At 40.8% G+C, this 121,970-nt stretch overlaps 3 protein-coding genes and 1 pseudogene across 8 annotated transcripts; 2 read left to right on the forward strand and 2 right to left on the reverse strand.

Annotated features, from left to right (window-relative positions):
• Window positions 1–7,303: 7,303 nt before the first annotated feature.
• Window positions 7,304–43,968, reverse strand: GTF2H1 (general transcription factor IIH subunit 1). Its single transcript, XM_022583803.3, has 15 exons — window positions 43,512–43,968; window positions 35,800–35,968; window positions 32,018–32,210; window positions 31,053–31,218; window positions 30,029–30,122; window positions 27,989–28,138; window positions 26,402–26,481; window positions 23,076–23,203; window positions 22,875–22,962; window positions 20,093–20,181; window positions 19,595–19,712; window positions 17,484–17,574; window positions 16,889–17,004; window positions 15,705–15,797; window positions 7,304–13,107 (listed from the first exon to the last, which is right to left on the reverse strand). Exons 2-15 carry the CDS (start codon window positions 35,951–35,953, stop codon window positions 13,021–13,023), a joined length of 1,647 nt encoding a protein of 548 aa, XP_022439511.2. The 5' UTR covers window positions 35,954–35,968; window positions 43,512–43,968; the 3' UTR covers window positions 7,304–13,020.
• Window positions 26,351–28,003, forward strand: LOC111179862 (heterogeneous nuclear ribonucleoprotein A1-like; annotated as a pseudogene).
• HPS5 (HPS5 biogenesis of lysosomal organelles complex 2 subunit 2) lies at window positions 43,751–88,952 on the forward strand. Of its 6 annotated transcripts, XM_022583798.3 has the most exons (24): window positions 44,146–44,816; window positions 47,655–47,695; window positions 49,504–49,667; window positions 51,394–51,504; window positions 51,678–51,742; window positions 52,202–52,394; window positions 53,732–53,865; window positions 57,383–57,595; window positions 57,904–57,975; window positions 61,855–61,943; window positions 62,967–63,145; window positions 63,916–64,074; window positions 64,670–64,856; window positions 65,532–65,655; window positions 66,686–66,835; window positions 68,047–68,124; window positions 68,431–69,011; window positions 73,105–73,225; window positions 73,428–73,583; window positions 74,361–74,480; window positions 75,694–75,807; window positions 77,445–77,551; window positions 86,631–86,901; window positions 87,997–88,137. In XM_022583798.3, exons 3-24 carry the CDS (start codon window positions 49,560–49,562, stop codon window positions 88,103–88,105), a joined length of 3,441 nt encoding a protein of 1,146 aa, XP_022439506.2. In that variant the 5' UTR covers window positions 44,146–44,816; window positions 47,655–47,695; window positions 49,504–49,559; the 3' UTR covers window positions 88,106–88,137. The 6 variants fall into 6 exon arrangements, with proteins under 6 accessions (XP_022439508.2, XP_022439506.2, XP_022439505.2 ...); XM_022583800.3 differs by lacking the exons at window positions 44,146–44,816; window positions 47,655–47,695 and adding an exon at window positions 43,751–44,122; XM_022583797.3 differs by lacking the exon at window positions 47,655–47,695.
• A 20,182-nt stretch (window positions 88,953–109,134) lies between these two features.
• On the reverse strand, window positions 109,135–110,175 carry LOC149748714 (serum amyloid A protein). The gene is made up of 2 exons (XM_089915073.1): window positions 110,033–110,175; window positions 109,135–109,411 (listed from the first exon to the last, which is right to left on the reverse strand). The coding sequence occupies exons 1-2, from the start codon at window positions 110,158–110,160 to the stop codon at window positions 109,249–109,251; spliced, it is 291 nt and encodes a 96-aa protein (XP_089771199.1). The 5' UTR covers window positions 110,161–110,175; the 3' UTR covers window positions 109,135–109,248.
• Between the last annotated feature and the right edge of the window lie 11,795 nt (window positions 110,176–121,970).

Raw genomic sequence — 121,970 nt, forward strand, 5'->3', positions numbered from 1 at the left:
CTAGTTCTCCAGCAACCAAATTTCTCCTCCTCATTTCCTAAGGGAGGCTGCCTGGCAGCCACAGATGGGCACAGCCTGTGCCAAGATCTCCATGGTAACCAGGGGCCACAGCTTCCTGCCTTGGGCGACGATCCAGAGCGAGCACCCTTGGCAGGGCTCCCTTGCAGACTCCAGTGGGGCTGAGTGTCATTCGGGCCCATCACACCCCACTGTCGTGCCTGGAACTTAGGAACAGCCTAGGGAGGAAGCCCAGCTGGGTTTCCCTGGAAGACTTCAGACCCAGCAGGAGTTCTCTGAGAAAAGTCTTGAAACAGGGCAGGCTAGGAAGGCTGTTCTTTGGAGTCCACCCACTCCCTCCCACATGGAATTGATTTCTCAGGGCAGGCTGTGGGGCTCTGGTGGTAAACCTTCTTTAGGGTAATGGGTGAAAGTTGAAAATTGCACAGTGTGTTAGTTGCCTTTAGACTTTGCTCTCCCTGGCAGAGGAGGTGCTGGTGATGCAGGAGATAGTTTGCCATGGATTAGGCAAGAATCCCAGGTCCTTGTTACCCCTACCCCATAAAGTGGCCCCTGAGGCGTTTGAGGGGCTGGCAGGCTCTTAACCAGGGTGGGTGTTTATCAATGTGGAGTCAAAGTGACAGGGAAGGTAGGGTGGGTGCCCCGGGAGCAGAGATGGAGCTAAAACTCACTGCCTCAGTGTCAAGAACTGGGGCGGCCTCTTCAGAGAGATTCCGTTTCCAGGAGAAAACCAAATCAGAATGCCAAGTGGAACCGCTCCTGGTATGACGCGCTCCTCCTCTCAGCCCTCTGTGCGCATCTCCGGGGGTGGGGGGGAGCCTGAAATTCAGTTGTGTGGATAGTGGACCGGGCAAGGTTCATAGCCTTCCCTGCACCCTGGGGCAGTCCCTCTCCTGTTCAACTTCTTTTCCCAGTCTCTGAGGGGAGTTCGGTTTTTGCTCAACTTGTGCCTTGGGCTTTTGTGATGCAGAATCAATACCTGGTTGGGGAAGACTGTGTATTTGGACTGGTAGTGGAAGGGAGGATTTGGGTCTACAGGATGTTAATCTGTATAATAAAGAGGAAGAGAAAATATCTCAAGGGAATTTTGGAGGCAGTGGAGGTGGAAGACTGGAAAAGGGTTGCCTTAACTTCTGCTGACTGATGAAGGGAGATTTGAGAGTAAGGAGAATTCTCGGTCAATGCTGCTATGGACATCACTGTCGTCTCCACTCTCACTTTGCCAAAGGGCGAGCCTGGGATTTGAGCTATTTTGAAATTACTTGTGATGCTGAAGGGTGCTTCCTAGTCAGTGCTAGGACACCAAACCTCGCGGGTGCAGACTTTCTGAGCGTTGCAATAATAATCACTCCCATGTTTATTGAACATTTAATATGTACGTCCCCAGCACTCCTACTAAACCCTTTAAAAGCACTGTTTAATCTTCACAACTGCCCTGTGGAGTAGGGCACATCATTACTCCCGTTTTCCAGAAACAGAAACTGAGTTTTGGGGAGGTGAAGGCACTTGTCCAAAGTCACACAGCCAGATGTGCTATAGCCAGGCTTCAAAGACATGAAAGCCAGGTGGCATCTGGGCAAGTTCTCTGCAGGGAGACCAGGTGCAGCTACTGCCCGTGACAGCAGGGACAACGGGGAGTTCCTCTCAGGAAATTGCTAGGCCACGCTGAAGAGGGCTCTCTGTGGAAGCCGTAGCCTCTCACTGACCTAATGAAGTAGAAAATCAACGAGGTTGACACCAGGCACCGCTCCATGGAGGCTGCTCCCTCACTGCTCTGAGCAGCAGGCGTGCGCCGGGGGCTGGCGTGATCATCTCGGACAGCTCCTGTCAGCCTGTTTTCCTGCCATTTTGTTAGTCCTGGGACAGAGACGTTGGGGAAAACAAAGCCCAGATTGACCCTTTCCGAGGAGGGCCCTGTCTATCTTTCTGTCCAGGCCTTTCAGGAAACAGACATCCCTGCAAACTCCTCCACTTGGAGAGATACTCTGCACATCTCCTAAGGGACAAGGAGGGGCAGATGGCAGAGCCTCCATCTGTACTGCATTCCTCTGCTGCACCAAACTTACTGTCCTTCAGGAAGAGGGTCTCCATGGGGACCTCAGCTTTGGGAGCCAGTCAGGTTCAAACCCTGACATGACTCCTACTGCCTGTATGTTTGTGGGCAAGTCACTTTCTAAGCCTTATGCATCTTTGAAGTAGGAAAAACAAGGAAATAGCTCAATAAACCATATTGCTATCTCAGGAAATGAACTGAGGAGAGAGGCAAGTTTGTGGTCACTGCTCTGACCGTTTGTTTTATCTATTTCAGACTCTAATTGGTTCAGAGCATTCTTCCTGGCCCTGCACCCAGGCCGAGCCTGACCCCTTCCTCAGGTGAGGATCTTCTAGAACCTGCACATAATGACTGCTTTATCCAACCTTTTTTTTTTTTTAAGATACCTTATTACCTAGTACTAAAATTGGTTGTATATACAAGGCTGGGCTGGTCAGGGAGGGGCTACAAGTTTCCTAGTTTTTTATGGCATACTTAGCTTATGATGTAAAGTACATGGTTGTTTCTGGCCACCCTAGGCTGGCTGGTCTCTGCCCCTTGCATGGATTCAGAAAGGCAGCCCCTGCCCACGAGACCCTGGCCTCCTTCGGTTTTGTTCCTCTCACAGTTTGGAAAGAGAGGCAGCCATGCAATGTCCAGAGAGCAGCAGGGTGAGGCCCATGTTTCCAGGGGACAGGCCTGCTGTCATCTTTCCCTCAGTATGGCTCTTTGCTTTGGCCTCACACTGCTCTGGGTTTGACTCCTGATTCCACCACTCACTATGAGAACTTGAGCAAATTACTTCCTCTCATGGGGCCTCTGTAGAATGGGGATAATACCATTTTCATAGGTTGTTGTGAGGTTTAAATGTAAAGCACCTGGCACCCAGTAGGTGACCAATAAATGTTAGCTTCCTTTTCGATCCCTGGGGGGCAATCTGGAATGTTGAAATGAAGATACTTCTGGGAAGCTCTCAAGAGCCCCGATCTAAGAAGAGGGATGGCCTCCAGGAGCTGGGAGAGACCTTTGATACCACCTGTTTCCCCACCTGCGCTGCCTCATCTGGGCTGGAGCTGTGCTAGGGGCAGTTCTGAGACAAGCGAGCAGCCTCCCTGAGGCTGAGAACTGAATGCTCTGTCAGTGACCAGCCCCTCCCATGTGCTCACCCTGCATCTCAGAGCCGCAGGAGCAAAGGTGCAAAGAAGGGGGCTCTCTGGGGGCAGAAATGCAGCTCTAAAGAGGGAGGCAGTTTCTAAAGGCCAGCTTTGCTCTTCTAGTGCCCACACTCTGCAACTCACAACTGGCTAACTCCAACCAGGCCCGAAGGATTTCTATGTCCATTTCACAAAAACAAACAGTGAGATGCCCACACTGGACAATCCTTAGTTTCCATTCCAGCTGGGGGAAGAGCACAGGCCCTAGGGCTTTTTTTTTTTTTTTTTTTTTTTTTTTGCAGTACACAGGCCTCTCACTGTTACGGCCTCTCCCGTTGTGGAGCACAGGCTCCGGACGCGCAGGCTCAGCGGCCATGGCTCACGGGCCCAGCCGCTCTGCGACATGTGGGATCTTCCCGGACCGGGGCACGAACCCACGTCCCCTGCATCGGCAGGCGGACTCTCAACCACTGCGCCACCAGGGAAGCCCCCCTAGGGCTTTTTTAGAAAGAAATGTGCTTCTTAAGTCTCCTTTCTGGATCATGTAGCACTAGCTAGCTGCAACTCAGCAGCGTTGGTGTTTAGCAAGTATCGGTCATTGTCACAATGTTTGCCATTCCTGAATAGCACCCATACTACTCTATTCAACGTGCTTCTTTAAATTGACTCCCTATTTTACTTAGCTTCATCCCTAGCAAAAATGTGCCTGATATGCCAGTTACATTAAATATATATATACACACACATTAAAATATATAACTATACAATTAGAAATTTGAAATGCTGTCATCTGATATTTACTCAACCCCCTGCAGGTGTGCTAGCCACACTTTAGAAAACACTGGGCTAGTGAACAGCTTAGCAGTGGGATCATGTGATATGCTCACACACACACCAGGGGAAAAAGCACGAGCTCAGTAACTTTGGCGTGCTCTATGACAAGGAACGGAGGATAGCTACTAGGGGTTTGGGTTGTGGACAAAGAATGCTGCTTGACAAATCAGTAAACAAAGGATGTTGTGGCCATCAAGTCATCGGCCACTGCAGTCACCCCCAACGGTGCACCCTGAGTGGATTCAGGATGGAAAAGAACAGTATGCTGGCCCTAGATAGCTGAGGTGCATATCAAAGGAATGATTTCAGTGAGCCCAGACTCTTGCACCTTCCCATACAGAGAAAAGCGCTAAATTCATTAACTTGAGATGTTTGTTTTTTCTTTAATTAGCAGAAACCTTTTGATGTTCAACTACCTGGTTTGTTTTTGCAAAACTCTTATATATGCTGGCTCCTCTCTTACCTCTTCTGAAGGATCCTTCAGAGCTATATGAGAGGCTGTCTCTCGGGCTTAAGTCCTCAGTATGTCTGCCGAATAAAACAAAAGTTTCAACTTTTAGGTTGTGCATTTTTTTTCAGTCGGTTTAGAGCAGTCATCTTATGGGGCCTTTAGTCATGAAATGGTGAGCATTCACCTCGACACTAAAATAACCACGAGTCAACACTAGTGGATCTCTGGTTAAACGTGGCAGATTGAACTCATATGTTTATCTTAGTTCCTTCCCCAAATCTTACTAAAATAATGGGAAAAGAACATACAAACATATAATCACACAACGACCAAGAGACTGGAAGAGGAGACAACCGCAGCTGAGGTCTGTCAACCACATTTTAGAAAGCTGAAATCAGTGTGACTGACACGAGAGTGAAATCTAAGTGGCCACAGAGGGAGGTGGTGAAGAGATGGAAGCTGATTTGCACTAGATGGGCTCAGGAGCTGGAGGGAGCAAGTTCTATGGAAGATAGGAGTACAGTGTGGGCCTGAAACAAGGGATCTAAGAGACTGGAGATTCCCGGATTCCTTCCCCACCTGCGCAACAAAATGACTGCCTCTTGCCTCCACCCTCACTGAAAATAAGGGGTCTACTCTTTGGGGAAATGCAATCAGGACGCAAGCAAAGTGGTGAGAGGCACTGGTGCATAAGAGAATGTCTATAGACAGAGAACCCCCTTCCTGAGGCAATTCCCAGAAAGCTAGTCTCCAGGCTTATACTCCCAGGTAGAGACACAGCGGCTCCTTCTCTGGAGAGGCTGAATGGTCTCAGAGAAAAGTTCCCCAAATACTGACATGTGAGAGACCTGGCTGGCAAAGCGGCTTCCCCCCAGTTACCCCGGTGGACGTCCTCTATTCGACAGACCTGCCTGTGCACATGGAGCTTCTAATCCATGTTAAATAACTTGCTCAAATATAAGGGCCAGCTGAGGGGGAGTGTTAGAAGATCAAGCCAGCTGCAAACTGTGGTGAAAGAAAAGTTGGTCAATAAAGTTAAGGGAACCTTAGTACCCTGCTCGGCTGTGATGCTCAATATCTTCTATTTGCCCTGCAGGTCCACTCTCTTCTCCTCCACCCTGCTCTGGGTTCTGAGGGGCTGACCTGAAGCAACCACACAGCAACGGTGCCCCCATGCCCTCTGCCTTCCCTGCAGAGACTGGGGGAGAGGGAAAGTGAGATGGAGCCCTCCCTGTGGGACTGTGGGTGGGTTGTGTCCCTTAACTCCTGTCAGGGTCCCTTCTCTCCTGGTAACCACTTCTTTCCATCGCCTCATCAGGCCTAGGCCTGGTAACTAGGATACTGCACTATAACTTATGGTTTCTCTCTACTCTGCCTACACTTTGGAAAACTGTCCCTTTATTAATCTCCTTAAATCACCCAATTTGAGGGTGCCATTTATTTCCTGCCAGGACCCTGACTGAAGCACCAAACAATATTCACATTATCAAAATGTGAACACTGTTGATCATCAAAAAACTGTGAACTATATTGGGAGGCTGGAGAGAGGGAAATGGGAATAATGATAAGAACACTAAATCCTTAATGACCATAATAGTGGAGAATAACAAAATTGATAAATTGAGAATGGTATAATATAAGCTAAAAGAGTTGAAAGTGATTAATTCTGTGATGAGGGAAGTTGGTGGATTTGATGTTTTGGTATGCACCTTTTAGTGTTTTTGATTTTTTAAATTATGAGCATGAATAACTTTGCTAAAAAACAAAATTAATTTTTAAAAAGTAAAATGTCAGGAGAAAACAGGACAGCGAAGGTCCGTTGAATTCTTCTGAGGACCCAGCACATAATAGAGGCTTAGGCACCAACAGCAGAGTTGGAGCCTGGGTGGCCCTCCCTTAGGGCTTCAAATCCAAGAATCTGTGTCCGTCACTGCACTTCAGGAGAATGAAGCAGTCTCCCAGCCTCAGAGCCACGTGTGCTTGTCAGTGTGTGGCCTGATAGCACAGATCTCCCTCTCCATTATTTAGAGCAGGGAGAAAAGAAAGTTCCAGCCTGCCTGAGCAGGGTGGGGAGACAGTAAGGCGATTAGAGAGAGAAAGGTCAATAGTTCGCAGCTGCACAGATTTGCTTTGAAGAGCTGAGCCTGAATCTTAGCTCTCCACTCTCAAATTAGAGTCAGGGTATTTACGCAAGTCATTTCACCTTTCCGAGACTCAGTTTTAAGTTCCATGAAGGCACAGTCTATTCTACCCATCATCTAGGACAGTGCCTTTTCCTGACCCGGAGATTTTATACGGTGGGGTCTGTAGACTGATGTATAGTAGGAGCTTGATAAATAATTGTTGAGTGAATCCTAAGGATTAAGAATGTACATATAACATGGCAAATATCTAGCAAATAGATCTAATAAATATTAGTTTTTTTCCCTTACTCTCTGGTCCCTATCAATGTTGATATTTTATGCCAGCCTGAGTCAATAAGCTTTGAGCTGAAGCCAGGTAAAGGTAAATAATAATAAATGGTACGAAGAACAATTACTGAGTGCTTAATTTGTGCCATGCAGTATTCTAAGCACTTACATTTATTAGCTTATTTAACCTTCACAATAAATCTGTAAGTACGCTTATTGCGCCCATTTTAAAAGTGAGGAAACTGAGGCATGAAGTGATGAAGCAATTGCACAACTATTAAGTGGCAGGGTTGGGATTTGAACCCAGGTAGCTCAGCTGTAGAGCTTGAGCGCTTTCTCGTTTACTAGATTTTTACTAACCTATTCATGTAACACAGAAAATTGATCACTATTATGTTTTTAAAGAAATTCCTTCTTGCCTAACTAAGCTATACTTGTGATATGCAACTGTCCAGATGACAAATCACCATGTTTAGGTCTGGGGATGTGCTCCCTGAAGCCTGTTAGTGTGACCTTGTTTTGAAGAGAAACCCCTTCACCTGTTTTATCAAGTTTCAAGGTTGCTCTCCTGCTAACTCAGCATATTTTCAACCTGTTTTTCTTTGATCCCAACCTCTATTTTTTCTCTTAATTTTTATTGGAGTATAGTTGATTTACAATGTTGTGTTAGTTTCAGGTATACAGCAAAGTGAATCAGTTATACATATATCCACTTTTTTAGATTCTTTCCCCATATAGGCCATTACAGAGTATTGAGTAGAGTTCCCTGTGCTATACAGTAGGTCCTTAATAGTTATCTATTTTATATATAGTAATGTGTATGTCAGCCCCATCTCCCAATTTATCCCTTCCCCCGCTTACCCCCAGTAACCATAAGTTTGTTTTCTACATAGATCCCAACCTCTATTTTTACAAAAAAATTTTAGCGAGTACTTAAAAGATAACAGGATGTGCTTCCCTTCCCCTTCTCACCAAAAAAAGGGAAAGTTTCCCTAAATATCAAACATAAGATATGAAATGAAACATTAATTTCAAATGAATTTTGGATTCTAATTTACAGTATCTTTTAACGTACAGTTGTCTCTTGACCTATATTTTACATCCCAGGGAAGAACACAGAAACGTTCTCCTCACGTTCTCAAAAGAATGGAATTTATTTCATAAATACTGCAACTGAAGTGTGAAATCAGTTATAAGCAATTTTATATGTATATTTTAAAGTAATTTGTAGAATGTAGGGCACCACAAAAACGTGACTATTAATACATCTATTAAAGATAAGCCATGAAAATTAGATTTGGGCAGTTTTTGGGGGGTAAAAGTACAAAAGTAAGCACCTTTACTGTTGAGGAAATTTTCTTCCATTTAAATTTCTAAACAGTGAAATCAAGAAGATGCTGCCTTTCACCGTGTGGCTCAGTGAAAACCTGTATCAGCATTAAGGACAGCACTCACCCAGCACATGTCATGTGTTGGACTCTACTCCAAGTGCCCTATATATACTCTATTTGTTATCCTCACAGTAATCCTATCAGTTAAGTACTATAACACTCACTTTACAGATGAAGAAGAAACCAAGGCACAGATTAAGTAGTCACACATCTAGTGAGCTACGCAGCTGGGATCTGAACCCAGTGTAGGTCCAATGACTGTGCTCTAATGGCTCCGCTACGCCATGTCTCTACTGCTGCTGAGGCTGCAGTCAATTCTGGGAGGGCCTGTTATAACACTACTTTTTCTCTACTTTTTATAGTAGAGAAATTCCAAAAATTCCAAGGAATTTTTGCATTCAGGCCAGACATAGCCTGTTCTTATGGATAACCAGGTGCCAGAAGTAGCACACTAATGGATAAGATCAAAATTCATAAAAACTTAGCTTACAGAAATGGGACCATGAATGGGTTCTCTATGGAGAAGAGCCCCATTGTCAGGGCTTATCTTAAAGGGTATAAATGTGTGCACAGCTGTTTCTTTGCTAGAAAAATCTTAGATTGTAGGTTAGAAAAATAATTTTAAGCACATAGAAAAATGTCCAGGAGAAAATACACTAAGCACTACCTCAAGAGAATGAGATTTGGGGGTAAGGATACAGAAACATCTTCTATTATTTTATATATGTCAGTACTATTCAAACCTTAAAAATATTATACTTTTGTAATAATTTAAAAAATGGACATTAATGGTCAGTGATTTTGTATTTGTCATTCCTTTTTCACTGCTCTGTTCACCACTTAGGTCCTCGAACCAGAAAGATATAACTCTGAGTAATAAAGGTCTTTGAATTCTAATACCTAGTGAACCTGAATTTGACATGAGGGGAGGGCAAATCCAGTGAGGTAAGTATAGACATTTCTGTGATTATAACTAGCATGTAGTTGAGTCTTGTTTTTCAATCCAATCTGACAATCTTTGTCTTTTAGAGTGTTCAGTCTGTTTCAATTGCTAGTAAGTTGGGTTTAAGTCTACCATCTTGCTATTTATTTCTATGACTACAGATGAGTAAAATTTTAAATTTAAGCCAGTTTAGGGACTTCCCTGGCAGTCCAGTGGTTAAGACCCTGCAGTGGGGATGCAGGTTCAATCCCTGGTCAGGGAACTAAGATCCGGCAAGCCGTGCTGTGCGGCCAATAAGCAAATAAATAAATAAATACAAGCCAGTTTATCTTATGCTTCAACCTCAGCCTACTTTCCTCTTTAAAGAGAATTCATTTTTATTTATTTATTTATTGGCTGCACGCACAGCTTGTGGGATCTTAGTTCCCTGACCAAGGATCAAACCTGGGCCCACAGCAGTGAAAGCACCAACTCTTAACCACTGGACTGCCAGGGAACTGCCTTCGGCCTACTTTTGTTATCATTCATCCCAACAAACACAGCAGGTTACCAGATGGCCAGAGAGGGTGTAGGTTTTTCATGCTGTTTTGTTAGTGGGAGTGGAAAGAGCTGGATCGCTGGCTCCACCTCAACAGGTATAATTCCATGTTTGTCATAAATATTAGGGATTCTACAAGACAATGCAAACAGGGCTCTGTGGTTACAAAGTTTGAATTCCAAGGTCTTTTCTGTGACTTAAATACACACCCAATCGAGGATATGGGCTACAAACTAAGGCTGATCACCCCTGAACCAGGTTCTAGGCAATTCTCCAGCTCTGGACAGTTTAAGAGCTGAAAATAATTAAGACTCCCCTGGCCTCAGGAACTGGGAAAACAGCTGAGTCTTGAAGAAGCTAAATTGGGAAAGGGCAGAGGTAATGCACTGAGAACTCCCATGCAAGTTCTGACACTGGAAATAGCAAATCTAAGTTTAAAACGGGCAGCTTTCCATACGAGGGCCACTGTTGGCTCCAGATGATATATGCACCAATAGGAAATCACTTTCTGGATTAAACCCTCAGCCTGGATGAGTGGCTTACCCGCCTAAGTTATAGGTGTTTAAGCAATCTTGCTTTCCAGACTGAAGCAGATGTCACAAAGTATCCTACTCATTTTGCAGTGTTAAGTCCAAAGTAGACTAGCACTGCTGATTTTATGTTTTTCCAGGAGAAACTCATTTTCCTAAGGCATGACATGCTTTCACTATACTATTGTATTTTGCAGCCCTTTGGGCTAATGGGACCCACTAGGCAGAATAACCCCATAATGTGATTTGCAGTAAAAGAAGTACAGAATAGAATTGGAGGCAGGAATGACTGATGGGGCAGTCAAAGGAAAAACTATGCAGTGGAAGCCTGGGCTGGGGAATAAAAGCTTCCAACTTCACAAGCATCTTGTCCCATCTCAGTGACTGCAGAAGCTTAGCAGTTTAGAGTAAGCTCTGACACTTACTGGGGTAAATTACTTAACATCAAAACCATTTCTAAAGGTGCTAGGAACAGTACTGGTTTATCGCAGCTCTCAATCACCAGCGGCTGCTATCATTTTCCACAATGTGAAGGTGGGGCCATAGTAGGTCTAAACAGCGGCCAAAGTTCATTTTGAAAGGACTCCAAGGATCAAGTATTTCAAATATAAGCTGGACTTGAAAGTGAGAGCTACCTCTGGTGAAATCCCCCTTAAGTCCTTCATTCCTTATGAGACTTAATCATACACCGTAACGAAAGTCTTTATTCAGTTCCCTCTTCTATTTACCAGAATTCCACTTTAATTTGGACCTAGTTTCCAGTCTGGATTGTTCCAAAGCCTTCTAGGTTTTGGCATCCCCAACTGCTGGACTTTTAATCCAACAAAACAAACAGAACAAGCAAAATACCCTCAGAAAAACAACTCATGTGCTTAAAATTTTCTCCAGGTCCCCCGTGCCTAATGGGTAAGGTCTGAATTTCTTATCTTGGCCTTACAAAGCCATCTGAAACCTGAATTAAACTGATTTTCCCAGCCTCTTCACTTCCAACTCTCCAATCCAACAAACACTCTTGTCCCAACACGTGTGTGTGTGTGGGTCTTTCAAAGTCTTCACATCTTCATCATGCACTTCCATGTTCAACCTTCAAGGCTTAGGTAAAATGTTACTTCTTTAGTGAAGCCCACCCAATTCCCCCAATGGTTTCTTCCTTCAGGTTCCATTATATTTATCACTTAATCTTTAACAGAGCACTCAACAGAGCATTTTATTTCTTTACGTCTGCCTTTCCCAGACATACTCTTTCTTCTATTTCAAACATTTTTCTATCTGCTCGATTGCTATTGCTTATAGAGTAGTTGTGGTAATATTCATTTGAAATGCACTTCGTAAAACTGTGAAGTGTAACACACCATTACTAAACTGATCTGAAGGAGAAATGGGACGGCTGAAGCAGAAGAATGATGTTGCTACTTTCCTTTTACTGGTTCAAAGTCTGAACAGGTTGAAAACCTGTTGTAGACATTTTATGAAAGATAACCAGCTTGTATAATGGCTTAAAAAAAATGAGTAGCTCTCGAGCAGCCCACCCAAGTAAATGCCACACATAAAGAGAATCCACAAGATGTGTTACAGTTAAAAGAGTATCTATAAAAAGTTTTACTTTTTTCTGTAATTTTTAATATAAGACATCTAAAGTCTTAGATAAATGGTGAGTTGATACTATCAGGAACAAAACATGGCACAGATTCCAAAAACAAATCTTTTTTTTTTTTTTTTTTTTGCATTTAGGCTTTGCAGTCACTATGCAATGATTATCAATTCGCCAAGGACCGTAACAGTCAGATACTGGAGAAAAAGAGATATGAGAAACATCTTTTATTTTTTCTAAAGAGGTGAAAATAAGTAAGATTTCTTATATCTCTCACTCATAAGATTTTTAAACTCTTAAAAATGCAATTTCTTTTCAAAGCACATGCCATCTTAAAAAAAATCTTAGCAATGTACATTTGCACTCAAAGAAAAACATGCAGCGCATTGTCCTCTGACAAAATTCTGCATAAAAACCCCACACGACTTTCTGCAAATATGTCCCCTCTTTATCTTTTAGGGACTCCAAACCACAAACATTCAGTGCAATATTTATTGTTTCTCATTTCCGTAGGAAACACAGGACCAATGATGTCTTCTGACTACAACTGTTTCTGGATGGCTGAGCAACAGTCTCCCTCTGCTTTATTTTAAAGTACTCTCTTTAGCTTGCTGATGTAAGGTACAACTAGAATTCAGCAAAACTTGAGGATCCAAGTGGAAGATGGAGGAGAAATACTTAAGGTGTACCCTGTGCCATAAACTTAGGAAAAAAATTTACACAATAACAAAACAAAACCAAAAATCCTCAGATTTTATCAATGCACCCTTTTAAAAAGTTTTTTTTTTTTAGATTCCTGAAAGCAGCTTAATGTGAATCAAAAGCAGTTCCTGAGTAACTGCTGTAAACAGTGTCTTTTTAAAATATATATATATATATATATATTTGCAACTTAGCTCATTTTGGTTCTGCCTTAATTTACCTCCCTAGCTTTTAGTTTAATCCTAGTTCCCTTCTTTTCAGTTCTCAATGTGCAAGTACAATAGCATCAGCTCCGAGTCGGCATGGTACAGATGTTTCTTGTCACTTCTGTGTGATCACCTGCATGTCTGACAGGCCAGGTTTCCAGAGTCACTGCAGGTCACAGTTCTCTCAGTCTCACAGAACCTGTGAGAGCCACGGACACTTCACGTTTTCTTCATCAGACGCCGTGACTGCCACGTGTGGAGCTTGTTGTAAGCTGTCTGGAGCATCTCCTCTATGTGACTTACCAACTGAAAAACATAGCAAGACACTTAGGCAACAATGGTAAAGGCTGGGGAAGTTACTGCTTCTGATCCAGATCTGGCACGTACTTCAGTGCTGTTCCCAAGCTCTTTTTTGTTTCTCCAATGAGGTAACATGCAAGCCCTCTGTGAAGGTGTTATCAGACACATTTTGTATAGAAAGGTAAGAGGGATGGTGGGGTATAGTAGAGGCTGGAAATTCACCTGCTTTGCCTGCACTGTATGTCTGCCCTGTCATTAACCAGCCATAGGACAACATGAAATCCTGGGTTCTACGCTTTAGTTTCTTTTGTCAAATGAGAAAGGTGAACTAAACTGGTGATTTCTAGATATAAACATTAGCCTCTTGACTAAGATCAAGACGGTAGCATCAACACTAACTTAGAGAAAATTTGAAAAATGCCCCACTCCCCTGAAGATTCTGAGGCAGCAGGTCTGGGATGAGACCCAGGAATCTTTTGATTTTCAAAAGCTCCTCCGCTTAATTCTGCTGCACAGGCAACCTTGTGAAGCACTTTTCTATGTTCTCTAGGGTCTTTTCCAGGTCTAACACTTCAGGATTTCAATGTAACTCAGCAGATTACAGAAAAATCTAAATGGTCTCAAAGCTTCACACAAGTATTATGTCATGCCTTAGGTCAGGACTACGTATCTTGAGCAGAAAAAAATTTTACCCTCGTCACAGACATAACTAGAAGTCAACAGGACCACACTGATCTAAGCTGATAAAGACTCCTAAGGCAGAGTGTCTTTGGATTATCTGTTTCCTCGGAAGTGGACAGTGTAATTTACATGGTTGGAAGTAAAAGTCTTATGAAAAGTCTGCAGGTCAATTTTGGCAGTATGGGGACAGAGACCAGGAAGTCCTAAATCCTTGTAGCATGCCAATAACTTAGATTCAATCTGAGGTAGTTAAAAACAAAATAAACTCTTATTTACCACACCTGTTATCACTGTGTGTGTGTGTGTGTGTGTGTGTGTGCGTGCGCACGCACGTGCACAAGGGGGAGTGTTATGTTATTTACTTCTGTCTGGGAACTACACTGCTCCATAGGCTGCAGTGGCTCCACAGAACCAGTTAGAAGAGATGAACGCCACAGCCTCCTGTAAGGCTGCACATGGCCTCAGAATCCTTTTGACTATAGTGCTCCACGCAGTGACAGTCAACTGAGAAGGCACATAAACTGAAATCTACTTGTCACCCTTGCTCTGCTGTGGGAAGACACTTCAAGCTTCTTTTCTGATTATAAATAACATTGTTATATTTTAAGAAAAACCACTTAGAATGTTTAGGGAATAAAAACTTACTAAAAATATTACTGATGAAGATTTTTCAACTGTAAAACTTGTTTTGATTATCCTACTCACTGAAACACTGAACTCTTAAGTTTGTACATACTACTTTTTTCCCTGTCACCTCTGAGAAGACTTGCATTAACACATAGAGAAACAATCTTGTGTGGTTGCTCTAGCCTTCCATTAAAAACAACGCTAAAAATCCTGGGCATAAGGTGACACTTCTCACTGCCTTACCCACTGCCATGCCCTGCTGTCAACCACGGAAGCTGAAGGCAGACCATAATCCAGGAACTGTTCAGCTTACTTTCATAGAATGGCAATTCTACCTTCCTCTGCATTGCTACATTTGTACTTGCTACTCAGGTTTTCAAAATAAATACCTTTAGGAACATACATATAGGTTGTAGATCTATAAAGAAAAGCATGTAGGTGATTATTACAAATCCTGGTTAGTCATGGCCTTGAGAGAGTGGGACAGGGACACTCAGGGTACTGGTTCTATTTTTACCATGATTGGTGGGTACACAGATACTTGTTTTACTATTTAAAAGAACAAATATATTTTATACACTTCTGAATGTATGATACATTTTACAATTAAAAAACTATTCCTGGGACTTCCCTCGTGGTCCAGTGGTAAAGAGTCCGCCTTACAATGCAGGGGACACAGGTTTGATCCATGGTCAGGGAACTAAGATCCCACATGCCACCGGGGAACTAAGCCCGTGTGCCGCAACTACAGAGCCCACGCACCACAACTAGAGAGAATCCCGTGCACCGCAAGGAAGAGCCCGCGGCGCCGCTACAAAAGATCCCGCATGGGGCTTCCCTGGTGGCGCAGTGGTTGAGAGTCCACCTGCCGATGCAGGGGACACGGGTTCGTGCCCCAGTCCAGGAAGATCACACATGCCGCGGAGCGGCTGGGCCCGTGAGCCACGGCCGCTGAGCCTGCGCGTCCGGAGCCTGTGCTCCACAACGGGAGAGGCCACAACAGTGAGAGGCCAGCGTACTGCCAAAAAAAAAAAAAAAAAAAAAAAAGATCCCGCATGCCTCAACGAAGATCCCACGTGCTGCAACTAAGACCTGATGCTGCCAAAAATAAAATAAATAAACGCTCTTAAAAAAACAAAAAAAAAAAGCAGCCTTAAAAAAACCAAAAAACCCCCCAGTATTCCCAGCAACAGAAAAAAAACAACATATATACTCATTTACAGGAAAACAAAGTAAATTTCATCATTTTACTACACAGAGAAAAATATTAGGCCAAAATTAAATTGTTGCCTTACATTTGTGCTTAAATACTGTCTCCGAATTTTTTCTTGGAATGGGCAGAGTTTTGTAACTTGGAATCGTTCCAAATTACTTTTCATTTTCACTACCTAAAAAAAGATGAGAGAAATAATGAATTACAGACTCTCAAAGAACCTACAGGGATCAAGAGAAAAACACACATAAGGTTTCTTTTTCTTTCTTCTTCTTTTTTTTTTTTTAAGATTAACTGGCTCCACCAGGCAGAGAAGCAATATCGAATATATTCAGATTCTTTTGGTTTATAATTCATATCCTTCCTGATGTTTTTTGTGCATGCGTATAAATGCATATGTAGAAAATATACAGTATACACTGTTTAAAAATTCCACTTGGTTTAACGGCAACATCTTTAAGTCATTAAATACTAAGTCGTCATTTAAAATGGATGTATCTTTAACCAATCCCCTTCTGGTAGATATTTAGACCATTTCTACACAGACAGTGGTAGAGAAACATCTCTATGGCTCAATCTTTGCATACATTCATTGTTAATTATTTCCTTAGGTTAAGTTTCTAAATGTTGAATTTCTGGGTCAAAGCGTGTTTTAAAAAGGTAGTACTTGTAGTGGAGGAAAGGACTCTCTTCTTCGCAACTTGGCCATCACTGATCATTCTAAGTTTTTTATCCTTTTACAAATTATAGATGAAAAATGTGCTTTTTATGTAGCTTTAAAGATAATTTATTTGAATACTGAGTATGAAAATTTCCTCTTAGGTTTATTGGGCCACTTGCATTCTTTAGTGAATCGCCTGTTAAAAATGTTTTGCCTATTATTTTAAGTGGGGTATTTATCTTTCTCTTAAAGATTGTTTATAAGAGCAGACTATATAGTAAAGCTATTACTACTTTCTTTTAAAATTGAATTATAGTTGATTTACAATGTTGTGTTAGTTTCTGGTGCATAGCAAAGTGATTCAGTTAACTTTTAAGATGCACGATTATAAGTTATGGGAACTGGTCTGGATCTCAAGTTTCTTTGTATACAAAATGGGTGTCAATACCTACTCCATCAGGATGCTGTGAGGCTTAAATGAAACAATATATGCAAAGTAGTGTTTGGCACATGGTAAACATTCAATACAATTTTCCAACTTCAAGATAACACTTCACTAAGTTACACTACTACAACAGCTGGCTGTGTTTGGAATGGGTTCTGACCTTTTCTTCTAGGAATGGCGTATTAACGGGAAAGCAGGACCAGAAGTGCCGTAGAAGTTCCCCAACAGCCACATACAGGTGTTTCAATTCAGACTGAATATCATTTGGCACCATCTCTGCAAAAGAAAAAGTGGTCCATAGGATAAAAGCTATTTTCCCCTGTGTGTGGTCTCTGAAAGAATGACAACTCAGAGAATAAATCTGAATGTGCACTCTGCCAATACTAAAACAGGATGTGCTATTCTGAGACAAGTTACTGATTTTGTGGCCGACAGACCACAGAATTTAAATTTCCTTGGGGTTTTGGAGGAATTTTCAGGTTTTGCTTTAAGAGGTAGGAGAGGAAAAAAAATGTGTGACGAGCAATGTCACACATTACTAGTGTGACACAGCAACGCGCCACTGTTTTTAATATTAAAACAATACTGAAACATCAACTCTTGTCTAAATATGCTTTAGGATCTGGATGCATAAAAACAAAACAAAAATCCCAGAAATGTCCCAAAGAGAAACCAATAAAACTTAGCACTCTTCTCAAATTGCTCTTCTGAGGTTATTTAGGTAAACGGACAGCAACATGAGGTCCAGCACATACGGTTTATGGCTTGCTGTGTCCCTCCCTGCATCAGTGCTCCTCCAGGTGACAGTGCTGTGATGGTACTACTGGCAGCACTGCTTGAGAGAACCTGAAAGAAATTAAGACAAAAAAGTGGTTTCTCTCTTTTTTGGCCATCTTTTTTACTTAACATTTCAGTTCTATAGCAAAATGTCCAATAAGTCTTCATTCCTGTATAAATACATAAGTTATAGCAACCAGAGTGAACCACTTTCCATGAGGCTAGAAACACAATATGTGTAGAAACAGAATACCTACCAATCTTCCAGGAATACCAGGCAAGTCCATAGGTGCTTCAAAATACACACGCTTTTGTCTAGTCAAGCCCCCCTGCCTTTTTTAATGTATAGTTGATTTACAATTTTGTGCTAGTTGCAGGTGTACAGCAAAGTGATTCAGTTACACATGTATATGCATATATCTATATATTTTTTTCATTCTTTTCCATTATAGTTTATCACAAGATACTGAATATAGCTCCCCGTGCAGTAAATTCTTATTGTTTATCTATTTTCTATATGGTAGTGTGCATCTGTTAATCCCATACTCCCAATTTATCCCTGCCCACCACCCCTCCTTCTCCTTTGGTAACCATAAGTTTGTTTTCTGTGTCTGTGAGTCTGTTTCTGTTTTGTAAATAAGTTCACTAGTACTTTTTTTTTTTTTTAAAGATTGGGAGTGAGTTATTTATCTATCTATCTATTTATTTATTTATGGCTGTGTTGGGTCTTCGTTGCTGCATGCGGGCTTTCTCTAGTTGCCGTGAGTGGGGGCTACTCTTCATTGCTGTGCATGTGCTTCCCACTGCAGTGGTTTCTCTTGTCGTGGAGCATGGGCTCTAGGTGCATGGGCTTCAGTAGTTGTGGCACGCAGGCTTATCAGTTGTGGCGCATGGGCTTAGTTGCTCCACGGCATGTGGGATCTTCCTGGACCAGGGCTCGAACACGTGTCCCCTGCATTGGCAGGTGGATTCTTAACCACTGTGCCACCAGGGAAGTCCCTGTACTATTTTTTAGATTCTACATAGAAGTGATATCATGTAATATATGTCTTTCTCTGTCTTAGCCAAGCCCTTACTTAACTACCAACTTAACTTATGAACTCTTAGCACTGAAGGTAAGAGTGCTAAGGTAAAACTGAGTTTAAGGAAAGAAAAAAAAGACAATAAAACAAATGTTAAATCCTTACTGGCAGCTGACATAAGAAAATCCAGCAAAGCAGAAATATATCATTTGTCACTTTTCAAGAAGTGAATACACCTAGCCAAAAGGGGAAAAAAACCCACATTCCCCACTGTATCCATATCAACATTTAGGGACATAACTGATCTATCTCTTCATTGAGTGCCTAACAAGTACCAAGGGCTAGCCATGGAGAGGAGCAAATCATTTGCTGAATAGCTCAAGCGCAGGTTTAGTGTGTCTCAGTGGAGTTTTTACAAGTAGAAACCTATGTGTGTATGGGCTGGATGAAAAAATATTTAACTTGGTGTGAAGAGCACATTACAGGACAACTATGAGTCAAGGGGACATGAATGTTCACTTTATTCCTATTTCCTTTTGTTAGAAATGTTATAATGCATTGTAACCAGAAGTTTCAGTGACCGCTGAGCTTGCCGACTAGTCACTGGCTACACTCAGGTAAACACATCCGAGGGCAGATGACCTCTTCATGTGTCTCAGATAATGAAATCACTTTTTTAGGGGTGTGCGGAAGAATCTAAATATTTAAGACTGACTACAGCTTAAAAAAGTTAGGTGGACCTACTTTGGCCCAAGGGCCAGATCTTGCACAAGTATAGTATCTAGAGAGTGATGTCCAGAAATTTGGGGAAATCTGGGATTTTTCCAATAAAACTGTGTATATGGAAGAAAAAATCAGCAATCACAAAACTCATTATCTTACTTTTCATCATCATCTTACCTTCAGGTATGCCAAATACCTCTTTCCTCTAGCTCTTTTTCAATTTATTAAGCAGAAATGTCTTTAAACCCCATTAAAGTATTAGTTTTACAGTTCAATGTGAATGTGCTCCTAAACTGAGAAAACAGAATGGGAATTCTGTTTTTCAAACAGTACAAGTCACCTACCTGAGTTAATTTGGGTGTATAAGCTTCCATTTCTTGTCTAATACTTTGAAAAGAATTAATAATGTCCTGACTTGTTGCATACTGTAGTGACTGGATTGGAGTCGGACCATGATAGTACCTGAAGATTAGCAAAGAAGAAATTACTAATCACACAGAATAAAGGTGCTCAACATTTGTCTTTCAAATATTTTAGCAGTCTCAAGACAACATTCTCCCCAAAGTAAAGAGTTAAAGATATTTCAATAATATAATTTAATTCCTGTAAGGGCAATAGGAAGAAAACAGCACAGATAGCCAAAATTTATTTTCTTGGCTTCCATCATTTAGGATCCTTTCCTGAGATGCACAAAGTAAATTTTTAAGGAAATAAGATACTGTATTTTATGGTAACAAACTAATTAAAGCTTGAGTTCTATACTTGCAGAATATATTCTGCAATGACTTGTAATATAAAACTATTCTGTCTCAAGTTAATTTAATATTAGTCACCAAACTTACCTGTCTGACTTCTTGAGGTTTAGTGCAATTGTTTTTATGGAATTATATTTTCCCAAGTCTTCATATTCAATGGACTCTTGTAACTTCACCTGTAATTATCAACACAACACTTTTTATTGTAAAGTTCTCTTACAAAAGTAATGAACATGACTGAAAAAGCAAAACTGTACAGAGGATAAAATATGAAGTCTTCCCAAAATGAATCTCACTTCCTAGACATGACTGCTCTACAAATGGCTGAACCCATTTTTTTTCACCATCCACTTACACAGAGTACTTGTTTTCCTACACTCTGACCAAACTAAGCATTACTGAACCTTTAATATTTGAAAATCTGGTAGATGAAAATGTGTATTTTACTATTTTTCTCCCCAAATAAATATAAAAAAATAATTTACATGTGTTGCAAATACTTTTCTTCCAATTTGGTGTTTTTCAATTTTAATTATTCCCTTTATGCTTATTCTTTCTGTGGGTTAATTTTTTGCTTAAATCTTTGATCCACTTAGAATTATTTTGAAGTAAGTAGTAAGGTAGGGAATCTGAGGGTTTTTTAGAATATTAAATTATTAATCAGTCCCCCTAACACCATTTGTAGAATAATGTCTTTCCCCACTGATTCTGAAATGTCATGTTTATCATATATGTATTTAATTCCTCCATGTAATAAATATTTGGGTTTACTTCTGGATTCTTTATTTTGGTTTTACTACTGTGTTTTCTCCTGGACTAGTAACAAAATGCTATATTTCTACAGCCTTATAATAAAAACACATTAATTATAAGACACATGGTGACAATCTATGTAAACATTTGGGAAAACAATTTTACAATATTTCATCCCTACAGAGCTATGGAATTCATCTGGTTAGCTCTCATCTGTAGCTTCCCAGACTAGGATCAAAACGTTTAAGATATTAAATATACCTCAAAAAAGATCAATCTGAAAACAGTATTTTAAACTGCCCCTATTTTAAGAGTCTGAATAGTCCTCTTGTAGTATAGGAACAAATCTGACCTCAGCATGCTATTCAGAGTAACACATCCATCAGTCCCACCTTACCTAGACTCAGCCTAAGCTTTTATTACTTTCTCAGCTCTATACCCTTGAGCCAACTTCAAAGCATACTGATGTCTTCATTACCTTTCCCATATGTCAAGCTCATTTCTACCCCTGCTGTTACCTTACCCAAGTCATGTCCCAACCTAACCTCTTATATAAATCCAAATCCTAAGCCTCTGCCAAGGCCTAGTTATTCACCTAACTTTCATACTTAACTGAAAGCTCCATGAATATAATACTTCTGGATCTCTCATTCTATAAATCCCTTGCAGAACACACAGCAGACAACTATTGACTTGAAAAAACATCTATAGAGTCAGTTTATCACTGAATATTGTGAAAATTCACACAATGATTTTTGACAATTCTTTCACTACCAAGAATCACAGGTACTTAGTGCAATATTGCAAAGAAAAGCATCACTTCCTAGATTTCTTCTTTAGCATCTCTAACTTACACTTTAGATTCACTTTGCCTAGTTCAGAAAAGAAATATCTTACTGACTTTGATAATTTTAAAGGTGTATATCCCTGTAGAAACATATTAAGTAACTGAAATATATAAAAGACTCGCCTATAATCCCCTTTTAAAAATCATAAACTTAATTATATTATATTAGTCTGTTCTGTGAACTTCATCTACTTGCTCACTCTTTGGTTCCTATTGTAAATCACACAATTACTATACTTTAAATTGTTTTATAATTATTCTTTTCATTTTGTTTTACCTGTAGACACTAAATTCTTTGAGGACAAGAACCCAATCTTATTCTTTCTTGTTTCCCACCACCTAATATGGCATGTAAGGCAACTCAAAAATGGTTTCCTGAATTTAATTTTAATGAACTGAACTATCGTATGGTATATGTGAACTCTTTAATTCAACATATCATTAATCCTTTTAAAAAGCCATTAATTGCTGCATGCATCAATCTCCATTGTATGGATGTATCACGGATATTAGGATGGTTGCTATTTTCTCAATTATAATACTGCCATGAGTATCTGTATCTGAATCTTTGCACACATCTTTATTTTTTTTAAAAATAAATGTCCAAAGTGGAATACTATCCAGAAGTGGAATTAAGGGTATAAACCTTCAAAAATTTAATACATATTGCCTGACTGCCCTCTAAGGAAGCTTTATCATAACTTATTTTTATAACGAGGGAGGGAGGAACTTAAAAAAACTGAGGGATAGCGAAGCTTGGCAAAGTTGCAGGGAGAGAAGAAACATACAAGTAGGTAACTGTTCATATTCCCCCACAACCTCTTTTCAGTATTTAATGAAAGACATTTCCAGTTCTGAAATGCCAGGTTTAACATGAGGGCCAATCTTATCTTTTAAAATCACATACACTAACCTTTAGTTTTTTCTTTCTGTCATATTGTCTTTGTTGATACTCTTTCCCAGAAAATAAAACTGTATGTTAATATGTGTATGTGTCTACAGGTGAAGGAAAAAAATAAAAATAAATAAAAAAATAAAACAAAACAATAAAAACAGTTAACAGACTTGAGTCCATGGAAAGCAGGCTGGCAGGCCAAAACTGAGGAAGTACTCTTTAAAATGTTCTACAATTTAAGCCAAATGCTTAACATCTTGGCCAAAAGGAACTGAGTCATCTGAACTGATCAAGGGTCAACATAAGGTACTCGCAGTTACATAAGGTATCTGGAGAAATGTGAGCCGTAAATGTCCCAGGCTTTTTACCCATACCCTTTTCACTGCTGGCTGAAAGCAATCTACATCTCCAGAATTTCCATCAATGCTGCTGGGCTCGCCATTTTGCTCATTTTGTGCTTCTCTGAAAACAAAGGAAAAAAAATTAATGTTGAAAACCACAGGCAGAACAACAACAAAACTCCATCTGGCTATCATGGAAAACCCAGTTACTGCATCTTAGCATGTGTACTTAACTGTTTCCTGAGACCTGCTGCCAGGACCATGGCACTGTGATGGTTAAATCTCTTGATGATGGCAGCATTACTATTCTCTCTTATGGATTTAGAATTAGAAGTAGATGGCACAGAGGAAATGCCATAGCCCTGTGAGAAACAATTTAGTAGATTAAAAATTAAAATAAACTTCTGGTTTTCTTATCTATTATGAGAGACATGTTGAGCCGTAAAAACTTTCTGGATGACAGGACTTTATTAATTCTGAGCATTATCAAATACTTACAGGTAAACATTTAAAAATAAGTGACATTATACACACAAAAAAATGAACAAATACTACTAACTGCTTTTAGTATCACAAAAATACCTTAACTGTTAAGTGCTGCATTTTTTTCCTAAAGAGCAATTTTGGATCTAGATTAAAATACTAGTTAGTGGGACGCTGGGCTGTAAGTCAGTACACTTAGTTAAAACTCATAGGGGCTACGAAAGAAGAAGTGGTCACTCCCACCGGAGTGGGGTACAGGGAGGGTAGGGTAGGTTCAAAAAAGCTTCACGGAGCACCATAAGATGAATAGGTGCTTGCAAGGCAAAAACGGAGACATTTCAGGAAGAGGAAACTAAACAAAGGTATAGAAGTAATGTAATACATATTGTGCCATGGGTTTGTATGTAGTTCGGTATTCCTGGAATGAAGGGTGGGCCAGGGATTGGTGGGACATAAGGTTAAAGAGGTATGAGAAAGATCATAAAAACTCATATGCCATTCATTCATTTATCAAATAATTACTGAGTGCCTAATACCTCCTATGTGATGGGGATAGGCCAGTAATAGGAACAGTCAGTCTCATGGAACTTACAGTCTACTGAAAGAAGACTGACAACTGACAAGTAAAACAAGGTAAAAATAAGACCATTTTTGATAGTTACAGACGCTATGAAGAAAATAAAGAAAAGAAATGGAGAAAATAAAGACACAGTGTAGTGACTGGAATGGGAGGAGATACTTTAGATAGGGAGGTTAGGGAAGGTCTCACTGAAGAAGTAACATTAGAACAGATGTCCAAAAGATGGGTAGAAGCTAGTTAGGTAGAAGAACAGGAAGAAGGAACAGCAAGTGCAAAGGCCCTGAGGTAGAAAAAGCTTGATACGGACCTTAAAGAAGGCAATTATGTTTGGAGCACGAATCGAGTGGAAACAGCCCCAACTGAGGGAGAAGTAGGCAGAGGCCAAATCAAGAAGAGCACGGTAGGAGTTTTGATTTTATTCTAAGTTCAATGAGAAACCACTGAAGAGTTTTACATAAAGGGGGCATTATGATCTGATTTGTAACTCTTACTGCTAGGGAAGAATAAACTATAGGGAATAAACGTTGAAATAAGAAGATCAATTAGGAGGTTAATGCAAGCAATGAAGCAACGGTACCCTAAAAGCAAGAGGGTGTAAGTGTCTACAGAGACAGAGGAGATGTAGACAGATCAGAGATGTGTTGTTGAGTACTTGTTGATCAACTGAATGTTGGAGGTGAAGAAAGGGGAGGAATCAAGGAGACTCCTAGGTTTTGGCTTGAGTAACTGAGGCCATGGTAATGGTTTTGTTTTTTTTAAACTGACATACGGATGACCCAGGAAGAAATAGGTTTTTGAGAATGGGAATCAAAGGTTCTATTTTGGATATGTTATGTTGAAGGGTGTCTGTGAACTACCTAAGTGAAGATATCAAGTAGGGAGTTGGATATATGATTTTGGAGTTCTGGGGTTAGACAGACCAGGACTAACTGGGAGTCATCATTACATAATTAGAATTTGAAGCAATGGAATGGAAAGAATGTATTTACAAGGAGGCTCAAGTCTGTATCCTGGGACAGAACTACTAGAGGATGACAGGGGAAAAAGAAGCATTAAAGGAACAACTGAATCAACCAATTAAGAGGATTGGATATATAAATTTTTATATATCCTTACAAGGGAACACTAGTTGCAAGTCTGTACCCTTAAACAACATCTCTCCAATTTTGCTACCCCTCCCCAAGGTCAGAACTATTAACCTCATTTTACAAGAAAACTTAGAAAAATGTTTATAAACTACAGTTTAAGCCAGGTAAGTCTATGTGCTTAACAACTGTGTGGTGTAGTTAGCTCAGATTGATAGTGATAACAGGAAAAGTGAAGAAAGGTATGCACAACATACCACCATTTTTATTAAAAAAAAATTAAATTCCCCCTCCACTATATTAAGCTGTATCTTTTTAAAAAAATATTTAAATTTTAATTTAATTTAATTTTATTTTTGGCCACGCTGCGCAACATGTGGAATCTTAGTTCCCCGACCAGGGATAGAACCCACGCCCCCTGCATTGGAAGCGCGGAGTCTCAACCACTGGACCGCCAGGGAAGTCCCTTAAGCTGTATCTTAAGCTTCGTTTTCTCCAGGTGATTAAAGAGGGCCACGTTTGTAATGTGTTGAGATTCACCAAGGAAGTGACTGAATGCTGAGAATTTTCAAGAAAACAACTGAATTTCATTAGGGAAATGACTCACTGGGACATCAAGGAATACTTTGTTAATTTAATAATTTAGACTATAGGACACAATTTTAACATTGGTTTTCTCACCAGGTGCATGCATACACCAAGAGGAAAAAGGAGGGGGGGAAGGAAGGAATGAGCATGTTTATATGGCCAACAGAATAGTAGCCAAAGGAAGGGCAAGAAAATTAAAAGGTAACAGTGTCAAGAGAATACCTGAGGAAAGCAGGTTCCTTCCTAGCCTAGAAGATAGAGGCAGGGATAGAATTAGCCTTGATCAGAAGGGATCACCTATTTCTCCGTGATTGGATAAACTTCTCAGTCTGGAGTCAGAGGTAGGTGCTGAGGTAGGTGCTCATACTTGATGGTCTAGCTGTTGAAACATATTGGGGCTAATATAGGGTAAGGGTCATGACTGTGCTCAAGATCTGGCAAATAGTGGGCAACCAACAATGTTAACTTTTCCCCGTATACTAGTATTTAGGCACATTTACTTAGATTAATGTTAGATACAGCATAAAAAACATCGTGTTAAACCTTCATTAATACCTAGGCAACTGTTGATGGGGGAGCTAGAAAATTCTTTTAAAAAATGTTTTACCAATTCATATGGAAATTTCAGTTCTCCAAGGCAATCTTAATAATAAACAGTGCTCTTGAAAAGCACTTTTGATAAACCACTCCAAATAACAGTATTTTGTTTGTTTTACCTTCTAACAAGTTAGAATATCTATACTCAAGGCAATTTTAAAATTATACAAATGTTGAAGACTAGGAAAAGACTGTTTTCTCTCGTAAATCCTTTTACTACTACTTACCTCATCTAATGGTTTATCTTCCAAAGCTGTCAAATCAAGTAGTGGGTTTTTCACTCCCAATGAAACCATTGTTTTTAACCCTAGAAAATCAATGAAACAAAAAGTGATTAAGTTTTCCTTTCTCAGAAATAAAAAAATTCACTAACAGCATTAATGACGAGAGCAGCAAATTAAATGCTAGAGTGTTTCTGCCCATGGATGCCGCCGAGTAAGCATCGTTGACGTCTCCCCGCCCCCTCCACTGCCGTCATGTCTAAGTCAGAGTCCCCCAAAGAGCCCAAACAGCTGCGGAAGCTCTTCATCGGAGGTTTGAGCTTTGAAACAACCAATGCGAGTCTGAGGAGCCATTGTGAGCAGCGGGGAGCGCTCACAGACTGTGTGGTAACGAGGGATCCAAACACCAGGCGCTCCAGAGGCTTCGCGTTTGTCACATATGCCACTGTGGAGGAGGTGGATGCGGCCATGAAGGCAAGGCCACACAAGGTGGATGGAAGAGTGGTGGAACCAAAGAGGGCCGTCTCAAGAGAAGATTCTCAAAGACCTGGTACCCACTTAACTGTGAAAAACATTTTTGTTGGTGGCATTAAAGAAGACACTGAAGAACATCACCTAAGAGATTATTTTGAACAGTATGGGAAAATTGAAGTGACTGAAATCATGACTGACCGAGGCAGTGGCAAAAATAGAGGCTTTGCTTTTGTAACCTTTGATGACCATGACTCTGTAGACAAGACTGTCATTCAGAAATATCACACAGTGAACGGCCAAACTGTGAAGTAAGGAAAGCCCTATCTAAGCGAGAGATGGCTGGTGCTTTATCCAGCCAAAGAGGTCGAAGTGGTTCTGGAAATTTTGGTGGTGGTCGTGGAGGGGGTTTTGGTGGGAATGGCAACTTTGGTCGTGGAGGAAACTTCAGTGGTCGAGGTGGCTTTGGTGGCAGCCGCGGTGGTGGGGGATATGGTGGCAGTGGGGATGGCTATAATGGATTTGGTAATGATGCAAGCAGTTTTGGAGGCGGTGGAAGCTACAGTGATTTTGGCAGTTGCAACAATCAATCTTCAAATTTTGGACCCATGAAAGGAGGAAACTTTGGAGGCAGTAGTTCTGGTCCCTACGGTGGTGGAGGCCAATACTTTGCCAAACCCCGAAACCAAGGTGGTTCCAGCAGCAGCAGTAGCTACGGCAGTGGCAGAAGGTTTTGATTACTGCCAGGAAACAAAGCTTAGCAGGAGAGGAGAGCCAGAGAAGTGACAGGGAAGCTACAGGTTACAACAGATTTGTGAACTCCGCCAAGCACAGTGGTGGCAGGGCCTAGCTGCTATAAAGAAGACATGTTTTAGACAATACTCAGGTGTATGCTCAAAAAAACTCGAGGACTGTATTTGTGACTAATTGTATAACAGGTTATTTTAGTTTCTGTTCTGTGTAAAGTGTAAAGCATTCCAACAAAGGGTTTTAATGTAGATTCTTTTTTTTGCACCCATGCTGTTGATTGCTAAATGTAACAGTCTGATCATGATGCTGAATAAATGTCTTTTTAAAATAAATAAATAAATAAATAAATGTGTGTCAAGGATAAACAGTTACCTTTTTCATCTATTTTGGCACATTCTGCAAAGAGGTCCTTTGACCCAGTATTCAGCCGGTCCCTGTGAAAATAATGGGACTGAAAGAAACGTGTCCAGAACTCCTTTTCTGTCATGTTGTGGGGAACATTTTCTGCATATTTCATTTTTACTGTGAAAAAAACCCATAATAGTAACATAGTGAATTTCCAATTCTTAAAACCCCTCAAATTAGTTTCAAAATAGACTAACAGCAAAACTAGATTATGAAAGTATTCAACTTTACAAACTGTATATAATAATTGTAAATATAAAATATAACTTGAGAGATTAGGTGAGGCACTACCCTTATGAATCTTAACAAATTACAAACAAAACCTTATTTTGAATATTTATTTATTTGGCTGTGCCGGGTCTTATTTGAGGCATGCAGGATCGTCGTTGCAGCACGCAGGCTCTAGTTCCCTGACCAGGGATCGAACCCGGGCCCCCTGCATTGGGCGTGCGGAGTCTTAACCAATGGACCACGAGGGAAGTCCCACAAAACCTTATTTTGTACCAAGAAAATTGACGAGTTTCAAAGTTTTAGTGGAAACACCAAGCTTTTTGGAGTGAGACTTGAATCTGCTTATTTGATCACTTATATATGGACACTTTTAATCCAAGGCACCGTGTTAGGTGCTGGGGAAATAAATAAAGATCTCCATAACCCAATGGACTATCAGTTCGGCACTCCAGATGCTTACACATTATTCAATAAGTAAAGAGATTAAGAGGTTTAGGTCTCTTAAGCTGGAGAGCCTAAGTTTAAAATTCTAGGTCTGCCACTTATACTGTCTGTGTGATGCTGGACAAATTGCTTAATCTTTCTTTATCTTGGCTTCCTCATCTGTAATGTGGGGGTAATGATAGTACCTACTTCATAGGTACTATCTGTGATGATTAAATGAGTTAATATACATAAAGGCCTTAGAATGGTGTCTGGCACACAGTAAACACTACATAATTATGTTATTATCAGAAAGATAAGAAAATAATTACATTATAATGTGGTAAGACACAGAGCCCTATGGAAGGAATGGGGAGGGGGCTTATATCTGCCTAAGATAGTCAGGATTTTACAGAAGTGGCAATGAAGTGATGCTTGAGCTGAGTCCTGTGTGAGAGAGATGTTTCCTAAGGACTAAAGGGGCAGGAGTGAGGAAGTATAAAGAGAGAATAGTGTATAGCTTGAGTGCTTTGTTTAGTTAGAAGAATGACTGAAGCAGCTGCTCTCAACCTTGGCTGCACATCGTAAATCACTAGAGCTAGAATCAAAACATTTATACTTTTAGGATGATTTCTGCAAGGGAGGCAGCATGAAGGATGATCTGAGTTAGTGCTGTAGAGACTCATTTATTGATGCCTCTGGAGCATGTCATCTTACTCATGTATGTTAAAGGGTATATAAAGTTTAGGAACTTCCCTGGTGGTCCAGTGGTAAAGAATCCACCTTCCAATGCAGGGGACGCAGGTTCGATCCCTGGTTGGGGAACTAAGATCCTACATGCTGCGGGGCAACTAAGCCCGCGTGCTGCAACTACTGAGCCCGCACACCTCAACTGGACAGCCCGTGTGCCGCAAACTACAGGGCCCACACACTCTGGAGCCCATGTGCTCTGGAGCCTGCATACCACAACTAGAGAGAGAAAAATCAGCAGGCCACAACTAGAGAGAAGCCTGCACGCTGCAACGAAGAGCCCATGCGCCGCAACTCAGACCCAATGCAGCCAAAAATAAATATATACATAAAAAAGAAAAAATAACTTAAATATTAAAGAAAAAAAAGTTTAAGAACCACCAATGGAAAGAATGGGAAAGTCATCATACCAATGGATTGATGACAGCACATTATATGCTAAGCCATTAGTATCTACCACATGTCAGGCACTGGATAACGTACTTTACATATTTTATAGCACTTCATCAGGAATAAAGGTAAAGCCTTTTGCTTTTCAATGATACATTACTGAATTCATCCAAACAAATATTTTAACTATCTGAAAGAACTGATTCTTCTTACCTGCTGGATAGGTCCTAAATATGGACTCAATGATATCAGTCGTTAAATTGTATCTCAGACCATTACATCCATCTGTTTGGGGTCGGACATCAGCCTAAAATAAAGACCACATATATATCTGTATTTGTTAGAATATTGGGGGAAGATGTCTAAGAACCCAATGAACACTGGACAAAGGTGGAAAAACAGACTCTCTGAATGAAATAGAGACAGAGATAAGTCTCTCACCTATACTTTTGGCATAGAGACAGGGCTCACAGAAGCCTGACCTGGTTTCACATAATTTTAGTGAACTGTAAAATCTGCTTTTTGAAAATATAACATGGTCAAATAGGCACATTTAAGTGTGGCCAAAGGCAGATATCTAGTGGAGATTTAACATAAAACTTATACAGTTACCAAATATTTAACTATTTGGTTACTAAGTAGTTAAATATTATCTGATTGGTTTCTTTAGAAGGCCTTATTAATTCAATTCACTGCTAAGCACTCAGAAAGATGCCAAACACGTAACTGCTACTCAAATTTTTGTTAAATGTATAAATACTGCTTTGGTTTTACCGTCACTTTCTAATTCCATACATAAGGTAGTCTCAATTTTCCTCTTAAGATACATTTTACAAATCTTACTTTTTTATAACCTGGTGGTCATTATACGTTTAAACTTTGCATTGTAAGTAAAATATTGCAATCATTAAAAAAAGGTAGCTGAAAGCCCTAAATTTAAAAGTAATAGGGGAAGTAAGCATTAGTCCAGGTGCTATAAGATTCTTTTTCAAAAGTCCATTTGATTTCCAGCATACTAGGGTCAAGTCCAGAAAACTAAGAAAATATAACTGGCAAAAAATATATAAATTAAAGAAGATACTGTATGTATTTTAAAAATTATTTTAGAAGAATACCATGGATACTGAAGTATCCACTAATTTACTTGAAGAAAATGCTAAATTTTACAAAAGAAGTGGCATCGTTAACACATATACCACGGTTTTTTTCCCTTTAGAAATCTAGAAGGGTCACATACCAGAAATGCTGCAGAAATGCCAACATCCTGCTTATGATTAGATGTGGAAGAACTCTCTGTTGCATTCACATTTAAACGATTGGCCCAGAATTCCTCAGCACTGATCACCTGACTCACAACAAGGTCTTTATAAAGCTGAAACAAAACAGGATCTTCTTGCAGCATTCTGGTGATAGAATATATCGAACATATTGAACTTTTAGAATAAAACACCATTTAGGTAACATTCAAAAAAGACTTTAGCCACATGAAACACCCAACTTTCATTTTGTGATGACTGAGCGGCAGAGGTCATTTAGTTCATTTGTCAGTAATTAAAAGCAAAAAAACATTTTTGGAGGAACAAATGTAAGTGCAGATAAACAGAAGTCAGTCTGAAGAAGCAAAGGCTAAACTCTTTGAAGGCATGGATTTGGTCTTATTCATCCCTATATTCCAGTGATACAAAGGCTGTATTTGTACTGTACTGTATTCTCTTTCACAAAAAGGTGAATGGGGAAGAGAGATTTTCTAGCAACTAGTTTTTCATGGTGATAAGCCCCTGGAGCCATAAGCACAGAAAGATAATTCATCTTATCAGAAATTCTCATTATTTTAGATGTTTTCTCAACTTTTTTACAGTATGACTACTTTCAGGTTTCTTATTCACATACACATTTCTAATGGTTTAGTATCTTCTCTGTGACAAAGAACTAGAGAATTAAGGGACCTTATTAGCACCTTCGAATCGCAGTTCTGTTCCTAATCAGATGTTAGGTTTGAGGCAGTTCGTCTGAGTTTATCTCATCTGCCGAAAGCCAAAGCTAGTAAGATGCTAAAGTTAATAACCAAACACAGAGGTAAAGATAACGAAGGCCGTATTTTCCTAAACTACACTGTCAAAGCACAAGGGGTGAGAAATAAACTATTACTTGACTGGTGAGAACCTAGCATCTCTTTAAAAGGCTGTTCTTTTCCTCCTTCACCTGTTTTTCTCTTCCAGCTCTTTATTTGCTTTCCTCTTGAATTTGGGCAGCAGCTGCTGAAGAAGGTCTTTCACTGCATCTCGCTCTTTCACTGCTGTGCTTTCATTGGAAAAATGGAAGTTAGTTGTGTCCCCTGCATGCAGGACCAGCTGAAGTTGAATTTTAGCTTTTCCTTCTGGACTGATTTTCTGGCCTAAAAAGAAGCATGAGGCTATAGTTAGATAAGGATACTCACACTGTGGAAAGTCATACAATAAGTTACTTCTCTCAAGATTCAGGCCTCCTTTGGGCTTTAGTTGCCCTATTCCAATCTTGATGCTTCAGCAGAAAATGTACAATTCTCAAATAATCCCATATAACCAGAGCATGGTTCAACAAATTCACTGCTAGCACTTGGCTTCCTTCTTCAGTATCCTTTTTGTGTGGCACTTCTCACCCACTGCTTCCACCTATGGATACTAAGGGCTTTGGTTTCCACTCAACTGGGCAGCTTTCTTGAAAGCTTTCTAAAAACAGCCAACTCAGAGTCCTGAATCCACCCTGAATAGCTGCTTCCAACTGACAATATCATTAATAAAAATGATTTGTCACGATTCAAAAAACTCCAAAACATAGCCCATGGCCTAATTACTAATTGCGAAGGAAAATACGTAATTTTACATTTGAGAGATCAGGTGTCAGCACTTCAACCAAGTGACCAAACTTAGCCTCATTAAAATTGGAACAACCTGACACTATGGGCTTTCTGAGGTGACAGAATAGCAACACCACCACTTATGTGTTGTTCTTGCTGAAAATGTCTAACTTGAGTATAATCATGCCTGTAGACCTGACTTTTAATTTATAAGAAATACAGGTATACAGGAAAAAAATGAAACAAAACCTTGAGGAGACCATCAGACATAATCAGAATGTGTGATATTCTACAAGCCCATACTCTTAAAGAACAGACAAAAGAGACTACAACTACATACATGAACCTAGACTAGGTATTGGTTAAAAAAAAAAAAAAATCACAGGTATAAAAAACTTTGGACAACTGGGGAAATGCAACAATGGTCTGGATATTTATTAAAATTTTCTTGGTGTCATAACGTTATAAGCAGTCAAAGTGTACACTCACATAAAAAAGCAAATATGGCAAAATAACTAAATTTAGATGGTGTACAATATACACGTATACATTGTACTATTCTTTAAACTCTTCTGTAACTTTGAAGATTTTCATAATAATTTGGAGCTGGAAATGTCAAAATATACCTACATAATAGAGATCTTGTATTCTTAAAAAGTGGGCCTCATGGCTTGTCTTCTTCAGGGAAACAGAGATGAAGGGGCTTTTGTCTCACTAAATGGTGACTAATGGTAGTGTGAACACATTACCTAGCGCTCTCCGCCCCAGGCAACCTACTAACACTTAAATAAACAGAAACTTTTTCAATGAAGATGCTGCTTCCAAACCAACAGTTTAGATGAAATACCTTACTGCCAAAAAGAGCAATATGAAGCAATTTACACTGTCAGCCAGCCTGTTCCATTATTCCATACCTCCAAAACAAACTATCACTCCTCTCTACTCTCTCTTCTCAGTCACTGCTTTATTCTTGCTCTATCTTAGCTCGTGCCTCTGAGAGGCCTACTTTTGACATTTTTTAACTATCTAACTGCTAATTTTCACCTTAGTAATGTATTATTGACAACTTTCAATGGCTTCTTTCAGAAATGAGCATTCTTTCAAATATTCAGCTTAAAATGAAAACTGATCTGGTGCAGATCTAAATTTGGGCATGTGCTCTCCTCCCCAAGAGCTGAGAAGAATTGTTGAAATACAGAAGATAGGCATATTCTTTTTTTTGTGGCCTCTCCCGTTGCGGAGCGCAGGCTCAGCGGCCATGACTCATGGGCCCAGCCGCTCCGCGGCATGTGGCATCCTCCCGGACCAGGGCACGAAACCGCGTCCCCTGCATCGGCAGACGGACTCTCAACCACTGCGCCACCAGGGAAGCCCAAGGCATATTCTTTATTGCATGCTGTAAGTATCATATTGAGTATGTGTTTTGCAAAGGTATAAGGCTAGCTTCCCGTTTAAGAAAAATGCTAATACAGGCAGTTCCTAATTTATGAGTCTATTGTAGAACAAATGTTAGTTTGTTAAGACTACTATTAGAAACTTGGTGAGGCATTTCTCCACAGAAACAAAGGTTTGAAAGGAAGTAGTGTTACCAGGAGAGTGGACAAAGACCAGATAGCTTAGGCAGTACTGAATTATGATGAATTTTAAACAGTATTTCCTTTTGAAAATTAAGATTCTAAGTTATTTCAGTGGAGAAAGATGATCTTGGTCATTTCCAGCAGCAAATTAGAGGTAAGTCCTTAGGGCAACTGTTTATACACAAAGGACATTTGTAAACTGACCACTTGCAAATTGAGGATTGTCTATGTTTAGAGGTGTCATGTTCCTTGAAATCTGTTCAGGATTTTATCTAGGAGAAGAATCTCATATCCAGGAAAATAAATGAATCCATATTAATGGTCACAGTTAAGATACCACAATTTGTTGAGGGCTTTGTTACCCAACTCCCCTGGGGTCCCTCCTATTCAAGATCTTTTAGTTAGGTGAATCGCAGAAATCCCTTTCAGAGTACAGGTTCTAAATCCCAGGATTCACTTGGTGCCTTTAAACCTAATTATTATTGAGCCACAAAGTACCATGTCCTTTGGGTAATAAATTCAAAGTTAATTTTGCAAATTTGAAAAGAGAAGGGATTTTGTTGTTAGCTTTCATACCTGAAAATCATAAAAAGGATATAAAGATATTATGCTCTGTATTCCTCCCATCTACATTTAGTATAAAACTAAGTCTATTTTCTCAACAGATGATGGATGGCCACATAACCAAAGATTAGACGACTTTACTTAAAAGATACAATTTTATGCCAGGGCAATCTGGCATCATCTATCAGGATTTTTTAAAAAAATAAATTTATTTATTTATTTTTGGCTGCACTGGGTCTTCGTTGCTGCACGCGGGCTTTCTCTAGCTGTGGCGAGCGGGGGCTCCTCTTTGTTGCGGTGCGCGGGCTTCTCATTGCGGTGGCTTCTCTAGTTGCGGAGCACGGGCTCTAGGCACATGGGCTTCAGTAGGTGTGGCATGCAGGCTCAGCAGCTGTGGCTCGCGAGCTCTAGAGTACAGGCTCAGTGGTTGTGGTGCACGGGCTTAGTTGCTCCGCAGCATGTGGGATCTTCCCGGACCAGGGCTTGAACCCATGTCCCGTGCATTGGCAGTTGGGATTCTTAACCACTGCGCCACCAGAGAAGTCCATCTATCAAGGTTTTAAATGCATGAACCATTTGAACCTGTAAGCCCACTGCAGGGATGTATCCCATACATAAAACCTCAAAAAGATATTAGTGCATAGACCAATACTGCAACATTGTTTTCAATAACAAGATTCTGAAAACTTCCTAAATGTCCTTCAATAGTGGACTGGTTAAATACATAAGTGTAAATCCATTCAGTGGACTATTATGCAACTCTTAAAAGAAGGTATGTGTGGAGATCTTTACGTGAGGTAGATTTACACATGTAAAGCTGTACATACTCTATTATTGTAGAAAAGGCAGGTTACAGAATATATATTCCATGATCCTACTCTATAATTATTTTTATACAGTTGATTTTTTGACATTATAATAAAAACCCCACGAAGACTGTATAAGCAGTCTTCTTATAAAGTTACTAGCAAGTATGACATACATCAGACTTAGTATAGCCGACTTACATTTAATATCTGCATACATATGGCTGATGGTAAATCTATCTTTGCCTTCAGGTGCCCAAGCAATTCTTTCTGCCATGAGGTACAGAGCTCCATCCTGCTTCTTTTGTCGCACCTTCTTTACAATCAGCAAAACTTCTTCAGATGAAGTCGCCATGACGGCTAGAAGGTGCTAAAAAAGACGAAAAGATTTCACATCTCAGTTAGGGTTGGATTCATTGACTTGAGTCCCTTCCAAATCTAAAATGAGTAATAAGGAGGGAAAAAAGTCTTTTCCCTTTTTCTGAGTTGAAGATAAAGCTGTATGGCGTTATTCCTTTAAAATCAAATTTCATTTTGCTCATACCACAGGTATGAATTTACACAACACTGCAAGTTGACAACACCTGGCAGTTTTCAAACCATTTCCACATATGCTAATCAGAGTATTTTCAATTTATTTTTATTTTCCTGTTATATTATTATATCTTAAACACATGATTTGACTACAAATATGTGGTCTGTAACCTATATTGCAGAACTTTAGAATTACACAGCACTCTATTGGATATTTAATTCAAATTTGTTTCAACTGAAAAAACTAAGAGCCAAAGGGTTTGTGTGACCTTCCTAAAACCACTCCTAGATCTAAAACCCGGTCTAATATGCTTTAAAAAAAAACTGAAAGAATTTAACACTTAACACTTCAGATGCTATCTTCCCCATCTTTTAACAATCAAATGTCTTCAACTGCTCTCCAGTCTAGGCAGAAGATTCATTTGTATATGGCTAATTTGTAAACAGCTTGGAGCTCCCCCCAAGTTCACCCCATCCTGGGAATCTTAACCACTCAACCCAAATCCTAGATTCTTGAGTGTAGCTGTCTGGAATATGAGGCTGAAAAGGATTTTGAGGCTGTTTGGGCTCAACAAGAAAGATGCCATGATTGATGAAGTCTGCTATGGGCTGCGATGGGGAAAGTGGTGGCACAAATGGTACACATATGCCATTTCTGGTGAAGTTATGACTTTAGCTTTCATTCCCAAAGGAATGATTTAAAATATAACTTAAAAATATTTACTTCTTCAGGTACAAATTATAATTTCAGAGAAGTTAGCATATCTAAGTGTCATAAAATTAAATTTGAGCAAACAAGTGAAGCTTTATTGTAACATTTCTTATTCACTGAAACAGTGATTTAAAAATCAAAAATACAAGTAAAAAAAAAAGAGTGAAATTTTAATTTCTCTGAAGTTGACTACCTGAATTTTGAATAGCCAGATCTTCCCTTTTAGTTTCCTTACAGGCTACTCCACCCCAAAAATGGAAAGGAAAAGGGTCAGTGTGAATACATTTATTCAATAGTTCTGTACTGAGCCAAGAAGTCTAGGAATTACCCGAAGACAAATGTCTGCCAGTAGTGATTTCTGCTTTGAGAAAGCTTCCAGTCTAGTGAGCAAGATATGTGTGTGTGTGTGTGTGTGTGTGTGTGTATACAAATTAGAATGTGTAAAGTCCCAAAAGGGAGACAAAAAACAGTTCTGAATTAGGACTCAGAGGCAATTAACTTTTTCACATGAGAGGCTTTGTCAAATATTTCACAGATATCTTAGGGCAATAAAAAAAAATTCAGTTATAATTAAGTGAACAAACAAGATGCAAATCACTAAATGCATAGTCCTTAGGTGTTCCGTTTGATGCGTTCTGGCAACTGTATACACCTGTGTACCATTACCCAAAACAAGACAGAGAACATTTCCATCACCCCCCAAGTTCTCTCATGCCCCCTTCTAGTCAATTCTCTTCCTCCCACCCTCGAGCAACTGTTTTCTGATTTCTATCACCACAGATAAGTTTTTATCTGTACTAGGATTTCATATAAATGGAATTCAGGCACTATGTATGCTTTTGTCTCTGGCATTTTGCTTACCATGTTTTTGGAAATTCACCACATTATTACATGTATTGGTAGTTTATTCTTTTTTATACAGAAGTTAGTTATGAATTGGGTTTTGAATGAGGGTTTTGACAGAGAAAAGGCAATAAGCATTATAGGCAAAGAGAATGCCTTGGGGCAAAGGCTCCAGACTCTCTGCAAATGGTTAGTAGTCCACTCTGGATGTAGCACAAAGTTCATGATGGGGATCAGTGGGATATGAAGTTGGACAGTTAAGATGGAGGCAGATAGTGGAGAATACCCCCCTATGTGGCAGACAACAGAAAACTTTTAAGATTTGAATAAGGGAGTGATTTGTATTTTAGGAAATTAATCTGAGGCAATATGAGAGAGACTGAAGGGAGGACCAGAAAGGGTCTGAACCAGGCTGGTGGCAGTGAGAATGGAGAGGAAGAGACAAGAAGGAGTACTGAGGAAGCAGGATGAATAGACACTGTGCTGAAGGAGGTATCACAGCTGCTTGCTCATACCCCACTTTTAAGCCTAACTGACATGAGTACAGCGATGCCACTCACAGAAACAGTAACAAGGATAAACAAGTTTGAAAGTGAAGGCAAGGAATTCGGCTCTGAAAATGAGTGTGAGGTGCTGTTGAGTCCCGCAGGTAGAAATAGTCTGTATTATGTGGGCATTTATAAATGCTGGGACAGAGCCTAGTAAGTTAACAAAAGGGATTTAAAAAAATGCCACAATCTCACAACTTTAACATCAATTTTCTTAATTTTAAATTGTGCTTATCTGTACTCACCTTACAAATGTAATCATGAAGTACAGCCAAGTTAATTATCTTGTTTATTTGCCATTGAAAACATTTTCCCATGTTACTTTACAATCTCCAGTTTTAATATCCATACATTATATATGATAAAGGGTCAAAATTCTTAATATATAATACCATCTTTTAACTGATTTACTTATTTGATGTCCTCCAAAGATTTTGATTAGAGGATTACTGTCGCTTAAAAAGTTTGAAAACCACTGTTTTAAAGGACTATTTTTTTTTTTTTGGCTGTGCCACAGCTTGTGGGATTTAAGTTTCCCGACCAGGGATTGAACCTGGGCCCTTGTCAATGAAAATGCAGTCCTAAGCGCTGGACCGTCAGGGAATTCCTTAAAGGACTATTTAATGACATGAAAAGATAAACTGTTAGGTGATCAAAGCAAGCAAAAAAAGCATGTAGTTTGATTCCATATTCTTAAATTTTAAAAAACCTTCTAAAATTTATTGAAGGCTTGTAATACGTGCCAGGCATTGGGCTAAATTCTCTATAGGCATTATCTCATTCAGTCCCCAGTTAACAATCCTGAGGTAGGTTCTATTATTAGTTAGTTCTATTCTGCAGATAAAGGAAATTGGGTCTGAGAGATCAAGATGCTTTCCCAAAACACCAAGAAGTAGAACTGGGTTTGAATCTGGATCAGTCTGACCTTAGAGTTCCATTATGCTATTTTGCAAATATATATGACTGGAGAGACATACACCCAATTTAATAGTGGTTACCTACGGTGATAGGACTACAGATGATTTGAATGTTCTTTTTGTTTTCTGGACTATCTACAATAAATATGTATTTTGTAATGAGAAAAGCAGTTACTAAAAATGTCTTTCCAAGAGTTTGTTCTCTATCAAACCACATCTATAAGGTAACATGGGAAGGTGTTAGGGTTGGTAAGAATTAAAACTGTTATTTTCAATTTCTGTAATATGTGTACTATTTTTATTTAGTATTAAAACTTTAATTTATAATAATTTTTATAAAATCTATGGAACCATTATATATTTTAATATTAATTTTATAATATTCATTATAATAAACACGTAACTATTAAAAACATTTAAAAACCTGTCTATACTATGTAAAATTAAACTGCATACCATATGAACCACATTTTAGGAAACATGAATTAAAATCTGAGAAAGATAGGAGAGGTGTGTGTGTGGAGGGGGATAAGCAGATAATTACAGGATAATTTAAAATATGTCCATATATGGAGGAAACACAAGGTTACAGCTGACAGAGCAAGTCACCAATTAACTGGGCTTACGGGCACAAATAAAGTGTTAACTTTGGAAAAGAACAAAAAAACCTTTCTGAGATGGGAAGATAAGGAGAAAGATGAAGACAGAGAAACTGTAAAGTGGAGAATAAATTAGATTAACAGAACTATTAGAGTTGGCTACTTTAAATGGGAAAAAACATAGCCTCTTATGCATAGCATGTAAAACCATTCATATTAAAATCTATTTAGAGGGAGCTTTAAAAATAAATCAGAGATAAGTTATTGAACACTGGGAATAACTAGTCAATTGTCTCACAGCTAACCTGCTTGGCAAATTTCCCTGGTCATCTGTAGCACCTCTGTTAATTGTACAAGGACCAGTTTTAGGAAGTTTAATAGAACCAGTAGGACCATCCTACAAGGGCTTCTATGATTTCTAGATTTTTCTTGAAGGTGGCTCCTTGGGTGGCAAAAACTTCTTTCTAGTAGAACTCTGTAAGAGCCACAGAATATTTTATGAAAAACATCGGTGCAGTTATATTTAAACAAAGTGGCTTGATGAAGATCTAGCTTTACTTAAAAGATTATTTACTTTATGAAATAATCTGCCACAAGACTTCTTTAAATAGCAAAATCCTCCAGTAAAGGCATTTATTCATTTGCAGTTAAATATTTACTTGCTTGAGGCTAAAGGCACATGCATGCCTTGTGCTGAGCCTCTGCACATTCTCCTCCCTTTCCATCAACTAGCTTTTACTCATTTTCTGTCTACTCTGAGTTTCAAAGTTATAGTATTCTTCCCTTCACAACACTTATCACTACTGCAATTAATTTTTTTAAATTAATTAATGAATTTATTTTTGGCTGCGTTGGGTCTTCATTGTTGCGCGCAGGCTTTCTCTAGTTTCCGCGAGCAGGGGCTACTCTTCGTTGCGGTGCACAGCCTCCTCATTGCGGTGGCTTCTCTTCCTGTTGAGCACAGGCTCTAGGCACATGGGCTTCAGTAGTTGTGGCTCACGGGCTCTATAGTGCAGGCTCAGTAGTTGTGGTGCACAGGCTTAGTTGCTCCGTGGCATGTGGGATCTTCCTGGACCAGGGCTCGAACCCGTGTCCCCTGCATTGGCAGGCGGATTCCCCAACCACTGCGCTACCAGGGAAGTCCCTGCAATTAATTTTTAATGTAATTCTTTTAATGCCTTTCTCCCCGAAAGACCGCAAGTTTCATAAAGAAGGGAAGAGGCTGTATGTGTTGTGTTCATGGCAATACAGAGCCCAGCAGCATATTTTAGTCCATAGGAATAGTCCAATAAATACCTATGACATCAATTTAAGATCTCTGTTGTTAAAAGAATACAGTCTTGGTTAAGACATAACAAGAAACCATTGTACATACATCCTCGGCTAAACTCCAGGAAGCACTAAAGCTCTCAACTCACAGATCAGAGTACCATTCCTCACAGATTCCAATAACTGGCTTATAAGTAAACAGGGATAGGAAGAATTTGAAACTATTCAGGAGAAATCTTTAAATTTCCATTTCCTACATCTCATGTCTCTGCATTTCCATTACCTACATCTCCTTTTCCAATGTGCAGAGATAAATGGGGCAGACGAAAAAAAGGCAACAAGTGAAATATAAACTCCTTATCACTCACTAAAAGGAGGATTGTTATTAGAGAAAGCGCTTCTGTGTCTGCCAGCATACAAAATGGAGACTGGAATGCTGCTTGCCATCGGGCAATCCTAAAAAATGTTAACAATTCAGCACTACAGGGAATAAGACCTTGAAAGTATGTAAAGAGTGATCAAAATGTACTGTTTTAAGGATACACACATAAAGAAGATATTAAAGGGAATAACTGAGGTAGCAATGTTAAGACCGAGCACTTTTTCATTTTACAGCAGTGATGGGAGAGGCAGGAGGAGGAAAATGTGACAGAGACGCAAGATAGAGGGAAGAGTATGCTCATATTCACTAATAAATACTGCATGCTGACAAAGAGTGCGATACCAAAATTGAGAGAAGAGCAATCAGTTGGTAATCATAAATGGAGCAAGGAGGGACTATTAGATGGATGCCTGACACTGTCACATTGCAGGCAGGAAAGAGAAAAAGGAGGAAGGGACAAAGACACTTTTTTTTTTTTTAAATTAAAAAAACATTTTTTTTTGGCCGTGCCATGTGGCATGTGGGATCTTAGTTCCCTGAACAGGGATCGAACCCATGCCCCCTACAGTGGAAACAGGGAGTCTTAATCACTGGACAACCAAGGAAGTCCCCAAAGACACTTCTAGTAGCAGCATCCATGAAGTAGAAATAGTGGTCAAAATGCTAGGAAAGCTCAAGGTACACCTGACAACATTCTGATGGTAAGGGAAAAACCAGCAGCGCAGAAAAGCAGGGCTAAAAGGTGTAAAGACAGCCCAGCAGGGATAAGATATAAGCCTTGAGAGCAGGTCGTACAGGAGGCAGCCACAACTGACTGAAGCTGATCGTTGGGTGCATTCTTTCTAACTGATTCCTCTCTTTGCACCAACCTTCCTAGTATTTTTAAAGAGCCCTCCCTGCATTTGTGTGGATTTTTTTTTTTAACATTAGCACTACCATATGCATTTAATATCACCTAGGAGAGACTCAAAGCTCATCAGTCTGATGCACTGCCAAATGTCAGATGAGTGAAAGTAGCAGAACAGGTTTAATGCCTCCAAATTCTCTCTCCCTTCTTTCCAAATAATGGATTTCGGTCTGCTAAAAGGTACAAAGTTCTTTCCAGAGTCTAGATCTTTTGTAAGCCATAAGCCTGATACTAGAGGTTACCTTCCCCTCTGTTGTGACCTCTCCACCTCATTTGTTCTAGTTTTGATTTTTTTAAATCGATCTTAGGGTTGGCAGCTTTGGCTTAGTTACCAAAGCCCAGTTCATGATGTTCACACTGTGTTCCAAGAGGGGAGGCTGAGCGCTCCCAAACTCAATTCCACCATGGCATGCTGCTTTGTATGTTGGGGTTTCTGGTAAGAATTCAACGGGAAAAATTGTTCCACTCCTTTATGGAATCAGTACTTACTGCAAGGTATATTTTAAACCACTTAGTTTTTGTATGTTTTTAAAACTGGGTCTTCTGATGGGCAAAAGGTTGTTTTTATCTCTCTCCTCCCGCCCCCCATTTTACAGACCCTAAAGCGGGCATTTAAGAGTCAACTGAATACACTTCCTTAAACAATGTAGTCTCTGAGAACACTGGGGAATTTCTAAAATAATTATTTATTTCCATGTGTTGGTGCTTAAAGATGATCAAATTGGGCACAGACCAAAATGTTATGTGTGTGTAGGGGGTTGGCCTGGCACACGTGTTAAGAAGATTTTAAGAGTGGTAAGTTTGACAGGTAAAGCAAAAGGTGTGTGGACACTAAGGTAAAAGCTTTTCCCTTACAGAAACCGAAAGACTCAACAGCACATTTTCTACCGGGACGGGCTTCTCAGCCCCAGAAAGGGCTCCGTGTCCTTCATCCTCATGAGCGAAGTCTGATCCCGGCTTTGAATAAATCTTCCGAGTCCCTGCTTTCAGTGGAGAGATAAGGCTTTCTACAGACAAGTAGATTAGGGGTCGCCTCTTCGTCGCTTCAGAATAATAAAGGGCTACGAGACCGCAGGCTTGGGAGTTGTGGCAACGGCGACAGGGACACAGGAAAAAGGGGCAGATTCCGCGCCGTCCTGCGGCCCCCAGGCCTGTCAGCTCTTCACCCGCCCGCCCACCCCCATTCTTCGGTCTAAACTTACCAGGTGGGAGCTACGGCCTTGGACAAGGAGTAAGTTACTGAGCTAGGTCGAGTCGAGTTCCGCTGCGCTTCTTAAAGACGCTGCCGAGAAGAGGCTGAAACCCAGCAGCCGCCGCCGTCGCCACCGCCTCTGTTACCGGGGGGTCTCGCCTCCATCGCTGGCTGCGAGAACTCTGAAGGCACGTGACCGGAAGGACCAAGGCGGGCCTGCGGGGCACGTGACCCCAGAGCGCGGCCGCCATGATACCTTCCGCTAGTTCCCTCCCTTCCCCGCCGGTGCCCGCCTGTTTCATTTCCTCTCGCCGGCTTTAAGCGGTGAAGGGTCCCGGGATCCTGCCTGGCTCACCCCTTTGGCCTAGAGCTCCTCCGGTCCCGATCGGCGCTGCGCCTTCGGCCGACAGCGGCCCGCTTACTGCAGGCCACAGAGAGCGTAATCACGACCGCGGCCCGAGGGGGAGGGACCACGCGCCAGTAGGGGCGTAACCTGTCACGTGACGAGGAAGTACAGTTAACAGCTTTGTCCCAGCGTCCCCGGCGCTCCGGGATGACGTAAGCCAGGGAGGGGAGGAGCAGGAGGGGAGACTGAAGTTAAGGTGCGGCTCTTGGTGCGCGGTGAGTGTTAACGGCACCCAGCCGGGAGAGAGGGTGTGACCCATTGGAATTTGGGGGCTACCGGCCTGGAGATGGTGGAGAGAGGCTGAGACCTACAGGCTGTGAGCCTGGCTTTGAAAACTTGATTACCGAGGCTCCTTTCAAGAAATCTGAGTATAGTATTAAGTTACTGCTGTTAAAATGTTAGGAGTTCCGCTAGTCAGGGAGCTTGTGGTCAGGAACTGTCTGCAGTGGGGTGTGCGAGGCATGCTGAGTGCATGAATGAGTGAGTCGCCATTTCTTGGTCTGAGGTGAAGAGTTGTTCTCTGTTACTTGGGTTTAAAGATCCCCATTACGGGAATGAGGGAATCTCGTACTTCCCCTCCGCATAGTATCTTTAATTTTTGCTTCCTTTCTTTTCTCTTTTGCCTCCTCTTCCTTCCACGCCCCTAGTGGGGAAGAAAGAAAGCTGTGATTTGCATTGGGTGTTTGCGCAGCAAACACTAGTCCATTAAAATGAATAAAAATGAGTACTAGGACGAAGAGAAAAGACTTCTTGATTCTACTGCTCCTTTAGTTACCATCGAGCAGTGCGGGGAAATGGAAAGGTAATTAGATTTGGACTCAGGATTAGTGGATTCTAGTCGCAGCTCTACTTGTGAACTCTGTGACCTTGGGCAAGTCAACACTTCAAAAAGTTCTTTCATTGACTTTGGTAAGCATTTATGACCACCTTCTATTTGCTTAGTTTTTTGCTAGGCTAACAGTGTGACAGACTTAACAGAAGTAATAGTTAAACTCGGATCTGCAGGAAGTTAGTGTTTTGTTAGATGGAGGAAGATTCAAGGGACAGCATATATTAAACCATGGAGGCACAGAAAGTTTATAGAATGAAAGGTTTGTACAGAGCTTTTTGTTGTTAAGCACATACTTAACAAAATCTTGAATATATATGACGAAATCACTGTGCTGTACACTTGTAACTAACACAACATTGTAAATTAACTATACTTCAATAAGAAATCTTGTTCAAGAAAATTTAAAACATAGACAAAAGTAGACAGGATAATATAACGAACCCTCATGTGCACCTAACCAAACTTTAACAGGTATCAGCATTCTGCTGTTCTTGTTTGAACAGTTTTAAATTTTCTAGGTACTTTTTATATCCATTATCACATTTGATTAATGGCAGCTTTCAATTTGAGCTCAATTCTACTGTATCTAGGTACTGGCTAGGAAGATTATATTCATTTTATTTGAAAATTTCTTTGGGTTTTAGTTAACTGCTTGCTCTGTTGAATCAAAAGTGTGACATGGCACATTGTAAAGCAATTATACTCCAATAAAGATGTTAAAAAAAAAAAGTGTGACATGGCTACTTTAAAAAATCTGGAAAAAAAAGTCTGATACTGTTTTAGGATGTAACATAGAAATTTAGTGTCCAGGTCAAGGACTTAGTGTTTCTACTCTATTCTGTGTATCCAGCTACTTAAGGAGATTTATATTCAGTTCTGGAGACCACATTTTTAGGCAAACTAAAGCTCTTGTGTGGAAGGCTGATCAGAACAGAGAGGAATTTGGAAATTGTCAGGTCAGGAAGAACTGGGGTTGATGAATTTTTAGAAGACCTCATAACACTTTTCAAATACTGAAGGACTGTTTTGAAAGGAGTGAACTTATATCCTTAAACTGTAGAAGCCACAGTTGGAAATAAAAGCTCCAAGTCATCAGGTTTCAGCCCAATAGTAGAAAAAGTACGTTATAACAGTGAAAGCTGTGGAGGAGTGGAATGGGCAGCTTCATGAGAGGGAGCACTTCCTTTCCCTTGCTGAAAGTGTTCAGAGATCCAGCACAAGACTAATTCCTGAATTACGTGGATGTGTGCACTGAATTACCTATGAGTCTTCCACTTTGAGAATTCTGGGAAGTGGGACTTACGCTGGCCCTGAAAGGCTGGGCAGATTTTAGTAAGTAGATCTGGAGGGAAAGGAGTCATTTCAGAGAGTAAACGCAAAGAAAAATATAAATTTGGAGTTGGCTCAACACTATCACTAGCAACTTCTCTTGAGAACTGACATTGTTTATGCTATTCCTTTTTCATTCTCGTCTCTATTAAGTCTTTTTTCGAAAAATAGAAACTTACTAGGTTTTTTACTCTGTTAGGTCATAATTTCCAGGTCATTCTCTCTTCACTGAGATCAAGACCAAATGGTCTATCCGTCTCAGAGATTGTTTTAAGATTGCAAGTGGAAGAGATAGCCGCTGTGGGCCTGATGTCATTCCTTTCTGTCTTTCTTAGGATCTTGTACAGTGATTTTACTTTCTTTTTCTTGTATTTTCAGTCCCTTTCATTTTTTAAAAAAATTATTTATTTATTTGCCTGCTCCAGGTCTTAGTTGGGTCACACAGGATCTTAGTTGTGGCTGTGGAATCTTTGGTTGCAGCATGCAGGAATCTAGTTCCCTGACCAGGGATTAAACCTGGGCCCCCTGCATTGGGAGCACAGCGTCTTAACCACTGGACCACCAGGGAAGTCCCTTCAGTCCCTTTCATTCTAAAGCCTTTTCTTTTAGCTGCTATCTACAAATCTGTTTGCGTCTCCCCTGCTCACAAGGTCGAGAGGTTTTCTCCTCCACCAGATTTCTTGAGTAATTGAAAGGCCTTGTCTTTAGTTCCGTACCACCCCTCCCACCTTTTCTCAAGTCTTTTTTCTAGTGTCTACCCACAGCGCTTCACAGAAATTGTGATCTCCCAACACCAAATTCTTCAATGCCTTTCTGTTGCCTACCAAATTAAAATTTGTGCAGGTTCCTTAGTTTGAGATTCACAGTGCCTTGTACCTTGTGACTGAATTACTGTTCCAGCTTTATCTTTCATTTTTCTGTTGCTTGTGTCCTGTGTTTCAACCAAAGACTAAACTTGTATTCTCCAAATATATCTTCTGTATCTTTGCTTATTGCTGCCCTACCTGCTACCCTTTCTTTTTTCCTTGTGAAAAAACCTACTCAGCTCCAGTGCTACTTCCCTTAGGAAGTTTTCTATGGTTACTTTTAACTCAATGTGATCCCTCTGTCCTCTAAGTCCCGACATTGGACCTTGCTTACGTTTCCCTTATGAGGGGTGTGTGTGTGTGTGTGTGTGTGTGTGTGTGTGTGTGTGTGTCTGTATATATGATTTGTCTTTTTCTCCCTAGTTGATTATAAAGTGACTGATTTCTGGAATTATTTTATTTGTCTTGTTCGCACCACTGTGCCTCACATTCTACTAGAAACTGTCGACTCAGAGAAAAACACACAAGATGAGAGCTGTGAGTTTAAGTTTTATTCAGGGTCTTGCTGAGGACTATAGCCCGGCTAACAGCCACTTAGCCCTGAGAAAACTGCTCTGAAGAGGTAGGGGAGAAGACAGTTTATTTTATGTTATTTTATTTTTAAATTTTTATTGGAGTATAGTTGCTTTACAATATTGTGTTAGTTTCTGTTGTATAACAAAGTCAATCAGCAATGCATATACATATATCCCCTCTTTTCTGGATTTCCTTCCCATTCAGGTCACCACAGAGCAATGAGTAGAAGTTCCCTGTGCTATACAGTAGGTTCTCATTAGTTATCTATTTTATACATACTATCAATAGTGTATATAGAGAAGACAGTTTATATATGATTTTTGGCGAGGAAATAACTGCAAGTTAAGCCTACATCTTGGTAAAAGATTACTGCTAATCACAAAGAATAGATATCTCAAGTTAATGATTTTAGTGCTTTTCTATGTATGGGAAGGTGCAAAAATCTGGGGTGATTAAAATTCTTCCTGAGATATACATCTATGAGGGGCCTGCTTTTTTTTTTTTTTGCGGTACGCGGGCCTCTCACTGCTGTGGCCTCTCCCATTGCGGAGCACAGGTTCCGGATGCGCAGGCTCAGCGGCCATGGCTCACGAGCCCAGCCGCTCCGCGGCATATGGGATCTTCCTGGACCGGGGCACGAACCCGTGTCCCCTGCATCGGCAGGCGGACTCTCAACCACTGCGCCACCAGGGAAGCCCGAGGGGCCTGCTTTGTCCAAAGCAGAGGGCCTCATCCTGTTGTTAATTTCCTCTCAGAGTGCACTGGTGGTCAGCAACTGTAGTGGGTTACGATGTAACCCTTGTAGAACTGGATGGTGAGCAAAACTATTTGTCTTAGCAATCCTGATTTGTCTGTATCTACAGTACTTAATAAAATGAATGAGTGAAAAGGATGAGAGAAGATTTTTCTTAGATTAGGAATTCTCAAATATTTGAGTATAGGAGGACTACTAAAGAATTTTGTTTTTTCAGAGCACCATTCTCCTTGCAGAGATCAGCTGTATTACCAGCAGAAAATAAGACTATATTATGTGTATGCAGTAAAAAGTATTGTAAGCTTATATATGGCTTGCCCCTGGAAAGTGTGCTCCATGAACGTTAGGACTTTGTTTTGTCCTCTGTTTTATCTCTGGGACCTAGAACAATGCCTGGCACATAGTTGGTGCTAAGTATATATTTGTTGAATAAATGAGTGAGTGAATACATGTGTTTCTGAAAAAAAAAATTAAAACCACAAAGTATAAATTAAAAACAATTAAGCATAAACAATTGTTTCTGAATTTTTTTGTAGTATTTGTTTTTTATTCTCAATTTGGTAGGCAACAAAGGATTGAGGAAAAGTTAAAATTAATCGATAGAATTTTCTTAAATTCTGCTTTCTTCTGGAAACTGGTATAATTTGACAAAAATGTACACTTGAGAGTTGTTGAACAGGTAAGAACTCTTGTGTTAGTTTACAAAGTCTTCACTGGGTAGTTGGCATTTGCTACCTTGTATTCTTATTTCTATTCTTTCCTATCAGGCCTCTTATTGAAGCTCTTATTCCTCTTTCTGCCTAATTCCCCACACCTGACTTTTCACTTATTCACAGGCTGGAGAAAGCTATCCAGAGGCCCTTTCCTATTAAGCACGGTTAAAATGTGGGCTGATAACCATTGAATTTAACAAGAGACTTAAAAGCAGAAGATTTACAGCTCAAAGAATTGCAGCTGGAGGTGCTATTTTACCACAGAGGAGCTTGACAAAATTTCCCCTTATATCCTGCAAGCGTCTATTCTATCTGTTCACACTGTTAGGTAAAGAGAATGGGATAGGATTGTGGAGGGCCTTGAGAATCTGGATTTCATTCTGTGGGAGTTTTAGGAGTCAGGGAATAATCAGTACAAGCTGATGGTCACCTAAAATGTCACCTGCGTGTGTTTTCTTTCCACCTAGATGCCAAGGAGCTCCAGAATAGGGATCCTTGTTCCTTTCTCATGTTTCCCTGTTTTCTCCACCTGTTCATTAAATGCTTGCTGAAGGAGTGGTGAGCTTCTTAAATTATATTTTTGCAGGTTTTATTCAGGAATACTGTGCCTATCCCTCAACGTAGTTTCATCTTTCTGGGTAAATGACTTTCGTGCCAGTGATACCAGAGTCCTACAACCATGTTCTTGCAGAATTTGAGTCTCTGGATCCATTACTTTCAGCCCTGAGGCTGGACTCCGCTCGTCTAAAGGTGATTTTCGTGATCCTTATATCAGTTTTATTTTCACTTTCATATTTTTGTGTGCTCTCGGTTACGTGCCCCTCTGACCCCGTTCTTTATGTTTTATAGAATCTTGGGTGTTCTTACCTGTGCTAGTAATACCTCACATAGAAGTAGTATGTTCATAGTGCTTTCTTGATTTATTTTTCAAGCAATCGTTTGAATTCTTCTTTCCCATCCTTGGAAACTATGATATAGATTACTGAATTTTCCCGCCTCTAATCTTGCTGTCTTCTCTCAGAAAGTAATGTATTCAATTGAAAACAAAATAGTATAAATGAGTATACCCCATTGCATTTTGAGCAACACGAACCATTGCTATTAAACTAAGTTCGTTCCAAAACAAGGAGTTTGATGTACCCCCTCTGTTTTAGGGAACAGAGCTAAAAATTAGCTTTACAAAGTTAGCTAAAAATTAGCTCTGTGGGAAGGAGTATGTGCTTCCCTCGAACCTTGAATTCATTTGATAAACTCAGGAATGACATGGTAAAGAACAGTTTCATAACCAATTCCAAAATAATTTCATTCTTATCCTTTTGTTCCCACCCCAAAGCAACTTTCTAGCCTCTGAGCAAAGGGAGAATAGGAAGTAATAGGCAAAGTAATATGGACAACAATTATGAGGGTTGATATCAGACGTTTTTTAGCTGCAAGTTACAGAAAACCTTCTCAATAATATCTTAAGCAGTAAAGGTGTTTATAACCTGGTTGGAGGTTATCGTTTCTGGGTTTAGTATAGTGGCCTTTGAGATTCCTTAGGACCCAGGCTCTCCATCTTTCCTGTTCTACCATCATCTGTATATTGACTGTTGGTCACAGTTGCAAGATAAGTGTCCTGGCTCCAGTCTTAATGTCTCCATTAGCATCTCAAGCAAGAAAGAGGTGGCCGAGGACAAAGGCTTTTTTCTCTTCAGCTCCGGCCATTTATCTGGGAGGGCAAAGCTTTCCGGGAAGCCCCAGTAGGGCTTAGTCTTACTAGCTGGATTTGAGTCACAGGGCTCCCCCTAGCTGCAAAAGAAACTGGGTAAGTGAAGATTTAGGTTTTCCAGCTTCTACGGTAGAAAGCAACAAGTTCGAAGAGGATTGGGAATTCCTGTTCGTTCAGCAACCAATAATATTTGTCACAGGGTATTGGGCACAGCCTGGCCACTGCTTTCTCTGGTGGGTAAGGAGAAGAGTCAGTAGGCTGAAGGCGTGGGGAGACGTAATAGTACACTGACTTGCATTTGTGTCCTCTGCAGTCTCACTTGCTCTCAAAGCTGTGGACATTTTGTGCTGATTATACAGACGAGAAGTGATTTATGTGAGCAGGTGATTAAAGTGGTTGCTTTATCCCCTAGAGACTTACTTGATCTCCCATCACTGTGGTCAGTATTGGAATGACCTAGCTGAATTGCACAGGAGATGAATCGGCTAGTAACTGGCTTTTGCCAAGGGAAAATTACTCATTTATACAATTGAGCCTATTCAGCAATTTTGAGATTCAATTAAAAATTTAAAACCAGAATGTTCTTTCTTCTGTATCTTTCACTATCTAGAATAAGAGCTTGAGTGCCATTATGTGGTGTCTAACTGGGCGGGTGGGTTGGGTGCGGGGAGGAACCTGACACAGATCCTCAGTATTTATTTCCAGTACATAGTTTATTTGTTAAATGACTGTGACAGTTTCACACTTGTCTGTTGCCATGTTTTTTAGTGCACGAGCATAGCTGTGTCTCGAAAATGGTTGGCTTTGGGCAGTTCAGGAGGAGGACTCAATCTCATTCAGAAAGAAGGATGGAAGCACAGGCTTTTTCTTTCGCACAGGGTAAGATTAAGGGTAGCCCTGTCATGTACCATCTGGAGTATCTTTCATAAATTTGAATTTCTCCATTATCAATGATCATTTGGACTAAAAGAAGAAGGTAAAACTTGAGATTTAAAAGTAAAAAATGACCCATTTTTGAGGAGCTGCCTAATATTTTTCCTTTTGTGCTCTAGGAAGGTACGATTTCTCAGGTCGCCTGTTGTTTGCATGATGATGATTATGTTGCCGTGGCTACCAGGTAAGAAACTGTTCTAAAACTGTCTGATCTTTTCCAAATGCATTTGAAGTTGACAGATGTAGTTGTGTGTTTGTTAGGGTGACCAGCCATCCCAGTGTGCCTGGGCCTGACCCTGTTTTAGCCTGAAAGTCCCGTGTCTTAGGAAACCTCTTAGACGCAAGCAAACCAGGATGGACAGTTGGTCACCCTAGGGTCTGTGGAAAACACTAATATGAGGCAACAACATTTCTGTGACCTTAAAAGAGAAAGGCAACAGGGATAATTTAGAACATCTAAGTTCTCCTATTACATTGGATTGGTGGACTAAAGCAAGGAAATTAATACCTTGGCTTTCTACTTCCTCTTTTCTGAAGGATAAGAATTTGCTTATATATTTAACATAGTTGATATTGTGGTGCATTGAAATTGTACCTTTTTCACCATTGCCAAAAATTTGCTTTTGTGTCTCAATACTTGCAGTCAAGGTCTTGTAGTTGTTTGGGAATTAAATCAAGAGCGTCGTGGGAAACCAGAACGAATTTATGTGTCTTCAGAACACAAAGGCCGAAAAGTTACAGCTCTCTGTTGGGATACAGCTATTCTTAGAGTTTTTATAGGTGATCATATGGGGAAAGTTTCTGCCATCAAACTCAACACTTCTAAACAAGCAAAGGTGAGAACCAGTCCAGTTCTTTGTGTATGTAGGTGAGATATAAGGTGTTGTCTCACAGAATTTCAATTAAAGGACACAATTTGACCTACTGTGTCTCTTGGGGACTGATCTAGAGCTCAGACTATGAATTTTGAGAAGACTTGTTTGCATGTAGTACATATGGTACCCTGGTTTAGCTTGACACTGTTACAGAATGGCTTCTGTGAGCTAACTTCAGTAATTTGCAGTTGTCTATTATATTACTCCATAATTCACCTTCATGGCTCATTTAAGTAAAGCATTCTTTAATACTAGGCTGTTAAAAAAGAAAAGATGGCTGGACTTTGCGGGCGATTCAGTGGTTAAGACTGCGTGATCCCAATGCAGGGATCACAGGTTCGATCCCTGGTCGGGGAACTAAGATCCCGCATGCCACTTGGCGCAGCCAAAAAAAAAAAGAAGGAAAGAAAGAAAAAAGAAAAGATGCCTGTTTATTAGTTGTGTGAATAAAATGGCAAACATAGAAATGGTACCAATTGTCCAGGGTCCTATTCTCCTGGTCCCTGGTTAGAAGAAACTCATGGGTCTAGGTATATTTTCACAGGATGGATGTAACTTGTTGTGAATGGAATCTTAAAGACATCTCCTGGATTACGCTAAGCAGTGTGGGTCCCCAGGCTTCCTGCCACAGTTGTTGGAGTAGAAAAGTTGAGTCTCAAGTTATCCTAACAGAATGCTCCAGTCTGTCATTAAGGCAGAGCCAGCCTGCTCCTCGCTGTCCCTCTCCTCCAAAGCTATGATATCAGAAATGGGGGACTTGTCTCTCATTGGCTTATTTGCATGTAGGATCCTGGTAGAGAAGAATAACTATTGGCTAAGTTATTTTAATTAACACATCAGAATATTCTTGATGTATTAATTAAATATTCATGATGACCCATCAAGGTTACTACTTGATTCCTAACATATTTTTGATATACAATTGGAATTCTACACTTATTGCAGCTCTAATTTGTCTCTTTTCCAAAGGGAGAAGTACTGTCTACAGGTGAAAAATTGTCTCACGTATTCTAAAACTTGCTTCATCTTTTTCTTCCCAACTTCTAAGAATAGATAATCACAAACAGAGCCTTAAGAATTCTCTTCTGCAGTCATGCAGCAAATTGTTTCACAAAACTTAAATGAGCGAAACTTGATATTCTAACAGGCAAATTAATTTTGGCCCATTTAAAGTTTTTATTTTGCTGTCTAAGCTGTTTTCATGTAAAAGCACATAATCCCCTTCTCTCTAAAGAGAAGGGGATTATGTGTATACGTAAAGATAAATAAACTTTATTTCCTTGTCACATCCCCTTTAGGCGGCTGCTGCCTTTGTGATGTTTCCTGTTCACACAATAACAACAGTTGACTCCTGTGTTGTCCAGTTAGATTATTTGGATGGAAGATTACTTATATCTTCACTTACTCGATGCTTCTTATGTGATACTGAGAGGTATATTGACTAACCATGAGTCATTGGAAATACAGAATTTTAGTCCCGGAAAGAAGTCATCTCGCCCAAACCCCTCAATTCAGTTATACAGATATTAATAAGGAACCACCTGTGTGCAAGCTGATGTTAGTGAGTAGAGAGGAGGTAGAGGAGAGTGACATAGTCCAGTGGGTGACTAAGACAAATATTCAGTTAACTCTACCAAGAAGCCTGGTCTAAGTGTCACGAGGGAAGACCGAACAGAGGCCTGTTTCTATATGGGGAATTGGGAAGTCTTCCTTGATTGAGTTTGTTGTTGTTGAAATTTGTTGTGTATTTAGTAGAATTTTACTATAGGGTAAAATTGGATGAAAAATAAGAACTTTATGAAGCTGACAGATATTTAATGAAATCTCAACAGTGGAACCAAAGGTCCAATGAATGGCAAAGGAGTATATTGGCGGTAGCTGTGAAATACCAGAACAGAATAGGAAATGGTTTGAAATGAATGTTGTGTATTGCTGTGTTTAAGTTCTTCAGCCATTCTCACCACAGGGAAATATTCACTGGGCATTTTTTTTCCCCCTCCATTGGCCCTGTCCAGCTACCATATTCCTCAGGACCCAGCCCTTCTGTTAAAAATTTATTGTGGAGAATTTTGAGCACACACAAAAGAAGAGAGAATTGCATAATAAACCACTGTGAGCCCACTAGCCAGCTTCAGTAATTTGTTGAGGATATTTAATAGGCGAAGTTTGAAGGAAGAGAGGTAAGAGGGGATAGGATATTCTAGCAGGAAGGAACAGCGTCTTGGGGAAAAGTAAGAAAGAATTAGGCATATTCTAAAACGTGTCCTCTGGCTTGAGTAGGGGAGTCGTGGGAGATCACGTTGGTAAATTAGCACCACATGGAGAGTGATAGTCTTAAATGTCACACTAATTAAGTATGTGGGTTCTCAGATCATTTTAAGAAAGTGTACATGTAGAAAATCAGGGTTTGGAAATTGATTCCCTTAGAACTATCAAGGATTGGAAACTTTTTATGTTTTTCCAGGGGTTCTTGTATCTCAGAAGACTGCTATTCTAGAAAGTAGGAGACTGGACTCCAAAAGTTTTGAAGGAATGTATGTTGACTGTCAGGGTTAGTAGAGGGAAGGATGAGGAGAGGATGCACTTTTTAAAAATTTTCTTGGGATGAGAAAGGTATGTGGGAAGGAGACCAGTAATAGTAGGTTGCAGATGTCTGGTATCAGAGAACCTAGCTGTACAGCAGAGGGGCAAGGCTTTGAGATGCGAAGGATCAGTTTACATGGAATTAGTAGGAAGGATGGTGTACTTGGTTCTGACTTATTTCAGACTGTAGATGGGTGATGAAGTTAGACTTACGGAACTGGAGATCATGTAGTGTCACTCTTTCATTTTTGCAGATCAGAAAGCCTAGTGAGTGATAGAGCTTGCCTCACATCATGCAGCTGGGAGGAGGCAGACTAGAATCTTTCTGTCTTGATTTTGTGCCTTTCCTGTTACCTCTAGTATATTCTTTGACATTGGACCTTTGGCCATTAAATCCATCCTTGAGATTTTGGTAAAATATTTGTTAGCTTCACAAATGTCTCAAATATTCTTCATCTATAGGTTTTCGAGTTTACCAAACAGCCCAATTCAGAAATTTGGCTGAAATTCTGACAAATGGTCAGAACACTGCATTGAATGAACACCTTATTGGGGTTGTTTTGAGAATCTAGTCAAATGGTATAAAGAGCTAAATAAGTGGAGGCTTATTTTTCCCTGTGTGCAGTACAGTTGCTAATCATTTATACTCCCATTTTACAGGATTGTGGCTAGAGTTGGTTATGAGAATAACTAACTGCAAAAATAACATGTTTTAGAAATGCCTACTTTGTTAGCTAGAATTCAGTTTGGGGGTACATGGATAGTACAGTAATTGAAAATTTTTATGTATGTTTTAAGTTTTGTTTCAAGGTATATTCCCTTTCAAACAAGCATTTTTCTTTTTTAAACAAAGGCTCCTAATAACTAACGGAAGTGAGGTACGAGTTTGCTTTTCATGCTACTTTCTGTCAGTATTGTTAATGAACAGGGTGGATCCCAGGAGGAAGTAGAACAAACAGAAACAAAGAATTATGTTGTAGTAGAGAGAACATTGGATAAGGGAGCCTGACAATATGGTTTCAAGTTCTAGTTCTGCCACTTCTTAAACCTTGCCAAATGTCAGTTTCCCCATCCAGAATGTAGAGGTAGTTTTAAGGATTAACTAAGATAATGTATAGGAAATACCTAGCCTTGTGCCTGTCACATGTCATTTGAAAATGTGGAAAGCAAGATTAATGAGCATGCAAATGAGAATGAGTTGACTGTATTGGTTTACTCAGGAAATATTTATTGCACTCCTCTGAATTAGTAGCACTGTTGTTAAGCACCATAGAGGATGTGAAATAAGCAAGAAATATATTTTATTTCCCAAATAAGGAACATAGGTAATAAAACCGTAACTTCTTGTATTGCTCTGTATACATTTTAAAGCACTTTCACATCCATATTCTTCTAGTAAAGCTGATGTTATATTTTATTCATAAAGCAAGTAAGTACAGGGATATTTATTGAATTATCTAAGGTCACGTAGGAAGTTCATGCTAGAGACCATATCAGGCCATTGTCCAAATAAAGAGTTTGAGTATATGGAGCACAAAAGGCACTGAGTGCTTTCCGTGGGCCAGCTACTGTGCTGTGCACTGGGAGTTCAGCTAAAGAGGAAAAAGAAATGACGTTTGTCCTGAAGAAAGTCATAATCTACTGTTCAAATAGACACAACTACCATATGTAACGTGGTGAATGCTTTAAAAACATAGCATGGGAAGCATATCCTTCTGCTTAAAGGAGTCAGGGAAGTCTGTCAGAGGAGGAATGGTGGAGTTAATTTATGAAGAATAAGTAAAGGAGTGTTTGGAAAGAGATATCCTCATTCTCACCTTCCGTGTTCTCAGGCAGTTTTGTATATGCAGTTCTTTTATATATCTAGCTCAGGTAACCCTCAGGGAACAGAATGTTCCAAGGTACAGCCTTTCAGAAGGACTTAGCATTTTGAGGAAAGAGTGAGGCATTTATTGGGTATATGTGGCCGAGGCGTGGCCTGGAGACAGGGCAGATCAGTAGCCTCCATGGAGTGGCCAAAGAACAAGGTGATTTGGAAAGCAGTCAGTGGGATTTAAGGATGTAGGAAATGGTTTGGTAGCACTTACTTTTTAGTTTTGAAAAGAGAGTTCACATTCTGTGGATAATAAACTGAGTACTAACTTGAAGTCATTTGCTTTCTGTAACAGAAATAGTTAATGGCAAATCAGAGCTAGAACCCTATTTTGACCTTTCCATTCTGTTGTTCTTTCCAGTAAATTGCTAATATGAGGAGAGAGGGGACATTGTGGGTGGGGTTATTATGGCCATGCCGATATGTAGTGCATTGCTTTTGACTTTTTTGTGAGTAAACATGCTTTCTCTTTTCTGCGGGGGTCGGGTATTAGAGAAAAATTTTGGAAAATTGGAAACAAGGAAAGAGATGGAGAATACGGAGCTTGTTTCTTCCCTGGAAGATGTTCTGCCAGCCAGCAGCCCCTAATATACTGTGCTCGCCCTGGCTCCAGGATGTGGGAAGTGAACTTTGATGGAGAAGTTATAAGTACACATCAGTTTAAGAAACTCCTCTCATCACCACCTCTTCCTGTGATTAATCTAAGGTAATGATTTGTATGGCCAGTAGGGAGTATTTGAGGAACTTACAGGGAGGGTTTGGTTTGAAACCTCTGATATTCTGCATGAGTTAAAGATTTTATCGTGCCTTTTGAGAGTGAAGTAGAATTTTTATTAAAAGATTCAGAGAAACCAAAAAGTCTTTAATCAATTATCTTTCATATGCTTAAAGCAAATTCAATAAGGGTAAATGCAGTTAGGCTCTTGAATTTGTTTTGGAGGCAGAAATTTTCCTATATAGGGAAAAAGATACTTTTATATTTTGATTGAATCATTAATCATGTTTACTTCCTAGATCAGAACCTCAGTATGATCATACGGTTGGATCCTCCCAGTCTTTGTCTTTCCCCAAACTCTTACATCTTAGGTAAGTTTCTCCCTTCGATCCTTTAAAAAAAAAATGAACACTTAACTTTTCCTCTTTGTTTCTTGTTCAAGGTAGTTAACTTTTCAAGTTTGTTTTTGTACTGAATCATTTTTAGAAAATTAGGAAATGACTGTGTTGTGTGAAGTGTTCTACATGTAAGAGGAATGAAAAAAAGCATAGAAATATGCTTCCCTTTCTGTTTTGAACTGGCCTAAACCAGTTGGACACTTCACAGTTGTCGAGAACTTTTGACAAATTAGAGCTCAGAGCTGTAGATACACATTCTTTCATAACCTCCTCTCCCTAGTGGAATATTCCAGTGAAAGCAAGTCTCAGACTGAAGTCTGCTGCATATGTATGTTTCCTGGTAGGCAGGCACAAAAGTAGTTGTAGAACTTGTTCTTGTAAGCTTGGTGAAATTTCAGCTCTCTATTCTTCAGGTACTTTGCATGAAAGATCTGCTCAGGGTGGATGCAGCCAGCCATATGCTAACGTCTGAGTTCAGCTAGCCTTCTAGTTGGATTAGGTCCCAAAAAGTCCACTATTAAGTGGCAGCACAGAGTGCCACTTAAAGCCATCAGCTGCTGGGCTTGCCAGTTCTTACAGCTTGTTCTACAAGCATGGGCATGCCAGTGTATGATTTCCAGTCAATCTGTGTGTCTTGAACTCTTCTTATTTCCACAGCAGAATATTATTTCTAATATCTCTTAGGCTAATTAATAAGATCCCTAATGCAGATTCAGAGAATGTTATTTAGAGCTGGTATAGGGTACTCTGGAGCTTGGCTCCTGATCGAGTTCTTTCAAAGGCTAACTCACCGTGCTTTGAATGTAATTTTAAAAAACACTTGAAATGTTAACTAACTGCCCCTAAATAACGTATGTGTATGTCACACTACCTATCATGAAATATTTGAAAATAAATTGTAAACAGTATAACTCTTTTGCAAGTCCATAATTCATCCTAAAAGTTACTGGAGAAAGACCACTATTTATTTGCCCATAGTTAGATAAAGCATAGTAAAAACTCTTTCTTTACGGCACTTATCACAGTTTATAATTACATATTCAAACAGTATTTATGCCTCTCTTACTCCTAGACAGTAAGGCCCTTGAGGGCATCATGTCTGTTTTGTTCCCTGTGTTATTCTCAGTGTTTGGCATAATGCCTGGCATATCGTAGACACTTAACATTCGTTGGCTATGGTGTGATATGTGGGGTGTGGGCAAGTCCCCTACCCAGGAGTATGTTTTCTAATGGCAAGGCCAGTCTGCTTGGTTCTCCTGTTTTTCCTTTGAGTTAAACTATTTAAAGCTCCCATACAAGTTCCTGCCATAGCATTCAAAGCCCTGCATGATCTGGCTCTGCCTACTCCTCAGCTTAAGCAATAATTAATGCCACTTTGAAGCTTTTACTGACTCCTCCAGTGACTCACATTAGACACTTATTCCCTTGCACTGTTGTCACATCTTGTTCATTTCTCTGTCACCACCCTGTTTCACTGTACTATGAATATCCATCCCAGTACCAGATTGTCAACTCCTTTGCTATGGGCACAGTGCTAGGCACACAGAAGGTTCTCAAATAATGGCTAAATTAAAGAGTTTCACAAAGATTTTTTTGAAAAAACATTAGTTACAGGGCTTTTCTTTACTTTTTTTCCCATGTGTACACTTGTGTTTTGGTAAGCTTCACTGTTACACCCACAAATTCTACGGGGAAGCAAATTTGTATGCCTCATTTTCTTTGGGGTACACTGGTGTCACTTTCTCTTCCTTAACTTTTTAAACAATGTTGTTAGGCTTGTGTCCCTGTCTGTTTATTATCAGTGAAGGGGAAGGGGATGAGGGGTGTGTAAATTACCAAGTCTCAGCTCTGATATTAGTCCCCCCCACCCCCCACCTATTCTTAAGGAATCTTTCCAAGCTGCATGTCAAGTTCAGTGTCAAAATCCTGATCCTGTGTCTCTTTATTCAGGGATCTTCTGGCCTCTGGGTTTTTTTTTCCCCTCTGGCTCCTATAAAGGCAGCCTTCCAATTTTACTTATTTTGGACTAGGATTCTGACCATCTCTTCCTTCTTTGTGACAAAGATTACTTTCCCATAGGGACCGTGATCTGATCTTATATTGGCAAAATGTTTAACATTTGTGTGAGGACCGAATTCCTGTTAAATATCGCCCTTAGTCTCATCGCCACATGTTACCTTTTTTAGTACTCTTGGAGGCATAAACTTAAAAAAAAAGTCCCTGTTCTCAAGATTATAGTGCGTTGGAGAGATGTAGTTTATTTCTAGAAAATGTTTAACAACAATAAAAAGTAAGAGTTGTGACAGTGCAATACATGATTAAGTGCCGTTTGAGCGGGGTTGACGAGAAATAGGTTGCGTGCAGGAGGGAGAGCGGGCTGTGCGCTGTCGGGGAGGATTTCAAAGGGCAGTAGAACTGCTGCTGATGCTTAAGTGGTGACTAGAATGAGACTGTTATAATGGGGAATGCTCTGACTGGGGATTACCAGTGGTGTATAAAAAAATAATAGCAGCCTCGAGAGAGTAAATGAGATATATGAGCAAAGGAGTATAGAAGGAGATGAGCAGAGATGGAGAGTACCAGAGGACTGGAAAGGAAGGTGGACCAAGAAGCAGTGTCCAGAGTCTAGGAAGGCGAGATTCAGGAAGGAAGGAACAGTCTGCAGAGTTGACCTCTGCTTGGGGATCAAGAAGGAAAATGAGAAAGTAGGTTATTGGGTTTGGCATTTAGGAGATCTGTGACTTTCCAAGAATGTAGTTAAGTGGAATGATCAGGATTCCAGATAACAGTGGGTGGGTCAGTGAGGATAAATGAGGGTAGAAGTAGCTTCTGTGAGGTATGGAGAAAAAAGTCCAGGTTTTGGAGCCAGACAGTCCTTGGTATAAATTCTGACTCTTCCGCATTCATGCTGAATGGCCTTCAACATGTTATTTATCTCTCTGAGCTTCAGTTTTTCTTTTTTATGAAATAGGGATAACACTCCTATCTTGATGAGATGCTACAAGGTTAGATAATATTGGTATAGCCTTTAATGAAAAAAATAAACTCCCATAGTTGACTGGTAGTTTTCAACCTTTTATTGCCCACATACAACTAAGGACATCAAAATATTACCCTCCCTGGGACTTCACTGGTGGTGCAGTGATTAAGGGTCTGCCTGCCAACTCAGAGGACACGTTCGTTCGAGCCCTGGTCCAGGAAGATCCCACATGCCGCGGGGCAACTAAGCCTGTGCGCCACAACTACTGAGCTTGCGCTGTAGGGCCCGCGAGCCACAACTACTGAAGCCCGCGGGCCTAGAGCCCGTGCTCCTCAACAAGAGAAGCCACTGCAACGAGAAGCCCACACACCACAACGAAGAGTAGCCCCCGCTCACCGCAACTAGAGAAAGCCTGCGTGCAGCAACAAAGACCCAATGAAGCCCAAAACAAATAAATAAATAAACACATTTAAAAAAATATATATATTATCCTCCCTAAAAGTGGCTCGCTAGAGCAGTGATTGGTGGTTAGATGTGATGTTTAGTCTTTGTTTTAGATGTCATACCAGATATGGGAAGTTTAGATACTTTAATAAACGTCAGGTAAGATACCAGCCTTTTATTTTTCTAGAAGATATTTCGTGTATCTGAATTTTTCCCACTTTGGTGTCATATTATGCTATCTTTTACTGGCTTGTCGTTACAGACAGAAAAGAGGTGGTAGGATGTAATTGGCTGGATCAACTGTTGCTTTCTTTGTACAGGCTGATTTTGCTTTAATAGCTAGTGTGAGGGTCTGAAATCAGGGAATTATAAACTTCTGATTCCGAGCAAACTAGAATTCTCTTGACCTCTTCCATTTTCTCTTGCAGTGAGCACTGTGTGCTGACTTGGACAGAAAGAGGAATTTATATTTTCCTTCCTCAGAATGTTCAAGTTCTTCTTTGGAGTGAAGTCAAGGGTAATTGTGTTTTTCTTCCTATGTAATTTTTAATCGCATGCTTGTGAAAGAGTTAATTATTGTAGGAGGATTCTCTTGCAGTGTAAGAAGTAGAAAATAGAATGAGGTGACATTTCTTTTAAAGATTAACATCATAGGTGTATCCCATTATAAGGTACTTACGAAGTATACATTTGTGAATCTATGTATAGTTATTTAGTTATTTTAAATACAATTTTCATTTATTCTTAAATATTAGCAACCACTGCTAAGGATTGAATGGGTTAATTTTTCCCTCTACTTACCCTGAATATTTATCCCGGTTAGAAGTCTTGCTTTAACTCCTGTTTTGTGTCTTAATAATTTAGGGTTGAAAAGTCCTTGTGGGAACAATAGCCATTTTATGTGGCTGAGGCAGAGAAAGTCAATCTCTGTATTCTTCTGGTTTAAACCAGAAATGGAGGAAATAAATCTAGCATTTTTAACATGACTGCTCAGAGAGTGTATCCTGACTTTTGAGTCATTTTCTACTTTGTAAAAACATGAAAAAGATGAAGGAACCATTACATACTGATTTCTCGTGAATTAAGTTTCCTAAAGGTGTCCCGTGAAAACTAGTTTTTTAGGTCATTTCATGGTATTCTGCCAAGACAGGTGTTTTTTCATGAACAGTTTGTTGATTTACATACTGCACTGAAATCTGTTACTGGTATCAGATTTGTAACTCAGAAATGTGATAGTCTGGCCTCCGAAGTGTCCCCTTTTAAAGTCCCAATTTCTTTTCACAAAACATAGCATTTTTAAAAACAGGATTTTAGATCAGATGTTTCTTTCTCTGTATCTTTTATTCTTGATCTTTTTTAAAAGAATAGTGTCTAAGATATAATTTCTTCATTGAAATGCAAGTATAAAAATAGAGGTGAAATTCAATCAAGCCAAACCCTATATAGAAAATGAATCTATTAGAATAATTTCAGCCATCGCAAAAATGGAAAAGGAGTACTTGGTTAATGTCCTGTGTGTTCACCCCTGTGGTTTTTGTAGATATTCAGGATGTGGCTGTCTGTAAGAATGAGCTGTTCTGTTTGCACCTAAATGGGAAGGTCTCCCATCTTTCCCTGTTATCTGTGGAACGTTGTGTGGAACGCCTGCTAAGGAGAGGCCTGTGGAACCTGGCTGCTCAAACTTGCTGTCTTTTCCAGAATTCCGTCATTGCCAGCAGAGTGAGTCAGAAAGCTGACATGTTTATCTGGGTTGTTAAAACCATTCTAGCTTGCAGGATTGTGCTACACAGTTGCTTGTCTTTATTAGCCTGCTGATGAAGCAGCAGTAAATCCCCAAAGGAAACATGACAGATAAATCTGGAGTGGGGATGGGGGTGAGAAAAACTGTATACTTTCCATTAAAAAAAATCAACTTTACCCACAAATCTATTTGAACTTCAGGCCTTGTTTTTTTTTAGATGTTGGGGGTAGGAGTTTATTAATTAATTAATTAATTTTTGCTGTGTTGGGTCTTCATTTCTGTGCGAGGGCTTTCTCTAGTTGTGGCAAGCGGGGGCCACTCTTCATCGCGGTGCGCAGGCATCTCACTGTCGCGGCCTCTCTTGTTGTGGAGCACAGGCTCCAGACATGCAGGCTCAGTAGTTGTGGCTCACGGGCCTAGTTGCTCCGCGGCATGTGGGATCCTCCCAGACGAGGGCTCGAACCTGTGTCCCCTGCATTAGCAGGCAGATTCTCAACCACTGCACCACCAGGGAAGCCCAAGGCCTTTTTTTAAGTTTTAAGTGAAATTATTATATGTACAGTAACTCTAAATTCTTAGTTCCTAAGAGAATTCTTATTAAGTCTTTTCCTAGCTTTTAAAGCCCTTTTAAAGCACCTTTGAGGTTTTATGTTCTATGTTAGACCTCTTTCAATGTATTGGCCATTTGAATATAGATTTAGTTACAAACAGAAAACTCTCCTATTGGTTCTACTTATCCTTTTATTAGGGAAGAAAAACTTTGACTATAGATAAATTGGAACATTTGAAATCTCAGCTGGACTTAACAACCTATGGTGATCTGATTTCCCAACTGGAAGAATTGATCTTAAAATTTGAACCTTTGGATTCAGCTTGTAGCAGTAGAAGAAGCTCCATTTCATCACATGTAGGTATTCTCACTTTTAAAAGGGTTTTGCTGTACAGTAAGATTGTTCTACATTAGTTTGTACTCATTTACCTCTAGGATTCCAAAAGTTACCTTCCTTTCCATGTTGTATATTGTTTGGGGGTGGTGGTGAGGAGGGGGCTTTCTTTCAGGTGTTGGACAACGTTATGAAGCCTTCATTTAGGTGTGTCTTAGAGCCGCATTTTGTTTTGTCGTTGTTTATTATGTTCTGTTTGAAAATATACCTCATATAGCCTCCAGAGCAAGTTAAGTTACCCCTAATATGTGATTTCAGATGCTTCATGCCAACTTGAGTCTCAGTGCAGCTCAGGATTGTCTTATTTAATCCTCATTCTCACATTCTCACATTCTCACAGCCAGACTTCATGGAGACCCACTAGAGAAATATGGTAGCATGATGCCATGAGCAGGTGAGAGGGACCTGGCTGCCAGGAGCCTAGACCTTGCTCACCATTTTGTTCTAATAAGCCATAATTGTCGTTAATGACTTGTTTCTTTTAGTGTTGATTTTTCTCTTAAAAAGCTATATCGTGTTATAAAAGTTTAACTTTTCTTTAATTCTTTTTCTTTTTAGGAAAGTTTCAGCATCTTGGACTCTGGTATTTATCGTATCATTAATAGTAGAAGAGGCAGTCAGTCAGATGAAGACTCTTGTTCCCTTCACAGCCAAACCCTCTCAGAAGATGAGAGACTTAAAGAATTCACCTCACATCAGGAAGAGGACCAACCAGATCAGTGTTGTGGTTCACACGGAAATGAAGGTGAAGAATGTGTCTTTTATTGGCTGCTGATGTGAAGCAGTTATTTTCTGTGGCTTCTGTTTGCCAAGATTATCTCATGCATAGAGTTTTCTACAAGGTGTTAATAATTTGTATTAAGTTGTTAGACTTTCCATCCAGACCTATTGATCAGTTCACCATTAGAAGAATGGATTTATGTTTAGTTGGGGTTTTTTTCCCCTCCTGTTTAGGCTAATATTGGTAAATTACCTAATTATTATCATGCATCAAAGTGCTGGAAAGGTTAAGAAAGGAGGTCATTAACCAAAAGAGTGGAACGATTTTATCCTAACCAAATTATTTTCCATTCGGAATGAAAAATTACTACAGTTCTGGGGGTCATTGCCTTCACTTTTTGATGTTCAAGTACTCCTGTGACCGAACTGTTGAGATTAATAGAGACTCTGAGCTTCCTTTCTGACTTGTGGGGATTCAGGCTTAGTAGGAAAAATGAAGGTACCTGTCCAAGTGTTTTATATGTGGACCATCCCATGCATCTTGTAAACCTGTGTTCCACTCATTTGTATTTGGGTCAGTTGTGATTTTGGTATTGAATCCTTCATTTCCTTTGCTTTATTCATTTCAGAATTTCTTTAAAGATTAAAAAACTCTTCATGTGATTAGATTTTGTTTTTTCTCCCCAATTCCATTCATCAGACAATGTTTCACACGCTTCAGTGATGTTTGAGACAGATAAGAATGAAACTTTTCTCCCCTTCGGCATTCCACTGTCATTTCGTTCTCCATCTCCTCTTGTGTCTCTTCAGGCTGTCAAGGAAAGGTAAACTCATTAGTCTTGTCATTTAATCCCACTTCTGGTTTTACTTCAGTTGTCATGTTAGGCACTTTTGCGCTGAGAATGGAAAGACATTTTAAATGAGGAAAAAGAAAGTCTCTAGATTATTCCTCATATAGCCTGTTATACGAAGCCGTTTACTTCTCATTTCAATCTTGGGGAATTTATCTTCCCTCTTTGTTTGAGTACCTGGATATTTGAGTTGTTACAAATGTGTTTTTTTTCCCCCTCAGGCTGAGCAAAAGTTAAAAAATGTTTTTTCCTCATCCCTGATAGGAACAATTTCCATGTATCATTAGTCATTTCTTAACTTAATCATTTCTCAGTTTGGGCTCAGAATTGAAGACTCTTCAGAAGTCTTTCTAGCTACTCCATGGGCCCAGAATTGACTTACATGAATTTATGTCCAAGGTTTTCCACTTAAACGTTTTACCATAATAGGATAAAGTCTTCATAATTATAACTTAATAATTATACAATGTGTCACTGAGTCCCTGTATTATGAATATACTAATGATTTCTGTAAAAAAAAAAAAAAAGACATTTAAGTTTGAAAGAGAAGACTTCTGTAGCTCCTTCACGCTAATGGGAGTTTTACTGGATACAAATTTTGCTTTTTCAGAGGATACATTGTGACAAATCAGCAGCTGAGTTTCCTGAAGAAATTCTTTGGCTAGGATGGGGCAGGTTTTCACAGGGCCTTCTTTGCCTAAGTAAACAGAAACATTGCAGGCACAGCTGCAATTAAAGACCTTTTCTTTAGGATTGAATCAGAGTAGTTTAGTAAATGAAGTAAATCCTTATTATAAATTTTACATGGGTCTTATGTGAAATATGTAATTGATTAAGGAAGTTGCTATAAAGAGTCTTTCTTTATAGCAAGTAAAGAAAGACTTGCTAAGTCCAAGCTGCCTTCAGGGACTGACAGGAACATAGAGAACTCAGATACTGAAATTTTCATTCTTGGCAGTAATGAGATTCTTTTCATATTAGTTTATTGGTATTTGACTTCCAGCGTTTCTAGCTTTGTGCGTAAAACTACTGAGAAGATTGGCACCCTTCATACGAGCCCTGATCTGAAAGTGAGACCAGAACCCAGGTGTGATGAGCAGTCATGTGAAGAGGTTGTGGGTCCAGTCACTTGTCCGAAGGAGGAAGACACTGAGTAAGCCATTGCAGAGAAATCTGTGTAAATTCTAGAGGATACAATTGTCGGTTTGAAGAGAGCCATAAACCATGTCATCTTGAAGAAGACACATGTATGACTCTGTTCATTGTAGATTATTTGCATAGCTTATAAAAACTGAATACCACAGAGTAAGTGTTGGAAAATTACATCAACCCATAAAAAGTCTGTTGAGACAGAATTTTAATTTAGCACCTCTTCTTCCATCTTTCCCCTGAACAACTTCTCTCCCCTCCAAATCTCTTCAAACTTCTGCAATGTTAGAGAAAGAGTATTAGAGTAAGAGTAGGATGACCAAGGATATAGGCCTTGTTCTGGTTCTGCTTCTGACTAGCATGTGACGTTGGTGACGCCCTCTGGCCTGTAAGATGAGAGCATTGGCATTAATGTCGTCACGTGCCTTCCTATGATACGCTGGTGGCATAGTCCTTATGGAGTGGGGTTGTAGCAGAGCCCTTGGTCTGGCACAGTGTGAAGTATCTTGTCCATCTGGTCTCTGCCTTTTCTCATAATTCAGGGGATCTGGGCATTGGAGGCAGGCAAGCTCAGCACTCACCCAGGAATTGAGATAGACCCACAGGGCCAGTGTACACTGACTGGACATTCAGATGAGAAAAAAGGTGTGTTACCCTTAGAGTAACTTAGCTATGAATCCGTATGTATATCGGGAAAAAAGTGTAGATAGTGCAGTGGCATTTAAGGCAGCCCTCAGTCTGACGTTAGCCCACCTTTCCAGCTTCATTTCCAACCACGTCTTTCTAAGCACTCTAAATTCTAGTCCTGTCAGAGAAGTGGGTGTGTACACCTCACTACTTTTCTTCATGCTGTTTCTCCCACCTGCAGTATTTTCCCCCCATTTTTCCTAACGCAAATACACCTCCTCAGGAAAGCTTCTCGTGGTTGCCTAGTCAGAATAATTATTCCTTTTTCTGTGCTTTCAGATCACAGTGCTTGTGCTGCTCTTTAGCATTCATTCTATTCTTCTTATATTACAGTTGTTTTCTTGCCTTTCTTTCTGACTAGGGCTTACTCTGACTTGAACTTACTCATTTTGAAGCCATGGACCATTTTTTATACTCATCTGTTTGTTTCATGTATCATTAAGTACAATACCTACCACTTAGTGAGCACTTAGAAATATTTGCCCAAGAAGGCTCTAATCCCCTTTAACTCTTCTCACACTTCTCTAGGGGAAAAGAAGAAGTAACTAGTCAACCTCCAGAAGAGGACAAGTTTCAAGAGCTCAGAATGGCAACAGCAGAAGCAATGTGAGTATTTATGGGTGAGAAAGTTTTATAGAGAGTGGGAATGACTTTTTGAGATCATTAGTAGTGGTCCTGAGACAGTGTGGGGCAGAGGCAGTTTCATTTGGAATTGAAATTCATGAATTAATACAAAGGTAATGTTCTCTGTGTTGTTGTCTTGCTACTGAGATAATTGTTATTTAAAGAGTTGAAAAGTAACATTTATTCTGGATAACTAATGTTGTATCTGTTAGGCTCATTTAGCATGAAACAATTTGTTTTTGAAAAACCACATAAAACATAAATTTCATACTTGTCTGTCTTATATAGGACCAAGCTACAGGACCCACTGGTATTGTTTGAACCACAGTCTCTGAAAATGGTTTTACAGGAGTGGCTTTCACAGTTAGAAAAAACATTTGCCATGAAGGACTTTTCAGGCATTTCAGATACTGGCAACTCGTCCATGGAATCAAACCAGGGTATGCTATTGCTTGATGAGTCAAAAAAGGGAATATTAGACGAAGAAGATGAAAAAGAAAAAAGGGACTCTTTAGGCAATGAAGAAACTGTTGATCAAGCAGCGTGTGACTCTGTAAATAGTCTGAGGGAGTCCCTGGATGATGACATTTTTCAAGTATGTTCTCCATGCAGTATACCAGGCAGTCTTCAGAAGGACCTGGCTGAAGTGACAACATTGTGTTTGGAACTGAATGTATTGAATTCTGAGATCAAAAGTGCAAGTAGACATGTAGACCACACTTTGCAACAGTGCTCTCCTGAAATTCTGGCTTGTCGGTTCCTAAAGAAGTACTTTTTTCTTCTGGACTTGAAAAGAGCAAAGGAGAGCATCAAGCTGAGTTATACTAACAGTCCTTGTGTTTGGGATACTTTTATTGAAGGATTGAAAGGTAATAATCAGATTGCCTTACCAATAGAGGACAGTAGCATCTTGGCATTTTTTAGTTTAAAGAAGAAGATTTAAGTAGAAAATCACCTTTGTTCTGGTCAGCCATCCCTTCAGTTTTCCACTCAATTTAGTCTTTTGTTGCTTTTTTTTTTCTGTTGAGATTGCTCACTTTTTTTTTTAAATTGAAGTATAGTTGATTTACAACTCAATTTAATTTGTAATAGTTCTTGCAACTATTATAAGAAGTTAGTTTTAATTCTCTCACAGTCATTCAGAAAATGATACAGCAGTGTTGGAGAAGTTGGGTTAAGTAAAATTTTATAAATGCAGATATATGAAAACCAGAAAATCCCTCTTGTAACTTACTAATATAGAGATAATATATACCATTTATTGAGTACTCACCAAGTGCCAGATAATATGCTAAACACTTTGCCAGCATTCTTTCATTTCATCCTTACAACACTTTGGAGTAGATGGTGTTATTCTGTTTAATAAGTAAGGAAACTGAGGCACAGAGAGATTATAATAGTTGAGTAGGCTAAACTTCTGTAGTATCTCACAATAACTCAGATACAATATAATAACTCAGATATGGTAGTTTATTTCTTGCTCATATATCAGCCCAGGGCAGATGTTCCAGGTCAGTGGGCAGCTCTCTTGCATGTGGTAACTCAGGGTTCCAAGTTCCTTCCATTGTTTTGGTCTCTATCCTCCCTTAGGGCTGATGATTAAGGCTGGGTTGCTATGTCCAGGGGGAAGCATGTGGAAGAGGCAGACAGGCTCTTACAGGGAGGTGTGGCCTGGTAGTGGCTTACGTCTCTTCTGTTGGTGAGAATTCTATCTCATGGCCCCACCTAACTGGAAAGGAGTCTGGGAAATGACCTCTCCAGGTGTCTAGAAGGAAGAGGATGGACATGGGTCAGGAGCTTGCATGTCTGCCTCAGAGATTTTGGTGGGCAGTCAGCAGCCTCTACTTCACACTTGATTGAAGGTCACACTGTTGGTCATCCTCATGTAGATACCAGCTTTCATACCCTAGAGGCCATGCCTGCCCTTTCTACTACATAGTCCCATGTTTTTGAGCAGGTGGATTTTCTTAACTCAAAACTCTGAATAACAGATGTCATGTTTCTAATAATTGATGTAGACTTTAAGCAAACTTTTCATTCATTACCAAAAGTGAGTAGTCACAGGTAGAGATACATTTTTATATTATCTGACTTAAAGAGCGTTAAGGTTTCTAGAAACAAGGATCTATGGTTACAGTTCTGCCTCAATTCACATTTAGCAGTTAAAAGCATAAGAAATGATTTCAGCTTCTTTTTCTGAATTGAGGTAGACTGTCTTTTATGTTGAAGTAAGAAGAGTTATTTCTTTTCAAATAAGTTCAAATGTTTGATATTACACTGGAAATTTGCTATATCTGTCTCTATTATGTGATTGTACCCAACCTTGGTTACAGGAAAATAGCAAAAAAAAATAACCACTTCACCAACCTGAGTGGTTAACTTACTGCCAGAGCTGTGGCTGGAGCAAGCGTGGAGGGTGTTTGAGATGATGCAGCTGCTTCCAAATTGAATTTAAGGGGATAAGTTTGGCTTAGCGCCCACCCAATCATAAAGCTTTCCCTCACTTCATATGCTCTAAATGATGGCCTTCTCCTCTGAATCCCTTTAAATACTTACTGTCTGACCCAGTCAAATTGGAAATAATGAAACTGGGAAAAATTGATATATTTTTTTAAACAAATATATCAGAAATTGAAGGTTTGGCTCTTTAGAAATGGTCTATTGAACAGGTTCTACTCTTCTAATGATGTTGTAATCATGAAAACAGCTTTGGAACTGTTCTTTGGGATTTATCTTCAGAGCTAGTTGAAAACTTCTTGAAAAAACTCATTTTATTTTAGATTCATATATATGTAAACATATATTTTTTAACTACAAGTAGTTTTAACTAGATCTTCACTCACTTTATTTACACACTTGGCTTTAAATGACTTGGCTATTCCCCAAAGTCACATCTTCCTTTGGAGGAAGATTTGCTATAACTGATGTTTTTTAAAAATAAGTCAAATATTTTTAAGTTAATTTAATTAAATTTAATTAACTAATTTTGTTCCAAAAGATTGATTAGGGATATCAGTTCTAGAAAAAAACTGAAGAATTTGGCATTGATGGTAGAAATATAGCTTATATATATATTAGCTTGCATATATAATAGCATATATATGTAATACATATATTACATATATAAAGGGTACATTTTCAATGGTAATAGTCATGTATTGGTTATCTGTTCCTTTATCTTGTTTAAAACTTCCAATATGCTTTGCCTCCCAATTTGATTTTTTTTTTAAACATCTTTATTGGAGTATAATTGCTTTACAACGGTGTGTTAGTTTCTGCTTTATAACAAAGTGAATCAGCTATACATATGCATATGTTCCCATATCTCTTCCCTCTTGCGTCTCCCTCCCTCCCACCCTCCCTATCCCACCCCTCTAGGTGGTCACAAAGCACTGAGCTGATCTCCCTGTGCTATGTGGCTGCTTCCCACTAGCTATCTATTTTACGTTTGGTAGTGTATATATGTCCATGCCACTCTCTCACTTTGTCACAGCTTACCCTTCCCCCTCCCCATATCCTCAAGTCCATTCTCTAGTAGGTCTGTGTCTTTATTCCCGTCTTGCCCCTAGGTTCTTCATGACTTTTTAAATTTTTCCTTAGATTCCATATATATGTGTTAGCATACAGTATTTGTTTTTCTCTTTCTGATTTACTTCACTCTGTATGACAGACTCTAGGTCCATCCACCTTACTACAAATAACTCAATTTCATTTCTTTTTATGGCTGAGTAATTTTCCATTGTATATATGTGCCACATCTTCTTTATCCATTCATCCATCGATGGACACTTAGGTTGCTTCCATGTCCTGACTTTTGTAAATAGAGCTGCAATGAACATTTTGGTACATGACTCTTTTTGAATTATGGATTTCTCAGGGTATATGCCCAGTAGTGGGATTGCTGGGTCGTATGGTAGTTCTATTTTTCGTTTTTTAAGAAACCTCCATGCTGTTCTCCATAGTGGCTGTATCAATTTACATTCCCACCAACAGTGCAAGAGGGTTCCCTTTTCTCCACACCCTCTCCAGCATTTATTGTTTCTAGATTTTTTGATGATGGCCATTCTGACCGGTGTGAGATGATATCTCATTGTAGTTTTGATTTGCATTTCTCTAGTGATTAATGATGTTGAGCATTCTTTCATGTGTTTGTTGGCAATCTGTGTATCTTCTTTGGAGAAATGCCTATTTCGATCTTCTGCCCATTTTTAGATTGAGTTGTTTGTTTTTTTGATATTGAGCTGCATGAGCTGCTTGTAAATTTTGGAGATTAATCCTTTGTCAGTTGCTTCGTTGACAAATATTTTCTCCCATTCTGAGGGTTGTCTTTTGGTCTTGTTTACGGTTTCCTTTGCTGTGCAAAAGCTTTGAAGTTTCATTAGGTCCCATTTGTTTATTTTTGGTTTTATTTCCATTTCTCTAGGAGGTGGGTCAAAAAGGATCTTGCTATGATTTATGTCATAGAGTGTTCTGCCTATGTTTTCCTCTAAGAGTTTGATGGTGTCTGGCCTTACATTTAGGTCTTTAATCCATTTTGAGTTTATTTTTGCGTATGGTGTTAGGGAGTGTTCTAATTTCATACTTTTACATGTACCTGTCCAGTTTTCCCAGCACCACTTATTGAAGAGGCTGTCTTTTCTCCACTGTGTATTCTTGCCTCCTTTATCAAAGATGGGGTGACCATATGTGTGTGGGTTTATCTCTGGGCTTTCTATCCTGTTCCACTGATCTATATTTCTGTTTTTGTGCCAGTGCCATACTGTCTTGATTACCCGATTTGATTTTAAAGTCCTTAAAAGCAGAGGTTGTCTCTTGTTCTGTTTTTGTCTCTCCTATGATGCTTTACCAACGTTGGGACTTGCACACAGTAGGTGCATGCCTAATGATTGTTGATTAATGTGTTCATGAATAAAATATTTACCACTGTGAGATGAAGGGAAAGGGGTGTGCTTTGTCTTTTAGAAATGGCAAGTTCCAATCCTGCATATATAAAGATGGAAGAAGGAGACCTTCCAACAAGATTAAAGTTATTGGATGACTTGGTCTCTTTTGACAGTCCTTTGTTGATTGCTTGTGCTACCCGGTGAGTGGTCCTGTATGTTGTTCATGTGAACTAAAGCACAGACGTTTTCTTCGTCTCAGTCTGTAAAGTTTTACTCTGTTACATGTTGAGCAGCTTCTTGTTAGCATATTTATTTTCATTTCTAATAAATACGTAGATAATGTAACCAAGTTATATTATCTTACTGAAGTTGGAGACTAACATGTTTTGTTTTTAAATGCAGATTGTATGAGAAATTTGGAGAATCTGCCCTTCGATCCTTAATCAGGTTTTATCCATCCATTTTGCCTTCAGATGTCATGCAGCTTTGTCATCATCATCCTGCTCAGTTTTTGGCTTATTTAGACAGTCTGGTAAAATCAAGGCCTGAAGATCAACGGTGAGAAGGAGAGAATATTTGCGGACCCTCCTTTTTTTTTTTTTTTTTTGGACTCTCTTTTGATAGGGCACTGTTTCTCTAGTATAAGCAGTTGGAACATTTTTACTATTAACTGCCACAGGATTGAGGCACCTGCTATGGAAGAGGAGGATTTTGGCAGTTATGTTCCATTCTTTCACAATTCACAGCACACACCACAAATGTGTGCATAACCCACACTTCTCTTTCCTCCCTCTCTCCCTCTCAGAGATTCTCAGATCAACAGTGTAAAATTAAACTCCGTTTCAAGGCCTATGCTAAGACAGATAAGCTTCCTTGTTGTCTCTGCCAGTGAGTGGATTTGCTGCCACCTTTTTGTTGTGATATATCCCAGCTTTTTGTGGGTGGATCTCAGTTACAGCTCTTAACTTCTTTGGGCTGAGGCCTCACTTCCTATCTCCACATGGCAGTGAACAGACATGTCCTTTGGTTATTGAGAATGGCAACTTCCCCCCACTGTTTCTTCTGATTGGTTCACATTTGCTATACTGGTATTTATTTCTCCTTTTTTTTTTTTTTCGGCCCTTTGGTATTTCCCTTATTATCTTGAAGCTCAGCTGTTCAGTTAAAAGGGTATTATATTTTCACCAGCATTTCTATACATTTTGTAGCAGAAGAGTTTTCAAGTTATTTCATCCACTGTCTTGATCCCTTAATAACATTTTCTTCACATCTGCACATTTTATCTTTCCTTTCTCAGCATGAATATTGGTGATTTTTTTCCCAACTTTCTCTTAGGCCATTCTTCCTTGAGTCCCTCCTACAACCAGAGTCTTTAAGACTGGATTGGCTGCTGTTGGCAGTGTCCCATGATGCTCCCCCAAGCACCAGCACTATGGACGATGAAGGAGACCCCAGGTATAGAAGGAGTCCTGTTTCTAAGCTCTGCTGCTCCTTTGGAATGGAACCAGTTTATTCACATATAGCATTCTGGGCTTACTTCAGGAATAGCTATGGAAGCGACTGACTCAAGTCATGGTAGTAATCAGATTGAGTGTACTGCTTAGTGGTTCTGAACATGTTTTGAATCACAGACCCTCTAAGAATCTGATGATTCCTCTCAGAAAAATGCACATTCATACAAAATTTTGCACATGATTGCAGAGAATTAAACTGGGCTACTGAAACTCTTTCATGGACCAACATTAAGAGACCTTGGTGATTAAACCTGTGTTAGAAGAAAATTGTTAGAAAATTGTGTGTATGTGTGTGTGTGTGTGTGTGTGTGTGTGTGTGTGAGTGTGTGTGTTTTCTTCCTAGAAATTTGCCAAGGGATTTTTAGATGTAACCTGATGTAGGATTTTTTTTTAACTTTGACTCTTTTTTTAAAGCTTTTCTAGTACATTTTTAAAAACTTTTATTTTTTGGCTGCATTGGGTCTTCGTTGCTGCACACAGGCTTTCTCTAGTTGTGGTGAGCGGTGGCTTCTCTTGTTGAGGAGCATAGGCTCTAGGTGCGTGGGCTTCAGTAGTTGTGGTACACTGGCTCAGTAGTTGTGGCTCACGGGCTCTAGATTTGCAGGCTCACTAGTTGTGGAGCATGGGCTTAGTTGCTCCGCGGCATGTGGGATCTTCCTGGACCAGGGACTGAACCCGTGTCCTCTGCATTGGCAGGTGGATTCTTAACCTTTGCACCACTGGGGAAGTCCCTGATTAGGATTTTTTTTTAAAAAAGAATTCATAAAACATACACACTGTTACTTGTAATCTATCAGAAATATTCCTTGTGTTTTCCTCCAGGAGAAACTTTTTAAAAGCTCCCAAAATGCCTATCTTATATGCCTAGAGAAAAAGGTCTGGAAAGATATAAAATGGCTATCTGTGAGTGATGGAATTATGAGCTTCTTTCTTTTGCTTTTGATTACTAAAATATATAATTAAAAAAAATAAACAGGTATTTGTCATTGGAAAAATAGCTGTTTTAATTTTACGAAGGCCAAGTAGAAATGTTTGAAAAATATAATAATGGAAAAAATATAATTAAACTCTGATCTTACCTATCAGCTGACGAATAAGCATTTTTGTAGAGTTTATTTCCTGTCTAATTTACTGATATTTTTTTCATTTTTCAGGCCTCATTCCCACTTGTTTTCCTGGGGTTACAGTCAGCTAATCCTTCATCTAATTAAACTTCCTGCAGATTTTACAACAAAAGAGAAAGTGACTGACATCTGTAGGTCTCATGGGTAAGTGAGAATTTTCCTAGAAGCTGAAGTTAAGATTAGAATCATTTTAGTTAGTAACTTTGTAGTTAGGGGCCTGAACGGATATGCTTTGTCATTTGGGATTTTTTTTTTGCTACATAAAGGTGGCTTTTTGTTTTTTTGTTGTTTTTTTTTGCAGTACGCAGGCCTCTCACTGTTGTGGCCTCTCCCATTGTGGAGCACAGGCTCTGGACGCGCAGGCTCAGCGGCCATGGCTCACGGGCCCAGCCGCTCCACGGCATGTGGGATCTTCCCGGACCGGGGCATGAACCCGTGTCCCCTGCATTGGCAGGCGGACTCTCCACCGCTGCGCCACCAGGGAAGCCCGGCTTTTTGTTTTAAGTGATAATAAACATCTTTTTTTGTCTTAAATTTTGAGTGTATTTTATTTTGTGTGTGGAAGAGACTGGTCCTTGCTCATTCCTCTCTCCCCCTTTTGCTTAGTTGTTAGCCCCAGTTCTCAGGTTTATTTAATTAAGCACCAGACTGTGTGATACAAGTTATAATTGATATAGTTTTGGAGAAGGGAGAGATCAGAATGGGCTTGGTAGAATGGCTGGTGAAAAGACTCAGGGAGGAGGTGAGACTTTGAGGTAAGCCCTAAGCCTGGGTAGGATTTGTATTCAAACAGGAGCCAGGAGGAGGGCAAGTCAGGTGAGAGAAACAGCAAGAGCAAGGCCATGAAAAACTGCCATTGCTTTTTATCTGTACCACATATTTGTAGTTATTCATGGCCTGAAGATGTTATCTTATGGCTTTACCTGGATTACAGTCTTTTGGAGATAGGGACATGTGTCTTCCTTTTCCCTCATGATACATAATTCATAAAGTGGTAGGCACTTGGTACATATTTGTTCACTGATAATGAGGGATGAGACTGGCCAGGTTGTGGGTCATGAGATCATATAGGACCTTGAAAGGTGGTTAGAAGAATTTAGTTATCAGCAGAGACCCTTTTAGCCTTTTTGGTACAAAAATGACATGATAAAATGGAGGTTTCTGGAGATCATTTCTGGTTTCATACATGAGAAAGATTGGAGATGAGAAAGGAAGGCCAGCTAGGAAGCTGGTGCAGTAATTCAGGTATGACCAAATTGATTCTAGGTCAGCAGAAGGAGCACATCTAATGGCACATTTCAAAGGAAAATGCAGTGGGACCTGTAGATACTGGGTATAGCAAATGAAGGAAGGGGAAGAGTCAAGGAGAACTTCCAAAGTTTGCATACTTAGGGAAGAAATATGCTAGTTTGTTATTGAACCTTAAAGTTTATGAAGTGTATAAGCTTAAATGTCTCATAATTGGGGCTTGGCCTCAAATGTCAGTATTTATCACTAGCTTTATTTATTTTTTTCTTAAATGCTCTAGATCAGGGCTGTCTAATAGAATTTTCTGAAGCAGTGGAAATATTCTATCACGCTGTCCAGTATGGTAGCCACTAGTCACATGTGGCCATTAAGTACTTGAAATATGTATTGGTCAACTGAAGAACTGACTTTTAAATTTTATTTAATTTAAATGTAAATAGCCACATGTGGCTAATATCTACAGTATTGGACCACACAGCTCCAGATAAATTCACTGCTTTTTATTCCTCTCTCCAACTTTGGTCTCTTTAAAGTTTCTGGCCTGGATATCTTATTCTCTGTTTGGAGCTGGGGAGAAGAAGAGAGGCCTTCACGAATATTGTGTATCTGAATGATATGAGCCTGATGGAAGGGGACAATGGTATGTAAATCCCAGTCGGTTATTCTTGGTTATAGTATTTTAGAAGTCACTACAGACTATTCAATAAAGAAATTTGATAAATATTTCAATGATCATTTATGTTATTCTAGCTAGCTGTCACATTTTTGGAGTTTTTTTTTTTTTTTTTTAATCTGTACTACTTGGTATACCATGAAATCATAACTAGAAATAAACTACAGGCAACTTTTCTGTTTCATGAGTGCCTACCATGTGAGGCATTATATTGATACCTGATGCTTTTCCATATGCTGTTTAAATGAGATATTAAACCTGTGGGATAGTTACTATTATTTCGATTTTAAAAAAGTTATGATTGAGGCCCAGAAAAAGGATAATTAGTTTCCCCACAGTCATACAACTAGTTAATGCTGGAGCTGGTGTTCAGACCAGGTCTGACCATCTCTAAAGCTTGTGCTCAGGTTTTTTGATCTGCATCATGTTGCCATTTTACACAGCCCAAAGTTAGAGATCATTAAGATGAACTTAGAGTAGCAGTCAGATTTTCCTAAGCCTTTACAGGTACTTAGGGTTTTTTTGTTTTTTTTTTTTTAATTTTCATCAATTCAATACAGATAAAATGGCAGTCAGGAGGCCAGGACTTTGACACACTGATTTCTGAAGTCTGAGAGTTCATCCTGCACTCAGAGAGGTGGTCTTGGTCTGTTTTGTAGTGTTACTTTATTCATCTCAATGCAGAGATGCCAGCAGCATGACATCAGGATCCTTCATCTAGCAGTGTGATCTACAGCCTTTTTCAGCCCTATTGCTGTAGAAGAAGAAAAATTACAACCAAGCAAAGAAACCAGATGACTGGCAAAGAGATAGCCTCAGGTGTCACAGTTACAGCAATAATAACTGAATCATCTTTGTTTCAAAAATGAAACAAGAGGGTCACATGGTTTTGTAGAACTATAGATGTGTTCACTTTGGAAAAATAACCAGAAAAGTTAAGATATAAATGGTTTATTCTTTTAAAGTTACAACATGATGTTTGTTATAGAAAAAAATGGAAAATCTAGGAAGAATGAAGAAGATATCACCTAAAATTCTTCCCACCCAGATAAAAGTACTCTTAATATTTTGTTAATATAATAATAATAGCTATTCTTACCCTTGGTGTATTAAATGGGAGTCTTTTCTTGACATTTTTGTCTCCTAACTTATATTTCACTTCAAAGAATGTTGCTTTTGCTGCCAATTATATATCTCATATCTATCTACTTTCTTTGGCTCCACCACGGTCATTCTGATCCCAGCTACTTGCCTGGTTACTGCAATAACTTTATAATTAGCCTTCTGGTTTCCATTCTTGCCCATCTTTAACCGATTTTCCTTAGAGCAGCCAGAATGGTTCTTTTTTTTTAATTAAAAAAATTTTTATTGAGATAACATTGGTTTATAACATTATATAAGTTTTATGTGTACATTATATTTCCACTTTTGTATACCCTGCAGTGTACTCACCACTAAAAATTTAGTTTCCACCTGTCACCGTGTTTGTTCCCTTTTACCCATTTCACCCTGCCCCCACTCCGTCCCCTCTGGTAACCACTACTTTGTTCTTTGCATCTACATGTTTGTTTTTGTTTGGTTTGTTCATTTATTTTGTTTTTGTTTGTTTTTGTATTCCACAAATGAGTGAGATCATATGGTGTTTGCCTTTCTCTGTCTGACTTACTTCACTTGGCATAATATGCCCAAGGTCCATCCATGTTGTCACAAATGGCAAGATTTCTTCTTTTTTTTTATGGCTGAGAAGTATTCCATTACGTGTGTGTGTGTGTGTGTGTGTGTGTGTGTGTATGTATCACATCTTCTTTATCCATTCATCTATCGAAGGGCACTTAGGTTACTTCCGTATCTTGGCTATTATAAATAATGTTGCAGTGAACATAGGGATGCATATATCTTTTCCAGTTAGTGTTTTCATATTCTTTGGGTAAATACTCAGAAGTGGGATTGCTGGATCATATGGTAGTTCTATTTTCAGCTTTTTGAGGAACCTCCATGCTGTTTTCCACTGTGGCTGCACCAACTTACATTCCCACCAACAGTGCACAGAGTTCCCTTTTCTCCACATCCTTGCCAACATTTGTAGACTTTTTGATGATAGCCATTCTGACAGGTGTGAGGTGATATCTCATGTGGGTCTTTTTAATATAAATTTATTATTTTTTATTTATTTATTTTTGGCTGCGTTGGGTCTTTGTTGCTGCACATGGGCTTTCTCTAATTGCGGCGAGCAGGGGCTACTCTTTGTTGCGGTGCACAGGCTTCTCATTTTTGTGGCTTCTCTTGTTGCGGAGCACGGGCTCTAGGTGCACGGGCTTCAGTAGTTGTGGCTCGCAGGCTGTAGAGTGCAGGCTCAGTAGCTGTGGCTCACGGGCTTAGTTGTTCTGCGGCATGTGGGATCTTCCTGGACCAGGGATTGAACCCGTGTCCCCTGCATTGGCAGGCGGATTCTTAACCACTGAGCCACCAGGGAAGTCCTCCCATGTGGTTTTGATTTGCATTTCCCTAATAATTAGTGATGTGGAACATCTTTTCATGTGCTTCTTGGCCATCTGTATGTCATCTTTGGGAAAATGTCTATTCAGTTCCTCTGCCCACTTTTTCATCCAGTTGTTTATGTATTTTTGGTTATTAATCTCTTATTGGATATATTATTTGCAAATATCTTCTCCAATTCAATAGGTCATCTCTTCATTTTGTGGATGGTTTCTTTTGCTGTGTAGAAGCTTTTTAGTTTGATGTAGTCCTATTTGTTTATTTTTGCTTTTGTTTCCCTTGCCTGAGGAGACCTAGCTAGAAAGATATTCCTAGGACTGATGTCAGAGAGTGTCATGCCTATGTTTTCTTCTAGGAATTTATGGTTTTGGGTCTTACATTTAAGTCTTTAATCCATTTTGAGTTGATTTTTGTGTATGGTGTGAGGTAGTGGTCTACTTTCATTTTTTTGCATGAGACTGTCCAATGTCCCCAACACCATTTATTGAAGAGACTATCCTTTCTCCATTGGATGTTCCTTATTCCTTTGTTGTATATTAATTGTCCATATATGTATGGGTTTATTTCTGGGCTCTCAGTTCTGTTCCATTGATATATGTATCTGTTTTTCTGCCACTACCATGCTGTTTTGATTACTATGGCTTTATAATATAGTTTTAAATCAGGGTGTGTGATACCTCCAGCTTTGTTCTCTTCGCTCAGGATTGTTTTGGCTATTTGGGGTCTTTTGTGGTTCCATGTAAATTTTAGAATTTTTTGTTTTATTTCTGTGAAAAATGTTTTTGGGGTTTTGATAAGGATTGTATTGAATCTATAGATTGCTTTGGCAATATGGACATTTTAACAATGTTAATTCTTCCAGTCCATGAGCAGGGAATATCTTTCCATTTATTTGTGTCGTCTTCAGTTTCTTTTAGCGGTGTCTTATAGTTTTCAGTATACAGGTCTTTCACCTCCTCGGTTAAATCTGTTCCTAGGTATTTTATTCTTTTTGTTGTGACTGTAAATGGAATTGTTTTCTTAATTTCTTTTTCTGCTAGCTCATTGTTAGTGTATAGAAACGCAACAGATTTTTGAATGTTGATTTGTACCCTGCAACTTTATTATTTCTAGTAGTTCTTTGGTGGAGTCTTTAGGGTTTTCTATGTATAAATCATGTCATCCACAAATAGTGACAGTTTCACTTCTTCCTTTCCAATTTGGATGCCTTTTCTTTTTCTTGCCTGATTGCTCTAGCTGGGACTTCTGGTACTATATTGAATAAGGGTGGTAAGAGTGGGCATCCTTGTCTTGTTCCTGATTTAGAGGGCTAGCTTTCAGTTTTTCACCATTGAGAATGATATTAGTTGTGAGTTTGTCATATATATGGCCTTATTATGTTGAGGTATGTTCCTTCTATGCCCACTTTATTGAAAGTTCGTTTTATCATAAATGGGTGTTGAATCTTGTCAAATGCTTTTTTTTTTTTGCATCTATTGAGATAATTATATGGTTTTTGTCCTTCATTTTGTTAATGTGGTGTATCACATGAATTTATTGTGGATACAACTATTCTTGCATCCCTGGAATAAATCCCACTTGGTCATGGTGTATGATTCTTTTTATGTATTGTATTCGGTTTGCTAATATTTTGTTGAGAATTTTTGCATCTATGTTCATCAGAGATACTGACCTGTAATTTTTTTGAGTCTTTGTGTGGTTTTGGTATCAGGGTGTTGTTGGCTTTGTAAAATGAGTTAGAAAGCATTCCCTTCTCTTCAAGAGTTTGAAAAGGATAGGTATTAAGTCTTTTGAATGTTTGGTAGAATTCACCTATGAAGGCATCTGGTCCTAGACTCATGTTTTTTAGGAGCTTTGATTATTATTTCAATTGCTGTACTAGTGATCGGGCTATTTAGATTTTTCATTTCTTCATGATTCAGTCTTGGAAGGTTTTATGATTCTAAGAATTTGTCCATTTCTTCTAGGTCGTCCAGTTTGTTGGCGTGTAGCTGTTCATATTATTCTCTTATAAGCCTTTCTATTCCTGTGGTATCCATTGTTATCTTTCTTCTTGCATTTCTGATTTTATTTATCAGAGCCTTCTCTAAGATTAGTGAGTCTAGCTAAAGATTTGTCAATTTTGTTTATCTTTTCAAGAACCAGCTTTTAGTTTTATTGATCTTTTCTATTGTCTTTTTAGTCTTTATTTCATTTATTTCTGCTCTGATCTTAATTATTTCCTGCCTTCTACTGATTTGGGGCTTCATTTGTTCTTTTTCTAGTTCCTTTATGTACAGGGTTAGATTGTTTATTTTAGATTTTTCTTGTTTCTTGAGGTAGGCATGTATTGCTTAAACTTCCCTTTTAGTATCACTTTTGCTGCATTCCATAGATTCTGGCATGTCATATTTTCATTTGTCTTTGGGTAACTTTTGATATCTTCTTTGATTTTCATTGACTTGGTAGTTGTTCAGTAGCATGTTGTTCAGTCTCCACATATTTGTAATTTTTCCAGCTTTCTTATAGTTGATTTCTAGTTTCATAGAAATTGGAAAATATACTTGATATGATTTCAGTCTTCTGAGATTTGTTTTGTGTCCCAACATACAGTTTACCCTTGAGAAAGTTCCATGTCCACGTGAGAAGAATGTGTATTCTGATGCAATTGAATGGAATGTTCTGTACAAATCTATCAAATCCATCTAGTCTGATGTTTCATTTAAGGCTGCTACTTCCTTGTTGACTTTCTGTCCGGATGATCTATCCATTGATGTCAGTGGGCTGCTAAATTCCCCTATTATTGTGTTGCTGTCAATTTCTCCTTTTAAGTCTGTTAATAATTGTTTTATATATTTTGGTGCTCCTGTGTTAGGTGCATATATTAATAACATTATGTCTTTGTGATGAATTATCCCCTTTATCATTATATACTATCCACTTTTGTCTCTTGTTATCTTTTTTGGTTTGAAGTCTATTTTGTCTGATATAAGTATGGCTACACCCACTTTCTTTTGGCTGCCATTTGCCTGGAGTGTCATCTTCCATCTCTTTACTTTGAGCCTATAATTGTCTTAAACTCTGAGATGAGCCTCCTGGAGGCAGCATGCAGTTGGCTCTTGGTTTTTAATCCACCCAGCCTTTCTGTGTCTTTTGATTGGTGAATTCAATCCATTTACATTTAGGATGATTATTGACAGATGAGGATTTGGTACTGCTATTTTATCTTTCGTTTTCTGGTTGCTCTATATCTTCATTATTTCTTTTTCCTTGTATTTCTGTCTGCCATTTTGCTTTGGTGTTTTTTCATGATGTTTTTCTCACTTTCCTCTTTTTTAATGTTTTGTGTCTTTGCTCTAGATTTATTTTTTGTGGTTACCATGGGGTTTGTATGAAACATGTCATAGATAAAGTAGTCCTTTTTCTGCTTATAGCATCTTATCTTTATGTACCTATATGAGTTCCACCCTTTTCCTCTCCCCCTTTTGTATTTTTCTTGCCTCAAATTATCCCTTTTTATGTTGTGAGTTTGTTACCAAATTGAAGTAGCTATAATTACTTTTTCTACTCATCTTTGCCCTTTAACCTTTATGCTGTAAAGTGTTTAAAAAACCTATTCTGATAAAGTGTTGCAGTTTAAAGATTCTGTCTGCTTATCACTTTACTCAAAGATTTGTGTACTTTGCTCTTTTCTGTTTGTTTGTTTCTGGTAAAGAGCTCCTTTCAACATTTCTTGTAAATGCAGGTCTAGTGTTGATGAACTTCCTCAGCTTTTGTTTGTCTGGGAAAGTCCTTATTTATCATTCATATCTGAATGATAACTTTGCTGGATAGAGTATTCTTGGGTGATGGTTTTTATCTTTCAGTATTTTGAGAATGTCATTCCACTTTCTTCTGGACTGTAGAGTTTCTGCTGAGAAATCTGTTAATAGCCTAATGGAGGTTCCTTTGTAGGTTACCCTTCCTTTTTCCCCTGGCTGCCTTAATTCTTTGTCATTGACTTTTAACAATTTTAATATAATATGTCTTGAAGAAGGTCTTTTTAAAATACATTTATTTATTTATTTATTTATTTTTGGCTGCGTTGGGTCTTCATTGCTGCGTGCGGGCTTTTTCTAGTTGTGGCGAGCGGGGCCTACTCTTGATTGCAGTGCTCTGGCTTCTCATTGTGGTGGCTTCTGTTGTTGCAGAGCATGGGCTCTAGGTGGGTGGGCTACAGTAGTTGTGGCATGTGGGCTCAATAGTTGTGGCTCGTGGGCTCTAGAGTGCAGGACCAGTAGTTGTGGCACACGGGCTTTGTTGCTCCGCGGCATGTGGGATCTTCCTGGACCAGGGCATGAACCCATGTCCCTTGCATTGGCAGATGGATTCTTAACCACTGTACCAGCAGGGAAGGAAGTCCCTTGAAGAAGGTATTTTTGTATTGAGATAATTAGGTGTTCTCTTAGCTTCATGGGCTTGTGTATCCAGTTCCTTCTCCAGTTTGGGAAGCTCTCAGCTATTACTTCTTTAAATAAACTCTCTGCTCCCCTCTCCCTTTCTTCTCCTGGGAAACCCATTACCCTAATGTTGTCTTTCCTAAGGAGTTGGATAGTTCTCATAGAATTTTTTCAAATATCTTATTTCTTTATTCTGCTTGTGTCATTTCTAGAGTTCTATCTTCAAGCTCACTAATTCTCTCTCCCATGTGATCTGCTCTATTTTCAGTGCTTTCTAATGTTTTCTTCAACTCATTTATTGAATTCTCTAGTTCTAGAATTTGTTTTTCTTTTTTAGAGTTTTAATCTCTTTTGTAAAGTATTCCTCTGTTCATTAATTTCGTTCCTGAGTTCATTGAACTGCCTGAGTTTTCTTGTAGTTCCTTGACTTTCTTCATGACAGCTATTTTGAATTCTCTGTCAGTTAGATCACAGTATTCTGTGACTTTAAGTTTGGTTTCTGGAGAATTGTAATTTTCCTTTTGTGGTACAGTGTCACTATGGTTCTTCACAGTGTTTGATGAAGTTGTTCCTCTGACACACATTTAAAGTAGCAAGCACCTTTCTCCTTGATTCTAATGATCCAACAGGTTAGAAATTAGAGGCCTTTCTTTTGTTTTCCAGTAGGTGGCGCTATAGCACAAGTTTTGGGTTTCTCTTACATCAGCTGCCTCTGGTTATATTTGAGAGTCTGCATTTTGTGCCCTCTACCATCTCCATCTGTGGTGTGGCCCGATGCCTGCATTATCACTTCCTGTACCTGCAGGGTCGCCTTACTTCTGCCAGTGTTGCTAGCATTGCCACCTGGTGCACCAGGATGGTGGGCTCCCTCCTGTCCAGGAGCCCTTGAGTGGCAAGTTCCACTGCTATTGGGGAGGAAGGGGCAGGGGCAATAGCTAGGATTGCTCAGGTGGCCCTGCCATGTCCAGTGTTGTAAGATTCATGGGCTTGCTACTTCGAGTTGGGGGCTGGAGGCTGGGGTCATGTGCACTGCTTCCCCTGCTACTGTCAGCTTCTCTGGGGCTGGAGGGCTGGGACTGCAGACACCACCTCCACTGTTTCCCTGGTTCTGCCTCTTCTATGTGTTCCAGTCCATCACCTTTAGTTGTATAGATATGTGGAGAATTCTCTGGTTTCTTGGTGTGTCGGACACAAGAACCTTTGTTGTGTTGTGGATGTTTTACTGGTTGTAGGTTAAGGGGAGAGACAAAGGTAGCTTTTCACTCCACCACGTTGCTGACTCTCAGAATGGTTCTTTTAAACAAAAATTGGATTATGTGGCTGTCCTCCTTGAAGCCCCTTACATTGGACTCAAAATCCAGATTCTTAAGCTGTTCCCTTATGGCCTGGCCCTATCATCTCATTCTCGCTCCTCACTGTGCATTGTAGGCCTTTGTGCATTGTAGGCCTTTTTTGAATTCCTTGAACTCACCTAGTTCCTTCCTGTGTCGAGTCATTTTCCATGTTTCCTTTGTCAGAAATGCAGGCTCCTTCACCCTCCATTCCTGACACCTTCCCTGCACGTTTGTGTACATATGGGCCACAAGCACATGCTCACTAAACTTGTCTCATCTTTCAGCTCTCTGCTTAACTGTCACTTCTCATACAGCCCTTCTCTGATCCTTAAAAAAAAAACAAAAAAACACCCAAACCTGCCAATCTCTCTAATGGCTCTTTGATCTTTTCCTTTATAGCAAGCACTTAGCACAGTTTATAAGCATAGATTTATTTATGTGTTTGTCTAAGTTCTGTCTCCTTTACTGGACCATGAGTTCCACAGGAATGCAGGCCGGGCTCATCATGTCTGTTTGTTCCTCATTCACATTCAGTGCCTAGAATGGAGTGTGCCCTGGGTAATTACTTACTGCGTGAGCAAATGAAGGAATGTTGAAGCTAATTTTATGGCTTCTCCTTTTCGTGAGCTATTTGTTCAACAAATATTCAGAAAACAACTCTGTATTGGGGGTAATGAGATTATATTCTTTAATATTTTTATGTTTTGGTATGAAACATTTTCACGAATAGTTTCTCCTGTATGCAGGCAGAGTGCTAAGAGCGGTCAGAGCCCATATTGTTTCTCTGTGTTTGAGTAGGTTGGATCCCAGAGACTGCGGAGGAATGGAAGCTTCTCCTACATCTGGTACAGAGCAAGAGCACAAAGCCAGCCCCCCAGAAGTCACCAAATGGGAACTTCAGCGATGGGCCTTCCCCTATCAACGTGGAGAATGTGGCACTCCTGTTAGCTAAGGTCATGGGCCCAGACCGGGCCTGGTCACTGCTACAAGAATGTGGTTTGACCCTTGAGCTGTCAGAGAGGTTTACCAGAACCTGTGATATCCTGAGGATTGCCGAGAAAAGGCAGAGGTAATGTATGTCTGTCCTGCCCTATCCACAGGCACCTGGTGAATGTAGAATTGCACAGATTTTCAGAGGTGGATGGGACTATAGAGATCACATAGTCTCAACCCCTCATTCATAGATGAGGGAACAGAGACTCCTCTGTTGATGAAGGTGATTAAGAGAAGAGGCTAAAGTAATATTTTGTTCACAGTCATCACCAAAACACTGTTTAGGTTAATGTAAATACCCAAATCTGATGTGTACTCAATTCTTTAAGAATATTGTTGGTACCACATACCTAATTGTCTCAGTCAGGGTTTTTTTTTGTTTTGTTTTTTTTAAACTGTGGTAAAATACAGATAACATAAAATTTCCTGCCAACCGTTTTTAACTACTTGGTTCAGTAGTGTTAAGTATATTCATATCAGTGTGCAGTTTCCAGAACTTTTTCAGCTTACAAAACTGAAACTCTATACCCATTAAACAACAGCTCCCCCTTTCCCCTCCACCTAAGCCCTGGTAACCACCATTCTACTTTCTGTCTCTGACTTTGACTACTCGAAGTACCTCATATAAGTGGGATCATACAGTGTTTGTCTTTTTGTGACTGGCTTGTTTCACTTAGCGTAATGTGAGTAATGCTGCTATGAACATGAGTTTACAGATATCTCTGAGACCCTGCTTTCAGTTCTTTTGGGTGTATACCCAGGTGTGGAATTGCTGGATCAGATGGTACTTCTATTTTTAATTTTTTGAGGAACCTCCATACTGTTTTCCATGGAGCCTGCACCATTTTACATTCCCACCAATTATAGCACATCCCCACCAACACTAGTTATTTTCTGTTTTGTTTTGTTTTTTTGGATAGTAGCTATCCTAATGGGCATGAGGTGATATCTCATTGTGGTTTTATTTGCATTTCCCTAGTGATTATTGATGTTGAACATCTTTTCATATGCTCGTCGGCTATTTGAATGTCATCTTTGGAGAAATACCTGTTCAAGTCTTTTGCCCATTTTTAAATTGCATTATTTGTTTTCTGTCATATGAGTTCTTTACATATTCTCAATATTAACCTCTCAGATATGTGATTTGCAAATATTTTCTCCTGTTGTATAGGACAGGATGCCATATTCACAGGATGCCTTTTCATCTGTTGATTGTGTCTTCTGATGCACAGAGTCAGTCAGCTTTTTTAATCCTTTCTTCTGAAAAGAATGAACAATGACAGCTAAATTTGCCTGTTTCTTTTCTTTGGGATTTCAGAGCCTTGATACAAAGCATGCTTGAAAAATGTGATCGGTTTCTCTGGTCTCAGCAGGCCTAATTGAAGAAGATTCAGCAGGGTGTCACGACATTTTGAGAAAAACTGAATCGTGCTCCGGAACCTTCTGAATGCATTTGTTATTGAAGGAAAGGCCCCACCTGAGATCCCTGCCACCTTATTGGGAGCACTTTTGTCCATGTCTGTAACCTCTGCATTTGTGGCTCTATCTGTACCTCAGTGTTTTTCAACTGAAGTTGAATTTTGAAAGGAATCAGTCCTTGTTTGCTGAAATGAAGTGCTCTGGAAGGAATCAGAATGTGAATATCCTCAGCTATGCAGTCCTTATTCTGAACAACAGTGTTATTTGTTCCTTGCTGGTGGACTGGGGGAATTCTTTTCCTGTCGTGACTGCCATGTAGGGAGCAGAAGTTTCTCATCCTGGTCACATGAAGACATACAATGTAATTGACAGAAATTGAATTCCTTTTTTATCTTCTCTGGGACACTTGAGAAATTACCAAAGTAAGATCTGGTATAATGGAATTAACACATAAAATGAGTGAAATACTGAAGATTCAAATCAGATGTTTAAATGAAATGGCCCCATATTTAAATTGAGCTAATTTAAAGTGTATTTTTTTTTCCAGTGCTTGACATTTTCTAATCTGAACCTATATACAACTAATTCATTACTGGAAATGTTTTACTCCAGTCTTTCCTAAACAGTAGCCTAAAGGAATCATGCACTTTTAAAATTTGTTTTTTAAAAGCCATAATAAAGGAAGGCTGAGTACTGATAAAGATCACAGCAAGTGCTTGTATTATTTAAGCCAAGTACTAGATTGCCATTTTCAGGCTCCTGGATACTTACACAGCATGTTATATTAATAATAAATGTAAAATCTAATTTAAAAATTATTTGAATGGAATGTAGACATGAGGTTTTATAGTGAGCAATTTGCAGGAAGGTGTGGTGTAAACTCGGTGTGGAATAAGCAAAGTGTTGGGTACATTGAATGATTCACTTCTTTCTTTCATTTATAACACAGCCAGAGAACTATAGACACAAATTGCTGTCATACTTCCATGTGACATTTGGATATGACATAACCAGATTAGTTGAAGAGATGATCAGAGAAGGGAGGCTTCATAAAGCTTCTTAGCATTTTGGGAAGTGTGGAAAACCTAACAATTTTGGTCACCAGTGTGTGGCAGAGTGTGTGTGGGGGGTGTCTCCCCACACCAAGCAATTCTCCAACACCAGCTGGGTGTCCTACAACTCAACTCAATTGAACGTATCTCCCTGGAGATAGCATCCGATTTCACAGGTTAGGGGTTCAGAACCACAAAACTGCCCCCACTTAAGATGCCAGTCACAAATCCAGGTTGTTAACCGTACAGGCGTACCTCTTTTTTTTTTTCAGGCATACCTCTTTTTATTGTACTTTGCTTTATTGTGCTTCACAGATAGTGTTTTTTTTCTTTCTTTTTTGTTTTCTTTAACAAATTGAAAGTTTGTGGCAACCCTGTGTTCAGTAAGTCTATCAGTACAATTTTTCCAACAGCATTTCCTTACTTTGTGTCTCTGTCACATTTCCCTGATTCTTGGAATACTTCAATCTTTTTCACTCTCATTATTTGTCAGGGTGATCTGTGATCAGTGATCTTTGATGTTACTATTGTAATTGTTTTGTGGCACCACTGCACCCATGTATGATGGTGAACTTAATCGAGAAATGTGTGTTGTGACTGCTCCAACTGGCCGTTCCCCATCTCTCTCCCTCTCCTCAGGCTTCCCTATTCCCTGACACACAGCAATATTGGAATTAAGCCAATTAGTAACCCTATAATGGCCTCTTAAGTATTCAAGTGAAAGGAAGAGTTACACATCTCTCACTTTAAATCAAAAGCTAGAAATGATTAAGCTAAGTGAGAAAGGCATGTTGAAAGCTGAGATAGGCTGAAAGGTAGGCCTCTTGCATCAAATAGCCAAATTGTGAATGTAAAGGAAAAGTACATGAAAGAAATTGAAAGTGCTACTACAGTGAATACAAGAATGAGAAAAAAGTGAAAGAGCCTTATTGCTGATATGGAGAAAGTTTTAGTAGTCTGGATAGAAGATCAAACCAGTCACAACATTCCCGTAAGCCAGAGCCTAATCCAGAGCAAGGCCCTAACTCTTCAATTCTGTGAAGGCTGAGAGAGGTGAGGAAGCTACAGAAGAAAAGTTTGAAGCTGGCAGAGGTTGGTTCATGAGGTTTAAGGAAAGAAGCCGTCATCATAACATAAAAGTGAAGCAGCAAGTGCTGATGTAGAAGCTGCAGCAAGTTATCCAGAAGATCTAGCTAAGATCATTAATGAAGGTGGCTACACTAAACAACAGATTTTCAGTGTAGACAAAACGGCCTTATATTGGAAAAGGAGGCCATCTAGTACTTTTCATAGCTAGAGAGGAGAAGTCAATGCCTGGCTTCAAAGCTTCAAAGGACAGGCTTCCTCTCCTGTTAGGGGCTAATGCAGGTAGTGACTTTCAGTTGAAGCCAATGCTTATCTACCATGGTGAAAATCCTAGGGCCCTTAAGAATTATGCTAAGTTTACTCTTCCTGTGCTCTATAAATGGAACAACAAAGCCTGGATGACAGCACAAGTGTTTACAACATGGTTTAATGAATATTTTAAGCTCCCTGCTGAGACCTACCGCTCAGAAAAAGAGATTCCTTTCAAAATATTACTGCTCACTGACAATGCACCTGGTTGCCCAAGAGCTCTGATGGAGTTGTACATCAAGTTTAATGTTGTTTACATGCCTGCTAATACAACATTCATTCTGCAGCCCATGGATCAAGGAGTAATTTCAACTATCAAGTCTTATTTTTTAAGAAATACATTTTGTAAGACTATAGCTACCATAGATAATGATTCCTCTGATGATTTGGGCAAAGTAAATTGGAAACCTTCTGGAAAGGATTCACCATTCTAGATGCCATTAAGAACATTCATGATTCGTGGGAAGAGGTCAACATATTAACATTAATAGAAGTTTGGAAGAAGTTGATTCTAACCCTCATGGATGACTTTGAGGGGTTCAGGACTTCAGTGGAGGAAGTAATTGTACGTGTGGAAATAGCAAGAGAACTAGAATTAGAAGTGGAGCTTGAAGATATGACTGAATTGCTGCAGTCTCATGGTAAAACTTTAACGGATGAGGAGTTGCTTCTTATGGGTGAGCAAAGGAAGTGGTTTTTGAGGTGGAATCTACTGGTGAAGATTGCTGTGAAGATTGTTGAAATGAAAACAAATGATGTAAAATATTACATAAACTTAGTTAATAAAGCAGTGGCAGGGTTGAGAGAAAAATGACTCTAATTTTGAAAGAAGTTCTACTGTGAATAAAATGCTATCAAACAGTATTGCCTGCTACAGAGAAATCATTTGTGAAAGGAAGAGAAGGAAGAGTCGGTGATCTGCCAAACTTCATCGTTGTCTTATTTTAAGAAATTGCCACAGCGCCCCAACTTCATCAAACACCACGCTGATCAGTGAGCTGCCATCAACATGGAGGCAGGACCCTCCACCAGCAGCAAGATTACAATTTGCTGAAGGCTCAGAAGATGCTTAGCATTTTTTTTTAGCAATAAAGCAGTTTTAAATTAAGGTATATACATTTTTTTAAGACAATGCTATTGCACGCTTCATAGACTATAGTATAGTGTAAACATAACTTTTATATGCACTGGGAAACCAAAAAATTCATGTGACTCACTTTATTGCTGTGGTCTGGGGACAGAACCCACAATATCTCCAAGGTATGCCTGTACTTCTGACCAACTGGCTATAAATCAGAGGTTCCCGTGACCCGCTCCTTGGGTTCAATTAATTTGCTAGAGTGGCTCACAGAACTCAGAGAAACATTTTACTTACTTAGATTATCAGTTTATTATAAAAGGCCCAGGAACAGCTGGCTGGAAGGGTAAGGTATGGGGAAGGGGCAAGGAGCTTCCATGCCCTCTCCTAGTGCCACTCTAGACCAATCTCCACGTTTACCAACTGGAAGCTCTAGATAAAGCAGCGGCAGCATTGAGAGTGGAGATAGGCTGGATGTTGAGTTCAATTGCCAATGGCCAGTGTCAAGAGTGGGACTGAAAGTTCCAACCCTCTAATCACATGGTTGGCTCCACTGGCAGCCAGCCCCCATCCTTAGGTGTGGTCCAAAACTCACCTCATTTACATAACGAAAGACACTTTTCTCCCTCTCATCACCTTGGAAATTCCAAGGGTTTTAGGAACTCTGTGCCAGGAAAGGAGATGAAGACCAAATATAAATTTCTTATCACAGTATCACACCTTCCCACTAGTTCAGCTGGATTGTGGCTGTATTGGATTAAGTTGACTGTGAGTCTATAAGGTAAAGGGTGAGAGCCCTCCTGTCACTTTCAGCTTTTGTCATTACACAGTGACTGTCCAAAAGAGGGTGTGGAGGAAATCTCAGGAGGAGGAGACACCTTGAACTGGCACAATTGTGCAATCATTTCCCGACAGATCGTTTTAGGGCACGTTACAGCAATCCTCATTTACCTAAAGGGTAACAGAATTTTCTAGCATTAAAACAACCCCCCCGAAACCCCACATCATCTGAATTTATTTTCTAAGGGAAACAAACAAAAATCCCATTCAGTTAAACATTTAAATTTGAACAGCCTACTTGGATATTAGGCGGTGTTTTCAAATACAACTTGTAATCTTTCACTTGGCTAAAAATGATAGATTGATTCATGGTTGCCTCACTTTTATTTTTGCATCCAGACTTGACTGGTGTTTAACAGGGCTTCAGGGTATCATAATGGCGGAGGGCTTGGGTTTGTCGACTGAAAAAAAGGAAGCACAATGTGAGAACTGTGAGGTTTTTTTGTTTGTTTTTTTGCGGTACGCGGGCCTCTCACTGTTGTGGCCTCTCCCGTTGCGGAGCACAGGCTCCGGACGCGCAAGCTCAGCGGCCATGGCTCACTGGCCCAGCCACTCCGCGGCCATGTGGGATCTTCCCAGACCGGGGCACGAACCCGTGTCTCCTGCATTGGTAGGTGGACTCTCAACCACTGCGCCGCCAGGGAAGCCCATGAGTTAAGTTTTATTTGGGGCAAAATGAGGACTACTGCCCGGAGACTGCATTTCAGATAGCTCTGAGAAACTGCTCCAAAGAGGTTGGGGGAAGGTCAGTGTTGTAAATGATTGTAGTGAAGGGGGGTGGTGCGTGCAGTCAAGCATGCAGTTGGACAGAGGCTTGCTGCTAGTCAGGAGGAGCAGATGTCACAGTTAATAATTTTAGTTCTTTTCTAGATGTGAGTAGATGCAAGAATTGGAGCTCATAAGATCTTCTCCTGAAAATATCTAACTATATGAAGACCTGTTTTGCCAGTTTTTCCCAGATCAGAGTGCCGCATTCCTGATCTCCACCCTGACCTCCTTTCAGGGGGTGTTGAAGGTCAGCAGCCACAGTGGTTCATGATTCAATCCTTGTAGAGGTAGATGGCAATGCCAAATTTTAGTTGGCAGGTTCTGAGGCAGACTGGCTTTGAATGTCTGCTCTTTATCTAGATGACCTTAGGTGAGTTCCTTTGTTTCTCCAAGTTTCAGCTTCCTCATCTGTCAAATATGGATAATAGTAGCAGTCCCCTTGGGGGTAGTTTGAGGATTAAATGAGGTAATGAATGTGAACCAGAGCTACCTCATGGTGACAATTAAATGAGACTAAAATGCAGAGCATACTGCCTGTGGCATAGTGTCTGGGTAATAAATATTAGTTGTCGTTTGAAAGATTTGGAATATCGTTTCACCCAGTAGTGATCAGACCCATGTACACTGGTTTTCATGAATGAAAGACAGTGGGAAGACCAAAATTGAAATAATTTCCTTGCATGTATTTAATTTGTCACTGCCCTGGCCAAGGCTCAAAACCTTGTCGTCATCCTTGCCCCCTTCCTCAACCCTCACTTCCAATTACTAGGTAAATTCCCTCAATTCTACATCGGTGGTGTTTTCCGTTAGTCATTTATTTTTCCATTCTCTGTTGCCACCATCCCACATTCTCATTACTTCTTGCCAAGACAATTACATCAGTCTTACGGGAACTTTCTTCACTTCTGTTAAAAAAACAAAATTCAACAGTACATTTGAAGGTCTAGTTGGCTTTATTCAACAACTCATGAATCAAACAGCATCACACCTAGCAACTAGAAGAGTGCTCTGAGTGCGTGTACGAAACGGAGAGCTTTTATAGGAAGAAGGGTGGGACAAGACAAAAGAAAAAAGATTATTTCTAGGTCAGGATATCTTCTTTTTGGGGGAAAGGGATCATCAAAACTTTTATCATGCATGTTACCTCTTCTGGGGGTGGGGCGTGGATGGAGAGGGCCCACATGCAGATTACCTCTTCGGTGCTGACCAGAAAATTCCACTGGTTAAGATTACATTTCTGGGGAGGGTTGAAACTGCAACTAAGTCAAGTATTAAGTCTAGGCTTGGTATCACGGGAGCACAAGTGGCACCATTTTGGGCCTGTGGTTTTCTCGTTAACACTTCTAAAGACTGCCTTCCCCACCACCACCGAGTCTCAGCACATCACAATGGAACCAGCGTTAGGTACCACCCAGTCAGGTGATTCACGAACTTGCCATGCATCAGAATCATCACAGGAGCTCGTTAAAAATACAGACGCTGGGATCCTGCCCCAGACCTGGAACTTGTAGATCTAAGGACTAATTTAACCTCCTTCAGCTTGTCTCCTACCCCCACGTTATTCCTAAATTTAGATGTAGAGTTATCCTAGTATGTAGATAAACCTAGGCCCCTGAGAAAGAGTGATTCCCTGGGTCTCAAGGGAAGTTAATTGGAGATATATTGTCAGAATCCTTGTCCTCTGAGGCATAGCCTTAAGCCACTTCCCAATCAGAAACTTTCGGTGGCTCTCCTCTGCTTTCAAAATAAAGCCCAAATCCTTGAGATTGACATTTAAACTGATGAAACAAAATTATTTTAAGGCAGGACAAGAAAAAAATCTAACGTAAAATTTTCTCTGCTTTTTGAACCACTATCCCCTCCCCTTTAGTGTACATTGTGCATCTGTACTACACATTAACTAGGTTCCCTTAGAAGACACAGGAATGCCTACTTGCCAAAAAGAAAAAAAAAAGCAATTTCCTCCTGGCATCAGCAAGGTAACACTTTTTTTAAAATTATTTTTATTTATTTACTTTTTTTGTGTGGTACGCAGGCCTCTCACTGTTGTGACCTCTCCCGTTGCGGAGCACAGGCTCCGGACGCGCAGGCTCAGCGGCCATGGCTCACGGGCCCAGCCGCTCCGTGGCATGTGGGATCTTCCCGGACCAGGGCACGAACCCGCGTCCCCTGCATCGGCAGGCGGACTCTCAACCACTGCGCCACCAGGGAAGCCCCCAGCGAAGCCCCGAGCAAGGTAACTCTTTAGGAATTAACATTTCCTTTTAATCCTGTAAAGAGTCACAATGACCCACTGCTTGCCTATTGGACTACATAGTCAATATGTCACTTTGATGTATAACCCTTTGCCTCAAAAACTTATATAACTGCTTTGACCTCTAATGGGTGGAACGGCTTGCAGGATCTTAGTTCCCTGACCAGGGATCAAACCGCGTCCTTGGCTGTGAAAGAGCAGAGTCCTAACCACTGGACCACCAGGGAATTCCCCTCAGAGCTTTTTTTTTTTTTTTTTTTACATTCTTTTTCTTTTTTCACATCTTTTTTTTTTTTTTTTAACATCTTTATTGGGGTATAATTGCTTTACAATGGTGTGTTAGTTTCTGCTTTCTAACGAAGTGAATCAGTTATACATATGTTCCCATATCTCTTCCCTCTTGCGTTTCCCTCTATCCCACCCCTCCAGGCGGTCACAAAGCACGGAGCTGATCTCCCTGTGCTATGAGGCTGCTTCCCACTAGCTCTACCTTACCTTTGGTAGTGTATATATGTCCATGCCTCTCTCTCACTTTGTCACAGCTTACCCTTCCCCCTCCCCATATTCTCAAGTCCTTTCTCTAGTAGGTCTCTGTCTTTATTCCTGTCTTAGTCCTAGGTTCTTCATGACATTTTTTTTTCTTAAATTCCATATATACATGTTAGCATACGGTATTTGTCTTTCTCTTTCTGACTTACTGCACTCTGTATGACAGACTCTAGGTCTATCCACCTCATTACAAATAGCTCAATTTCGTTTCTTTTTATGGCTGAGTAATATTCCATTGTATATATGTGTCACATCTTCTTTATCCATTCATCCGATGATGGACACTTGGGTTGTTTCCATCTCCTGGCTATTGTAAATAGAGCTGCAATGAACATTTTGGTACATGACTCTTTTTGAATTATGGTTTTCTCAGGGTATATGCCCAGTAGTGGGATTGCTGGGTCATATGCTAGTTCTATTTGTAGTTTTGTAAGGAGCCTCCATACTGTTCTCCACAGTGACTGTATCAATTTACATTCCCACCAGCAGTGCAAGAGGGTTCGCTTTTCTCCACACCCTCTCCAGCATTTACTGTTTCTAGATTTTTTGATGATGGCCATTCTGACCGGTGTGAGATGATATCTCATTGTAGTTTTGATTTGCATTTCTCTAATGATTAATGATGTTGAGCATTCTTTCATGTGTTTGTTGGCAGTCTGTATATCTTCTTTGGAGAAATGTCTATTTAGGTCTTCTGCCCATGTTTGGATTGGGTTGTTTGTTTTTTTGTTATTGAGCTGCATGAGCTGCTTATAAATTTTGGAGATTAATCCTTTGTCAGTTGCTTCATTTGCAAATATTTTCTCCCATTCTGAGGGTTGTCTTTTGGTCTTGTTTATGGTTTCCTTTGCTGTGCAAAAGATTTGAAGTTTCATTAGGACCCATTTGTTTATTTTTGTTTTTATTTCCATTTCTCTAGGAGGTGAGTCAAAAAGGATCTTGCTGTGATTTATGTCATAGAGTGTTCTGCCTATGTTTTCCTCTAAGAGTTTGATAGTTTCTGGCGTTACATTTAGGTCTTTAATCCATTTTGAGCTTATTTTTGTGTATGGTGTAAGGGAGTGATCTAATCTCATACTTTTACATGTACCTGTCCAGTTTTCCCAGCACCACTTATTAAAGAGGCTGTCCTTTCTCCACTGTACATTCCTGCCTCCTTTATCAAAGATAAGGTGACCGTATGTGCGAGGGTTTATCTCTGGGCTTTCTATCCTGTTCCATTGATCTATATTTCTGTTTTGGTGCCAGTACCATACTGTCTTGATTACTGTAGCTTTATAATATAGTCTGAAGTCAGGGAGCCTGATTCCTCCAGCTCCGTTTTTCGTTCTCAAGATTGCTTTGGCTATTCGGGGTCTTTTGTGTTTCCATACAAACTGTGAAAGTTTTTGTTCGAGTTCTGTGAAAAATGCCAGTGGTAGTTTGATAGGGATTGCATTGAATCTGTAGATTGCTTTGGGTAGTAGAGTCATTTTCACAATGTTGATTCTTCCAATCCAAGAACATGGTATATCTCTCCATCTATTTGTATCATCTTTAATTTCTTTCATCAGTGTCTTATAATTTTCTGCATACAGGTCTTCTGTCTCCTTAGGTAGGTTTATTCCTAGATATTTTATTCTTTTTGTTGCAATGGTAAATGGGAGTGTTTTCTTGATTTCACTTTCAGATTTTTCATCATTAGTGTATAGGAATGCCAGAGATTTCTGTGCATTAATTTTGTGTCCTGCTACTTTACCAAATTCATTGATTAGCTCTAGTAGTTTTCTGGTAGCATCTTTAGGATTCTCTATGTATAGTATCATGTCATCTGCAAACAGTGACAGCTTTACTTCTTCTTTTCCAATTTGGATACCTTTTATTTCCTTTTCTTCTCTGATTGCTGTGGCTAAAACTTCCAAAACTATGTTGAATAAGAGCGGTGAGAGTGGGCAGCCTTGCCTTGTTCCTGATCTTAGTGGAAATGCTTTCAGTTTTTCACCATTGAGGACAATGTTGGCTGTGGGTTTGTCATACATGACCTTTATTATGTTGAGGAAAGTTCCCTCTATGCCTACTTTCTGCAGGCTTTTTATCATAAATGGGTGTTGAATTTTGTCAAAAGCTTTCTCTGCATGTATTGAGATGATCATATGGTTTTTCTCCTTCAATTTGTTCATATGGTGTATCACGTTGATTGATTTGCGTATATTGAAGAATCCTTGCATTCCTGGAATAAACCCCACTTGATCATGGTGTATGATCTGTTTAATGTGGTGTTGGATTCTGTTTGCTAGTATTTTGTTGAGGATTTTTGCATCTATGTTCATCAGTGATATTGGCCTGTAGTTTTCTTTCTTGGTGACATCCTTGTCTGGTTTTGGTATCCGGGTGATGGTGGCCTCATAGAATGAGTTTGGAAGTGTTCCTTCCTCTGCTATATTTTGGAAGAGTTTGAGAAGGATAGCTGTTAACTCTTCTCTAAATGTTTGATAGAATTCGCCTGTGAAGCCATCTGGTCCTGGGCTTTTTTTTGTTGGAAGATTTTTAATCACAGTTTCAATTTCAGTGCTTGTGATTGGTCTGTTCATATTTTCTATTTCTTCCTGATTCAGTCTTGGCAGGTTGTGCATTTCTAAGAATTTGTCCATTTCTTCCAGGTTGTCCATTTTATTGGCATAGAGTTGCTTGTAGTGATCTCTCATGATCTTTTGTATTTCTGCAGTGTCAGTTGTTACTTCTCCTTTTTCATTTCTAATTCTATTGATTTGAGTCTTCTCCCTTTTTTTCTTGATGAGTCTGGCTAATGGTTTATCAGTTTTGTTTATCTTCTCAAAGAACCAGCTTTTAGTTTTATTGATCTTTGCTATCGTTTCCTTCATTTCTTTTTCATTTATTTCTGATCTGATTTTTATGATTTCTTTCCTTCTGCTAACTCTGGGGTTTTTTTGTTCTTCTTTCTCTAATTGCTTTAGGTGCAAGGTTAGGTTGTTTATTCAAGGTGTTTCCTGTTTCTTAAGGTAGGATTGTATTGCTATAAACTTCCCTCTTAGAACTGCTTTTGCTGCATCCCATAGATTTTGGGTCGTCGTGTCTCCATTGTCATTTGTTTCTAGGTATTTTTTAATTTCCTCTTTGATTTCTTCAGTGATCAGTTCGTTATTAAGTAGTGTATTGTTTAGCCTCCATGTGTTTGTATTTTTTACAGATCTTTTCCTGTAATTGATATCTAGTCTCATAGCATTGTGGTTGGAAAAAAATACTTGATACAATTTCAATTTTCTTAAATTTACCAAGCCTTGATTTGTGACCCAAGATATGATCTATCCTGGAGAATGTTCCATGAGCACTAGAGAAAAATGTGTATTCTGTTGTTTTTGGATGGAATGTCCTATAAATATCAATTAAGTCCATCTTGTTTAATGTATCATTTAAAGCTTGTGTCTCCTTATTTATTTTCATTTTGGATGATCTGTCCATTGGTGAAAGTGGGGTGTTAAAGTCCCCTACTATGAATGTGTTACTGTCTATTTCCCCTTTTATGGCTGTTAGTATTTGCCTTATGTATTGAGGTGCTCCTATGTCGGGTGCATAAATATTTACAATTGTTATATCTTCTTCTTGGATGGATCCCTTGATCATTATGTAGTGTCCTTCTTTGTCTCTTGTAATAGTCTTTATTTTAAAGTCTATTTTGTCTGATATGAGTATTGCTACTCCAGCTTTCTTTTGGTTTCCATTTGCATGAAATATCTTTTTCCATCCCCTCACTTTCAGTCTGTATGTGTCTCTAGGTCTGAAGTGGGTCTCTTGTAGACAGCAAATATATGGGTCTTGTTTTTGTATCCATTCAGCCAATCTGTGTCTTTTGGTGGAAGCATTTAATCCATTTACATTTAAGGTAATTATCGATATGTATGTTCCTATTCCCATTTTCTTAATTGTTTTGGGTTCGTTATTGTATGTCTTTTCCTTCTCTTGTGTTTCTTGCCTAGAGAAGTTCCTAGCAGTTGTTGTAGAGCTGGTTTGGTGGTGCTGAACTCTCTCAGCTTTTGCTTGTCTGTAAAGGTTTTAATTTCTCCATCAAATCTGAATGAGATTCTTGCTGGGTAGAGTAATCTTGGTTGCAGGTTTTTCTCCTTCATCACTTTAAATATGTCCTGCCAGTCCCTTCTGGCTTGCAGAGTTTCTGCTGAGAGATCAGCTGTTAACCTTATGGGGATTCCCTTGTGTCTTATTTGTTGTTTTTCCCTTGCTGCTTTTAATATGTTTTCTTTGTATTTAATTTTTGACAGTTTGATTAATATGTGTCTTGGCGTATTTCTCCTTGGATTTATCCTGTATGGGACTCTCTGTGCTTTCTGGACTTGATTAACTAGTTCCTTTCCCATATTAGGGAAGTTTTCAACTATAATCTCTTCAAATATTTTCTCAGTCCCTTTCTTTTTCTCTTCTTCTTCTGGGACCCCTATAATTCGAATGTTGGTGCATTTGATGTTGTCCCAGAGGTCTCTGAGACTGTCCTCAGTTCTTTTCATTCTTTTTTCTTTATTCTGCTCTGCAGTAGTTATTTCCACTATTTTATCTTCCAGGTCACTTATCTGTTCTTCTGCCTCAGTTATTCTGCTATTGATCCCATCTAGAGTATTTTTAATTTCATTTATTGTGTTGTTCATCGTTGTTTGTTTCATCTTTAGTTCTTCTAGGTCCTTGTTAAATGTTTCTTGCATTTTCTCTATTCTATTTCCAAGATTTTGGATCATCTTTACTATCATTATTCTGAATTCTTTTTCAGGTAGACTGCCTATTTCCTCTTCATTTGTTAGGTCTGGTGGGTTTTTATCTTGCTCCTTCATCTGCTGTGTGTTTTTCTGTCTTCTCATTTTGCTTATCTTACTGTGTTTGGGGTCTCCTTTTTGCAGGCTGCAGGTTCGTAGTTCCCATTGTTTTTGGTGTCTGTCCCCAGTGGCTAAGGTTGGATCAGTGGGTTGTGTAGGCTTCCTGGTGGAGGGGACTAGTGCCTGTGTTCTGGTGGATGAGGCTGGATCTTGTCTTTCTGGTGGGCAGGTCCACGTCTGGTGGTGTGTTTTGGGGTGTCTGTGGACTTATTATGATTTTAGGCAGCCTCTCTGCTATTGGGTGGGGTTGTGTTCCTGTCTTGCTAGTTGTTTGGCATAGGATGTCCAGCACTGTAGCTTGCTGGTCGTTGAGTGAAGCTGGGTGCTGGTGTTGAGATGGAGATCTCTGGGAGATTTTCACCATTTGATATTATGTGGAGCTGGGAGGTCTCTTGTGGACCTGTGTCCTGAAGTTGGCTCTCCCTCCTCAGAGGCACAGCACTGACTCCTGGCTGCTGCACCAAGAGCCTTTCATCCACACGGCTCAGAATAAAAGGGAGAAAAAGTAGAAAGAATTAGTAGAAGTAGAAAGAGAGAAAGAAAGGAGGGAGGGAGGGAAGGAGGAAGGAAGGAAGGAGGAAAGGAAGGAAAAAAAGAAAGGAGATGAAGTAAAATAAAATAAAGTAAGATAAAATATAATAAAGTTATTAAAATAAAAAAATAATTATTAAGAGAAAAAAAGAAAAAACTTAAAAAAACAACAAAAAAACGGACGGATAGAACCCTAGGACAAACTGTGGAAGCAAAGCTATACAGACAAAATCTCACACAGAGCATACACATACACACTCACAAAAAGAGGAAAAGGGTAAAAAATCATAAATCTTGCTCTCAAGTCCACCTCCTTAATTTGGGATGAGTCGTTGTCTATTCATGTATTCCACAGATGCAGGTACATCAAATTGATTGTAGAGCTTTAATCCGCTGCTTCTGAGGCTGCTGGGAGAGATTTCCCTTTCTATTCTTTGTTCTCACAGCTCCCAGGGCCTCAGCTTTGGATTTGGCCCCGCCTCTGCGTGTAGGTCGCCGGAGGCGTCTGCTCTTCGCTCAGACAGGACGGGGTTAAAGGAGCCGCTGATTCCGGGTCTCTGGCTCACTCAGGCCGGGGGGAGGGAGGGGCGCGGAGTGCGGGGCGAGCCTGCGGCGGCAGAGGCCGGCGTGACGTTGCTGCAGCCTGAGGCGCGCCGTGCGTTCTCCCGGAGGAGTTGCCCCTGGATCCCGGCACCCTGGCAGTGGGGGGCTGCACAGGCTCCCCGTAAGGGGGGTGTGGATAGTGACCTGTGCTCGCACACAGGATTCTTGGTGGCGGCAGCAGCAGCCTTAGCGTCTCATGCCCGTCTCTGGGGTCCGCGCTTTCAGCCGCGGCTCGCGCCCGTCTCTGGAGCTCCTTTAAGCAACAGTCTTTTTTTTTTTTTTTTTGCAGTACGTGGGCCTCTCACTGTTGTGGCCTCCCCCGTTGCGGAGCACAGGCTCCGGACGCGCAGGCCCAGCGGCCATGGCTCACGGGCCCAGCCACTCCGCGGCATGTGGAATCTTCCTGGAACGGGGCACGAACCCGTGTCCCCTGCATCGGCAGGCGGACTCTCAACCACTGCGCCACCAGGGAAGCCCTAAGCAGCGCTCTTAATCCCCTCTCCTTGCGCACCAGGAAACAAAGAGGTAAGAAAAAGTCTCTTGCCTCTTCGGCAGGTCCAGACTTTTCCCCGGACTCCCTCCCGGCTAGCCGTGGCGCACTAACCCCCTGGCAGGCAGTGTTCACGCCGCCAACCCCAGTCCTCTCCCTGGGATCCAACCGAAGCCCAAGCCTTAACTCCCAGCCCCACCCGCCCTGGCGGGTGAGCAGACAAGCCTCTCGGGCTGGTGAGTGCTGGTCGGTACCGTTCCTCTGTGCGGGAATCTCTCCGCTTTGCCTTCCGCACCCCTGCGGCTGCGCTCTCCTCCGCAGCTCTGAAGCTTTCCCCCTCCGCCACCCGCAGTCTCCGCGCGCGAAGGGGCTTCCTAGTGTGTGGAAACCTTCCCTCCTTCACAGCTCCCTCCCACTAGTGCAGGTCCCGTCCCTATTCTTTTGTCTGTTTATTCTTTTTTCTTTCGCGCTACCCAGGTATGTGGGGAGTTTCTTGCCTTTTGGGAGGTCTGAGGTCTTCTGCCGGCGTTCAGTAGGTGTTCTGTAGGAGTTGTTCCACGTGTAGATGTATTTCTGGTGTATCTGTGGGGAGGAAGGTGATCTCCGCGTCTTACTCTTCCGCCATCTTCCCAGAAGCCTCCCCCTCAGAGCTTTCTGAAAGACTGTCTCCTGAGTTATAATTTTCATATTGGCTGGAATAAAATTCTCTATTTCTTTCTTAGATTGACTACTGATTAAAATTTTGTCAACAAGGCCCTCTGTGACTTGTTCCCGGACTCTTGTTTTCAGTTTCAGAGCCCAAGTTTGTCTCTCATCCTGGGCTCTCTGTTCTTGGACACGCTCTGCACTTGCCCTCCGGTTGTGCCCCCTGCTCAATCAACCCTGAGCTGCCCTTTGCCCCAGGGCCCACCTGCTGAAATTCCACCAGGGTTCTGTTTCTTCAGGTTCCACATGTCAAGTTCGTTTTTTTAATTGTAAACTACAGATACCATAAAATTTACCATCTTAACCATTTTGGGGCACAACAAGGGGCTGAAATCATCCCTTGCACCAGGAACAGTAACTTTAGAGTAAGGTCAGAGCAAAACCCAGCTTTTCCCTCCCCTTCATTTAGAAGAAATCTGGATACCATGAAACTTCTTGAGTGACAGTACAGAATTACGACAGAATGCTGCCTTGCACAGTTGACCAGCCTGGAGTTTCCAGTCAACCCTGGTTTAGTGGATCAAATACAAACCACAAGAGAGGCCTGGAAAATTCCTGCTTGGCATTTCTTCCCAGAGGGTTCAGAAAAATACTAACTGGCACCGCCGTGTCCTAAATACAGAGAATGTTTTCCCAGATTGTGGTTTTCCCATCTTCCCCAGGTAATAATACATTATTCCAGATGGACGACTCTGAATCAATCTGAATATTCAAGTTGATATATTCTTCTAGCAATCTAAGCATGATTTTATCTGATACTAATAGGCAAAGCCTGGGTTTAGTGACTTTGTATCAGAGTTTTTAATCCCCTGGCTGTCTGTGTAGCTTTTCCTAGGAAACTGCCCATCTTTGTGGCATCAGGCTTGTGCAGCTGTGCAGAGCCCCATGCTTAGCACGGCCCAGTGCTTGGTTAATGCCCTACTTTCACCATCTTAGAATTTTTAATAATTTCTGAACAAGGTCCGCACATTTTTATTTCGTACTGGTACCACACATTATGTAACTGGTCCTGGCTGCCATAGTAGATCTGAGGTAGAACTTGAGATTTTGCATTTCTGGGAGGATCCCAGGTGACAGTCTCACAGCTTGTTCTGTTCTCAGTTTATTTAGGCTTAAATAAACTTTCGGTGCCTGGGAACTTGACTCTAGCTGGATCAAACACAAGCTCAGGCTCTCTGGTCCCTCTCTTCCAGTGATTCTGGGTGCTGATTAGAATGGCCTTTATTATTATTATTATTATTTTAATTGAGATATAATTAATACATTACATTAGTTTCAGTTATACAACATAATGTTTTGATACTGGTACATATTGTGAAATGATCACCCCAATAAGTTTAGTTAACATCAATTACCATACACAGTGATGAAATTTTTTTCTTGTGATGAGAACTTTTACATACTTACATGTGGAATCTAAAAAATAAAACAAACTTGAATATAACAACAACAATAAAAAACCCAACAGACTCACGATATAGAGAACAAATTAGTGGTTACTAGTAGAGAGAGGGAAGGGCATGATGGGGTAAGGGATTGAGAAGTATAAACTACTATGTATAAAACTACAAGGATGCACAGGGAATAATAGCTAATACTTTATAATAACTATAAATGCAGTATAACCTTTAAAAATTGTGAATCACTGTGTTGTACACCTGAAACTTACATAATATACATCAACTGTACCTCAATTAAAAAAATTTTTTAGAAGATACATGCACCCCTATGTTAACTGCAGCATTATTTACAACAGCCAATATATGGAAGAAACCTAAGTACTTAAATGTCCATCAATGGATAAATAGATAAAATAAATGTGGTATCTGTGTATAATGGAAATACGTTTTATAAGAAAGGTAATGCATTTCTCTTACCTTGCAAAAATCCCCTTCTTACTAGTAAGTTAAAAAATAAATTCTCTCAATCGTTCATGTGTTCAATAAGTGTTTGTTGAAGTCCTGTTATGTGCCAGATACTTTTCTTGGTGCTAGATAAATGAGACAGAAATTGTTACAATCTAGGGTGGAAGACAGACCAAGAAAACAATCAAAACCAACAAACCACCCAAGTAACAGAAAAAGTAAACCGAGAAATGAATAAAATCATCCCACATATTGATAATTGCTAAGAAAGAAAGAATAGTCATGGTAGGTCACTCACAGTAGTCAGAGAAGGCCTTTCCGAAGAGAGATTTCAAGTGAGAGTCACAGGAAAAAAGGAAGCACCCATGTGAAGGAGAGGTGGGAAGCGTGTTCTAGGCAAAGGCAATATCATGTGTAGACACCCTGGTAAATTAGAGCTTGACTTGTTGGTAGGACTGAGGGAAGAACAGTGTGGCTGGAGAGCAGTGAGCTGGGAGGGTGTGGCATGAGATGATGCTGGAAGGTGACCAGGGACCAGATCTGCTAAAGGGTTTTAAGCAGAAGGGACACATGATCAGATTATGGTTTGCAAAGATCAGTCTGAATGCTAGACAGACAGGCCTATTTTGCCAGAACAGTTCCAGTTTATTCCTGTCATCCAGGTATAATTATCAGTAATGTCCCTTTCACAATGGAAAGTGACTTGGTTTAGATGATAAACTATACAGTCACACTTAAGCAGAGGCGGAAGCCATGAAGATGGGGAGACTACTGAGACAGCTGTTGCAGGAACCCAGGTGAGAACAGGTGTGGCCAGGAGCGTGGAGGTGCACGTGAGACCAAGCTGATGGGCTAGAGATGAATTTTGGAAGTAGAATCACAGGGCTTGCTAGTGGATTGGATGTGGAGGTAAAGGCAAGGGAAGCATCAAGCACATTTCCCAATATCTGGGGTGAGCCACAGAGGGAAGAGTCATGTCATTTGCTGACTTGGAGTGGCCTGGGAGTGAAGAGTTCTGGACGGAGATGAGCGTTTCCTTCGGACAAGCAGAGTGTGAGATCTCTGGAAGCCATCCAATCAGAGGTTTCAGGAGGCCAATCAGATAAACAAGCATGAAGCTTGGAAACCAGGTTCTGAGGGGGAGATATAAGTTTCAGAGCCGTCAGCATGTAGATACCATTTGCTGCGCTTGTTGGGGAGAATACAGAGAAATAAAAAGTGCGAGCCCAGAACCAAGTCTGAGGGACACTTAGAGTTTGGGGAGATGAAAAGGCCCAGCTAAGGAGATAAAGGAAAACTGAAGGGAAGCAAAAGGAGAGTGTGGTACTATGAAGCCAAGAGAGAACCTTCCAGGAAGGAGGGAGAGGACAACTGTGCTGAGCATGGCTCAGAGGCCTCCGGATAGGAGGAGAGAAACATGTCAATTGTTTTGGCAACATGGAGGTCAGTGGTGACCAGAGCTGTTTTGCTGAGTGGTGGGGACAGAGGACAGGCTGGTGTGGGTTCAAGTGTGAGTCAGAAGCGAGGAATCAGAAAGTGCAGATGGGCAGGTTTTCAACAAGTCTGACTATAAAGAGGAAGAGGAAAACGTGCAAGAGTGAAGAGTGATGTGGATTGAACTCAGGGTTTTCAATGTGGTGCTTTATTGGGAAAGCTGTTACTGACTGTCTGGACTCTGCAAGGTTTTGCCCATGTGAGGAACAAGCACATTTTCCTCCCTGGCGTGAGTGTCACTGGGTGTCCTGTGCAAGAGAAGAGCACCACAGGAGCTGGGCGGAAGGAAAGCACAAACCAGGAAGTGTTTGTGTCCTACAACGTCCCTCCTGCGCCCTGAAAGGACAGAGATTAACACCGTGCCCAGCTGGCACAGGAGAAATGTTTACCAGTTCCAGTATCACAAGCGGGGCAAAGAAGGGTGGACGTGGAGTTCAGAGTAAATAAACTGATAACCGGCACACACTTCTACTCTGAAAGTGGGATTCAGGAGCACTCCTAAGGGGAGACGATTCATGATGAAATGATCTCTGTAGGGGAAAGACAAGTTTAATTTCCTTGTCAAGGAGGAAGAATAACTGTGTCTATAAGGTAGTTAGTCACAGGAGAACTTTCTCATACAGTTCCCATCAGAACGCACTGTCAGAGGTGTACGTAGAGGCTGTGTCTCAGAAAAGTGAGTCTGACAAAATAAAGCAGGAGCAGGGTAACTGGGATTAGGGAGAGTGTGGTGGCAGATTGGCTGGCAAGAACAGGCTCAAAGCACTGCTGAGTTTAGGGCTCTAGTGGTAAAGTCTCAACAGACCCCAGGTTATAAGGAGACTCCTGTTATGAGAATGTTCACTATTAGATTTGTATCCCAGGTATTGAAGGTATAGAGTTTTGCAAAATGAGGGGAAAGAAAGGAAATGTAGGAGAAAGGATGACTTGAAAGTTTGGATAAAGCAAGTTCTCCAAATTATTGTAAATAGGAAAAATTTAATAATCAGGCCTTTTATTACTTGAAATAAAAGTTGGATACAGAAGTCTATTCACCATTCTTTGTTTGTTTTTTTTTTTTTGGCTGCATTGGGTCTTCGTTGCTGCACGCGGGCTTTCTCTAGTTGCGGCGAGCGGGGGCTACTCTTCGTTGTGGTGCGTGGGCTTCTCATTGCGGTGGCTTCTCTTGCTGCGGAGCACGGGCTGTAGCCGCGCGGGCTTCTGTAGTTGTGGCGTGTGGGATCAGTAGTTGTGGCTCGCGGGCTCTAGAGCACAGGCTCGGTAGTTGTGGTGCAAAGGCTTAGTTGCTTTGCGGCATGTGGGATCTTCCCGGACTACGGCTCGAACCCGTGTCCCCTGCATTGGCAGGTGGATTCTTAACCACTGTGCCGCCACAGAAGCCCCTGTTCCCCACTCTTTAAAGTGTTAGATCATTTTACTTCTTGGAATCTGTAATCTGAAAAAACCAAACACCAAAACCAAATTTTTATCCAAGGAAGAAGGTTATTGGTTTATCTAGGAATTTGTGATTTATAGAGTCGCACGTAATTCCTGTGCTCTAACAGGCCCAAACCCCTTTTATTAGACACTGTTTTCCTCAATAAGAAGTAACATGCTGGGACTTCTGTGGCAGTCCAGTGGTTAAGACTTGGAGCTCTCACTGCCGTGGGCCTGGGTTCAATCCCTGGGGGGAGAACTAAGATCCCACAAGCCATGCGGCATGACTGGAAAAAGAGTAACATGCTGCTGGCTTTCCTCTGTTGGGAAGGGTCCAGGGAGGGAAAAGGACTTCTTCTCAAGGACCTGATACATATCCAATGCAATACAAAACCTCCTGATACTTAATCTTGATGTTGTCCCTATGCCTCCGTTTGTGGACATGTTTATTCCTGGACACTTGCATAAGGCAAGGAATATAGAGTGAAGGGAAACAGCGTTGGAGGCACTTCTGGATGGCACAGACAGAAATTGGTTCATAGATGGATTTGTAGGTGTTGCTGAGAAATGAAGAGAAGATCAAGGTGCAGCTGCTGGAGCAGGATTCCACGATCCAGTCGTCCCGAGGCTGTGTCCCCTGCCCGCACACAGACACCACTGAGGATGAACTGAGGGCACTAGACCCCAGGGCAGAGAAGCTGACAGGACACAACTGCCAGGGAGTGAAGAGGCCTGAATACAGAAGGGCCTAGAAAGAGCACCACTGTAACCAGAGGGGCCTGGAGGGGAGCGGGTCTGATTAGGGGAAGGGGTGGAGCAGGGTGTCTGCCCCGTATGATGCTGAGACTGTGGCCCCGACACCCAAGACACAGGCACAGACTCGGCCTTCACTCGGGTGCCCGGCCATCATCCCTTGGGAACAAACAGGCTGTCCTTATATCAAAGAATAACACACGGTTTTCAACATTCAATGTCTTAAGCATTTATTAGATCTGCTGGCTTCTGTGGACAGAGAACTCACTAGCTCAGCGTCCCTGCCCTTGGGGGCTCACAGCCCCGTCGTCTCCTGAGCAGAGTGAGAGGCAGCTCAGTACTTGTCGGGCAGGCCTGCAGGTCGGAAGTAATTGGGGTCTTTGCCGCTCCGGCCCCATTCATTGGCAAACTGGTCGGCCTTCGAGTCCTCCAGTCCGTGGCCACTGTCTCCATGCTGAAAAAGGTCTGTGACTCTCTGAAGATTCTCTCTGGCATCGCTGGAATGGAGGAGGGCAGGTAGAGGATTACTCCAGGGCTGAGGAGCAACAACCCACCCTCCCCATCTCTCCTCTTTCCAAGGAATCATGGACTCTGACAGGAGCTAGGAAAGAGGGGATGAAGCCTGAGGCTGCCGGGGCTCAGCCCACCTCAGCCCTGTGGGTCCCCTTATGCTGGGTGAACAGCACCCATGGGGGAGGCTTGGGAATCGTCTGTCCCACCAGCCTTGCTCTGCTCTTCAGCCACTCAGACCCCACACAGGACACGGAGGGTGAGGGTGGATAAGAGGAGGAGAGGCCAGGGCTTCCCTGGTGGTGCAGTGGTTGAGACTCCGCCTGCCGATGCAGGGGACACGGGCTCGTGCCCCGGTCTAGGAAGATCCCACATGCCGCGGAGCGGCTGGACCCGTGAGCCATGGCCGCTGAGCCTGCGCGTCCGGAGCCTGTGCTCCACAACGGGAGAGGCCACAACAGTGAGAGGCCCGCGTTCCGAAAAAAAAAAAAAAAATTACACACAGAGGAGGAGAGGCCACAGCCCTACAGGGAGTTCTCCACGGCTTGGCCCCTCCTGGCTGCCCGAGGCTCTCACACCCATCCCTGCATCCTCAGGGCCCCTGGTACCTGATCACTTCAGCAGCCCAGACGCCCCCAGGTCCCCTTTGGGCAGCGTCATAGTTGCCCCGGGCGTGAAAGTACTTGTCTGAATCTATGTATCTGGCTTCTTTCATGTCAGAGTAGGCTCTCCACATGTCTTTAGCCCCTGGGAGGAAAGCACATAGAGAAAGGATTATCAGGTGGACAGAAAACTGTGACACACCTTAAGGAAGAATCAAGGAATGAAAAATCCTCCACTGACTCAGTTTCATCCTGCGGCTATAGCACCATGAGTGCCATAGATTGAGAAGAGCATTCTTTGTGCGTAGGTTCCTGCTCCTGGTAACTGGAATGAGAGTCGTTATGGGGGGAGGGGCACAGCTGTGCTGGACCTGGTTGTCGGGCCCCTATGATGCTGTCTCTGGACTGCATCTCACTTAGGGCTCTATGTGATATGTTTTTTTTTTTTTTTTGCAGTACGCGGGCCTCTCACTGTTGTGGCCTCTCCTGTTGCGGAGCACAGGCTCCGGACGCGCAGGCCCAGCGGCCATGGCTCACGGGCCCAGCCGCTCCGCGGCATGTGGGATCTTCCCGGACCGGGGCACGAACCCGTGTCCCCTGCATCGGCAGGCGGACTCTCAACCACTGTGCCACCAGGGGAGCCCCTATGTGATATGTTTAAAGGAGAAAAGGGAGCTATCTTTATAGGGCAGGATTCCTCGGCTTCATACTATTGAAATTTTAAGCCAGACAATTCTTTGTTGTTCAGGGCTGTCCTGGGTATTGTAACACGTTTAACAGCATCCCTCACTTCTACCCACTAACGGGCAACCTATTCCCCAAGTGTGACAACCAAAAGTGGTTCCAAACATTGCCAGATATCTCCAGGACACAAAATTGCCCTTGGCCCCGAACCACTGTTATAAAAGGAAGCTGCATAGGATAAGATCCAGGGGGTTTGGGTGAGTGAGGAGGTGACATGGAGGACAGATTCTGAGAAAGGGGCAGACATGCAGCACCTCTGCCCTGACGCCTAAGAAATGTATTCCTGCTGCACGAATGCACTAAATGTGACTTGATTCCCCTGCCTGTTAGGCACGTGAATGGCATCCTGAGAACTTTCTAGTGGACGGTATTGATGATGTGGGCTGCCTGAGGAAGCAAGCCCTCGTGCAGTGGGTCTTTGCCTCAGCCTGGTTACACCTTCCAATCAGCTGGGGAGGTACTGAAAGTCCCATGAGACCTACCTCACAGCCCAGGCCAATTACCTCACACTCTCTGGGGTGGGTCTCAGGCTCAATAGTTTTCATTGCTCCCCAGGTGAATCCAACGTGCAGCTGAGATTGATAAGCCCCCAGCTTGAGGGAGTGGCACTGGGGCAAGTCTGCCCAGCAAGAGCTGTGGCCTCGTGCACAGCTGGGTTCAAACTTCTGTCCTGCCACCTGCTGACGGGCACTTAGTCCCTGGGCAACGGACTCGGCTGCTCCCAGCCTCGGCTTTCTCCCCTTCAGATGGGGGGAGATGCCTCCCTCACGGAGGTCTTCTGCAGGTAAGTAGGTGACCAACTGCCCCAGCCCAACCAGAACTGCACCTGTTTTCCTGGAACTGCCCCAGTTAGCGTTGAAAGTGTCCTGGAAAAGTCCTCAGACCTGGGCAAAGCGGGAGAGTTGGTCACCCTGAAGTGCATGTAAGGGCCGAGTTCCCACTGGAAGCTTGAGATATGTTATTAGGTTCCCCAACCCGGTCGCACACAGTTTTTTTTTGTCAGTTAAAAGGCTATAAAAGGGTAGGAAACAGACTGAACCAGGGACAGTGTCACTGAGTATAGGAAGCAGGAGCAAGAGCTAAGCTGAAGGTCCCTGAATTATCCAATTAGGAAATGGAAGGTAAGAAGGAAGAGAAGAAGAAGAGAGGAAGGAAGGAAGGAAGAGGGAAAGGGAGGGAGGAAGGGAGAAATGAGTGGAGGGAGAGAAGAAGAGAGGGGAAATAGATGGATAGCTTGCATCCTCCTTCATGCAATTGGTCTGAGGGAAATGCTGTACCATTTCAAGACTTATTTTATGTCTTCCATTCAACTTCCATTTCAGCTGGGAATGATGACTGTTCTTTCTCTAGTGACTGATTGACATAAATCCTGTGGTTTTCAATCTGTCTGAGAAAAAGCTCCCCAAACACCTGGCACATTCTACCACATAGGGCAGCACCGCCTAAGACAGTAGCTCCAACCCTTAAGAGCCCTCATGGTGAATCCCAGAGGCCCATGGTTGTCACCCCCCCTCCACCAGCCTTACCTTCATAAGCCTCACCAAGGAAGGAAAACCATTGGCTGTGGACTCCCAGCACCAAGGAGCAGAGAATGAGGCCTGAGAAAAGCTTCATTGTGCTGAAATGGAAGGAGAGGGTCAGGGAGACACGGACAAGCCTTGTACACCCACTTTGGGATTTGTATGTCGAGGAGAGCCCGGCTGTTCTTTCCACTTGTTCTCATTAGACTCTCAGTGGTCCACCTAGGGAATATTGCAGTAGGGCCTCACTCGGAGCCACTAGCCCATAGCTCTGAACCCACCAACCCTGAACCCAAGCCTGTCTAAGAGGCCACCAAGGTGTCTATGGTGGAAGAAGAGAGCACCTGGGACCTAGCTGTGTCTTGCTATAGCAGCCTGTAATTAATCAAAAAGCATTTCCCATGCACCACGCTGCCAGCCCTGACCTCATTCAGGACAAATACAAAAGAGAAGAATTAAAGTAAGTGTTTTCAAAGAAATCACTCTTTGGAGAAGTTTCTCACCTGAACCCGGTGGAACAGACCTGCTAGGGACAGGTGGCTGTATTTATACTGAGCCATCCCTGCTGGGGTCATGGGGTGAGAAGGAAAGCTGGACTGGTGCCTGGGGGAGAGTCCCTGCAGGTCATTTCTCCTACAAAATTGCAAAGGGTAACTTACTGGAGACCAGTGGCTGTCCTCATGCACAGGTCATATTCCTCATTGTGCAACCCTGAGAAAATAGGAATGCCTCTTCTGCCTGGTGGCCACTGTCAGGGGTGGAGGGGCTGAGGCCTGGGCCACCTGGGCTGTGGAGAAGAGGGTGTGGAGCTCCAGGAAGGAGGCCCCCAGGCTGCTGGCAGGTGTGTGGTTAGAGGATACTCCTCCAGCCTGGACCTTGCTTTCCTGGTCGTTTCCTCAGGATGGTCCCTTCTGGACCAGACAGCAGATGTGTCAGAAATTAAATCCTTTGAACTCACGTGTAAAGCCCTTGAGCTTCAAAACTGACAGGCCACCCCACCGAATGTCGTGGGTGCTCCGAGCACTTTCCACCACGCTGTGTACCTGTGCTGAGCTCTCAGCTCCAGGGCAGAGAAAGCCCTCTCAGCCTCTCAGCCATGCATTTCATAAGGGTCAACGCCTATTATGACAACAAAAAAGAGAGGTATTATAAAATAATGAGCGGCTTCTTGACTTGGTAAAGGTTAAATACCAATAGTCTATAGCAGCTGTTCTCACAGTGTGTTCTAGGGAAACCTGAGGGTCTCTTAAGACCCTTTCAGGGGAGTCTGTGGGATCAAAGCTATTTTCACAGCAGCACTAAGATATTCTTTTCCTTTTTCATTCTCATTTTTGTCATGAGTGTACTGGGCATGAAATGTTCATTGATATGGTTTTAGATTTCTACATTGCAACTGACCTTTAAGAAACTACCACTTGTCAAGTTTTGGTATCGTATCAAAGAATTGCCTGAATTATCATAAAATGCTATTAAAATGCTCTCCTGTTTTCTACCTATATGTTATATGTGTGTGATGTTGAATTTTTTTGTATACTTCAACCCAAATAATGTATTGTGACAGATTGAGTGCAGGATCAGACATGAGAATCCAGCTATCTTCTATTAAGCTAGATATTTAAAACGTTTCAAAAACGTAAGGCTACTATTTTTGTTATTAATTGTATTGTTTTGGAAAAAGATTATTTTCATTAAAATATATTATTTATGTTAACATAATGGATTTATTATTGTGTTTTTATTTATTCATTTATTTATTTGACCACTTTTTAGATACTCTGCAAAGGGTTTTTCATAAATTAACTCAATCCTCATAAAACTTCATAACAGCACAATATATTATTGTGTTTTTAAATGCTTAAACATTTTTTCTTTCCAGTGTGTTAAATCCTGATACAGTCGGGATAAATAAAATTTCTTTGAGGTCCTCAATAATTTTTCAGAGTATAATGGGACCCTGAGACACAAAAGCTTGAGAATCATTTCTCTACAGCAAATCTTATGTGTAAAGATGAAACTTTAGGTGCATTCTCAAGAAGGCCAAGAAGGAGACATGGATGTCCTCTTCTGATCACCTCAGTTTCACATTCTCCTGGAGGACCTGCCCATTGCTAAGACAAGAAACATGAGGAGGATAAGAAATGGAAGAGAAGAAATGAAACTATCATTATTTCTAAATGATGCAAGCTTTTCGTAGAAAACCCATCAGAATCAGATGGCACACTAATGAAGCCATTAAGAGAATTCAGTGAGATTGCCATGTTTCACATAAAAAATCAATTGTGTTTCTCTACACCAATTCTTTTTTTGTTGTGTTTTTGGCTGCGATGGGTCTTCGTTGCTGCCCTCGGGCTTTCTGTAATTCCAGCGAACGGGGGTTGTTCTTCAATGTGGTGCACAGGCTTCTCACTGCGGTGGCTTCTCGTTGCGGAGCACAGGCTCTAGGTGTGCAGGCTTCAGTAGCTGTTTTTCGCGGGCTCAGTAGTTGTAGCTCGCAGGCTCTAGAGCACAGGCTCAGTAGTTGTGGCACACGGGCTTAGTTGCTCCACAGCATGTGGGATCTTCCCGGAGCAGGGCTCAAACCCGTGTCTCCTGCATTGGCAGGCGGATTACTGACCACTGCGCCACCAGGGAAGTCCCAACACCAATTCTTAACAGTTAAAAAAATACAATACAAAATAGTACCAAAAACATTAACTATCTAGGGAAACCTTTAAAAATACACAAATATTTACAGAGAAAATTTAAGTTTGTTAAAGGATAAAAAGTGGGGGATGTATGTCATGTTCATGGAGACGATGTTTTTGACTTAGTAAAGATATCAGTTCTCCTTGGATTAATTTATAAATTCAGTGCAATGCTAATCAAAAATTCCCCGTGGAATTTTTTAGGGGCACAACAGATTTATTTTTTATGGATGAATAAAGGTCCATGAATAAGTAAGTTAAAAAAAAATAAGGGCCTAGGGGAGACATACGCTGGTCTCTAAGATGCGTGATCTTGGGATTTACCCCAAGGGGGGAGACAACTGTGATGGTAAGGCCAACAGATCAGAAGACAACTGCCATGAAAAAGACAGTTTGTTACTCATAGATCCCCAAAGAAGGGGGCACATCACACCAAGGGGTGGCCACACGAGGAAGCACCCAGGGTGGGCCAGGGGACAGAGAGAGGGAGAGAAAACGTGATAAACGCCTTTATTGTGGTTTCTGTGGGAGGACCAGTGAGGCACGGTGAGCGGGTTTAGGACTGGCTCATTTGAATACTTTCAGCTCTCGCTCGGCATAGGGGCTGGTTGCTAGTTGTCTGGTACCTGGCTCTGGTGTGATCAGGGCAGGTGGATAGTGGCCCAGAGCGTGAGGGTGCAATAAAGGAGGTGGTTGAAGTGTGAGCTCTGGACTGGTTGGTTTGTATTTGAGAGGCTCACTCACAGGTTAGTTTACTATCACAGGTTAGTTTACTAATCTGTAAGAATTGGCTACCTCTGGGAGAAGCAGTCCCTCCAGGGGCAGGGAGGCCCCAGGATGTGAAAGCATCAAAAACACAGATACAGAATGGAAAAACATGTTTAACACAACTTCTGAGGCATCCTTGGAGTGGCTCGGGCATCTCGCTGCTGTCAGATGAGCCAGGCTGTATGAGGCTCTTGTCAGTGGATGTTGGATCCTTGCCTGGCTTGCTTTATCTTGTTGTAAATCCCTGTAATCTCTACTCTTCTACCTAAATGTCTCCAGTCTCAATCCACACCCAGCGGTCCACTCTTCCTCCTCTGCAGAATGGTCAAGGACCTAGTGAACTCCTCAATGGCAGGTTCAACTATGTTCTAGAGTTCTTGTCAGTCAAAGTGCAAGTGCCTCCTCTTCTCGGCTTTTACACACATTTTTGTCCCCAGCCTGCCACTCCACAATCACAACCCAAAAAGTGCACTCTCTATGTCCTCCGCCACCTGCCTGCATCCATCCCGCGGAAGCTTCCATTCCTACATCCCCAGTGTGTTCCATCCACTGTTCACACTCCTCTTTCCCCGGTCTGCACCACACCTCAAGTCACAATCCGGTCACCTTGATGCCACAGAGCACTGACTGCACTACTTGTGCCTGTGCAGGGAGGATGAGATCGGATGCACATTGGGTCCTCACCATCTCTGCCACATCTCTCATGAACCGTTCCCAGGTGCAGTCCAACACCATTTTAACATTGCCTGTAGGACGGTGAGATGGAGGATGGTACACACGCTTCTCCATGGGTACCCATTGCTTGATGTGAAATTGTTTCATCCAGATCTGGGTTAAGGACGATCTTCAAAGCTGTGTGGCTCTACTTCTCTGGTGCCTATTCTGGACATAACTGGTGCTGCAAACATCTCTCAGTTCTCTTGGTCCCTGGGGATGCCCTCTGGCCCAAAGACAGAGACAGCAGTCACAGTTGTCTCCCCCCTTGGGGTAAATCCCAAGATCACGCATCTTAGAGACCAGTGCATGTCTCCTCTTGGTCCTTATTTTTTTTAATTTACTTATTCATGGACTTTTATTCATCCATAAAAAACAAATCTGTTGTGTCCCTAAAAAAATTCCACTGGGAATTTTTGATTAGCATTGCACTGAATTTATAAATTAATCCAAGGAGAACTGATATCTTTACTAAGTCAAAACATCGTCTCCATGAACATGACATACATCCCCCACTTTTTATCCTTTAACAAACTTAAATTTTCTCTGTAAATATTTGTGTATTTTTAAAGTTTTCCCTAGATAGTTAATGTTTTTGGTACTATTTTGTATTGTATTTTTTTAACTGTTAAGAATTGGTGTTGGGACTTCCCTGGTGGCACATTGGTCAGTAATCCACCTGCCAATGCAGGAGACACGGGTTTGAGCCCTGCTCCGGGAAGATCCCACATGCTGTGGAGCAACTAAGCACGTGTGCCACAATTACTGAGCCTGTGCTCTAGAGCCCGCGAGCTACAACTACTGAGACCGTGAAAAACAGCTACTGAAGCCTGCACACCTAGAGCCTGTGCTCTGCAACAAGAGAAGCCACCGAAGTGAGAAGCCTGTGCACCGCATTGAAGGGTAACCCCCGTTCGCTGGAATTACAGAAAGCCCGAGGGCAGCAACGAAGACCCAACGCAGCCAAAAAAAGAACACAAAAAGAATTGGTGTAGAGAAACACAATTGATTTTTTATGTGAAACATGGCAATCTCACTGAATTCTCTTAATGGCTTCATTAGTGTGCCATTTGATTCTGATGGGTTTTCTACGTAAAAGCTTGCATCATTTAGAAATAATGAAAGTTTCATTTCTTCTCTTCCATTTCTTATCCTCGTCATGTTTCTTGTCTTAGCAACGGGCAGGTCCTCCAGGAGAATGTGAAACTGAGGTGATCAGAAGAGGACATCCATGTCTCCTTCTTGGCCTTCTTGAGAATGCACCTAAAGTTTCTTCTTTACACATAAGATTTGCTGTAGAGCAATGATTCTCAAGCTTTTGTGTCTCAGGGTCCCATTATACTCTGAAAAATTATTGAGGACCTCAAAGAAATTTTATTTATCCCGACTCTATCAGGATTTAACACTCTGGAAAGAAAAAATATTTAAGCATTTAAAAACACAATAATATATTGTGCTGTTATGAAGTTTTATGAGGATTGAGTTAATTTATGAAAAACCCTTTGCAGAGTATCTAAAAAGTGGTCAAATAAATAAATGAATAAATAAAAACACAATAATAAATCCATTATGTTAACATAAATAATATATTTTAATGAAAATAATCTTTTTCCAAAACAATACAATTAATAACAAAAATAGTAGCCTTACGTTTTTGAAACGTTTTAAATATCTAGCTTAATAGAAGATAGCTGGATTCTCATGTCTGATCCTGCACTCAATCTGTCACAATACATTATTTGGGTTGAAGTATACAAAAAAATTCAACATCACACACATATAACATATAGGTAGAAAACAGGAGAGCATTTTAATAGCATTTTATGATAATTCAGGCAATTCTTTGATACGATACCAAAACTTGACAAGTGGTAGTTTCTTAAAGGTCAGTTGCAATGTAGAAATCTAAAACCATATCAATGAACATTTCATGCCCAGTACACTCATGACAAAAATGAGAATGAAAAAGGAAAAGAATATCTTAGTGCTGCTGTGAAAATAGCTTTGATCCCACAGACTCCCCTGAAAGGGTCTTAAGAGACCCTCAGGTTTCCCTAGAACACACTGTGAGAACAGCTGCTATAGACTATTGGTATTTAACCTTTACCAAGTCAAGAAGCCGCTCATTATTTTATAATACCTCTCTTTTTTGTTGTCATAATAGGTGTTGACCCTTATGAAATGCATGGCTGAGAGGCTGAGAGGGCTTTCTCTGCCCTGGAGCTGAGAGCTCAGCACAGGTACACAGCGTGGTGGAAAGTGCTCGGGGCACCCACGACATTCGGTGGGGTGGCCTGTCAGTTTTGAAGCTCAAGGGCTTTACACGTGAGTTCAAAGGATTTAATTTCTGACACAGCTGCTGTCTGGTCCAGAAGGGACCATCCTGAGGAAACGACCAGGAAAGCAAGGCCCAGGCTGGAGGAGTATCCTCTAACCACACACCTGCCAGCAGCCTGGGGGCCTCCTTCCTGGAGCTCCACACCCTATTCTCCACAGCCCAGGTGGCCCGGGCCTCAGCCCCTCCACCCCTGACAGTGGCCACCAGGCAGAGCAGGCCTTCCTGTTTTCTCGGGGTTGCACAATGACGAATATGACCTGTGCATGAGGACAGCCACTGGTCTCCAGTAAGTTACCCTTTGCAAATTTGTAGGAGAAATGACCTGCAAGGACTCTCCCCCAGGCACCAGCCCAGCTTTCCTTCTCACCCCATGACCCCAGCAGGGATGGCTCAGTATAATACAGCCACGTGTCCCCAGCAGGTCTGTTCCACTGGGTTTTATGTGAAACATGGCAATGTTTCACATAAAAAATCAATTGTGTTTCTCTACACCAATTCTTTTTTTGTTGTTTTTTTGGCTGCGTTGGGTCTTCGTTGCTGCCCACGGGCTTTGTCTAGTTACAGCGAACAGGGGCTACTCTTCAATGCGGTGCACAGGCTTCTCACTTCGGTGGCTTCTCTTGTTGCAGAGCACAGGCTCTAGGTGTGCAGGCTTTAGTAGCTGTTTTTCGCGGGCTCAGTAGTTGTAGCTCGTGGGCTTTAGAGCACAGGCTCAGTAGTTGTGGCACACGTGCTTAGTGCTCCACAGCATGTGGGATCTTCCCGGGGCAGGGCTCAAACCCGTGTCTCCTGCATTGGCAGGCAGATTACTGACCACTGCACCGCCAGGGAAGTCCCAACAGCAATTCTTAACAGCTAAATAATGCAATACAAAATAGTACCAAAAACATTAACTATCTAGGGAAACCTTTAAAAATACACAAATATTTACAGAGAAAATTTAAGTTTGTTAAAGGATAAAAAGTGGGGGATGTATGTCATGTTCATGGAGACGATCTTTTAACTTAGTAAAGGTATCAGTTCTCCTTGGATTAATTTATAAATTCAGTGCAATGCTAATCAAAAATTCCCAGTGGAATTTTTTTAGGGACACAGCAGATTGATTTTTTATGGATGAATAAAAGTCCATGAATAAGTAAATTAAAAAAAATAAGGACCAAGAGGAGACATGCACTGGTCTCTAAGATGCGTGATCTTGGGATTTACCCCAAGGGGGGAGACAACTGTGACTGCTGTCTCTGTCTTTGGGCCAGAGGGCATCCCCAGGGACCAAGAGAACTGAGAGATGTTTGCAGCACCAGTTATGTCCAGAATAGGCACCAGAGAAGTAGAGCCACACAGCTTTGAAGATCGTCCTTAACCCAGATCTGGATGAAACAATTTCACATCAAGCAATGGGTACCCATGGAGAAGCGTGTGTACCATCCTCCATCTCACCATCCTACAGGCAATGTTAAAATGGTGTTGGACTGCACCTGGGAACGGTTCATGAGAGATGTGGCAGAGATGGTGAGGACCCAATGGGCACCCGATCTCATCCTCCCTGCACAGGCACAAGTAGTGCAGCCAGTGCTCTGTGGCATCAAGGTGACCGGATTGTGACTTGAGGTGTGGTGCAGACCGGGGAAAGAGGAGTGTGAACAGTGGATGGAACACACTGGGGATGTAGGAATGGAAGCTTCCGCGGGATGGATGCAGGCAGGTGGCGGAGGACATAGAGAGTGCACTTTTTGGGTTGTGATTGTGGAGTGGCAGGCTGGGGACAAAAATGTGTGTAAAACCCGAGAAGAGGAGGCACTTGCACTTTGACTGACAAGAACTCTAGAACATAGTTGAACCTGCCGTTGAGGAGTTCACTAGGTCCTTGACCATTCTGCAGAGGAGGAAGAGTGGACCGCTGGGTGTGGATTGAGACTGGAGACATTTAGGTAGAAGAGTAGAGATTACAGGGATTTACAACAAGATAAAGCAAGCCAGGCAAGGATCCAACATCCACTGACAAGAGCCTCATACAGCCTGGCTCATCTGACAGCAGCGAGATGCCCGAGCCACTCCAAGGATGCCTCAGAAGTTGTGTTAAACATGTTTTTCCATTCTGTATCTGTGTTTTTGATGCTTTCACATCCTGGGGCCTCCCTGCCCCTGGAGGGACTGCTTCTCCCAGAGGTAGCCAATTCTTACAGATTAGTAAACTAACCTGTGATAGTAAACTAACCTGTGAGTGAGCCTCTCAAATACAAACCAACCAGTCCAGAGCTCACACTTCAACCACCTCCTTTATTGCACCCTCACGCTCTGGGCCACTATCCACCTGCCCTGATCACACCAGAGCCAGGTACCAGACAACTAGCAACCAGCCCCTATGCCGAGCGAGAGCTGAAAGTATTCAAATGAGCCAGTCCTAAACCTGCTCACCGTGCCTCACTGGTCCTCCCACAGAAACCACAATAAAAGCGTCTGTCACGTTTTCTCCCCCTCTCTCTGTCCCCTGGCCCACCCTGGGTGCTTCCTCGTGTGTCCACCCCGCCCCCCTTGGTGTGATGTGCCCCCTTCTTTGGGGATCTGTGAGTAACAAACTGTCTTTTTCATGGCAGTTGTCTTCTGATCTGTTGGCCTTACCATCACAGTTGTCTCCCCCCTTGGGGTGAATCCCAAGATCACGCATCTTAGAGACCAGCGTATGTCTCCCCTAGGCCCTTATTTTTTTTAACTCTATATACAAATATCGAATCATTATGTTGTACACATGAAACTAATATAGTGTTCTATGTCAATGATATCCCAGCATTAATGAATTGAACATGTTACCTTACAGGGTACAGAAAGCTTTCGGCACTATGGACCCTTTCTTCCTCCACTTATTGAGACCACACATCATACAACAACTTCAGTGCGATGGGTAAGCACTGAGGAGCATGCTGCTACCCCATGTCAAGTCATGCACGGAAAGGGCACCACTTGACTCGTCTCAGCTGTGCCAGACAATACACACACCAAGTAAAAAATCAACAAATTATTTGGAAGTTCCTAGAATGATTTAGGAAACAATGTGTGTATAACCAATTCACTTTGCTGTACACCTGAAACTAACACCACATTGTCAATCAACTATACTTCAATAAAAATTTTTAAAAAAGAAACAATGTGTGCTATGACCATATCTTTTGTTGAGCAGT

This window comes from Delphinapterus leucas, chromosome 7 (assembly GCF_059928025.1).
Source record: "Delphinapterus leucas isolate spDelLeu-1000000601 "Yukka" chromosome 7, BTC_Dleu_Yukka2, whole genome shotgun sequence".
Taxonomy (NCBI): domain Eukaryota; kingdom Metazoa; phylum Chordata; class Mammalia; order Artiodactyla; family Monodontidae; genus Delphinapterus; species Delphinapterus leucas.

What these genes read in the sequence shown, in the direction of transcription:
- GTF2H1 (XM_022583803.3), bottom strand. Translation starts at nt 35,953, where the DNA reads ATGGCGACTTCATCTGAAGAAGTTTTGCTGATTGTAAAGAAGGTGCGA. An exon ending in TATGTATGCAGATATTAAAT is followed by an intron (nt 32,211 to 35,799) that starts GTAAGTCGGCTA and finishes GCTTCTTTTTAG; the next exon opens with GCCAGAAAATCAGTCCAGAA. An exon ending in GCATTTCTGCAGCATTTCTG is followed by an intron (nt 30,123 to 31,052) that starts GTATGTGACCCT and finishes TCTTTATTTTAG; the next exon opens with GCTGATGTCCGACCCCAAAC.
- HPS5 (XM_022583800.3), top strand. Translation starts at nt 49,560, where the DNA reads ATGACTTTCGTGCCAGTGATACCAGAGTCCTACAACCATGTTCTTGCA. An exon ending in GGCTTTTTCTTTCGCACAGG is followed by an intron (nt 51,505 to 51,677) that starts GTAAGATTAAGG and finishes TTTGTGCTCTAG; the next exon opens with GAAGGTACGATTTCTCAGGT. An exon ending in TTGATTGCTTGTGCTACCCG is followed by an intron (nt 73,226 to 73,427) that starts GTGAGTGGTCCT and finishes TTTTAAATGCAG; the next exon opens with ATTGTATGAGAAATTTGGAG.
- LOC149748714 (XM_089915073.1), bottom strand. Translation starts at nt 110,160, where the DNA reads ATGTGGAGAGCCTACTCTGACATGAAAGAAGCCAGATACATAGATTCA. An exon ending in TGGGCTGCTGAAGTGATCAG is followed by an intron (nt 109,412 to 110,032) that starts GTACCAGGGGCC and finishes CCTCCATTCCAG; the next exon opens with CGATGCCAGAGAGAATCTTC.